Raw genomic sequence first — 125,716 nt, 5'->3', positions numbered from 1 at the left:
CAAACAATCTTCCACAGACGCTGCAATCGCGCTTCAGGACGCAATTCAGCGTGTCGTTCCCGTTGGGTGGTGGGGTCTCAAAAGATTTCAGAAACCTCACAATATGAAGAAGAAATAATGATTCGGCTCCTGACTGATAACTGTGCTGGCCCACAACATGCTTCCACATTCAGATAATGTTCGCTTTGACTACCTCCCACCCAAATGCACGGCAGCGCTTCAGCCATTGGATTTGGGCATCATTCACACCCTAAAAGTGTATTATCGCAAGGAAATGCTGAGAAAAATTCTCGTCAGCATAACTTGTAGGCAGGAGGAGATTAAAATTAACACGAAAGAAGCTATTGAAATGATTACAAACGCCTGGATACAAGTTAATCAAAGCACTATAGTAACAAATACAGAATCTCATTACAACAAAATATTTGTTACAACAAAATATTTTTTAGGACCCTGGGAGTTCGTTATAATGGAATTTTACCTGTAAATGGACATAGGTGATATGACAGAAGTGCGCCGTGCAAGATGCAGATCATGTGGCACAGCAGCAGCAGCAAGCCAGCAGCTGATCGAGCAAAGAGTTCTTTAAAAAAAAAAAAAACATGAGAATGTGCATTTCTGCGGCTCATTCACAGGTGACAATTGTGTGAACAATATTTGCTTCTTTTCATATCATAGAATATGTCTACTGCGTAATAAATGAGCTACAAATGATGGCACACTGGAAGACATCAACTGCACCATAGGATGTTTCTCACATCTGGGGGAACCCCAACGCAAACTCAGGAAAAGGGAGAACCCGTGCTCGATGACCACACAGATCTGAAATGAACATGTTTTCAGCACCCAGGGGCCGATTTCATCTGGCCAATGAGTTTATCATACATTACATAGAAAACAATGGAAATAATTGTTAAGGAAAAGATTGAACAACACATGTGAAGAACAGGAGTGCCAGTGAACAGTCAGTATGAGTTTAGATCAGGAGATCATGTCTCAGTAGTAAGGTGAAACTGTATGAGGAAGCAACAAAAGCAGATGACTTGAGAGGCGCAATTGAAGTGTAAATTATGGGCACAGTCTATTGTTGGGTACAAAATTGACTAAAAGAAAAGAAGGAAGGGGATGTAGGGAAAGGAACCTTACAAGAATTAGATCATGTTAAAAGTGTTTTCCCTTGTTGGTCAGTGTTGGGGTTGCTGCTCTTTTTAATATAAATAAATAATCTGGGGCCTCATGTATAACGCCGTGCGTAGAACTCGCAATATAACATGACATAAGCACAAAAGCCGAAATGTGCTTACGCACAGAAAAATCCAGATGCAAGAATCTGTGCGTACTCCAACTTCCACGTTCTTCCGCTACATAAATCCCGATCAGCGTGAAAACTAACGCTCGTGCATGCGCTATATGTAACGCCCCAACTCCTCCCAGAATTACGCCTCTTTGAATATGCAAATCAATATAAATCGCCCTTAAGCTCAGCCTTCTGTGAAAAGACAATGGGAAAAGCACGGGGGAAAATATAAGAATTTCAGCGAATACCAAGTGGAGGCAAAGGAAAAACATACTATTTGTTCAAATAAACCGTGGTATAGTCAACAAAAGGAAGTTGATCGAGTGACTTAGCGTGTTGGAGAAACTTGAAAGCTCACATTCACAAAATCGCACAGTGCCGGAAATAAAAAAGAAGTCACATATCAAAGTCACCGTGGAAAGAAGAGTTGTAGCCCACTGTCTGAGTGTCATATGAAAGCTTATTAGGGTACAGAGAAAAAAGGCACACGGTGGGGAAAAAGCACGAAATGTCAACTTCAATCTCGAAATTTTCACTTTAATCACGTAGTTTATATTGTCGTTAAAATCGTTTAATTAACCAGTTTCTCAAATCACATCGTAATTAAAGTAGCACGTAAAATGCTTTGTTTTGTATTTGATCTTCTATGTGCCTACGTGTGTGAATTACTACTTGCTTCTTAAATCGGCTCTCTTCCTCCAACAGGGCACAGAATCCATTACATTTGTGATATTACAGCTCTCTGAATAACTAAAATAATGAGATTTATACGTGATATTATTTTTATGATGATAGGAGTTAAAGCACGTTATTAAACATGGGTTTCACTTCGATGAAATAATTTATTGCAGCAGTACTCAGGGGCGGCTCTAGGCTTGTGGTGGCACTGGGCAGCAGAAGAATCGATGGCTCCTTCGCCCGCCCGTCAGTAAGGTAGCTTATGCACGGTGGATGGCCACGTCCGTTGCAGACACTGCATAGCAGCCTCGTGCTCATGACACAAGCATTTAACTTTTGCCGAAATTTGTCGCTGCGTTTTTAGCTGTGTTGTTATTTTCTCTTTCTGTTTTATATTCAATATATATTGGCGTAGCCGCCACGGCAGTCCTTGCTTTTCTTTCCCCAAGTAACCGATCGCCACACAATCAGCTCTGTAATAGAAGTTAAGTCATCTGTAAGCTAAGGAACATTGAAATATCTTCATAGTACAGGTTTAATTATTCTATCCTTAACTATACTCACAGTGAAGAATATAGATTATTTAAATGAAGTTAAAGTTTTATCTGTATAATTAAATAAACGTATTTTCCTGCATTTCATCTTAAAAATGATATCATCGTCATATGTAAATACACGCTTTATAAAGTGGCTCAGGTTGTGCGATATTATAACTGTATGCATGTTTACAGTGGGGCGATTGTACTTATAAGTACTAACAGTTCTACAAGGTGCAATTGATTGAGTGCATTTAAAGTTCTTGAGATGAAACTGTTTCTGAACCGCGAGGTCCGTACAGGAAAGGCTTTAAAATGTTTTGCAGTGGCTGAGACAGCGTATCCTTAAAGCTGTATACCGATAATTCCCTTTCCGATCAGCTGCTGCTGTGATTCACACTCAGATACAGTGATATAAATACTCTGCGTGGTGCAGTGAGAGAAATATGGAAAAAGATGATCCGCTGTGGCAACTCCTAACGGGAGGAGCTGAAAGAAGAAGAAGAAGAAGGAGAAGTGAGAGTAACAACGCTAAAGCAGTTATGGTATTTGGAATACTATGGCTGTTCCCTGGACCATTATATTGTTACGAGTTAATTACAATCAGATGCATTACACTAATAAACAATATGAGGTTAGTTTCAGTGTATTTATAAAGCCGTGTCAGGAAAATGAGTTGTAACCACACAGGAACAGTAGCACTGCTTTGACGCTGGGTGCCGCCAGTCTGCAAAACCGAGTGGAGAACTTGCATACGACAAGGTATGAGGTACCGTGGAAAAGTGCGTGGCTTTACGCCAAGTGTAGGTTTTATACATCGCGATTTGAACGTGGAAAAGTTCTTATGCAATATTTCTGTGCGTACGCACCGTTTATACATGAGGCCCCTGGACTGTTGTGATTAATGTTGATGTTCGGGCTACACACAGTATATTATAGGAACAGAAAAAGTCTAAAGAAGAGCAACAAGGCTGATTCAGGACTGAGAGGTCTGCACTATGAAGAGAGATTGAGGGTGCTGAACCTTTTCAGCTTAAACAGATGGAGAAGTAGATGTCATACATTAAATGTTTAAAGTTATGAAAGTAATTTGTATAGTGGATGCAATTTATTACATTACATGGAAACTTGATAATGGTGAATGTCACACAAATGTTAACAAGGAAACCAGCAAACACATGGAAAAATTGACCAAGTGGTGTGGTGGAGAGTAGGACTTTAGGAGCCTTCAGAATCTGTTATTTTGGAAAAGATTAGGTGAATAGGATTACTGAGCTTGTTGAGCTGAATGGCCTGATCTTGTCACAGTTGTTCTAATGTTCTAACTGTGGAGCAGAGTCCTGGAGGAGCAGATGGACACAAGACCAGCAACTTACCTTTAATATGAAAATCAATAGGAGAGGGCTGGAGACTGGCCTGAATGTCCTTCAAGAGATCTGGTCCTGGTGAAACAACAATAGAGAGAGAAAAGACAATTACAGCAGTAAAGGGGTACATTAACAAAAGCATAAAGTATACAAAAAGAGAACTATCAAAAATTAACAGAGTGCTGCTAAGGTGCACTTCATTTGGCCACAATAAACTGTAATAAAGATGCTATATATGCGCCCGACCGACACAGACTGGCACTTTTATTTTTCTTCACCTGTGGGGCACGTCTTCCCTGTGTCCCACAGGCAGTACACAATCCCAAAAGCACTACACCAAAACACACACTACTCTTCTTCGCACTACCACTCCTCCCGGCAAGCATTGCTGGCCTCTTTTATAGTTCACCCGGAAGTGCTTCAGGTGCTTGACCACCTGCCTCTGATTACACCTCCGGGTGTGGCTGAACTATATAGATGGATGGATGGATGGATGGATGGATAGATAGAAGAGGGCACTCGCCACAACCGTCTTATTGCAGATGTTGAAGGACGCCAGCCTTCTAAGGAAGTATAGTCGGCTCTGTCCTCTCTTGCACAGAGCATCAGCATTGGCAGTCCAGTCCAATTTATCATCCAGCTGCACTCGCAGGTATTTATAGGTCTGTACCCTCTGCACACAGTCGCTTCCCTATGGCCCAGATGGGACCAGGAACCCCTGCAGCGCATCCTGGTGGCCAACCTGAATCCCAACAGGGCTGTGGAGAACTTCATCTCCCATGGAGCCCTGCGGGTATCTGAGGCACCACAGTCACCTAGGAGGGCTGCCACCAAGTGGTCCAGGGAAGGTACTGTGCTCCCCCTGGAACATACACAGAAGGGGTGTCCAAGCTTGGCATGGGCCCCAGCCATCCGTCACAACTGTCAATGTCTAAAAGCAAAGAGCAAACCAACAATGTGTGTCCATATTGGGAGGTCTGCAAATGAATCTTCAGGAAAGAAGACCTGGGAAATGACACGCTAGACAGCATTAGGAACAGTAGACACATTGCATGTTACGAAAAGTGAAGAGAAGAAATTCTTTACTGAGGCCACAGGGGAACAACAAGCTTCATGTGGATCAGAGGGTGAAACGTCTGAAAATACAAACATGGATGAGCATGAGTGTGGGCATCTGGGGGTATCGAAAGCTAATGTTTACACACACTGACGTGAAGGGGGGTCAGAAAACAACAGAATCTGTAACTTCCTCTTACACAAAGGAACCAAATTTTAATAGTGAACATCCTATTGAGCTGTAAGTGTGAGCTTATAAAATTTAGAAGGGGCAACAGATAGGTGCAGATAGGTGACAATACCAATTACTAAATAATATGGTGGACCCACTGACCCCTTTAAAGACTTTAACAGATACATAAAAGAGAAAATCAGAGAAATTGGAGGAAGTGTTGGCATTAATGGCCATTAACCAGGAGTCGCGTTGTAAGTGATAGACCTGACAGTAGTGTGTCCAGTGGCCTACAGACAGTAATGTTGTGTTTTGTGCTCCTGTGTCTCTCACTCAGTTTTCTTTTGTGATTTCTACATATTCAGTGTATCTCTGTCACACAAGATCCCATTAACTCACCGCCCTCTGTCACCTCCTCCAGTATTCTTGCAAGGTTTAGAGATGGAAATTTCAGAAGTTCTTCAGCCAGCGCCTCCCATAGGCTCACCAGTACCACGCTGTCCATCTTCATTAAGTCACTAATGAATGACTCTGTGCCTGCTAGGCCCTCACACTCTTCTTTGGATTTGAAATTCTGAAAGACAAGGAAGTGACCAGAGTGACCAGTTTAGAAAAGACCACTGTGGAGCACAGCAAAATAGTCAGTAGGGATTTATGACTTCACAACAAAAGAATGGCCTGCCATGGAGGGTCGGGCAGTCTCAAAGGATTTTCCTGAGCTCACCATTTCTGCTCAGCTACCTGTGCCTGAGACTAACAGGGAGACCTGCCTACCTTGGCCTCATCGTTGGTGAGGATGTTCTTGGTGACCAGGTTCTGCAGGATACTTGGGATGTCGTATTCAATCACATAAGCAAGGTAGGGCTTGTAGTACACGGTGATCTTGAGGAGATCCTCATGAGAGAATGTTTTTATTACTTTAGGAAACTTCTGTGGTAAACCTGAAATGGAAAGAGAAAAGATGAAAATTCACAAATACAGATGTATTGGAGGCTCAGGGATCAGAATTCAGTCTGATATGACTGCTTATGTCAATCGTAACTACCGGCCTCTGTGATAAAGTGAGGTCCATGGCTTTTAAATAAATAATCGCTGCATTTGTGTCTTCATCATTGTAGTGTGGCGAGCAGATGGCCCTGCACTTAGTGCACAGGTGTAGGATTGTCTGCGACCCTAATTGACACCAGGAACTGCTGATTGCACAGCAATGCCCATTTTAAAAGGGAAGTGCGAATACGAGAGAGGGAGAGGGTTGTGAAAGAAGAACAAGAGAACGGAGGTTAAAGGAAGAGAGAAGAAGGCCAGACGCAGATGGAACCGATGTGAGCGATCTGAAGGGAGCAGGCTCGAGGGAGAGAAGGCAGGCAGCTGGAAGAAGTCCTCAGGAGAGTATTGTGTGGCCAACACTAGGGGCAGTTGAAATGGGTCACTCCAGCTGAACATGTCAGAAGAGCGAGAGTGACCAGGAGTAGGAGCATCTTGCCGTATAAGACCGGAAAGGCAGCGGGGTACGTAGAGGCTTGGGAGGAGAGCTCCAACGTGAATGCCATGGCCGTTGGGGACCCAAGCCAAGGTCCAGAGAGGGAGTCTTTCTGTAGCCATGGGATGGCAGGAACCCGGACCTGAAGAAGGTCAGCTGCATCTATTGGTATGGCGACTCCCCAACTGCAAGGCCCGTATTGGATAAACTGGGGAGTGAAAAAGAAGGCACTGGGCTTTTTACCAAAGGCAGTTTCCTGCCAGTTGATTTTAACCTAATTTTTAATGGATTCTGATTTAAACCTCCACCTCACCTTTGTTTTAATCGGATTATTTATTTATGGAACATCATGAAGAGCTGCACTTTCTGAACACTTATTTGGATTTGTTGGTTTTTAATAAAAGCACTGAGCACTTTGCACCTTTCCCTTGCTCCATGTTTGTTTTGTCCTCGTCTGCCGTGCTAATCTCGGTTACGGTACTGATGATGTCGGGTTCAAGAGGATCCTACAGGAGAGGGAGCAAGGAGCTGACCAGCACCGTCACAGCCTCCTCTATTCACACAGTAAATATGAGGGAATAGCATCAATGACAGCCTGGACTGGTCTCATAACACAGTGGAACTACAGAAGAAAGGACAGAACAGACTTTATTTTGCAGGGAGTGTGTTTTGATTTGGGAAAATGGTTCAAGGAGTTCTTTGGAATAAGTGGGCAAAAATCAGAGAGAAGAGGTCCGACACTTCAATAAAATTTACTTATTACACAAACTTATGCTTAATGCAGTGACAATATCAATTATAGCAGCATTCAAATACATATAATGCAGTAACAATAGATTATAGAGACAAATATATATATATATACTTATGCTTGAGGTAGTGACAATAAACATACAAAAACAAAGCTATGCTCACAGTAATATCAAAAGACCCAGAGCCATCATCCTAGACCAGTAGACTGAGGGGGCCCGCTTGTTAGTCTCGTCAGAGGATCAACTCATGTGCCTTGTCAATCGTACCGGGCGGTGCGCGCTGTCCCCACGGTTGAGCCTCCAAAGAAACTAAGGGCGAAACCTTCCCTTATATACTAATTGAGCATCCTTGCCCTAAGCGGCTTACGTGCAAGCAGTGTATACAGAAGTGATTAGTTTCAGCACACACACCTTTCCACGGGACGCGGTGTTGTTTTGCACTTGGTCCTGGAGACGGCACCTGGTACTAAAAGACACACAAAAATAAGAGCTGTAAAAGCCCTTTGAAGTGAAAAAACAAGTAAGCATAACCCTTTGGTCATCTTCCCAGTACATTTCCTTCTTGAAGCTGGTTTTTGCACTGAGCGACCAACGCCCATCTGCTCTCCTGATTCTCTTTATTTCACCTTTGCTTTTTACAGAGAAAAACCCGCTCAATACAGAGTGACATCCTTAACTGTTATGACCAGTATGGTGTGCTTAGCCAGTAATACCACTTCAAGAGAGGCCCACCAAATCAAATGTGGTGATTTAAGAAGGCACTCAATCACTAACAAAAAGCTTAAGCTTGGAGGAGTGGATCTTCGATGTGCTGAATGAGCTCTAATCTCCAAGGCTTAAAGAGAATAGCTGTCTCGGCCACTACAGTGTGGGAAAAGAAATAAATATCCATACTTGGTTTTAAAGGAAATAGCAGCCCCTAGTGACCAGATCGAATTAAGGTCCCTTCTAGCTACCAATCTAGTGCTTCATTTTGTCTATCAGGTTTAGCCAGACGTCAGTTTGGGATTACAAGCTTAAAACATAAATGTCATTCTGTCTTTCCACACATCTCAGCTTATCCTTGCATTATGTCTTTATTCTCAGATGCAGTACAGAGCTGACCACAATGTTGGTTAGAGCTGTAGTTTTGCCCTTCATGTTACTATTCAGGTGGTGGCTTTCCGCTTCCCTGCTTATTCTGATTAATTATCAGGCCTTGTGGTGCCATTGAAAGCCTAGTCAAATGGCACAATGCCACCTTGCCCTACAGTAGAGTGGGGCTACTGGCACACATCCCACCCAGCCTCTACTCCACCAAGTTAGGACCCCAACACTCTCATCAGTGTATGTGTGTGCTTATATTTTTTTTTGGTGAAGTTTGCAGTTGTTGCAGTGCTCCGAGGCAGCACTCCGTGAAGAGCGCTATACAAAATAAACTGAATTGAAATGAAATAAGGACTTCCACAAGTCCAGCCTGTCAGTTTATATCCAATTACTAAGGTGCTGCTTGATTGGCTGCTCCCATGTTTGAAGAGTGCAGTAACTCACAATTCAATGTAATGCGATGTTAAGGCATCCAGTCTGCTTGGCCTGCATTTTTTTCCTGTTTTTCTTTCAGCCCATCAAAATTCACAAACAAAAGATTGAAGGAACTTTTAATGATAAGTTTGGGCCTCTTGAAAAACCAGCCTCTGTTTTTTTTAGACAATTGGCCTCTTTTTAAGTTAGGTCATTTTTGCAGTTGCCTTGTCATTCTCTGAACAGCTGGCTTTATGAATCCTGCATATGAGGGACTGATAGATAGATAGATAGATAGATAGATAGATAGATAGATAGATAGATAGATAGATAGATAGATAGATAGATAGATAGATAGATAGATAGATAGATAGATAGATAGATAGATAGATAGATAGATAGATAGATAGATAGATAGATAGATAGATAGATAGATAGATAGATAGATAGATAGATGGGTGATAACAAGCCTGCCACTGTGGAAGGAGATCTCCAAGGACAACAGGAATAGTTCAATCAGTCAGTCTTCATTCATTCACAGATGAATACATGGATTCTACGTTACAAGGCGAAGAGCAAAGTTCTCCTTTTTCCATCGGCTTTTAATATCTTTCCTTTCTTCCCCTTACTTATTAATAAATATAATATGTTTATCTAAGAATTTCGTCTTACATTGCGAGAATAGGCTAACCGTTTCTGTTTTGTGTATGTGTCAGAGGGGCCCCAAAGAAGGAAAAGTCATCTTCCCTGTGTCTAACGGACGCATTCCAAGTAAAGAAGTTGTCCTTGGTCAGCTTACTGCACCCTAACTTATGATAGATGCCTGTCTGAATAACCTGCCATTAGAATAAAACAGCTTTGTCGCCTTTTAACCCTTAGTAGCTTGCAGACAGTTCATTTTTCTTTCACACCACTCACCTATTAGTGGTACAGCTTCAGTTAGCTACACATCTATATTAGTAATAAACTACTAGAATATTTAAAGGTAGAGATGTTTGGGTGTGAAATGGGAGCACTTTCCTCTTTTTACAGGCTCATCATGGCTCCTAGAAGGAAGACCAATCAACGGCTGCATAGCGAATCAATAATTAGCTTCATAAGAAAAGAGGAACGGGAACATTTACTGCTTAAATTTGATGTTCTCATCTTTCTGTCATCTTTTTGTTCCTTCAGCCTATGAAATGTTGCGCTATGCAGCCATATCGAGTGGATTCAGAAAGTATCACTGCACTTCTTGCACCCTTTATTATGGTGTACATTTCATTTTAAATGAAGGAATTTAAAATTTTGCCCATCAATCCCCACTCAGCAACCCATAATGACAAAGTGCCAAGAGGTTTTCAGAATGGTTTCTTTTATTGGCTAACTAAAAAGAAAACACTATATTTATAATGGCTAACATGGTACAATACCCTAGTACTACAGAATGATTTCCAAATATATTAAAAATGAAAAACTGAAATCTCTCATTCCTAAAACTATTCAGATGCTATTGCCAAGGTGTCTCCTTTTTACTTTCATTCTCGTTTAGATGTTATGGTACTTGACAGTGGCCAGCTGAATTGAGTGAACATCCTTTATAAAGGTACATGTGTACCTGTCAATAGACGGTTCCTTAATTCACACTGGATGTCAGGACAATAACCAAGCCATGATGTTTGTGATCAAACTGAGGTGACAATGAGATCAGGGCAAGGGTCAATAAAAGATTTATAAAACTTTGTGTGTTCCCTGGAGCACAGTGGCCTTGATAATTGTGAAATGGAAGAAGTTTGGAACCACCAGGACTCCTAGAGTTGTCCATCAGGCCAAACTGAGCAACTAAGCTAAAAAGGACCTTAGTCAGAGAGGTGACCAAGAACTCAATGGTCACTAGAGCAGAGCTTTAGAATCCTCTCTACTGGGTTGAAAGAACCTATCAGAAGGACTGCAATCTTTGAAGCACTCCATCAATCAGGCATTTATAGTAGAGTGGTAAGATGGAAGACACTCTTGAATAAAATGCACATGGGCAGGCCTGGAAAAAGATTCTCTGGTCTGATGAGACAAAATCTGGACTTGCTGGGCAGATGCTCATCACCTGCCTAATATCAACCATACAGTGAAGCGTGGTGGTGACAGCATCATGCTATGGGGTGCAGGGACATAGGTATTGGTCAGAAGTGAAGACAGGATGAATGCAGCCAAATAATGAGAGGTCCTTGAAGATAACCTGCTCCAGAGGTCATGCCACCTCAGAGTGGGGTAGTGGGTTAATGACACGAAGAATACAGCAAAGATAATTGTTGTGGTGTATAAAATCTGCAAATTTTTCTCTTTATTTTCATTATATGTTGCTCAAGCCAAACAAGATGAATTCAAATGCAGGACACTTGTAAAGGCATTTTAACATCAAAAGCATATCCTCTTCCCAAATTATACCTCACTTTAAAAACAGTTGTTCAAACAAATTGCTAAATTGGTTTACACCATGGAAAAGGAAGACATGCCAGTAGGTACTAGGCAACATCAAAAAACTTTATTATTTGGGAAAAAGAGATTAAAGAGTCTGAGCAAAATTCATCCATCATATTGACAGCCAGCTTTTTAATAAATATTCCTCATCTGAAAGCAACGTCAGAAGAGAAACGGCAACGACAGAACAGCGACGTCAGAAGAGAAAACAAAGACACGTGTGACCAGTTTTCATCCAATTGTCAGTTAACGGCATTTTCATGAACATCGATTGCTAAATCAACGCCACCCTGGGACATTCATCTTTGACATCTCTAATTTCTTTCAGTAAGCTTTTTAAGACTATATATAAGAATAATAATAATAATAATAATAATACATTTTATTTATTCCTAGTGTGACAGATAGGGGGCGCTATCGCTCCCTTGAACACTCAGACTTGACTCCACACACCAGGTAAAAGTCCAAATGTTGACTTTATTATTAACAAACAGTGCACAAGGCACCCTCCTTTCCACAATACTCATAAACTATAATCAATAACTACAATAATACACTCCACCACTCCCAGACGCGTTGCCACCCTTCCACCCAGCTCAGCTCGATGTCTGGGCTTTCCCACAATCATTTATAGTCCCTGACCCGGAAGTGTTTCCAATCCCCCAGTCCATGTGATCTCCTATCACTTCCAGGTCAGATAAAAAGTCTTCTTCTTCACCCCGGAAGTACGTCACTTCTGTTGTTGCTTTGCCTATGACGCACTTCTGGGTTATAGGGCACATGTGACTGCCTGTGCCTCCCTGCAGCGTCCTCTGTTGGCCCCTGGGGTATCCAGCAGAGCTGTAGGGGAAAACTCTATAGTCCATGATTCCCTGCTGGTATCTGGGGCACCTCCATGAGCTCTACCCAATAGTAGGGAACGGTACGTAAAGTAAGACATCTTTGGTTGATAAAGGGAGTATAACTAAAGATGTTGAGCCTTTGTATGTTTGAATATGTTCCTAGTATTTAGGTTTGAGATATATTTAAACATTGTATGTTGTTCGAGTCAATAATAAGTAAGTATCTTGAAGTGCTAAGAGAGTGACAAGTTATGTTATTCCTAAGGCACTTGTGTGGTTTAAAGTGTTAGAGATTAAACAACTGTGTGTGCATCATTCATGGGGCACTGTTGTAGTTAGGATCTCTGTGTGTGTGCGTGTGTGCGTGTGTGTGTGTGTGTGTGTGTTATTAATAGGGTGCGGGAGTGGACCAATCCAATAATGAACCTGACAAGTGTAAGGGGTAGACAGATGATAGATAACACAACAACACTGGAGTGGCTCTAAGTATCATTGAGTGGCCCAGTCAAGTACCAGACTGAAATCACATACAACATGTGTGGAGAGCCCTGAAGATGGCAGTTTACACACCCTTCCCATGCAGTCTAATGGAGCCTGAGAGGATCCCCTCGACCCCTCTGCTCTTGAAAATTTTAGACCCATCTCTAACCTGCCTTTCTTAAGTAAAATTCTGGAGAAGGCAGTCATTATGCAGTTAAATGACCACCTCAATAAACCTGCTATTCTTGATAAATTTTAGTCGGGTTTAAGAACAAATCACAGCACAGAAACGGCACTCGTTAAAGTAGTAAATGATTTGCGAGTGAATGCAGACAGAGGCCATTTATCTGTTCTCATCCTCTTAGATCTGAGTGCTGCATTTGACACCATTGATCACAACATTCTTAGAAATCGCCTTAGTCAATGGGTGGGCCTCTCTGGCAGTGTCTGAAATTGGTTTGAATCCTACCTGGCAGGGAGAAAATTTTTTGTTAGTTGTGGGAAATACAACTCGAAGACACAAGATATCCGATATGGTGTTCCACAAGGCTCTATCCTGGTCCGCTGTTATTCTCAATCTACAGGCTTCTGTTAGGTCAGATTATCTCAGGGCACAACGTGAGCTACCACAGCTATGCTGATGACACACAGCTGTACTTATCAATAGCACCTGATGACCCCGATTCTATTGATTCACTAACACAATGTCTGACTTGTATCTCAGAATGGATGAATAGTAACTTTCTCAAGTTAAATAAAGAGATAACTGAAATCTTAGTGATTGGCAATAATGGATACAATGAGGCTATTAGAAATAAACTGGATACATTAGGATTAAAAGTCAAGACGGAGGTAAAAAGCTTAGGGGTGATTGTTGACTGTAATCTGAATTTTAAATTGCATATTAATCAGATCATTAGGACAGCATTTTTTCACTTAAGAAACATAAGTAAAGTTAGACGTCTTATATCATTGAAAGATGCTGAAAAATGAGTTCACGCGTTTGTTTTCAGTCGACTAGATTACTGTAACGCACTCCTCTCAGGACTACCCAAAAAAGACATAAATCACTTGCAATGAGTGCAAAATGCAGCTGCTAGAATCCTAACTGGGAAAAGAAAGTCCGAACACATTTCTCCAGTTTTAATGTCACTACACTGGTTACCTGTGTCATTCAGGATTGACTTTAAAATTCTGCTTATGGTTTATAAAGCCTTAAATAATCTCGCCCCATCGTATATATTGGAATGTCTGACACATTATATTCCAAATCGTAACCTTAGATCTTCAAATGAGTGTCTCCTTAGAATTCCAAGAACAAAACTTAAAAGAAGTGGTGAGGCGGCCTTCTGCTGCTATGCACCTAAAATCTGGAATAGCCTGCCAATAGGAATTCGCCAGGCTGATACAGTAGAGCACTTTAAAACACTGCTGAAAACACATTACTTTAACATGGCCTTCTCATAACTTCGCTGTAATTAAAATCCCGATACTCTGTATATCCAACTCATTATAATAACTATTCATGGTGGCTCTAAATTCTGTACTAATCCCTAGTCTCTCTTCTGTTTCCTTTTCCGGTGTCCTTTTGGTGGTGGCGCTACTCAAAGCACTGTGATGTTCCAACAATAATGGATGGATTAAAAGTCCATCACCATCAACATCAAGTGACTCCGTGAGAACCCTAACTACAAAGAGGACTGTTTCATTGATGTTAGGTAGAATGCCCAGAGGGGACTGGGTGGTCTTGTGGCCTGGAACCCCTGCAGATTTTATTTTTTTCTCCAGCCGTCTGGAGTTTTTTTCTGTTTTTTCTGTCCACCCTGGCCATCGGACCTTACTCCTTTTCTATGTTAACTAATGTTGTCTTATTTTAATTTCTCATTTTGTCTTATATTTTTATTTTTTTCATTATTTAAAGCACTTTGAGCTACTTTTTGTATGAAAATGTGCTATATAAATAAATGTTGCTGTTGTTGTTGTTGCCGGGAACAAAGGGATTGACTGCATACATCCAGGTGTGTAAGGCATGTAGAAACTTATGAAGAAGACTCAAAGGTGGAATTTTTGACTGAGTGTCTTCTATAAAGTACTTAATTCAGGGTCTGTACACTTGTAAGAACGAGAGATTTCTATTTTGATGTTTAATACATTGGCAAATTTTTCAGAAAACATTTTCCTCTTTGTCTGCACTGGAATGGCGCCCTGCCCGGGGTTTGTTTCCTGCCTTGCGCCCTGTGTTGGCTGGGATTGGCTCCAGCAGACCCCCGTGACCGTGTAGTTAGGATATAGCGGGTTGGATAATGGATGGATGGATTTTCCTCTTTGTCATTTTGGATTAATTGCAAGCAAACTGATGATTAATAATGCCATGTGTATCCATTTAAAATTATGTCAGCAAAACATTAAAGTATGCAGAAAGTGAAGAGGTAGGAGAACTTTCTGAATCCACTGAATATACGCTCATGTATAGTGTGTTAGGTATGAGCTCTCCCACACAAATTTTAAACTGTTACAACTTATTAACAGTAACTATAAGAATAAATGGTGGACTTTACAAATGGTCACTTCTTTATCAACTGATGAGACATCTCCAATGGAAGTGTCACCACAGCAGTAGGACATCAAATGTTACTGCTCAGTCTGTGCACTGACAGCTGTACTCAGAGGTAGCATCTCCAGGGGCCTCATGCATAATGCCGTGCGTAGAACTCGCACTTAAACATGACGTAAGCACAAAAGCTGAAATGTGCTTATGCACAGAAAAATCCAGATGCAGGAATCTGTGTGCACGCAAACTTCCACGTTCTTCCGCTACATAAATTCTAATCAGTGTGAAAAGTAACTCTCGTGCACAAGCCTGCTGTCCCACTCCAACTCCTCCCAGAATTACGCCTCTTTGAATATGCAAATCAATATAAATAGCCCTTAAGCTCAGCCTTCTGTGAAAAGACAATGGGAAAAGCAAGAGGGAAATAAAAGAATTTCAGCGAATACCAAGTGGAGGCAAAGGAAAAACTTACTATTTGTTGGTTTAAACAGTGGTATGAACAACAAAAGGAAGCTGATCGAGTGACAGAGTGTCGGAGAAACTCGAAAGCTGAAGTTCACAAAGTCGCACAGTGCCGGAAATAAAAAAGAAGTTGTCAGATATCAAAGTCGCCATGAAAAGGCGAGTCGTAGCCCAATGTCTGAGTGTCGTATGAAAGCTTATTAGGGTACAGAGAAAAAAAAAAAATAGACACACAGTGGGGACAAAAGCAGGAAATGTCAACTTTAATCTCGAAATTTCCACTTTAATCACGTAGTTTATTTTGTCATTAAAGTAGAACATCATAAACTTCATCATAAAATTGATTAATTTACTAGTTTCTCAAATCCCATCATAACTAAAGTAGCACGTTAAATGCTTTGTTTTGTATTTTATCTTCTATGTGCTCTGTGTGTTTGAATCACTACGTGCTTCCGCTTTCTCTTCCTCTGACAGGGCACAGAATCCATGACATTCGTGATATTACAGCTCTCTGAATAATTAAAATACCGAGATGTATACTTGATATCTTTTTCATTATGATAGGAATGAAAGCATGTTATTAAACATGGTAACACGGTGGCGCAGTGATTGTGTGCGACCTTTGATGAAATTATTGCAGCAGTACTGTCTCTTTCAAACATACTAACCTCCAATTCCTGTGCTTACTTTTCTTTCTCCAAATACCCAATCGCCACACAATCAGCTCTGTAATAGACGTTAAGCTATCTGTAAGCTTACGACGACGATTCTTCAAAACTTTTAAGGAACATTGAAATATGTTCGTAGTGTTTAATTATTCTGTCCATCTATCCTTCCAGTGTCGCGCCAGCCCACCAAGAATACAGCACAAGGTAGGATCAATCCGTGAACTAGCTAGCGCTGCGGCACCGTGTCCTCACGTTTAATTATTAACAATACAGATTATTTAAATGAAGTTAATATAATCAACATATTTTGCTGCATTTCATTTTAAAAATGATATCGTCATCATATGTAAATACGCGCTTTATAAAGTGCCGCAGGTTGTGCAATATTATAACTGTAGTGTAAGTTTACAGTGAGGTGATTGTACTTTTAAGTACAAACAGTTCTATAAGGAGCAGTTGACTGAGTGCGTTTAAAGTTCTTGGGATGAAACTGTTTCTGAACAGCGAGGTCTGTACAGTAAAGTCTCTGAAGCGTTTTACAGTGGCTGAGGCAGCGTGTGTTTGAAGCTGTATACCGATAATTCTCTTTCTGATCAGCTGCTGCTGTGATTCACACTCAGATACAGTGATATAAATACTCCGAGTGGTGCAGTGAGAGTAATATGGAAAAAGATGATCCGCTGTGGCAACTCCTAACGGGAGCAGCGGAAAGAAGAAGAAGAAGAAGTGAGAGTAACAACGCTAAAGCAGTTATGGCATTTGGAATACTATGGCTGTTCCCTGAACCATTATATTGTTACAAGTTAATTACAATCAGATGCGTTACACTAATAAACAATATGCGGTTAGTTTCAGTATATTTATAAAGCCGCGTCAGGAAAATAATGAGTAACCACACAGGAACAGTAGCACTGCTTTGACGCTGGGTGCCGCCAGTTTGCAAAACCGAGCGGAGAACTTGCGTACGACAAGGTATGAGGTACCGTGGAAAAGTGCGTGGCTTTACGCCAAGTGTAGGTTTTATACATCGCGATTTGAACATGGAAACATTTCTGTGCGTACGCACCGTTTATACATGAGGCTCCAGATGATTGTACTGATGGCTGTTTTGCCTCAACATTTTTAATTTATTAAGCTGAACATTTATGATTTACTTTGGTTAACTATCACTAAGTTGTAATAATACAACAGTGTCTACTGAGCAGTGCCACACAGTGTTCCTGCTAATGCTAGCCATATATAATTAAAAAGCAAAAGGACAAAACAAAAGCTTTTTGTTTTGTTTACTTTTAAAGTGTGTGGCTTTAAAATAGTTTAACTTCTAAAAGAAACATTACTCACCAGACAGAGTGTCAATGTCTTCATCAGATCTCCTTTTCCTGGAAGTCACTGACTTAACTTCCTCACACAAGCTGCCTTCACTCATCTTTGAATTTTGTGATCTGAATGGCAGTTGGTCTTCTTTGAGGGCTCCTTTCACCAAACTTAATGTGACCTCTCAGCAGGCGGGGGGCTGTGGAAACAAATATGACAAAGCTAAGCAGAGAGATGACCAACTCAGGTCTATCATCATTTGGACGTAAGTGACTGAAAGGAAATGAAAGTCCACAAACATCCAGGCTTTCAAAAACTTGACAACAGACTCTGGTAGTGAAAGTCGATGGCCAATGAGAACCTTTGAGGGTGCTTTCCTTAATTTTATTGAGGCCTCTGAATTCAATTAGAAGATGTGCCACATCTAAACAACAGTGCATGTGAAAAATACACAAAGCAGCTGGAGAAGGTGTTGTTTTACTCCACAAAGACAGACTTATGGTCCTCCTGAACCATACACTTTAAGATGAGCTTGACAGGACATGTTGTGACCAATGAGTGGACTCTGCAAAATGTCTGCCTCCAAACACCGCTGGAATCTCAGGGAAGACCTCCAAGTCAGTATGACGATAGACAGTAGCACCAACCTGATCAAAGCTCTAAAGGAAATGAGTGGATGCACCTCAAGTGCTTCAGAGCCAAAGGTGAGCCTCTAAATGCATTTATTCTTTCAGACTGATTGTGCACCAGTGCACAGGTGAGAAACCGTCCGCATCCGTAATTGTTCTCGGGAGCTGCTGATTGCCACAGCTGCCATGTCCCCATCATAAATAGAAGCGCGAGGCGGTTGGGGGGAGGAAAAAAGGAAAGAAATAAAAGAGCCAGAGGTTGCAGGAGAGTGGGAAGCAGCAAGGAGAGACAGCTGGTGGGAGCGAGTGAGTGAGCGAGTGAGCGAGTGCTCGCAGGCAGGCAGGCAGGCAGTTGGACAGTGAGCCCTAGCAGGGGTGTTTGGCCGACACTCAGTGGGGCAGAAGGAAGCGGTCGCTACAGCTGAGCGAACGAGGAGCTGGAGTGACCGGTGATGAAGGACGGCTGGCCGCGTAAGGCCGAGAAGGCGGGAGGCTTGGGTGATGGATTCCCCAATGTGAGCGTCCTGGCCTTTGGGGAACCCAAGTCTCGGTCTGGAGAGTGCGGATCTGAGGCCATGGATCGGGAAGCCTCCAGACCAGATGAGCGGAGAGAGATGGTCAGCTGCTGGTAGGGTGACTCTTGTGTTGCGGAGCCCAGATGGAAGAAGCAGGGGAGCCACCAGGTAAAGAACACACCGGGCTTTGTGTTTTTAAAGGACTTTAAAAGGATTGGTTTTTTTTTCTATTATTTTTAACCTCCACTACTTCACTCATTTTATGGATTATTTATTTAATGATTTTGATGTACTGCACTTTGTTTGAACACTTTGTTTTGTTGTTGTTTTTAATAAAAGCACTTGGCACTTTTTTGTTTTTTTTACACACCATCCCCTTGCTTCATTGTTATGCCTCACTAGCCAAGCTCATCGGTGACATTAACAACGGTGACGGGTTCAGGGCTCCCCGAAGCAGAAAGGGAGCATGGAGCAGAACCCACATCATCACAGTACTGAGGTACAAGAAGCAATGAAATCATGGAAAGAAAAATGCTTCAGCTCCTTTATACAGTATAGTCAACCAAACCATTTTGTCTCGGTCAAAACAGAAGTAGCAATGTCCAAAATCAGGTGACAGTTATTCAAGTCTCATTGTTGAAGAGCATCATAAGAATGTCATCTATCCATTCATTCATTCATCTCACATCATTTTTTTTAATCTAATTCTTTCGGCTGCTCCCGATAGGGGTCGCCACAGCAGATCATCTTCTTCCATATCTTTCTGTCCTCTGCATCTCGTTCTGTTACACCCATCACCTGCATGTCCTCTATCATCCATAAACCTTCTCTTAGGCCTTCCTCTTTTCCTCTTCCCTGGCAGCTCTATTCTTAAGATCCTTCTCCCAATATACCCCGCATCTCTCCTCTGCACACGTCCAAACCAATGCAATCTCGCCTCTCTGACTTTGTCTCCCAATTGTCCAATCTGAGCTGACCCTCTAATGTCCTCATTTCTAATCCTGTCCGTCCTCGTCACACCCAATGGAAATCTTAGCATCTTTAACTCTGCCACCTCCAGCTCTGTCTCCTGTGCCAACGTCTCCAACCCATATAACATAGCTGGTCTCACTACCGTCCTATAGACCTTCCCTTTCACTCTTGCTGATGTCCGTCTATCACAAATCACTCCTGACACTCTTCTCCACCCATTTCATCCTGCCTGCACTCTCTTCTTCACCTCTCTTCCACAATCCCCATTACTCTGTACTGTTGATCCCAAGTATTTAAACTGACATATCCAAATCCATAGCCGTGGGCGTCCTGTACCAATCCCATCAACACTGGCAGGAATCAACCTCAGACAGGGTGTGCCATCTCAATACACACAACACTCACATGTTTTACACATGGGGCGTTTTCAGTTGCCAGCTACGCCATCATTATTCTCAAAGTTTTAGCACAAACACTTTGAAATAGCAAACAGAGAATGCAAAAAAACGGCATTATTTACACTACATCCAGTTAGCCAACTCTGTCACAACAAGAGCAGGAAAAAGTCCAATCTCCTTAAACTGAATGATTTGTGAAGAGGTGTTTCATTGCATTTTCTTTGATTTCTGAAGTTCCGCTTGAAGTTGCCATCTCCCTAAAGTCACGATCGCTCATCTGTAGTTCTGTTAATGGCAGGTGTGAATACGAACATGAAATAGTGCATTGATGATTGTCCAATCACATTAGGTTTAAAAACCTAAAACAACACTAATTCCCTGCCAATAAGTGTGTATGTGTTTGTGTGTGGGGGAGTGCAGATAGTGGAGTCCCTGGAAAAATCTGAAAGCAAACAATGAAAGGGCAGCCTCAGATCACCTGCTTGAGAAAAGACCGAGGACTTACATAGACTCTCATTTGGCCGGCACCCTTCACTCTGGAAATATGGGTATTCATGAAGAAATTAAACAAATACAAGGTGAGCCCAAAAGAAGTGCCACATTTCAAATGTTTATTCTACAAAAATGCTACAAAATAAAAATCCATTTCATTACGACACAAGAAGGGGTATACGCAATAGATTTTTTTCACTGTGTTTTAAAAATTATGTCTTGAAAGTGGTGGCCATCATTAGCGATACACTCTTCGAGACGATTTCATGACTGGTTCAGCCATTTCAAGGGGAATAGTGGCGATTTCGTGGCAAATAGTGTCCTTGAGGGCTTCAAGGTTTTGAGAGAGCCCCACCTGAGCCCCTCAGAAACATCTTCTGCAAAATTTGCATGGACCTCTGCGCTGTATGAACTGTTGCTCCATCCTGTTGAAATACTAGGCGTCCACTACATCCAATTCTTCCAACTGGGGCCGTAAAAAGTTCTTAAGCATCTCAATGTAATGTTCTGAAGTGACGGTGACCATTGCTCCCCACTCCTCAAAACAGTAAGGGCCTACAATGCCAAATTCTGCAATGGCACACCAAATTGTAACATGCTCACTGTGCAAGGGTCTCTAATGAAGTTCATGAGGGTTGGTGTCAGTATACACAACCATTCAAAACAAAATGTGCCTCGTCACTGCACATGATGATGGTATCTTGATGAACGGTTTCCAGAATGTTTGTGCACAACTCTCTACTGCTCTCCCAGTCTCTCTCAGTGAGTTACTGCACTGCCATCATTCTGCGTGGATGGAAATTAAGGTCCTCATATAAAAACTTCCTCAAAGACGTGTTGGAAATACCGAAAGCAGAAGCAGATTTGTATGCTGAACGGCTAGGAGACTGCAGAATTGATGCCCTTACAGCTTGGATGTTTTCAGGCATCCATACAGTCCGAGGACAGCCTGGGCCTGGAGATTTTCTGTTCAATGTTGTATCTGTCTGTCTAAATTTAGCCACCCACTGAAGAATTGTTTTCTGATTTGGGATGTCACCATTAGGAGGAATGCTGAAGTGTGTTAGGAAGGAGTGTTGCGTAGTGATGATGGATTTGTTGTTTTTGAAGAGCGTGTCAACAGAGAAAGCACAGTGCGCACCGGACCAAGTCATGTGCCAACTGAAAACTATAAGGGATCGCCTATCAAAGGACCCCCCACCTCAACCCACTCAGCTGCTTCTAACTCACACGATGACTTTAAGAAATGTGGTACTTCATTTTGGCTCACACTGTACAACAGATTCTTAATGGATGGTGACATGCACTGACACGAAGCACATTGTGCAAATAAATTTATTTCATGATTATTTTGCATTACCTAATCCATTTAAATATGAGTTTTTAAAATATTTGGGAAGTCCATGCCCCAGCGCCCTGCATTACAGACCACCACTGCCCTCCCTCCTCAGTGTTACTTTTTCCAAGACCTCTGAATATCTACAGACTGCATTCGAAGAGCAGAGAGGTTTTCCTTCATGAACAGAGAGGTGTAAATATAATCCTCTGTGTTATACGCTCTTAAAGTAAAAGAGTTTTAAAACAAAATTAGTGGTAGGAGCATCCACTGATTTTAAGCAGATAACTTAAAAACAGTAAAAGTGACAAAATGTATGCATAAAAGTTTTGTTGATGAAGCAAGTTATTATGGTGAAGGATTATTTTATTTGAAATAAGAAGTTGTGGCAGTTTGTGATGATAGTGTCGATCAAAGGAACGCACAGTGGGTAGCAATTGTATCTCATAAGGAGAGCATCTCAAGTGGAAGAGCCTCTGCAACTACTCTGAAAGCTTCTGTGTGTGTGTGTGTCTGTGTGTGTGTGTGTCTGTGTGTGTCTTTGTGTGTGTATGTCTATGTCTGTGTATCTGTGTCTGTGCATGTGTGTGTGTGTGTCTTTGTGTGTGTGTGTGTGTATCTGTGTCTGTGTCTGTGCATGTGTGTGTCTGTGTATCTGTGTCTGTGTCTGTGTGTGTGTGTCTGTGTGTGTGTGTGTCTTTCTGTGTGTGTATCTGTGTCTGTGCATGTGTGTGTGTCTGTGTGTGTGTGTGTGTGTGTCTGTGTGTGTGTATCTGTGTCTGTGTGTGTATCTATGTCTGTGTGTGTATCTGTGTTTGTGTGTGTGTATCTGTGTCTGTGCATGTGTGTTTGTGTGTGTGTATCTGTGTGTGTCTGTGTGTGTGTGTATCTGCCTGTCATGTATGTGTCTGTGTGTCTGTGTCTGTGTGTGTGTGTGTCTGTGTCTGTGCATGTGTGTGTGTGTGTATCTGTGTCTGTGTGTGTTATCTGTGTCTGTGCTGTGTGTGTGTGTGTATCTGTGTCTGTGCTGTGTGTGTGTGTGTGTATCTGTGTCTGTGTGTGTCTTTCTCTGTGTGTGTATCTGTGTCTGTGCATGTGTGTTGTGTGTGTGTCTGTGTCTTTCTCTGAAAACAGTTTCATAAATGGTCAGATGAAGTGTTGTTTTAATGATACGCTTGTTCCCACTTTTCTCTTTTAGTAATACTATTTCATGTGAGAAAAAGTTGAAACGAAGCTAAACTTTATTATTTAGAATTGTCCATTGTTATTTGTCTTGTTAAGACTCCAGTGTCATTATGATATTAATCATCTCTAGTGTCCCAGTATGGTACTAATTTTCTGATTTGGGTCCTCAAATTAAAAATTTTAAGAGCCCCTAACCCCGCACTAGAGAATTCAAAGGGGACCGACTGTTTGTATCTAAGCATGGAGGTAAGTGTGCTATAGACTCAGCGGGGACAATCCTCCTAACTTTGACACACTGTAAACTCCTTGACTCTCAGCAGGGTGCATTCAATTTCAGAAGAGTGGAGAATTCAAAACGGAACTGTAGCTTGTAAGACAGCAGGAGGGTACAAAGTTTGCTGATTGAAAGCTGACATGTGTATTTGTGTGGGGCACCGGGCAAGCATCTGATTGAGTGACTGGGGGCTGCAGGGAGGGAGCTGGGGGTTTGTTATGCATTATTTGCTTTGGTACCACTTCAGTACCAGTACTGAGGTCCAAAAGCAAAGCCAATTTTAATACCAATCCACACACACGCGTAGAGTGATTTAAGAGACTCAGAACATCTTAATCCAGTTACAAGATGGTTTGTGGAGCCTGTCTCTGCAGCATTGTGTGAAACACTCACACACACACCCAGGGGGAGCGCATTCAAAGTCTGTGTCTCATGATGTGAGCGAAGAGAAAGACCTGCAGTGAAGCTACTATGACATGGAGACAACATAAAACTTAACACAGATATCAACAAGATGCAGGACTGGAATCCACACTGGATATCGAGGCTCCTGCACATCTAAGTTTGAGAGACAAAGGTGTTTGCAGTGGTCAAAGAGGCCATCTTGGCTGTAGTTTTAAGGGTCAGTTACCTAAAACATAGGCTGCCAGTTGAAGATGCTGAATATAGACTGTAATGCAGCCATTTTGGAGGTAGATTATCCTGCTAGCCTGCTCTGGAAAACGGAGTTAAGAAAATGGATGGATGGGGGGATTACTGTCAAACCAGGCAATGAGGGAACACGGGTAGACTGGCATCAGGGTCATAGGTGGCCACGGTGCAAACACAAACAGTACAAAGATATGGCCTATGACAAGTTGGTGATCAAAGGTATATAATATCAGTCATCACTAATATAATGATTTAACATCAAAGAATTACTATTTAGTTTAAAGTACAAAACAGATTGTAATGATTTTGAATGAACACACACACTTGTCTTAACAGAGCTCAGGGGTCACTTTATTTTACACTCGGAACGGAGCACATGTGAACAGAACAGCTAGTCGGGTTTCCGCCTTAGTAACAACACACGTTATGACGTAATGACGTTTTCTTAAAGGTGTACACTCATTACACAGATACTGAAAGAAAGAAAGTAACAAAACTTGCTTAATCTTGAAAAGATCAAACAAATAGTATGACGTGTCAAGTACCATTTATGAACAGAACTGGTTACACAGCACAAGCAGAACAGCTCAAAATAAGACACGCAGTGCCGGTCAAGATAAAGACCTCTGATCGATCACAGCAATTCGTGTGCAAGCCGTGGACCAGCTTGGCTAACAAAATGACCAAAAAGGTGGCGCTCCAGATGCATGTTTGTGATTATTTGCTTCATTTATTCTCCCGTTTAAGTGCGTTTAAATGTATTAATAGGAATTTTGAGCTGCTACTTTAGGTCGCTTGCTGTTTTAGAAACTCTTTCGAGGTGTAGTGTTCGGACTATAATAGTTTACAGTGTAAACTTTACGCGTTCTCTGAACAATTCTGTTTGTTATCTCAGTGGGGAAATGCTTATTTTTTCAGAAACTTCTCAATAGGAATTATAATATGGAACTGGCAATCTAAAGAATTATTGATAATTATTTATTATATTATTATCTCAACAGATCAGAGCCAGTCGGATTTTTGGTCAAACTACGTGATTAGCAAACGAGCTTACTATTCATCAGTCGCTAGATGGTGTTATGATTTGTGAGGAAAAAACGTAAGACGCTTGCAACATCAGTTCACCTCTTTGACCGCGAATAAGTAGCCAGTTGAATAAAGGCGCGCGTAGCATTTAGTTTGTACAAAACAGTTTGTTATTTTGATGAATCTGTGTCTGTGCGTGTCTGTCTGTGTGTGTATCTGTGTCTGTGTGCGTATCTTTGTCTGTGTGTCTCTGCGTGTCTGTTTGTGTGTCTGTGCGTGTCTGTCTGTGTGTCTGTGCGTGTGTGTATCTGTGTCTGTGTATGTATGTGTGTCTGTGTGTGTGTCTTTGTCTGTGTGTGTGTGTCTTTGTCTGTTCACCCTGTGATGTACTGGCACCCCGTCCAGGGGTTATTCCTGCCTTCACCCTGTGCTTGCTGTGATAAGCTCTGGGTGTCCCACGACCCTGCTTAGGATAAAAACAGTTTCATAAATGGTCAGATGAAGTGTTGTTTTAATGATACGTTTGTTCCCCACTTTTCTCTTTTAGTAATATTATTTCATGTGAGAAAAAAGTTGAAAGGAAGCTAAACTTTATTATTAAGAATTGTCCATTGTTATTTGTCTTGTTAAGACTCCACTGTCATTATGATATTAATCCTCTTCTAGTGTCCCAGTATGGTACTAATTTTCTGATTTGGGTCCTCAAATTAAAAATTTTAAGAGCCCCTAACCCCTGCACTAGAGAATTCAAAGGGGACCGACTGTTTGTATCTAAGCATGGAGGTAAGTGTGCTATAGACTCAGCGGGGGACAATCTTCCTAACTTTGACACACTGTAAACTCCTTGACTCTCAGCAGGGTGCATTCAATTTCAGAAGAGTGGAGAATTCAAAACGGAACTGTAGCTTGTAAGACAGCAGGAGGGTACAAAGTTTGCTGATTGAAAGCTGACATGTGTATTTGTGTGGGGCACCGGGCAAGCATCTGATTGAGTGACTGGGGGCTGCAGGGAGGGAGCTGGGGGTTTGTTATGCATTATTTGCTTTGGTACCACTTCAGTACCAGTACTGAGGTCCAAAAGCAAAGCCAATTTTAATACCAATCCGACACACACACGCGTAGAGTGATTTAAGAGACATCTTAATCCAATTACAAGATGGTTTGTGGAGCCTGTCTCTGCAGCATTGTGTGAAACACTCACACACACACCCAGGGGGAGCGCATTCAAAGTCTGTGTCTCATGATGTGAGCGAAGAGAAAGACCTGCAGTGAAGCTACAAAGACATGGAGACAACATAAAAACTTAACACAGATATCAACAAGATGCAGGACTGGAATCCACACTGGATATACGAGGCTCCTGCACATCTAAGTTTGAGAGACAAAGGTGTTTGCAGTGGTCAAAGAGGCCATCTTGGCTGTAGTTTTAAGGGTCAGTTACCTGAAACATAGGCTGCCAGTTGAAGATGCTGAATATAGACTGTAATGCAGCCATTTTGGAGGTAGATTATCCTGCTAGCCTGCTCTGGAAAACGGAGTTAAGAAAATGGATGGATGGGTGGATTACTGTCAAACCAGGCAATGAGGGAACACGGGGTAGACTGGCATCAGGGTCATAGGTGGCCACGGTGCAAACACAAACAGTACAAAGATATGGCCTATGACAAGTTGGTGATCAAAGGTATATAATATCAGTCATCACTAATATAATGATTTAACATCAAAGAATTACTATTTAGTTAAAAGTACAAAAACAGATTGTAATGATTTTGAATGAACACACACACTTGTCTTAACAGAGCTCAGGGGTCACTTCATTTTACACTCGGAACGGAGCACATGTGAACAGAACAGCTAGTCGGGTTTCCGCCTTAGTAACAACACACGTTATGACGTAATGACGTTTTCTTAAAGGTGTACACTCATTACACAGATACTGAAAGAAAGAAAGTAACAAAAACTTGCTTAATCTTGAAAAAGATCAAACAAATAGTATGACGTGTCAAGTACCATTTATGAACAGGACTGGTTACACAGCACAAGCAGAACAGCTCAAAATAAAGCCGCTTTTCCACTGCATAGTACGGCACGACACGGTTCAGTACAGCTCACCTTGGTTCGGCTCAGTTCAGCTCGGTTTGCGTTTCGACTGCAGTTTACTACCGCTTTAGAGTGGGCGGGATTATTCACGTGTTGTTATAGTTGCGCCGCCTCTACTGCCGTGACACCGTGGAACTTTTACAACAACACGCAGACAACGACAACACTTTAGCTCAATGACGCGCAAGGTTAAGCATCTAAAAAAAGCACATCACTAGCTAACTTTTATCACTGTTGCAGTGTAACATTAAAATGCTGATTCTGTATATTACAGATCTTCCACATTTTGCAAAAAAGTCGCCGCAACAGACCATCTGTTTGGACATTTAACCGTGCTTCAGAGTGGTGGGATGTGATTGTTCCCGGTTTTACAAACACTCAGTGGCTGGAGAACTTTCGAAACTTCCGCGTGTCTGTACCTTTAAAGAAAAGAATAGCCAGTGACGCAGTAATGACGATTTTCTCCGGCCAATCAGTGACCAGCAGAGTTTACACGTCACATTTTGGTAACGGTTCGGCGTGCTTGGAACCTCGGCTGAGGTGGTACTTAAAAAAGGACCAGGTACCAGGTACTGTTCCCAGTGGAAAGCCCCGCAAAAGTGAGCTAAACTGAACCGTGTCGTGCCGTACTATGCAGTGGAAAAGCGGCTTAAGACACGCAGTGCCGGTCAAGATAAAGACCTCTGATCGATCACAGCAATTCGTGTGCAAGCCGTGGACTAGCTTGGCTAACAAAAATGACCAAAAGGTGGCGCTCCAGATGCATGTTTGTGATTATTTGCTTCATTTATTCTCCCGTTTAAATGCGTTTAAATGTATTAATAGGAATTTTTGAGCTGCTACTTTAGGTCGCTTGCTGTTTTAGAAACTCTTTCGAAGTGTAGTGTTCGGACTATAATAGTTTACAGTGTAAACTTTACGCGTTCTCTGAACAATTCTGTTTGTTATCTCAGTGGGGAAATGCTTATTTTTTCAGAAACTTCTCAATAGGAATTATAATATGGAACTGGCAATCTAAAGAATTATTGATAATTATTTATTATATTATTATCTCAACAGATCAGAGCCAGTCGGATTTTTGGTCAAACTACGTGATTAGCAAACGAGCTTACTATTCATCAGTCGCTAGATGGTGTTATGATTTGTGAGGAAAAAACGTAAGACGCTTGCAACATCAGTTCACCTCTTTGACCGCGAATAAGTAGCCAGTTGAATAAAGAGCAGCGAATAAGTAGCCATCTTCTGCCTCGTTCTTCCGTTTGCTTCAGCGTGAACTGACGCAGATCGTTTCTGTTACTCTGCGCCTCATTTGCCTGTGTTAGACATTGGTTGCTCCTACTTTTCTGTTTTAAGAGCCTCGAGCACTTCTAGCCATTGGAGAATCCCACTAAGTTCTGACAGTTTAAGTGTAACTGAACGTTGAAGGCGCTGATGCCGCAGCAGTTGGCTCTGATGGCAAGCAGCGTTGTTTATTTTCAAGAATGCGCTTTAACGTTAACGACGCATACAGCGCCACCCCGCAGATCAATAACCTGGCTCATCAGAGGTGACTGTGCAGAGGGTGCAGACCTATAAGTACCTGGGAGTGCAGCTGGATGATAAATTGGACTGGACTGTCAATACTGATGCTCTGTGTAAGAGAGGTCAGAGCTGACTATACTTCCTTAGATGACTGGCGTCCTTCAACATCTGCAATAAGATGCTGCAGATTTTCTATCAGACGGTTGTGACGAGCGCCCTCTTCTACACGGTGGTTTGCTGGGGAAGGCAGCATAAAGAAGAGGGACGCCTCACACCTGGACAAACTGGTGAGGAAGGCAGGCTCTATTGTAGGCATGGAGCTGGACAGTTTGAAATCTGTGGCAGATGACGGGCGATGAGCAGGCTCCTGTCAATCATGGAGAATCCACTGAACAGGATCATCTCCAGACAGAGGAGCAGCTTCAGCGACAGACTGCTGTCACCATCCTGCTCCACTGACAGACTGAGGAGACCCCACACTATGCGACTCTTCAATTCCACCCGGGGGGTAAACGTTAATATTATACAAAGTTTTGTCTGTTATACCTTCATTGTTATCACTCTTTAATTTAATATTGTTTTTTTATCAGTATACTGCTGCTGGACTATGTGAATTTCCCCTTGGGATTAATAAAGTATCTGTCTATCTATCTACACTGTAAAAAAATAAATCTTACATGTGTGAAAAATAATAAAAAATAGCTAATACATAAAATAATCATTACTTTAATTAATAAATATGGGTTTTACCCTTTTTATTGATTATTTAATTCTAATTCAATAAAAAATTAAGAATAATGTTAACTTATTATTTTTCTTAAAATGTAAACATTTTTTAAGTAAAAAAAATTATACTCTGAATTGAACACATTTAAGTTAAGTTAAATTTAATGACAAGGCACTTTGGATTTCTTGTTCTTTACAACGACGCATTCCACTGTAACGCTTATCCATAATAAGAGCTATTTTACTACGAATGTGTAAGTATAAAGCATATTTATTCCATAATGAATAACTAGTATTTCATTTCTTATAGTTACAGACGTAAGCATTTGTTGTTTTCACGAAACCTTTCCCTTCATGTGGGAAACATGGCGGGCAAGATAGCGTCTTTCTAACAACCTACCTCGTTGGTTTGCTTTAAAAAGCAAGCACATTTCTCGATAGTTATATGTTCATATATATATATATATATATATATATATATATATATATATTACTAGCAAAATACCTGTTCTTCGCAACGGTGAAGTACTGCCTTGAAATTTTTATTAAGAAGAAAAGTAAACTTTTTTAAACTGAGGGAAAATATACCAATAATTATTTGTTAAGGATCTCTTTGTATACCACATTGTGAGTTTGGCCCTCTGGTTGTAATATGACCAAGCTGTGCGCTGAGCTTACTCTTGAGCATGCAATGTACAGTTGGCCATGTGAACAGTAATCTTGTCTCAAATCTCACAGCTTGGATTGCTGCTGTCATAATCGGTTTGAGTTTCATGGTTTGTTTCAATTACGACAGTATTTGCAAGACTTGTGTTGAAGTGACATTCGGCATCTGTCAAGCGTTGTAAGTATACAACCAGTTTCATCGATAAAATCACATCCAGCTTTTGAGAATTTAAACATTCATAAACATCAAAGTGTCCACTACTGAAATCGTCACCTGTCAATCTAAGATGTTTAAGAGGCATTGGCGGTTGTCGAAAGGTGTAAAATATTTGGCCATTTTGATACACTTGAAAGCGACAACCGAACAATTCAGCGGCAGCCATCAACTCACATGCAGAACCATAGGTGAAGGGCTTAAGCATTTCACTCTTCTAGTGGTCCTGTGTAGTATAATTATCTCCTGTACCGTCATCAGTCCACACCTTGAACCTGTCCCAGTCATTCAATACATAAGACACAATGTTCCTCCGGATATCAAGAGTGAGCCTGATATGGCCGTGCAATATGTAACAAAGAGAATGGAAAAGGTAGGTGCCATCTCCAGGCATGGAAACCACTCGGTAAGTGACAGTTCTTTGATCGATGGTGATCATCTCGATAGACATGTTAATGGGGGGGTTGGAATGATAAAGGAAATGGGTACCTGAACAAGGTAAAGTAAGTCCAAAATACCTACACAATAACTATAATTGTAATAAACAAACAATAAAACAGCTGGAGAAGCCGTGGATTAAATAAAAATGCTGAGTTATCAGCAGAGAGATGTGAATCCCGTGGTGAAGCAAGGAAGGGAATGTAGAGACCGGAGCGACGGACGGCCTTATATAGGCAGGCAGCCAACAATGTGGGAGGCGTTGGGATGGGGACCCAACACCACCTCACACGGTGACCGAGCTGCAGGCTATGGACGATATATGTACGTAAGTAGGATTCAGTTAGCGTTGGGAACCCGCGTACCAAATTTCTTGAAGATGGGCCCATAAGTAACAAAGACCATTGGAAAGTTCAATATGGCAGCCGACAGTGGCATCATACCACCGAAATAAGTACGTACATTGGTTTCGGTTAGCGCAGGGAAGCCACCTACCGAATTTCGTGAAGGTGGGGCCATAAATAAGAAAGTTTAACATGGCGGACGTTGTCGACCATTACATATAGAATTTCTAAATGAAACCTGCTTAACTTTTTGTAAGTAAGCTGTAAGGAATGAACCTGCCAAATTTCAGCCTTCTACCTACACGGGAAGTTGGAGAATTAGTGATGAGTCAGTGAGTGAGTGAGGGTATTGCCTTTTATTAGTATATCCTCTTTAATAAAAGCCCTGTGTGCGTCCAGGTGTCCGTGTCGCGCCATGCCCCGCCCATGCGCACAGCACCTTGGTCGCACACACTCGAAGCTGGGCACACAGTGAATGGCCTTGCCGCGGCAGCGCATGATAAACAAATAAAAGACATAATTGCTAGTGAAGAGTGCTGATTAGGTAGTCGCAGCCGCGCACATAAAATCTGTTGCTGGGGAGACGTCACACATACCATAATCAGCTAAACGCCAGCACAGATTAAAATACTTGCTGGAGATCTGCACAGTATCAACTGCACGCCACGCAGTCATCAGTTGCTGGGGACACTGCTGCTTGCCCACTGTTGTGACAGAAAATTAAAGTCATATTATGGACGTCAAAGCCAGTACTACTGTGACAGAAAATTGCAGGCATTTTACGGAAATACAAACCAGTATTACTGTCAGAGAAAATTAAAGGCACACAATACACTGGCGCATATTACAGCCACATACAAAGCCAGTATTACTGTCAGAGAAAATATTACGGACGTATCTACTAAGAACATGCCACCCCCCCAAAAAAAAGGACACATCACGTAGGACAAAAGACACAGACAATCAAATCCTATATAAGTAACATCTCCTGGAACGGTCAGCTCTACAAGTAAACATCAACAAAAGAAAGGCTGAAAGACTCAGAAGAGCAAACCTTACAAAAGACTGCCATTGGCATTTACTTGCCAGAACCAGTATTCAGCCACGGTCAGTTATTAAGTTGCATTATCAAGAGTTAGAAGTTTTCCAGATGTTGCTGTCAAGGTTGTAGATGGTCCAGAACAAGACAAACTGTTGCCAAACTCGGACAGAATATTTACAAGAAATGTTGTCTATAATGAAATTTTATAGAAAAATTTCATGAGGTAAAAAAATAGAAAATTTTTCCTAAATATCTTCTTCAGGTATTGTGTATTACAGATTGTTACAAAGGTTTACACTAAGGCAATATTAATTATATATACCCGCACTTCGCAGCGGAAAAGTAGTGTGTTAAAGAAGTAATGAAAAAGAAAAGGAAATATATATATATACTGTTTATATACAGTCCCTGACAAAAGTCTTGTCGCTTCTCTATTTTGTAGAAACTCCTGCTATTAACCTGACTTTTGATTAATCAACTGGTGTTAGAAATAGCTCATATGAAAAGCTAAAGCCCTCCCAAATGATGTTTAACGCACTAAAATAAATTAGTTGCACTCTAAAAAGATTTATCATTTAATCAAGACAGAAAGGTCAAATTTGGGCAAGACAAAAGTTTTGTCGCCTATACAGAAAATGAACAACTTTACTGCAAATCTAAAAATATGTCAGCAAATTAAGTAGTGGTGCTGTGAGATCCAAATTTAATATCTTGTATGACTTCCATGAGCTTGAAGGACAGCATCCATGCGGTTTGGCAAGGATTCATACAATTTATTGATGAAGTCATCAAGAATAGCATGCCTCCCAGAGCTCATCAATATTCTTTGGTTTCGTCTTTCATCCTACCCCACATGTGCTCAATGATGTTCATGTCTGGTGACTGGGCTGGCCAATCCTGGAGCATCTTGATCTTCTTCGCTTTAAGGAACTTTGATGTGGAGATGGAAGTATGCGATGGAGCACCATCCTGCTGCAGAATTTGGCCTTTTTTATGGTTGGGAATATAAGACGTAGCTAAGATTTCTTGGTATTTTAGACTATTGATGTTGCCTTCCACCCTGCAGATCCCTCACATACCCCATACTGGATGTAACCCCAGACCATGATTTTGCCTCCACCAAACTTCACTGTTTTCTGGGTAAATCTCGGCTCCATGCGGGTTCCAGTAGGTCTCCTGCAATATTTGCGGTGACTGTGGTGTAATTCAACAGAAGATTCATCTGAAAAATCCACCTTCTGCCACTTTTCCAGCATCCATCCTTTTAGCAGGCTGTGGGCCTTGGCAAATGCCACACGGTTTTTCAATTGTCTTTTGTTTAGTGCTGGCTTATGGGCACTGGTCGACCATGGAGGCCATTTCGAGACAGAATCCGACAAACTGTTCTGGTTGACACAGGGACTTCAGGTGACCAGGTCTCGTGGAGCTCTGCTGCAGTGGAAAATGGGCTGGCCTTGGATTTTCGAGCCAACAAACGGTCCTCTCGAGCAGTTGTCTTGCGGGGTCTTCCTGACCTGGGCTTGTCAAAAACGTCTCCAGTCTCTTCAAATCTTTTTTTATCCTCTGAACTTGACGCTGAGACACATTGAAGGTGTTTGCCACATCAGCAGTGGATTTGGTCTTCAGCCTCTTGATAATCAACACCTTAGTCTCAGGGTGAATCTTAGGCATGTTTGCAGAGGTCTCGTTGCAGTTGATGTGAAGGTCGAGTGTACTGGGCTTCTTTTATACACTGAGACCTAATTGATCCATTATAAGTCACAGGTGAAGCTCATATGACAAGGCAACAACACTTATGTCTTGCCAAAAAATATATATATATATATATATATATATATATATATATATATATATACACACATATATATATACATATGTACATATATACTGTATACACACACACACACACACACATATATATATATATATATATATACATACATACATACACACAAATCTACATATATATATTAGGGGTGGGACTCGATTAAAAAAATTAATCTAATTAATTAGAGGCTGTGTAAGAATTAATCTTGATTATTCGTATGTAATCACACATTAAAATTTGCCCCAAATCTCAAATGTTGTTTTTTAATTTAAAAGGGTTTTAGTGGGCGACAGAATCAAATAATAGACATGGACATGAATATTGTAAACTCAAGCTCTTTTAATTTCTTAAAAAAATGCTTTTAAACTGCATTTCAATTCAAAACAGAAACAAAAATATCATCCCTGGCAAAAATTGGGCAGACTTAAAAATAAAGTGGTAGTTTAAGTACTTTAAGTACATTTTCAGAATGGTATTGTCTTTAAATAATAACAAAAATTTCAACATAAAGTGCAGTTTTTCTTCTTAAAAAATAAGTCAGAAACATAAAAGGTAATTTGACCAACTTAATCTTTAAACTCTGAGTAACATTAGCCAAAATTATTTTGTACATTAGGCTAAAACAGTGTGATCATTGAACATTTTGTAATTAGATGTATTTAGAATTACTAACGGTCACGGAAGTCCAATGATCCCCAGTAAGAGCCACAAAGTCCGCTTTCTGTAATGCATCTAATTTTGCTTGCTCTTCAGTGTGCACAAAACCCCGCTTTTATCAAGGCTTCCGTCAGGTAGTCTCTTGAAATGAAATTTTCCTCCGATCAGTCCTAGGACCGCGCTTTATTCCGACTCTAATTTAATTTTTGTAGCTCTGATGTGTGCATCAGTGTAATGGATGTACCAGGAAATCATGCATTGACAAAAGTTCCCTCTGCTTGGAATGCAACGTGTGATTAAATGCGTTATTTTTTAACGCGTTATGGAGTACACGCATCGAAGCTTCTCAGCTGTGCTTGTGCTAAGAAAATGAAACATTTTAAAAATATCGTAACATGATTGTGAATGTAATAGTTTTGTGACCGTTATGAGTATTGCTGTCATCAAGGATTTGATTATAATTTCTTTCAATCAGGTTTGTATTTGGACAGTTTGCACAAAACCACGCTTTTATCAAGGCTTCTGTCGGGTAGTCTTTTGAAAAAAAATTTTCCTACGATCAGTCCTAGGAACGCGCTTTATTCCGACTCTAACATTTTTGTAGCTCTAATGTGTGAATCAATGTAATCGATGTACCAGGAAATCGTGCACTGTCAAAATTTCCCCTTTGCTTGGAATGCAAAGTGTGATTAAATGCGTTATTTTTTTAACGCGTTATGGAGTACATGCATTGAAGCTTCTCAGCTGTGCTTGTGCTAAGAAAATGAAACATTTTAAAAATATCGTAACATGATTGTGAACGTAATAGTTTTGTGACCGTTATGAGTGTTGCTGTCATCAAGGATTTGATTATCATTATTTCTTTCAATCAGGTTCGTATTTGGAGGATGTATTGTGTTCAAGTTATATTCCGTGTTTGTCAACCGTTGTAAAGATAACAGGTTTCATTCACCGAAGTGTTCACCACCCAAATCGGTACTCGTCAATGAAAGATGTTCAACAGGCATTCCCAGGATTAAGTTGTGGAAATTGCCTGTGAATATTTAGCGGTAGCATGTGTATGAACTTAATTTAATCTTTTCCAGTCCTGCAACGTCAGTTGACGTGAGCCGCTCGGAGTACATGCATCTAAGCCTCTCAGCTGTGCTCGTGCAATCTCGTGATGTCAACGGGTTTATTTAATGTTAGCTAAGAACCGGCACTTAAAAGTTTCTTGCTACAGGAATTTTAAGTCCGTTACAAAGCGATCCAAAGTCTCGTTTATACCTCGTGTCTTTTCATTAAACTTGTATCTCGCGAATACCACATTCGTCGTAGGCATTACAAACGGCAGCGGGAGAGTGTCTATAAACTTAATTTAAACTTACGGTTCACACCGTGCTTTGTTTCCGCAGTAGCTGCATGTATGAATATGCTTGTATGCATCACTTGCTTCATAATCTTTTGCTGTCTTCTCAATTGTCAAACGGCGTTTTCTGTTCAGCGCTCTTTGTTGCTCTTCCTTGTTTTCTACGTACTGCGTTCAGAGTCAGTTCACGTGATTACGTGAGAGGCGTAATGATGTTAGATGCAACTCCGCCCCCGACGGGCATCGAGCGGAAGTCCATTACAGTATATGTAGAAAAATAGCTTCCAGTTATGACCGTTACGCGTAGAATTTCGAAATGAAACCTGCCCAACTTTTGTAAGTAAGCTGTAAGGAATGAGCCTGACAAATTTCCGCCTTCTACCTACACGGGAAGTTGGAGAATTTGTGATGAGTCAGTGAGTGAGTCAATTAGTCAGTGAGGGCTTTGCCTTTTATTAGTATAGATTAATATTATTATTATTATTATTATTATTATTATTATTATCGTATAAAACTCTTATTTTACACATAAAAGAAAATGACACTTTGAGATAAGTTTCAGAACGCTATGGCGTTTGTCCCAAACTACGACCTGTAAACAACATAAAAAGACGTTTGCCTAACCGTCACGGTATTATTTGACCTCTTATTTAATTAGTGTTCTACATAGGTAATGTATTTTCTGGTTAATTTTTAACACTGTGATTTATTTAGCTAGGTTTGATTTCCTATGTCCCATTTTATTTCAGGATCTTCGCTATCGCATACTGAAAAGTAGTGGAAAAGGCGGCCATTCTTTTACGCGGATATGCTGGTGTAAATGCAGGAAGTGTTTGAAGAGCGCCATATGCCGCACAATTTCATTCTTTCACACTACGTTTATTTCCCGTTTACCACTCATTCCTGGGACATATTTGATTGAGATATACTTTTTGGAGAAAGTTTTAAAAAAGAAAAGAACATTTTCATTGACATTTGAATGTCAGTAATTCAGTAAAAATTATCCTCAGACATTTGATTTAATTTTCCTTTGAAAATATAACTTCGTTGTTGTGACTATCTGTGTATGTTCAAATGAATAGATATGTGGATTTTAGCATGTATTTGTTATACAGTCATTACTGTCCAGCGTTGCATTATTACTCATTTTTTAGTACTGTAAAGTTAAATGAAAATCGGAGTAAAATAAAAACATTTTTGCCACTACTTATATTTAATCAAACTAATTTTTTTAGGTAAATTTGAGTAAATTAATAAATTAAGTTTACTCAATAGTGCAGTATATTAAATCTATTCAAAATATTGCTTTTAATTTGTTGCCTTATTTTTTAAGTACTTTTAACGCATTATTTTGTTTACAGTCTGTCTATCTATACTGTGAGGCTCGTGAGACACTGCCTTCTGTACGATCCTGATCTCGCACTTGTCACTCACTAACTTGATTCGCTAACTGTTCATTAACTAGACTTGGGTTCACTACCGGGATTGTCTGAATTTTACTTGTTTCTTAAAAGCAAACTATTGATCTAACACTTCAAAATTCTAATAGAGGTAAACCACTTATTTTCCTTTTTATCTGCGTTATCTTCAATAAATAAGGATAATATCCTTTCATTTGGCACTTCAGGTTCATCCAGTGTATTGCTAAAGTCTGCTTCAAACAGCTTCGCTATCGTGGCAAAATTCACAGGTTCGCCTTTAAGGGTTTACATTTCAGTCATAAGATCAGAAGTCCCATCGTGCCTTTTCTTTATGAAATCCTTAAGGATATTTAATTGATGCACATTTGAGTCTGTCCTCAGATCGCATCTTGTGACTTCACTCGGGCCTCGTCCGGACCTCCTTAACACCGCGCAAGTAACTGACCGGCGTTTCTAGGCAACAGCAGCTACGTCACAATCGCGACGTTCCTTTGGCAAAGGCAGGTCGACCTTCTCTCATTTGTCAGAACAATTATCGGCGGTGCCTTTACGCGTTAGCGCAGGCTCTTTAAATTCGGATACAACATCTTTGGCTTTCAGTTCCGATCATGCATAAATAAAAATGAACTGCACAGTTCTTTTTCTTTCGTTGACAAATTCGTGAATGATTGTAGATGGTAGTATCCAGTTAAAAGTCCTCCGATGGCAGTTTTACGACAAAAATGTAGCCGCGTTTCTCCAAATCTTCCAAGTTTCAACGACTTTAGTTTACTTCATAGAACAATTCAAACAATATTGTGAATTGTGTTCAAATAATTCCACAATCCAAATATCCTCTCCTTTTATTATTATTATTATTATTATTATTATTATTATTATTATTATTATTATTTTAGTAAAATTTAAAGCAAACACACAAAAATAGAGAAAAAATATATTACAAAGAAAAGAAAGGTTCTTGTTTAAGGCTTACTTGTTTCATTTCTCTCCAAATATGGCCAAACAGTCGTAGCTTCATTCAGCGCTGTCAGTTAACCGTATGCCAGTGTTCTGTTTGGACACCACAACAGTCCGCGCTTCTAGCAGGGAGACGATTTCCTAAATGGCTTAATTAACACTTTGTTTTTACAGATATAGCTGAGAAAGTTCTATTTCATGTTAACTTACAGGGGGTACAGACTATACCATAATATAAGTAACTATGTGAAACTGATATTGGATTGAAATTAAGTGAATTTAACATTAACTTTCTGGCTCCGACAGCAGCCACATGTAATGTAACCGGTAGCTCTGGAATCAAACCCCAAAGTCCCCTTTATAAACCTAAAAGTAAATACGCAACAAACTAAACTGAGGTCTCTTAAACAGAAAACAAAAAGAAACCAACAGGTTATCCTGGGCATGCACCGAGAGAGCTCAGAAAACAATCCCACCTTAACCCCATCATCCATCCATTGTCTAACCCGCTGAATCCGAACACAGGGTCACGGGGGTCTGCTGGAGCCAATCCCAGCCAACACAGGGCACAAGGCAGGAACCAATCCTGGGCAGGGTGCCAACCCACCGTAGACCCCATCATCCAATGTGGCGAAAATTTAAAAAAAAAAAAAAAAGCACACCTGACGACAAAAGGATATGCAAGCAGATATTAAATAATTGTGGGGCGAGGGAAACACCCAGCACATGGTGCACAGAACACCCAAACCCTGCAACTCTCTGACCATGAGAAATGAATTCTAAACCCACAATAAAACCAATTAAATGTATATATATATGACATATTTACAGTAACTATTAAAAAAAATTAAATGAACACTTTGAAAACACATGAGATCTCAATAGGAAAAAAAAAATCCTGCTGGCTATCTCTACTGCTATGGACTGATATGGTAATGTGTTAGGAATGAAAGGATGCCTCATCGATTGGTGGAAATTAAAATCATCAACCTACACAGGGCTCAATTCAGAGACACCCTGAAAATCAAAGTCAAAAAATGATGTGGCAGGCAGAAATTTCATTGCAGCAACTCCAAATCGTACTCAGTAGTTTGTATGGCCCCACGTGTTTGTATGCATGCCTGACAACGTCCTAATGAGACGACAGATGGCGTGCTGGGGGATCTCCTCCCAGATCTGAACCACAGCATCAGTGAGCTCCTGGGCAGTCTGAGGCGTCAGATGGACTGAAATATAATGTCACACCCACACTGTAAAAAATCAGTAATCTACTGGCAGCTGTGGTTGCCAGCATTGCACTGTTAAAATACAGTGGGTTACTGTTATTAAAATTAACAGCAAGATGCTGTTTTGTTAGCTACAGCATACAAATGTTATTTAGCAGTATATAGCTGTTAATTTACATTTTAATCACAAATTAAATTGCAAATGCTATTATACCCTGCATTTTATATTTGTGGAAAACAAAATAAATAAGACCAACTTATTGTTTTAGTCCTTCTTTATTACCATTTAACATTATATTAATTGTTAAGCTGTTTGTTGTGCCAAACAAATGTGAAAAAAAATGCAAGCCATCGTGTTTTTGAGTGCATAAACTATGGTGCAACAAATAAGCACCCATAACATGGAGAAATACAAAGATGGCTTAAGAAAACAAACACAATTTCGAAATGCCTCAACTTGACATTAGATAATAAACAAGCTTCAAATCAAGCTTCAGGAACAAAAAAAAAAAAAAAAAACCAACACAATATATATAAGTAAAATAAATCAACAAAATGCTTTATTAAACACCAGCCCTTTCTGGATATAAAAAGTAGAATACAAAACAAAATATAACAGTACAGGATATACAAACCACTGTAAAAAAAAAAAACATTTTAAATAAAGTGCCACTCAAAGTCCATCAATCTTTTTAAAAGATTTGACACTTTCAGATTGACTGTCATGGTCTTCTTTTGAACAGTTTTCCCAGTCTTTTTAGATGTCACTTTTCCTTTTGCAGCCTTGGTCCCTTTTTCCAGATTTATTCCAACAAATCATCTGAAAAATAATAATGTCTTAAAACTTTAATAATAAAACAAGGAAGACTTTCTATGATCAATGTCTTAAAACTTTAATAATAAAACAAGATTTAAAAGATTTACACAGTAGTGTAACACCTTGTTATTTAATACATTAGCTAATGTTATGAAGTGTTACCAAACTTACCGCTTAAACCTTGATAGATAGATAGATAGATATGAAAGGCACTATATAATAGATAGATAGATAGATAGATAGATAGATAGATAGATAGATAGATAGATAGATATGATATGGCACTATATAATAGATAGATAGATAGATATAGATAGATAGATATGAATGGCACTATATGATAGATAGATAGATAGATAGATAGATAGATAGATAGATAGATAGATACTTTATTAATCCCAAGGGGAAATTCACATAGGAACGGTGGCGAGTGGTAGATAGCTGCTGCCTCACAGTTAGGAGATCCGGGTTCGCTTCCCAGGTCCTCCCTGCGTGGAGTTTGCATGTTCTCCCCGTGTCTGTGTGGGTTTCCTCCCACATTCCAAAGACGTGGCGATTCTAAATTGGCCCTAGTGTGTGCTTGGTGTGTGGGTGTGTTTGTGTGTGTCCTGCAGTGGGTTGGCACCCTGCCCAGGATTGGTTCCTGCCTTGTGCCCTGTGTTGGCTGGGATTGGCTCCAGCAGACTCCCGTGACCCTGTATTCGGATTCAGCGGGTTAGAAAATGGATGGAAATTCACATAATCCAGCAGCAGTATACTGATACAAAAAAAAAAACAAAATTAAATTAAAAAGTAATAAAAATGCATGTAAAAACAGACAATAACTTTAAATAATGTTCGCATTTACTCCCCCGGGTGGAATTGAAGAGTCGCATAATGTGGGGGAGGAACGATCTCCTCAGTCTGTCAGTGGAGCAGGACAGTGACAAAAGTCTGTCACTGAAGCTGCTCCTCTGCCTGGAGATGATCCTGTTAAGTGGATGCAGTGGATTCTTCATGATTGACAGGAGTTTGCTTAGTGCCCGTCGCTCTGCCACAGATGTTAAACTGTCCAACTTTAATCCTACAATAGAGGCTGCCTTCTTAACAAGTTTGTCCAGGCGTGAGGCGTCTTTCATCTTTATGCTGCCACCACCATGTAGAAGAGGGCACTCGCCACAACCGTCTGGTAGAACATCTGCAGCATCTTACTGTAGATGTTGAAGGATGCCAACCTTCTCAGACAGTATAGTCTGCTCTGACCTTTCTTACACAGAGCATCAGTATTGGCAGTCCAGTCCAATTTGTCATCCAGCTGCACTCCCAGATATTTATAGGTCTGCACCCTCTGCACAGTCACCTCTGATGATCACAGGGTCCATGAGGGTCCTGGGCCTCCTAAAATCCACCACCAGCTCCTTGGTTTTGCTGGTGTTAAGGTGTAAGTGGTTTGAGTCGCACCATTTAACAAAGTCTTTGATTAACTTTCTGTACTCCTCCTCCTGCCCACTCCTGATGCAGCCCACGATAGCAGAAAAAAAAAGACTCAGAAACTTTAACTTTACTTTTTAAAAATACTATTATTACCATATTATTGAAAGACAAAAATAAATTTACCTTTGAAGGAATTCCAATGTGGGTGCTGCTTCCTCTTGATATTGCAGGTTGAAGATGTAATACAGTGAAAACAAAGCAGCAAGTCCAGAGAGAAAGGTTGGTTGCACACCCTCACAGATTATTCTGCCCTCCATCCATTGTTTCATCCACTGCCCTTGAGTATCACTTGGACCTTAAAGGAGTGTACAGATTAGGTTATAAACTACGTATTATCCTTGGAGAGCTAACATAGAAAAGGCAGTGAGAAAATTATGCAAGCCCTGACAAAATCATATAATATTCATATCTTCCAAGACAACAAACCTTGCAGTTTCAATATTTTAGCCAACAAGCCAATAAGGTTATGATATTAAAACTAAAGAGCACAAACTCCTTCAGGCATCACATAAAATATTTTTCTTCAGTTTACACTTTAATCAAACTTTTTTTATACAGTGGCCAGAATGAGGCACATAAAGATGGATGTTCTCCTAATGGTAAAAAGTTGTGCCAGCCAGCCTAGAGTGTGATCCTTGTTTAGTGAACATGCAGACATGTCATATTTCATTTACTTACCAAGCAGGATCAATGGAGGAGTCACAGGTAGGTTACCAGTCTTCTCAAGGTCAGCAGGAGTGGCAGAGATCTATTGGTAAAGATAAGAATTAGAAATTAACATCTCCAAAAAACATGTGCTAATAATATTCGACGATGTACCTATTAAAACAAGAATAGCTTATCCAAATGTATACTTCTTAACTTTTATTTACCTTTTTGTTAATGTTGACACAAAATACATATTTTCAACATTTAATATCTGTTGGTCTATACAGTGCACAGAATAAGAGTCAAAATGGAAGACTTCTAGATGCACAGTAAAAAAAAAAAAAGATTCTTTTGGTTGTTCACTCAGTTATATGGAATTAGATTGCTTTATGACAATAAATCATCAAAGCCCTATATATTAACTTAATGGTGCCTTTGTAGTTTCAAGGTAACCATTTTCTTGCACTGTGTAGACAAACAGACAATTTCTTTATTAAAATATCCTAATTTGTAGTCAAACGAGTCCTATAAGTATGACAAAACATATTTGATTGAACCATTCCTACATATTTGTTCATAGTAAGAACTAATAATAATGTATATAAAGAAAAACTTACATTTTCTTGAAGAATAAGCCCATCTTGATTCTCTGCAAAGGGAGCCATTACGAGTTGAACAATGAGATGGGCTGAATCAATGGCTTCCTACTTGGAAAGAACTGCCTTAACTTCTGAGTTAGTTGGCCTGGTTTTAAAAAACTCTATAATGCTCCTACCACACTCTTCGACAGAAAGTTCAAATACACGTAGGACATTGATCTCAGTCAGAAGCTCAAAATGTGTAAATAGGCCTTTCTGAAGAAAAAGGTATGGCCACTTTTTCCTTACCTCTGCAACAGAAGGTGCTGGAATGCTATTTAATTGACTTCGTTGCAGGCAGAAAGTTGTCTTACTTCAGCTTTCTCGCCACCCTTTGTTCCTTCGCGAGAGCAGATATCCTCCAGCTTTTGACATTTATTCTCAGCTGAGTCATCCGTTTCCTCTAAAGGAAGATCAGGCTGAAACCATACACAACCATATGTGTCAGTTGGTCCTCTTTTAACACCACAAGATAAAGGTGCGAACTAATTACCTCGTGGTGATAATACACGTCACACAAATCAAAAAATATGATATAATACCGTTAAATAACAGTGACATACTGTTGTTGTTCGACCACTAACCGGAAGTGAACATGTCTTCCCACAATGCACTGTAAAAAACGGCAACTCACTGATATTTCATGAAAACAGCATTTTGCTGTTAAATTTCTATGTAAATATACAGAATTTTTTTACAGTGCAGAGGTGTTCTATTGGATTGAGGTCAGGCGAGTGAGCGTGGGGGCCAGTCAATGGTATCAATTCCTTCATCCTCCAGGAACTGCCTGCATACTCTCGCCACATGAGGCTGGGCATTGTAATGCACCAGGAGAAATCCAGAAGCCACTGCATCAGCATAGGGTCTGACAATGGGTCCAAGTTAAATAAAAGTGTTTACAGCGAGCGGTTCGTAAGGCTGTAGTGTGAACTCTTGCAATGTTAGTTTTCTCTGTTCAAGGTTTTCTCAGTGTTATTCAATGTTTCTACATTTAGTTTACTATTACGCTGTGCATTCTATGGTATAAAAAACTATTTTTGTGCTTAAAAATCTTAAAAAAAATATATTTACATACAGTTCGTACGGTCTGGAACGGATTAATTGTATTTACATACAATCCTATGGGGGAAATTACTTCGGGCCACGACCAAATCGGGTTGCGACCAGAGTTTTGGAACAAATTACGGTCGTGACCCGAGGTCCCACTGTATATATGTTATCCATCCATCCATTATCCAACCCGCTATATCCTAACTACAGGGTCATGGGGGTCTGCTGGAGCCAATCCCAGCCAACACAGGGCGCAAGGCAGGAAACAAACCTCGGGCAGGGTGCCAGCCCACCGCAGGGCGCACATACACCCACACCAAGCACACTCTAGGGACCATTTAGAATTGCCAATGCACCTAACCTGCATATATACACATATATATATATATATATATATATATATACACACATAGACAAATGTTTGTGCATGTACAACTACAAATACACACTTGAAAGAACAAAATATACAGCCATTATGAATCAATGTTCAGGAAAACTATTAAACTGTACTAGAATAGCGTACATAAACAGTCAAAGTGACCAAATACCAGTGGATGTAAAGGAGTCAAGGGCATTGGCCGCCTGTTGAGGGTCAGAGAACAACTGCTGCCCTCCAACAAAGGACATTTGAAGCTTGAGAAAAATCAAAAAAGCGGAGAGACCAATTTTTTGAGCTTTTTTTCTTGTGTGCTTGTGCAGTGTGGACCGACGTTTTGGCAAAGTACAGGGTTAAACCTTTACTTTGCATCATTTAAATAAGTCAGAACAAGGAAAACATTTGAGGGCAAATGACAAGGCTTGTTTTCAACCTCTAACGACGGTGATCTCAAGAAGAGAGATTTTATTTTATTTTGCTTAACTCTTGCTTTCATATAGTACATTCCATTTGTCAGTGTTAGTGTTATATATATATATATATATATATATATATATATATATATATATATATATATATATATATATATAAATACTAATAAATACTATATCTATACTAATAAAAGGCAAAGCCCTCACTGACTCACTGACTTACTCAATCACTCACTCACTCACTCATCACTAATTCTCCAACTTCCCGTGTAGGTAGAAGGCTGAAATTTGTCAGGCTCATTCCTTACAGCTTACTTACAAAAGTTGGGCAGGTTTCATTTTGAAATTCTACGCGTAATGGTCATAACTGGAACCTATTTTTCTCCATATACTGTAATGGACTTCAGCTCGATGGCCATGGGGGGGCGGAGCTGAGTGTCACATCATCACGCCTCCCATGTAATCACGTGAACTGACTGTGAACGCAGTACCTAGAAAAGAAAGAAGAGCTCCAAAGAGTTCTGAAGCAAAAGGCATACAAGCTTATTCATAAGTGCAGCTACTGCGGAAACAAAGCAAGTTTAAATGAAGTTTATGGACACGCTCCCGCTGCCGTTTGTCATGTCTTCGTCGAATAATTTATTCGCGAGATACAAGTTTAATGAGAAGACACTAGGTATAAACGAGACTTTGGATCACTTTGTAACGGAGTTAAAATTGTTGTAGAGAGAAACTTTTAAGTGCCGGGTCTTAGCTAACATTAAATAAAGCCGTGGACATCGCAACATCACACAAGAGAGCAGCTCACATGAACTGACTAAACTCAGTACGAGTGATCACTTCCATGAATTAAACCTGTTCAAAAAACGCATTACACAATTGACAAGGTAGGAAAAGAATATGCTCCGAGCTGAGCTCCACAGCTAACGCGGTCTTATGGAAGCAACTTCGTCACGCTGCCACCAAATACTCACAGAAAAATCCACAAGTTAATACACACGCTGTCTCTAGTGTTTCCCCAGACTAAATGTATTCCTCGCATCCCTGTTATACCCTCTGATCTCCCATTTCAATTCAGATGCCTCCAATTTCCAGTAAGGCTCTGCTTCGCAATGACAAGTAATAAGTCTCAGGGACAGACCCTACAAAAGGTTGCCATTGATTTGAGGCAAGATTGCTTTTCTCCTGGACAACTATACGTTGCATTCTCAAGAGTAAGCTCGCACAGCTTCATCATATTACAACCGGACAGCTGAACTGACAACGTGCTATATAAAGAGAACTATAACAATCGTAATAAATGAACAATAAAACAGCGGAGAACCCGTGGATTAAATAAAAAGGCAGCTTCCTTGGCGAAACAAGGAAAAAGGATGGCCTTATATGTCGTTCGTTTATAAAACAGCGGAGAAGCTGTGTAAAGGCTGCTTCACAAAAAACCAGCGGAGCGCCTTATATGAGCAGGCAGTCAGCTAAAGAAGGGAATCAATAAATATCTATATAATCGTAATAAACGAGCAAAAAATAACGTACAAGCCGCGGATTAAATAAAGGAAATGGGTACCTGAACAGTAAAGTAAGTCTCAAATAGCTACACAATAACTATAACAATCGTAATAAACAAACAATAAAACAGTATAGAACCACGAAGCAAGGAGAAACGATGGCCTTATATGGCGTTCGTTTATAAAGCAGCGGAGAAGCTGTGTGAAGGCAGCTACACAAAAAAACAGCAGAGCGCCACACTCTGAATGTATTCCTGGCATCACCGTTATACCCTCTGATCTCCCATTTCAATTTAAATGCCTCAAATTTCCAGTAAGGCTCTGCTGCGCGATGACAAGTAATAAGTCTCAGGGACAGACACTACAAAACGATGCCATTGATTTGAGGCAACATTGCTTTTCTCCTGGACAAAACTATACGTTGCATTCTCAAAAGTAATCTCAGTGCACAGCTTGGTCATATTACAACCGGAGTGCTGAACTGACAACGTGGTATACAAAGAGATCCTTAACAGATAGTTACAGTTATGGCCAAAATTATCGGCACCCCTGGAATTTTCCCAGGAAATGCACCATTTCTCCCAGAAAACTGTTGCAATTACAAATGTTTTGGTATACACGTTTATTTCCTTTATGTGCATTGGAACAACACAAAAAAACTGAGAAAAAAAGCCAAATCTGACATCATTTCACACAGAATTACAAAAATGGGCCGGACAAAATTATTGGCACCTTTTCAAAATTGTGAGTAAATCATTTTATTTCAAGCATGTGATGCTCGTTTGAACTCACCTGTGGCAAGAAACAGGTGCTGGCAATATAGCAATCACACCTGAAGCCAGTTAAAATGGAGAAAAGTTGACTCAACCTTTCTGTTGTGTGTCTGAGTGTGCCACACTAAGCATGGAGAACAGAAAGAAGAGCAGAGAATTGTCTGAGGACTTGAGAACAAAAATTGTGGAAAAATATCAACAATCTCAAGGCTACAAGTCCATCTCCAGAGATCTTCATGTTCCTTTGTCCACTGTGTGCAACATAATCAAGAAGTTCACAACACATGGCACTGTAGCTAATCTCCCTGGACGTGGACGGAAGACAAAAATTGACAAAAGACTGCAACGAAGGATAGTCCGAATGGTGGATAAACAGCCCCAATCAACTTCAAAACATATTCAAGCTGTTCTGCAGACTCGGGGTGCAACACTGTCAGCCTGAACTATCCGTTGACATCTGAACGAAATGAAACGCTATGGCAGGAGAGCCAGGAGGACCCCACTGCTGACACAGAAACATAAAAAAGCCAGACTGGAGTTTGCCAAAATGTACTTGAGGAAGCCAAAATCCTTCTGGGCGAACGTCTTGTGGACAGATGAGACCAAGGTAGAGCTTTTTGGTAAAGCTCATCATTCTACTGTTTACAGAAAACAGAATGAGGCCTGTGAAGAAAAGAACACAGTAGCTACAGTCAAACATGGTGGAGCTTCTAAGATGTTTTGGGGATGTTTTGCTGCCTCTGGCACTGGATGCCTTGACTGTGTGCAAGGCATCATGAAATCTGAAGACTACCAAAAGACATTGGCCACAATGTAGGCCCAGTGTCAGAAAGCTGGGTCTGCGTCAGAGGTCATGGGTGTTCCAGCAGGACAATGACCCCAAACATACCTCTAAAAGCACCCAGAAATGGTTGAAGACAAAGCGCTGGAGAGTTCTGAAGTGGCCAGCAATGAGTCCAGATCTAAATCCGATTGAACACTTATGGAGAGATCTCAAAATTGCTGTTGGGAGAAGGCGCCTTCAAATCTGAGAGACCTTGAGCAGTTTGCAAAAGAAGAGTGGTCGGAAATTCCAGTTGAGAGGTATAACAAGCTTGTTGATGGTTATAGGAAGCTCTTGATTTCAGTTATTTTTTCCAAACGGCATACAACCAAATATTATGTTGAGGGTGCCAATAATTTTGTCCAGCCCGGTTTTTGATTTTTGTGTGAAATGATGTCAGATTTGGGTTTTTTCTGTTTTTTTGTGATGTTCCAATGCACATAAAGGAAATAAACATGTGTATACCAAAACATTTGTAATTGCAACAATTTTCTGGGAGAAATGGTGCATTTTCTGGGAAAATTCCAGGGGTGCCAATAATTTCGGCCATCACTGTATTGGTATATTTTCCCTCAGTTCAAAAAGTTTTCTTTTCTTCTTAATAAAAATTTAAAAGCAGTTCTTCACTGCTGCTATATACAGTATATATATATATAGATGTAGATATGTAGATATGTGTGTATATATATATGTATATATATGTAGATGTGTATATACAGTATATATGTGGATATGTATATATATGTATATATGTGTATATATGTATATTTATCTGTATGTATGTATGTGTATATGTATATATGTATATATGTATATGTATACATGTTTATATGTGTGTGTGTGTATATATATTGTGAACGATAGGGGCGCCTCGCTCCCTTGAACCCCTGTCCACGACTCCAGACACCAGGTAAAAGTCCTCTGCCACCCTTCCACCCAGCTCAGCTCGTTGTCTGGGAGTTCCCATAGTCCTTTATAATCCCTGACCCGGAAGTGTTTCTGCCCAATAGTCCACAAGTCCTTTTCCCTTCCGGTCAGGGTAAACCGTCCCTTTCTTCAACCCGAAGTCCATCGCTCTTCCTGTGACGAACCTCCGGGTCACAGGGCACGAAGAAGCCCTCGGTCCTCCCTGCAGCTCCCTCCTGTGGCCCCCACGGCATCCAGCAGGGCTTTGCATAAAACTCCAATGTCCATGATGCCCTGCTGGTCTTCTGGGGACCTCCTCGCTGCAAGGAGGGCTCCACCTGGCTTGGGGTATTGGCTGGGATAAATGGCGCCATATATATATATATATATATATATATATATATATATATATGACAGCAACACTCAGTGACAAAACAATTACATTGACAATCATGTTACGTTATTTTTAAAATGTTTCCTTTTCTTTTCATAACTACAATAACACACTACTTCTCCACTGTGAAGTGCAGGTAGTATATATATATATATATATATATATATATATATATATATATATACAGTATATATTAGACATCAGACACTGGAAGCCACTGATGAACCCTTCTCTTTGTTGCCAATCTGTAGCAGAGAGAAAAATCAATACAAATTTAACAGACATCATTGAAGTTGATCTTGAGTTTGTGTAACGTTAATGGAAATCGCCAGGAGGTGTCACTAGGGAGGCGAGTGTCAAATGCTTCAAAGCTTTGACATGAATTCCAACACAATTGCTTCAAATGTTTCGATGCTCCGTGTGGCTTCACTCCGCCCATCACTACTCACAATCTCTGACTCACTCAGGTCCACACACACACTCTGTGTGGCTTCTCAGAATGGCCCCGCCCCTTCAGACAGCATCTCGCTCTCCAGCTCCACCCCTTCGGACAGCAGGTCTCAATTTTTAAAAAAGACAAAAAAAATGAACAAACATTCGAGCTCATACATGACCTGTTCATGTTGTTGCAGAGGATGCTCTTCATTGGCTTAGCACATTAGTTGTCATGTCTTCTGTAATGTTTGTCTTAGCCTTGCAAACAGGATAAAATCACAAAAAGTGACAATTCAAATCTCTGTGTTATCCAACAGTTGAATTGTATTTGACTCCAGAATAAATGTAATAAATAACCAATAAAGTAAACGCACAGGTGGGCGAATGGAGGATTGTTTTTTCTTTTCTACACTTTATGTGTATAACCACAACCTAAAATCTCATGACCTCCCACTGGTCAGAGGCTTCATCTTAACTCATGGCTTATCTCTGACTCAGCTTGTTTGTTTAAGTCCTCGTTTCAGGTATTCCTTTTAAATTTACTTTACAGCTTCTTCATTCTCCTGCTAGAACAGAATAGTGTAAGCGATGCAGACTGATTTGTGAGCCCTTTTCTCTATTTTCCACCCATATTGTCTCACTCTCTGTATCTTGGCTGCTTTTTCTGTAGTCTTGGTTTCCTCATCCATCAAAATAGCCAGTTCCCTTTTGTTATCCAGTACTGTGACACTCCTATATGCGTCTACAAGGTAGGGGATGGGTCTCTAGACCAAAAGAGCCCCCTCCTCAGGTTAGGGCTGATTTCTAAATCCTCCTCCTTACTTATAAAGCCTTAAGTGGCTGAGGCCCTGCTTACTTAACTGAACTTATCATTAGTTACAAACCAGAGCATGCATTGAGTTCTCAAGATGTTGGCCTACTTAAGATTTCAAGGATTAATAAAATAACAATGGGAAGTCAAGCTTGGGCAATGGGCACCGAAGCTATGGAATGATTTGTCTGATGCTATACTGTAAGAAATGCCCCTTAAATCTCAGGCTGAAGACTCACTGCATTAGTCTAGTATACCCTGACTAGAGCTGCTGATTAGCTGTGCCTACATCATCTCTGCTTGTTAGTTATGTGTACAGAAATGTAAGTAATACAATATTTATAAAGCGTTACTAATCCTTCTCTTCTTAGTGCTTCTGCTCCACTAGTTAAGGAAAAAAACATCTGAGATGCTGGGAGCGCTGGAATCATCACAGAGTTTAGTAGAGAATGACCAACAGAGGGACTTTCTGTTTTACAATTCTGCTCGCCTCCTTTGTCATCTGGCCAGAATTCAGTTAATTAATGGAGAGATATTGGTGGTTTCCATTTATGTCAACCGGCTTCTACTTTGTTTTCTGATAGTGCCCTTTATCTGTTACAGAATGTCTTTTAACAACTGATTTATCTTTGACATCATATAGTGCCTTTCACATCTATCAATCTGTCTATTATATAGTGCCTTTTCTGTCAATCTATCTGTTATATAGTACCTTTTATCAATCTATTGATATATTGATCACATCATATAGTGCCCTTACTCTACATTGATCTGTTATATAGTGTGTTTTATCAATCTGTTTATCTATCTGTTATACACTGTCTTTCCTATCTATATCATATCATATATAATAATAATAATAATTCTTTAAATTTATATAGTGCATTTCTCACTACTAAAAGCGCTCTCCACACAGGGAGGACCCGGGAAACGAATCCACAATCTCCTTACTGCAAAGCAGCAGCGCTACTACTGCACCACCTGTGAGGATATAGTGCCTTTCCACTGGGGTATGAAGGTAGTACAATGACTTGTTATAAGGAAAGGCTCATGGGTCTTATACTAAATTAGTAGTATGATGTGAGCTGTGTCTCAGATAAGCCACCTCAGACCACTCCAAAGTGACATTTTGTTAGCCGGTCACATGGCAGAGATGAATCAACTCTTCACTGATGCCTTGTTAGTGTTATGAAGACACAAGGAAGCCTTTGTTAAGCTCTTGTTACATGAGAGTAAAGGAGTAATAGATGCATTTTAATTAATGTATTAATTAATATATAATTAATATATTTAAGTTCTCTTTTTTAATGTTGTTGATTGACTGAATAAAAATTAAGATAATAATAATAATAATAATAAATCTATCTCTTATATACTGTAGTGCCTTTTTGTCTATCTAGCTGATAAGGAAATGGGGCACAAAGAACACATTGTGCATGCATCCAAGAGAAAAACCTAAGCATCTTAAGAATGGCAATTTCTGAGTTTTTGTGAGATTTGAAAAGAGGATGACAGAATTTATTAATGAAGAGCTGAAAGCTGAATGAGAGACACAGAGGATCATGTAAGAATGAATGAGAGGTTGTAGGCTGTACTCTCCTGACCCTTCTATTATCTGGTCTGAGGTGCACACAAAATAAGCTGCACTATGAGGGGGACGCAAACTACTTAATATAGAGGGGGTCTAATGGTGTGGGGGGTATCTTTTATCAAGTGGCTAAAGCAGAAGAATAGTAGTGGCAGAATTACAAGTTGTTTTGGCTTCTTCAGCTTCCTCCAGCATACACTGAATACAATGGCACGGGACAGAAGTGGTGCAGCTCTTCTGAAAATGAAAGGCGAGTTTTATCATTCAGCCTTCCGTGCTGCACATTAACAATATGGGGCTGGAAAACAGGGGAAAAATAAATGACAGGAATGGCGCGAATGTTACAATTTCTCAAAAGAAAGCAAAATGCACCTTCAAAAATACAAATGTTTACAGTAAGGAAACAACTCTGAGAAGTTTTTTTTGGGGTTCTGGTCAACTTGAAATTGTTTATTACGCTGGCCATTAGTTGGTGTATCTTGTCGCTTGATTGTATGGAGCTTCACATTTAACAAAGTGAATATAAGGCACAGTAAAAAAGGTGAAGTCAGCTTGACATTTGATATTCACCTCTTCAAGCTCAAATCTCCCAACGCCTAAATGATAAAGTCATCAGAACAATCTGGCAACAGAATGTTACAAGAGATGGATCGATTCACAAGCATACTTTTATAATGTCTGCTTTTGAAAAGACAGAACATCACCTTCAAAACGCAATGAAACACCAAGACCAGTACAAAACAATGACTCTTAAGTGCCTACCATGTAAAAAAACACAAAAGTCTGTGTGTCCAGTCCCTCTGAGCAATCTGATTGGTCAGTTTGCTTTTGGTGACGCAAAAGAAGAGGGAGTGTGAGTGTGAGACACACAAGGATAAAGGCGCAAGATGAGAGAGTCAGCAAGAATAAAAACCGGACAGGAGGTGAGAAAGTCACCTCGAACATAATCTGTGAAGCAGGCTTTACAGGAAGACACTTGAGAGACGGACCACCGGTGAAGAGACCTTAAGACACACGTGAACACTGAAGAAAGGTGCTGAAGGTACACAAAGGGCAGGAGATACCAAATCTATTTAATTATTTTGTACTGTGGCTTGTAAAATATAAATTGTACATTCATTCACATTTTTTTTAAGTTTAGTGGACATAGATAATTATTGTTAAGATATTTTTAGTAATAATCACATATACAGATGGTGTCCAAAATAAATTAGATGGACAGAAATTGACAATGTTCTGCTGTTTTAAGGTCAAAGCCCACACACCTTTCTCAACTGCCGTTTACTTGGCCTTCAGTTCAATCCGACCCCTAAAATGACCTTCGAAAGTTGCCTCATGGCTGCACCCTGGTGAGCAAACACCTGAAAGTCAAAGACTGACATAGGAAATAAGTATCAGCCCAGTAAGTAGGCAGCATAGGGACTGAGGATTTCAAATCTGAATGTTATATCCTGCTTTCTCACAGTCATTTAATTGGAAAATCCTTTCTTTTAAAATGAAGAAAATTCAACATTCCCATGAAATTACAGGCACTGAAAAACAATTGAATCAAAGTGTGTGCGGTGAGGGCCATTGACATGTTTAGCTCTGGACTGTCTGATCGCTCAGTCGTGATAAGCAACTTGGAACTTTGCACTCCTGTTTGCTTCTTCTTAAACGTCAAAGGCTGCAGGCCTGGCCGAGTCAGAAGAATAAACACGTTATGAGTTTATTATGATGTACCTTTGGAAGTTGCAGTCAAACAACTGTGAGATGCTTCTGATACACCAGACCCCTCAGTTGTGCCCATCTGGTTTAATACGTGAGGAATGACCAACCAGGAGGAAAGTGGGATTGGAATCCTTTAGGTTTTTATATGTGAGGAAACACAAAGTCATGAGGTGGGCAGAACAAGAACCTGTCAGTCGCTGTGCACTTTGCTTCTGCTCTGTGTCAATTATTTTGGACTTTGGTTTAAGATAAGAAACAATAAGTAAGAACAAACAGTACCTGATCCATTGTGAAACCTCAAGTATAGATTTTTTCCCCTCCCGTGTCCATTACATGCTATTTCTTTACAAAACAGTAACTTCAGTGTTCGATCTTGAATTCACAAATTGTGTCTAATTTGTGAACCGTTCATTTTACTGAAGCAATTCGTCAAATATTAAAGTTCCATGTGACCCAATGAAGCCCTGAAAACAGAAGTTTTATAATGAAATAAAACAAGCTCATGGGCCATTCTCTAGGGCAGGGGTCACAATTTGTCAAAATTGAGTTGGGTGGATTATCCATCTTTATTATAGTGCAATCGTGTCTTGTATTGTGCCATCATTTGTGGTCATAGTTGTTGCTCCTATTCTATGATATGAAAACAATCAGGCATTGCACACGCAGTCATCACCTGTGAATGAAATGCAGAAATGTGCCTTCCCATGGGAGTTCATAAAGGCAACTCAGTTTATGAAGAGAATAGAATTTGGACCTTGCAATGATCCGAAGAGAAGGATGAGGTCTAATATTGATTTCTGTGCAAACTCTGACCGTGAAACGTCACTGATTTTGCAGTTTGATTGACATTTTCTGCCAGGAGGAGGACAAGGGAGACTGAATTGGATGCAACACCCTCCGTTTATACTCAGCCCTTCTCTCCTGCTGGTGGTCCTGGAAATAGCGCAGCAATTTTAAAAGTGTGGCGCATCCGTTTTTGTAGTGCATTTTATCAGTGGACAAAACTCAAAACTCATTAACTGGGTTTTACTGCATGGCAGTTTCACAAGGGTCTCCAATACCCCCAAACTCCTCAATTGTAGATTGTATGTCACTTCCCACAGTGCTTGATGGTTTGTGGTATACCCCAACTGCCCGGGATTGTCAATCAAGTGTCTTGAGGTAAATTGCTCAAATTTAAATTTTATATTTAAAGCTTATTTTTTGAGTTCAAGTTGTTCACCCGCAGTGCTGTATGTGGTTCAAAAATTTAAAATTTGACTTCTTCATCTTCAAATGCAATATAACTTTTTTAAGGGGTGTGGCGGATAGCCAGGGCCCTTACCTGACTGGGATGTTTCAATAGTGGAAGGACTGGGGGAGAGAGCTTATTCATGGCATTACCTCTCCCACAGCACTAGGTGGCAGCCCCCCTGGGTTGCAGCAGCACCTCAGACTCCCATAGGGTTCCATGGGATTTGGAGTTTGACACAGCCCTGTTGGGTGCCACTAGGGGGTGCTGCCAAAACTAATGAGCCCTTTGTTGCAGCACTTCCGCCTCACCTGGACGTGCTGCTAGAAGGTCATCGAGCACCTGGAACACTTCCGGGTGCTCTATAAAAGGAATCAGCCACCACTGCTCCGGGAGCAATAGTCAGGGGAAGGTGGACAAAGCTTGCAGGAGGAGTAGTGAAGGGAAAGAGAAAGAGGAAAACTGTGTTGTCAGGTGGGAAACGGAAAAAATATTTTCCGACAAGGTAAAAAATAATGCGTGTGTTGAACTTGTGTTGGGTTTTGGCAGCAAGAGCACCCTCTGCAGGCCACAGGGGAGCAAACAGGAATCAAACATTTTCTAGGGGCATGGAAGAAGTTGGCAACTGCCGCTGAAGGGCACTTCCAGATCTTCTGAGCCCTAATCCTACTCTTTAGTCATCTTTGTTCTCTTATAAAAGTGATGTTGATGAGTTCAGGAGATCCGGACAAGCCATCAATCTTAACGCACAATTATAAGAGATACAAGCGTTCACATTTTTATTTAACTTGTCATCCCATAAAGTTCACCTCAAACTTTTAACTTTTAAAAGGTTTGCAACTTCATAACTTCTTATATGCTCTTGCTGTTATGCGTCCAGTGCCTCCACCTTTATTCTTATTTTGTGACATTTGCACTTGTCTCACACATTTTGAATATTAAAAAAAATTTGTTTCAAACTTTTATTGAATGGGTTATTGATAGGAATAATGCCAAACTTCTTCTTAAAAATAATTACAGTCACACTTGAGCCAAAATCCTGTCACTTCTGGGATCAGATTGAGACGTGTCAGGGAAATTTCTGTCTTAAATAGTCAAGATTACCATTATCGATGGCTCCAAGAGTACGTGCTTTTTCACAGTACAACAAACTTGAGGGAGCCGTGCCGTGTTAACAGGTCAATTTATCACACCAAGACTGGAGAGCATGGTAATGCAACAGTCTTAAATAAGCTAAACTCATTTGCAGTTTACACCAATCAGCATACAGAAAAATGGTACAATCTGTAACATACCTGTATCTTTGTATATCTATCCATGCATCCATTCATTTTCTGCCACTTCTCCAGGTCCGAATCATAGGGGTAGAAGCCTGAGCAAAGATGCTCAAGACATCACTTTTCTAAGCCACCTCCGCCAGTTCCCCTGGGGTAATAATCTCACTAGCGTGTCCTGTATCTGCCCCAAAATTTGCTTCCAGCTGGACATACCTGAAACAACACCACAAGAAGACATCCAAGAGGCATCTTAATCAGATCTCTGAACCACATCAACTGGCTATTTATGATGTGGAGGAGCTGCAGCTATATTTTGAGCTCCTCCTGAATGTCTGTGCTCCTCACCCAATCTCTAAGGCTGAGCCCAAACACCCTGTGAAGGAAACTCATTTCTGCCTTATGTATCTGCCATCTAGTTGTTTTAGTCGCTACACAAAGCTTGTGACCACAGGCAAGGACAGGGAAGTAGATCGACCAGTAAATGGAGAGCTTTCCCTTTCATTTCAGCTCTTTCTTCACCACAACTTACTGGTAACAACATCCACAAAACTGCAGACACTGCTCCGATCTGCCTGTTGATCTCACTGGAATGAGAGAGGGCAGCCCTGTCATAATTCTATTCTCACCAGGTATGAGTCTTAATTTCTGCCAGCAATGTGAACCAAGTTCTACCGCCACTCGTACAAGGAATGAATAGTCTGCAACAGCATGACTGTTACCCCATACTGCTGAAGCACCACCCACAGGACACCATAAGGTCATGGTAGTATGCATTTTCCAATCCCACAAAACACATGTTGAACACACTCCAATAAACCCTCCAGAATCCTTTAGGGGGTAAAGTGCTGGTCCACCTTTTCATGACAGGGATAAAATCTGACTTGTTTCTTGTGGATCTAAGGTTCAATCAACAGACAGACCCTCTTTTCTAAAACCCTGTCATAGGACTAAACTGGGAAGCTGAGGAGTGTGATCCCCTAAAGTTGGAGCACACCCTCCGGTCCCCTTACTTAAAGATGGAAACCAGTGTTTCCAACTGCCATGCACTGTCAACCAAGACATCCCATCAACATCCACAGCCTTTAGGAACTCAGGGCAAATACCGTCTGCCCCTATTGGCCCGCAATCAAGGAGTTTGTTAACTACCTCAGCAACCTTAGTTCCAGTGGTGGATGAGTCCTCCTCCGAGTCCACAAACTGTTTCCTCACAAAGATAGTGAGTAGGATTTAAAAACTCCTCGAAGTGTTTCTTCCACCACCTGACTATATCTCCAGGTGACGTCAGCAACACTCCATCCCTGCAATAAACAGCATGGGCATTGCTTCCCCCTCCTGAATCTCTTGATAGTTTTCCACAACTTACGCAAGGTCCTCATCAAACTTCCCCCACACCTGGGTTTTTGCTTATGCAACTGCCATCACCACAATGTATTTCACCTGTCAGCCGCCTCTGAAGTTCCACAAGCTACCTAAACTCAGGAAGCCTCCTTCTTCTGCTGGCATTCACCATTATGTTCAGGAACTGCCACTGTGATTGGCTCCACCAATATTATGGCTGCACCTCAGTGCAACCAGCTCAGCAATGAAGGCAAGGAACATGGCCTATGCAGGGTGAATATCTCTAGACTCTCTGTACCAAACATTCCCAGCACACCCTCACAATAGTTTTGGGCTTGCCAAGTCCCTCCATCATCTTACCTTGCCATTTGATCCAACTCACAACCAGGTAGTGATGAGTTCTTTATCCAGGTTTTCAAGAAATACAGTTGTTGATCTGATGAGGCAGATATCAGTCATAGGCCACTGGCCTAGGGCGTTCTGGTGCCAAGAGCACTTATGAACATCATTATACTGGGACTAACACAAAAGTCCAAAGGCAAAAGCACCCCTTGGGTTTAGAATGGGTAGGCTATTCCTCCCAATCACACCCTACCAGGTTTCATCATCATTACCCACATGAACTTTGAAGTCTCGCAGTAGAGTCCCCAGTGGGAGCACCTTCTAGCACTCCTCCCAACTCCTCTATGAAGGTTGAATACTCAGAGCCAATATTCAATGCATAAACATAGACAAGAGTTACAGCCCCCGCCTCAAAATTGTAGGAATGCAATCCTCTTGTCTACCGGGTAAAAATCCAAAGTGCAAGTGCCAAGCCAGGGACAGTAAGCCCACACCTACCCAATGCCTCCCACCCTTGGCAACTACAGAATGAAACATTGTCCAGAACCTTTTCCAGGGGTTTGGGTCCAGAGCCCATACTGTGCATTGAGGGGATTGTACCACTCTGCTTCCTGCAGTAGTATGGGTTCCTTCCCCACAAGAGAGGTCAAGTTACATGTTCCTATAGTCAGTTTCATTAGCTGGGTATCGGTCCACCAAGGCAGCTGCCTTCAGCTACCACCCAAGCCTTAAAGCACCAGACAATTAGGACTCCTCCAGGTGGTGGGTCCATTGGAGGATGCTCCTATGTTGCTTCTTCACACTGTGCCTGGCTGGGTCCCATAGGTAAAGGGTCAACCTCCATGAGTTTGTATATGAGTTCACTCCCCAGGCCTGGCTTCAAATGTAACCTGCTGTGGCAGAACAGGTCCAATCGGGTCCAGAAGGAGTCTTAAACCCCATAAACTTATATTCTAAACTATCAACTTCCAGATAGTGTTCAGAAGCCATTACGAAGGCTAACAGAATGTTGGGTTATATAGCACAGTGTGTGGAGTACAAGTCCAAGGAGGTAATGCTCAACCTTTATAATGCACTGGTGAGGTATCATCTGAAGTACTGTGTGTAGTTTTGGTCTCCAGGCTACAAAAAGGACATAGCAGCACTAGAAAAGGTCAAGAGAAGCGCGACTAGGCTGATTCCAGGAGAGGATGAATTATGAGGAAAAATTAAAAGAGCTGAGCCTTTACAGAAGATTAAGAGGAGACCTGATTGAAGTGTTTAAAATTATCAAAGGAATTAGTACAGTGGATCGAGACTTGTATTTTAAAATGAGTTCATCAAGAACACGGGGTCACAGTTGTAAACTTGTTAAGGGTAAATTTCGCACAAACATTAAGAAGTTTTTCTTTACACAAAGAACGATAGACACTTGGAATAAGCTACCAAGTAGTGTGGTAGACAGTAAGACTTTAGGGACTTTCAAAACTCGACTTGATATTTTTTTGGAAGAAATAAGTGGATAGGACTGGCGAGCTTTGTTGGGCTGAATGGCCTGTTCTCGTCTAGAGCGTTCTAATGTTCTTCTATCCTATACCAAGATTTCAGCCACACATTAAGCCTTCTAACCTCCTCAACCTTTTCTGGACTTGTGGGTGGCAACAGGTAGAACTTCAGAGAAGACCAAATTGTCAGCTCTTCTCCTCAGATTGGCACCTAACTCTATAGGACTGCAGAACAGTTAAACTGCCCTTATTGTATGCCATTTGTGTCAACAAGGGCAATGACAACTGGATCCACTCCCACTCTGGGCAAGAAAAAAATGGGGGTCTCAGGGAACTTTTGGAAAAATGAGGGAGATCTTCACAAACTCACAAGGACAGAATGATATACTTGGCAGTATTCAGTATATCCGGAAAGTATTCACAGTGCATCACTTATTCCACATTTTTTTATGTTACAGCCTTATTCCAAAATGGATTAAATTCATTTTTTTACTTAGAATTCTACACACAAATACCCTATAATGACAACGTGAAAAAAAGCTTTTGCAAATTTATTAAAAATAAAAAAATCGAGAAAGCACATGTACATTAAAATTCACAGCCTTTGCCATGAAACTCCAAAATGAGCTCAGGTGCATCCTGTTTCCCCTGATCATCCTTGAGATGTTTCAGCAGCTTAATTGGAGTCCACCTGTGGTAAATTCAGTTGATTGGACATAATTTTGAAAGGCACATACCTGTCTATATAAGATCCCACAGTTGACAGTTCATGTCAGAGCACAAACCAAGCATGAAGTCAAAGGAATTGTCTGTAGACCTCCGAGGCAGGAATGTCTCGAGGCACAAATCTGGGGAAGGTTACAGAAAACTTTCTGCTGCTTTGAAGCTCCTAATGAGCACAGTGGCCTCCATCATCCGTAAATGGAAGAAGTTCAAAACCACCAGGACTCTTCCAAAGAGGAATGGGTGAAACTGGCCAAAGATAGGTGTGCCAAGCTTGTGGCATCATATTCAAAAAGACTTGAGGCTGGAATTGCTGCCAAAGGTGCAAAGGCTGTGAATACTTATGTACATGTGATTTCTCAATTTTTTTATTTTTAATAAATTTGCAAAAAACCTTAAGTAAACTTTTTTCACGTTGTCATTATGGGGTGTTGTGTGTAGAATTCTGAGGAAAAAATGAATTTAATCCATTTTGGAATAAGGCTGTAACATAACAAAATGTGGAAAAGGTGATGCGCTGTGAATACTTTCTGGATGCACTGTATAGAAGAGGAATTGCTCTAATTCTAAACGGAAGAACTCGATAAGCATTGACCTCAAATAAAACTAAATCCAAAACAATTATGTATGCAAAAAAAAAAGCAAGACCAGTGGCCCTGTTAATAGCTCAGATAGATTTACTCCCCAGTAAAAGATGAAGATAAGAAAGTAATCAAAGCATTTTATGAAGACCTTGATTTCCATACAAAAGAATGAAACACCACCAAAAATTCCCAATGATAATGAAGGATTTTAATGCAAAGGTCATAAAACTTAGATAAGGAAAAGTAATAGGCCCATATGGACTTGAGAGAAATCAAAATGGGGAAAGACTTGTAGAGTTCTTAAGGAAACCTACTTTTACAGTCAAAAACCCACAGTACCAACAGAAAGAAAATGCAAGATACACCTGAATGTCACCAGATGGCTAAACCTGAACTCTGAGAGACTCCATTGTTGTAGACAGTAGCTTTTGAAACAGCAAGGCAAGACCGGGAGATGAGTGTGGATCTGACCACAACGCAGTAGTTGGTTCAGTTAGAAAAAAACTAAAAAAAATCAAGAAAAAGAAGACATTGAGACTGTAAGAGCTAATCTTAGAGTGTTTAATAGTTTGCATAATGTGAATTGAAAGTAAGGTTCTCACAGAAAAGAAGATAATGGAAAATTATCATTTGGGTTTAACCCCAAAAGCCACCTTGTAATAAGACTTCCTTATTGCTCATCTTTATCTGTTCCATAATAATGGAATTTCAGTTAGTAAGTGACATCATCTCTTATGCTCGATGCAAGGACTATTTGATTTGGCTTTCAAAAAGAGTAATAGTGGCATATTGTTTTCTAATCATTTGACATATAAACACAATTGTATGTTATATACAGAACTTACTAGAGAAACATTAAGAAACTAACAAGATATGTAAGCCTTAAACAAAAAAAACAAAAATAAAAAAAAAAAATCTTATAAGGAACTGTTCATTAGTTTTTCTCTTTTTCTTCTGTGTGAACTGTTTTTGTATTGAATTTTACTAAAGCAAAGATACTTGGACTGTGGAATTATTTGAATACGTGTCACTCAGTCACACCCGTAAGCCCTGCTAGTTGTCTATTAATTTATGCATTTATTAATTGCGCACTTATGCCTATTATTTTAATTATTCATTTGACCAGTTGTCACACCTCTTAACCAATGGAAAACATGGGTGCAGATCTCTCCTTTATATATAGATCTCTCTCTCCCTCATATATATATATATATATATATATATATATATATATATATATATATATATATATATATATACACACACACATACATACACACACACACACACACCCCTCACATTTTTGTAAATATTTTATTACATCTTTTCATGGGACAACACTGAAGATATGACACAATACAATGTACAGTACTCAGTGTACAGCTTGTATAACATTGTAAATTTGCTGTCCCCTCAAAATAACTCAACAGACAGCTATTAATGTCTAAACCGCTGGCAACAAAAGTGAGTACACCCCTAAGTGAAAAATGTCCAAATTGTGCCCAATTAGCCATTTTCCCTCTCCGGTGTCATGTGACTTGTTAGTGTTACAAGGTCTCAGGTGTGTTAAATTTGGTGTTATCACTTTCACACTGGTCACTGGAAGTTCAACATGGCACCTTCATGGTGAAAAACTCTCTGAGGATCGGATAAAAAGAATTGTTGCTCTACATAAAGATGGCCGAGGCTATAAGAAGATTGCCAACACCCTAAAAACTTAGCTGTAGACCGTACAGCAGTTTAACAGGACAGGTTCCACTCAGAACAGGCCTCGCCATGGTCGACCAAAGAAGTTGAGTGCATGTGCTCAGCATCACATCCAGAGGTTGTCTTTTCAAAATAGACGTACGAGTGCTGCCAGCATTGCTGCAAAGGTTAAAAGGGTTGGGGGTCAGCATGTCATTACTCAGACCATATGCCGCACACTGCTTTAAAATGGTCTGCATTGCTGTCATCCCAGAAGGAAGCCTCTTCTAAAGATGATGCACAAGAAAGCCTGCAAACAGTTTGCTGAAGACAAGCAGACTAAGGACATGGATTACTGGAACCACGTCCTGTGGTCTGATGAGACCAAGATAAATTTATTTGGCTCAGATGGTGTCAAGCGTGTGTGGCAGCAACCAGGTGAGGAGTACAAAGACAAGTATATAAATGCAAAGAAATATTATTATGTGTGTCTTGTCTACAGTCAAGCATGGTGGTGGGAGTGTCATGGTTTGGGGCTGCATGAGTGCTGCTGGAACTGGGGAGCTAAAGTTCATTGAAGGAACCATGAATGCCAACATGTACTGTGACATACTGAAGCAGAGCATGATCCCCTCCCTTCAGAAACTGGGCTGCAGGGCTGTATTCCAATATGATACCGACACCAAACACACCTCCAAGATGACCACTGCCTTGCTAAATAAACTGAGGGCAAAGGTGCTGGACTGGCCAAGCATGTTTCCAGACCTACAGTAAACCCTATTGAGCATCTTTGGGGCATCCTCAAATGGAAGGTGGAGGAGCGCAAGGTCTCCAACATCCACCAGGTCTGTGATGTTGAGTGGAAGAGGATTCCTTGCCCAAGAGAGTTAAGGCAGTGCTGTAAAATAATAGTGGCCACACAAAATATTGACACTTTGGGCACAATTTGGACATTTTTCACTTAGGGGTGTACTCACTTTTGTTGCCAGCGGTTTAAACATTAATGGTTGTGGGTTGAGTTATTTTGAGGGGACAGCAAATTTACACCATTATACAACCGACTATTTTACATTGTATCAAAGTGTCATACCTTCAGTGTTGTCCCATGAAAAGATGTAATAAAATATTTACAAAAATGTGAGGGGTGTACTTTATATATATATATATATATATATATATATATATATATATATATATATATATATATATATATATACATACATACATACATACATACATACATACATACATACACATATATACATACATACATATACACATATATATATATACATATACACACACACACATATACACACACACACATATATATATATTTACTATTGTTATTTAAAGATTACTTTTATTGTACATTATAAATTAATTAGTAAAAGCTGAATTAGCACTGGCTTACCATCACTTGCAAAGCTTTAGATTATAAACCCTTAGCAAGTGTATCAAAGGCTACGAGCTCTTTAACTAGCACATATTTCATATTGAAACCCCTGAGGCCAAGTAGCTTTCTTAGCGTGCATTACATGAATAATATTTTACATGAAAACTAAAGAGGCTAAATGCCACTCCTTACCGTGTGCTTAAGAATAAAACTTCACACAGCTTAACTTACTGTGTGTTACAAAGCCTAAATATTAAAAGAATACTCACCAAATAAGAATATCCAGTCTATAAACTGCAGGCATCTGCCCTCAGGGGGAAAAAGGGTTGTATCTTTTCAACATTAATACTCTTGCTAGCAGAGTCAATGATCAGACACGGTCTGCAGTAATTCATAATTTATCAGCAAACTCAATTATATATATAGGAACAGAAATAACTGAATTACAAATGTGTGGTGGATAATGGCTAAGAACACAGATATATATATACTGGGAGATTGTCCTAGAATCTTCCAAGTTGTCTATTTATTTCTGCCCCTTTATGTGTTGTTGCAAAGACTGAGGGCAATTTACTTGCCCAATATGGAACACCAATTGTCAATTACACCCTTGCAGATAAATAATTATCAGATGGAATGAGATGAGACTCTATCACTCCCAGGAATGTGAAGCCGATATAACAGACACCGTTTGTGTGCTGGGAAACAGCAAATTAAGTATTTCATGTAGGCAAACAGTTCTTGCTTCTAAGAAAAAAAATAATCAAACTTTGACTTGCTTTCCGGAGGCAGATTTGGCTTCCTTGAGTGTCTTTTCAGGGGATGATTATGTAATACTGTGGCAAACTGGGCTGAGAGTTGCATTGCGAAAGTCCTTTGAAATACTCTTTATTGTGGAACTTGATGAAACAGTCTTGGTACCTTTATTAAACGAAACAGCAAATGTAATCAGTGAAATAGAAAGAGCCACAGAATGAACTGACTGAAAAGAACTTTGAGGGGATTTAAAGAATTCCATTATCATGAAAAAGTCCTTTTGCGTGGAACTTGTGTCGCTGATCCTAAAACCTTCAAATCAATGCCTGACCCAAAGTTTGCTTTCTTTGTGACCAAATTAGCTTTAAGCAGCAAAACTGCAGTCTTTTCACTTACAATGGTCTTTCGCTGTCCACTCCCCTGTGGTGGTTTACCTGGAGGTGGCAACAGTTGTTATCTCATCACTCTTTGAAGTGTACACAAACAAGGTAACTGCTGATGCAATTCTTAGGAGAGGCATCTGTACTCCGCTCGTATGGTGGGTTGATTGATTAAATGTTTTTCAGTCAACACACACCAATATTCTACACCCTCTTTGTGAAAGTGTTTGCCATATTCATTGCAGCCATATGGCTTCTCAAAGGGATTCATTTCTCCACAATGGTTTAGTTTGCTTACTTTTCTGGACAGGAATGACCCTCGCTCATTACTTCTGAAATGTGCTTGTTGATATGGATCGATTTCTGCACTGCAGCTCTTGTTATGCTCTTAGGTTTGCTGACAGGGCATGGATCAGTACTTGCATTGTCCACAACTGTGATTTCTTGTGTAGTTCATATGGAATGATTGCAATTTATAAGGCATCCACATGGGCCTGGACATTATTATTATTATTATTTTTTTTTTTTGACAAGGTCTGTTTATTAAGCACCAACACAACCTCAAAGGGTTTACTCCACATCTGTCTCATCTCAGATTGCATTTCTTTTCACCTGTGAAAATGTTTTTGTGGATCTTAAGACTACTCTTGTGATAGAATTGTTTCCCACATTTACAACAATAGGACTTTTCTCTCAGGTTGATTTCTTCATTATTATTAAGAACCTCACTCTTAAGTTATGGCATCCTCTGTGAACTGTCACTTTTTATTCTTTTAGCTTCACCACTAGGGTTCTGTTCCTAACAGCACCTCCTTTTGGAGCTTTGACTTGCAGAATGCCTAAAGAAGCTTAAATGCTCTTTTTAACAAGCCCTGCAGATCCAAAGAACACTAGGATCATTTCAGGTTTTTTTTTCTCCACATCTAGGTCCATATTTCTGATTGGATCTCCTGATATTCTGTTATTTTTTCTCTCTGTTTTTGAGGCACAGAGTTATCACTTTGGACTGATGCCTCAATTATTCGGGCATTGTCATAGTGTTTCTGGTTTTCTGGCTGTGAATTTTCTAAACGTTAGTACTGGTATACTGTACCGTTTCCACTGGTTTGTTGCAAAACCTACATTGGTTGTTTATTCCATTTCTCCCAGAAAATGTTGCTAATAACCTTGTAATCCACAATCTTAAGTGGCCATTAGCAAACATTCATTCCTACATCTCATTTCTCCTCTCCCAAGCCATTATTAAGGGTCGGGTTTTGGTTCACATTAGCTTATAGTAGGAGGTCTGTGCATTTCCTACTGGACTTGTGGTCTTCTACAGCCGTTTTTTTTTTTCTCCTCTTTTGATCTTTGATCCTTCTTATTATCTTCTGTACACTATATCAAAAAATTGTGTCACCTCGCTCTGTGCAAACCCACGATTTTATGGATTGCTTAACCAAGCTTTATGATGAGAGGTTGATTTTTGGTTTCCAGGGTGTAATATTTAAAATGTGGCAATCCTGTGAGCTCAGAAAGAATGCTGGCAGTCCTATGATTGAAGATCTATATGTGTAATCTACTTTTACTTGATGAATTCCACTTCTGCCCAAGGAAAGTAAAGCCTTGGTATTCATTAGTTTTTATATATTAGTTGGTTGGCATGAAGCAACTTTGTTTTTAAATCAAGACTGATGAGGTCTTTATGTAGCCAGTCTATGACCTTTTTGTGTATTCATTGCTGATCTTCAATCTCTGCTCTTTTCGGTTCATGAAAGCACTCTTCTTTCAAGTCTCCTCCTGGTCAAGTTCTCATATTGGATAATCTTCAGCAAGGTTGATTTCAACTTTACAGTAATGAATGTTACTTTGGTATATTTGTCTAATCCGAACACTTCTCTCTTATGTGAATTCTTTTGTGGCGCTCAAGATTGTCTCTACGTGGAAACTTTTTGCCACATTCAGAACAGCAATATGGCTTCTCTCCTGTGTGAATTCTTTTGTGACGCTGAAGTTGGCCCCTCTGTGAAAACTTTCTACCACATTCAGAACAGTAATATGGCTTCTCTCCTGAATGAGTTTTAATGTGTATCAGAAGAGTATTATTGTCCGAGAATTGTTTACCACATTCAGAACAGCAATATGGCTTGTCGCTTGTGTGAATTCTTTTATGGCGTTGAAGATGGTATCTGCGTGAAAACGTTTTGCCACATTCAGAACAGTAATATGGCTTCTCTCCTGAGTGAGTTTTAATGTGTATCAGAAGAGTATTATTGTGTGAGAAATGTTTACCACACTCAGAACAGCAATATGGTTTCTCTCCTGTATGAATTCTTTTGTGGCTCTGAAGTTTGCTTCTCTCCGAAAACTTTTTGCCACATTCAGAACAGCAAAACGGCTTCTCTCCTGTGTGAATTCTTTTGTGGCTCTGAAGTTGGCTTCTCTGTGAAAACTTTTTGCCACATTCAGAACAGTAATATGGCTTATCGCCTGAATGAGTTTTAATGTGCCTCAGAAGAGTATTACGGTAGAAGAATTGTTTACCACATTCATTACAGCAATATGGCTTCTCTCCTGTGTGAATTCTTTTGTGGCACTGAAGTTGGCTTTTTTCTGAAAACTGTTTACCACATTCAGAACAGTAATATGGCTTCACCCCTATGTGAATTCTTTGGTGGCTGAGAAGATGGGTTCTCTGTGAAAACGTTTTGCCACATTCAGAGCAGCAATACGGCTTCTCTCCTGAATGTGTTTTAATGTGTGTCTGACAATTACTACTGGAAGAGAATTGTTTTCCACATTCAGGACAGCAATATGGCTTTTCTCCTGTGTGAATTCTTTGGTGACTCTGAAGATTGCTTCGCCGTGAAAACGTTTTGCCACATTCAAAACAGCAATATGGCTTCTCTCCCGTGTGAGTTTTAATGTGTGTCTGAAGAGTACTACTGTAAGAAAATTGTTTTCCACATTCAGGGCAGCAATACGGCTTCTCTCCTGTATGAATTCTTTGATGGCTCTGAAGTTTGCTCATGTCAGAAAACTGTTTGCCACATTCAGCACAGCAGTAAAATGCGATACCTGTATAAAGTTTAAAAGAAAAAATAAAGACAATTTTAATCCGCTGCTTTGATACTGACAATTATCTTAAAAAACTAAATAAAAATTGGTTTAGTTTTTGAACAAACTTTGGTAAGCATAAACAATCATAAGACTTTGTCCTCACAGGTGGCACAGTGGTAGTGCTGCTGCTTTGTAGTAAGGAGACTGTGGAAGATTGTGGGTTCGCTTCCCAGTTCCTCCCTGTGTGGATAGCGCTTTGAGTACTGAGAAAAGAGCTATATAAATGTAATGAATTATTATCATTATTATTAAGTAGCATGTAGAAAGATTCACAACTTATTTTTATCATCTGTATTACAACTACTTACCACATGAGCACAATCAGTGGAACAAAGAAGTTAAATTAGTAAAATAAATAGATCCCATGTGACAGCACAATCAACAAGATTACTTTTCACAACTTCTAAACACATTACAGATCATCATCATTGTGTTATTATATTCTTAAAATATTATTTAAAATTATATATTTTTTTTCAATTAACGGTCATAAAAAGTGATAATCTTCAGTTATAATTATATTGGAGAGGTTTGGGTTTAAAATAGAGTGCAATACCAATCATATAAAATGCACTTTTATTAATCAGAATATGTTTTGAGATGTCTACATAATTAGCCTAAAGCCACTTGACTCCATAATCTTTTTTTTATTTGAAAAAGGGGAAGAGGGTAACAAAGCAAAACATTTTTAAATGTAAATTTGACAAGCTGGAGCTATATGAAAAGAACAAAGTAAAACTTAAATTAATAAAACATGCAGGTAACTGAAAAAAGAAAACCTCAGAGGCCCATATGTCACTTGACTGATCATTTGAAACAGCAAATTGGACAATTGTGGCCAAAATGCAAAATATACTTCTGGCTTTATACCACCTGGACCAGGGACTTGTTTTTTTTTTTTTTGCCAAATGGATTTAAAAATGGATACTTTGTTGGAATTCTGAAAAAGAAAGGATTCATATAATGTGCTATTATATGGAGGTGACACAGACAAATTTTCTTCAACCAATCTCCATCAACGCATAACAAAACCTGCCCATTCAAAACACCTCCAGAATCAAGAACCTTCAGACAAAGTGGACAATGAACTAGGACCAAAACTCCACATTTTTTGACTAGCGGTACAAGAGGTTGCAGCCACACAGCAGTGCCTTGAGGCAGCTCGATGAATGTCTTTAATCAAAAGGAATGATTCTTGAAAACCGGCTATATTAAACTTGATGAAAGATAATAATCAGCAACACTCAAATGCTTGCAAGTAGAATACAGCAACCATACAATCCAAGAAAAGACACAGAGATCAGACACGAGAGAGCAAAACAAAGGAGAGCAACAAAGGGGAACTGTAAATGAAATACATTACAAGGGGCCAAAATGAGTTTACCCTGTAACCCATCCAGCAATCGTGAATAATGTTGACAGTAACTCTTGTCACACATGTGCGCATGGGAGACGGTTTATAGGCTCAAATGTTGTTATTTCTCAGCCAGACCAGGGGTTTCTACTTCCTTCTAATACTCTCTAAATCTATCCCTCTGCGTGCAGACCAACTGAAGACAGTACCTCCCAGTAGCAGCACCTCTGCTCCTCCCTCTGAAGATAGGACATCATTATATGGTGCCAGAAGTGACATCTGGCCCACAACCCACCTCTACAAACATCGTCTCCTTTTCCAGCCTCCCGAAACTCCACTTCCACCTGCTTGTGCAATAATATATATTTACACACACACACTAGGGGGTTACCCCCTGCTCGTTTTGCTCGCCAACCCCCTTTTTCTGCACTACACGCCAGTCACTTCGCGTCTCTGCTACTCGTTTTGTGAAGAGGGGGACTGAACGCACCCCAAGGAGACACAGTCGTTCCTCCAAAACCCCCTCTTAAACGGTGACACAATGGGAAACAAATACAGATGTTTTTTTTACCTCCTCTTTGCTCGATCAGCTGCTGGCTTGCTGCTGCTGTCGTGCCACATGATCTGCATCTCGCACAGGGCTTCGGACTTTTAAAAGCCGGGACATAAGCTCTTGATATTTTTTAGTTTATAATGTAAAAACAGAATAAGAATCTGAAAATCTAACAACATCACAGTAAAGTTCAATACATTCTGAAAAGAATGACACCAAACATATACAGTGGGGCAAAAAAGCTTTTAGTCAGCCACCAATTGTGCAAGTTCTCCCACTTAAAAAGATGAGAAAGGCCTGTAATTGTCATCATAGGTATACCTCAACTATGGGAGACAAAATGAGGAAAAAAAATCCAGAAAATCACATTGTCTGATTTTTAAAGAATTTATTTGCAAATTATGGTGGAAAATAAGTATTTGGTCACCTACAAACAAGCACGATTTCTGGCTCTCACAGACCTGTAACTTCTTCTGTAAGAGGCTCCTCTGTCCTCCACTTGTTACCTGTATTAAAGGCACCTGTTTGAACTCGTTATCAATATAAAAGACACCTGTCCACAACCTCAAACAGTCACACTCCAAACTCCACTATGGCCAAGACCAAAGAGCTGTCAAAGGACACCAGAAACAAAATTGTAGACCTGCACCAGGCTGGGAAGACTGAATCTGCAATAGGCAAGCAGCTTGGTGTGAAGAAATCAACTGTGGGAGCAATTATTAGAAAATGGAAGACATACAAGACCACTGATAATCTCCCTCAATCTGGCGCTCCACGCAAGATCTCACCCCGTGGGGTCAAAATGATCACAAGAACGGTGAGCAAAAATCCCAGAACCACACGGGGGGACCTAGTGAATGACCTGCAGAGAGCTGGGACCAAAGTAACAAAGGCTACCATCAGTAACACACTACGCCGCCAGGGACTCAAATCCTGCAGTGCCAGACGTGTCCCCCTGCTTAAGCCAGTACATGTGCAGGCCCATCTGAAGTTTGCTAGAGAGCATTTGGATGATCCAGAAGAGGACTGGAAGAATGTCATATGGTCAGATGAAACCAAAATAGAACTTTTTGGTAAAAACTCTACTTGTCGTGTTTGGAGGAGAAAGAATGCTGAGTTGCATCCAAAGAACACCATACCTGCTGTAAAGCATGGGGGTGGAAACATCATGCTTTGGGGCTGTTTTTCTGCAAAGGGACCAGGACAACTGATCTGTGTAAAGGAAAGAATGAATGGGGCCATGTATCGTCAGATTTTGAGTGAAAACCTCCTTCCATCAGCACGGGCACTGAAGATGAAACGTGGCTGGGTCTATCAGCATGACAATGATCCCAAACACACCGCCCGGGTAATGAAGGAGAGGCTTCGTAAGAAGCATTTCAAGGTCCTGGAGTGGCCTAGCCAGTCTCCAGATCTCAACCCCATAGAAAATGTTTGGAGGGAGTTGAAAGTCTGTGTTGCCCAGCGACAGCCCCGAAACATCACTACTCTAGAGGAGATCTGCATGGAGGAATGGGCCAAAATACCAGCAACAGTTTGTGAAAACCTTGTGAAAACATTTGACGTCTGTCATTGCCAACAAAGGGTATATAACAAAGTATTGAGATGAACTTTTGTTATTGACCAAATACTTTTTTTCCACCATAATTTGCAAATAAATTCTTCAAAAATCAGACAATGTGATTTTCTGGATTTTTTTTTTTCTCATTTTGTCTCTCATAGTTGAGGTATACCTATGATGAAAATTATAGGCCTCTGTCATCTTTTTAAGTGGGAGACCTTGCACAATTGGTGGCTGACTAAATGCTTTTTTGCCCCACTGTATGTATGTAGGTTTTAAAATAAGCCCGATTTAAAGCGTGACATAAAATCATTGCATTTTTAGGCTTAAACTTTTGGACACACCTCTGAGGTTGCATGATAATTTGCTCGGTCTTCATAAGAGAAGGTCACAGCAATATGCCATTTTTTTTACTAGAGAAATGTAGACAAGGGGATGTTTATCAGACCAAAATTCTCAGTGTAGCATTACTGAGTTGTATGAAATAAAAAAAATAGGATGTGCAAACGTTTGGGTACCCTTTTAATCGCATTAATTTGAGGACCTGTAGTCATTTAATGCTGGCTGGTTGCAGCACAAAATTGCTTTGATTAGCTCATTAGACCTTAAACTACAAAGACAGATGCAATCAATCCTGAAAAAGGTTATTTAACATAGGCAATTGCTAGCTGTGCTGATCCTTGGTTCTCTGTTAAAGAGTGGCAACATGGGGACCTCTAAAGAACTCTCTACTGACCTAAAAGGAAAGATTTGTAGACCAAGAAAAATATTTGAAAGGCACAGCTGAAGGCTGGTTAGAATGGTCACAGACAAACCACAGACCACTTCCAGAGAATTACAAGAGCATCTGGCTGCTGATGGTGCCCTTGTACGTTGTTCCACAGTACAGCACACTTTGCACCAGGAAAAGCTCGGTGGAAGGGTGATACGCAAAAAGCCTTTTCTGAGTGCTTGCCACAAGAAGAGTCACATGAGGTATGCAAAAGCGCATCTGGACCAGCCAGAAGCATTTAGTAAAAAAAATGCTGTGGATAGATGAGACAAAGGTAGAGTTAATTAGTCACAACCAGAAGCGGTATGCATGGCAAAAAACACACACAGCATTATAGGAGAAGTAAAATTTGAATGTAAAATTTGGTGGAGGGTACATTACAATATGGGGCTGTGTGGCTAGCAAAGGTACTGGAAACATTGATAAAGTTGAGGGCCACATGAATTCCTCCCAGTATCAGCAGATTCTTGTTCAAGAGCCAGTCACAAAGTTGAAGTTATATGCCGTTCAAGGAATTCATGCAAAGGAATGAGTACAATGTTCTAGAATGGCCACCCCAGTCCCCAGACCTGAATATCATTGAAAATGTATGGATTGATTTGAAGCAGGCTGTCCACACTCGGAAGCCATCAAACCTGCCTGAACTGGAGGCATTTTGTATGGAAGAATGGACCAAATTACCACCAGCCAGAATTCAGGGACTTGTCAGGGGCTATAGGAGGTGTCTATATGCCATAAACTGTCCCATCCTAACCCCACCATTCACAATACAAGTGTCAATATGGTGAAAATATGAAAAAATACACCCAAAACATGAAAAGCAAGCAGATATTAAACAATTGTGGTTTAAAAAACATTCTCAGCACAATGAGTGTACCAAGCTCGTGTTCACCCTTCACAACTCTCTAAATCACGTGTTCATGTAAACATACAAAATACACTCTTCACAAAATGAGCAGCAGAGACGCAAAGTGACAGGCGTGTAGTGCAGAAAAGGGGGGTTGGTGAGCAAAGTGAGGAGGGAGCAAACCCCCCCAGTGTAGGATATAATTTTCCATAGGTTTTTTTTTTTCCTTTTTTGGTAATTGCATACATTGTCCTTTTCTATAAGGGAGCACTTGATGATAGTTTAATGGAAGAGTCCTACCTGAAATGCAGTTTTTAGGGTAACTCTTTACTAAACGCATCTTGATACACATGACAATCAACAGATAAAATAATATTCAAACACACAAAGAATGTTCACGGGGATATGCAAACAAGTCCTATGACAATCCAAACTCCACCTTTGAACGTCTTTCTTTTTCCATCAGCTGAAATACAGCGCTAACTGAGCAACCTCAACATTTACCATTAAATGATAGACATGTCAAAGCCAGAGAAATCCAAACTTAAACAATACAAAAGCAAAACACAAAAAGGCCGGCTACATGAGAAAGGGAGCTGAAGCAAAAAAAACAAAGTGAAGAGCTGAGGTAGCAGCAAGTCTTTAATTTTCCCCTCAGGCGAGTGCAGCTCTATGAAAACATTAGAACAATGACAGAATTTCCAAATAACCACTTTCTTTGTGTTTTTGTACAAATTACTTGTACATAAAAATATGCCAGACTCGAGACTGTTCGCTAAAGATGCACAGAGATGGACACTTGTTTGGATCAAGTAGCTCTGAGAATGTGTTGCTTAAAATTCAATTTAATTTAAATCACTTTACAAATGCAAAAAAAAGTTTGTGAAGCCTATGGAATCTTGTGAATTTCTGCCCAAATTCCTCCTGACAATGCAGTCTGATCTTCAACTACAATACAATAACAGACAAACACAATCAACCTGAACTCATAACACAAAAACAGTTGAGGAGTCACTGCTGAACATGTCGTTTAAAACTCTAGACTCCAGACTAGTCAGGAGCTCAACCAATAAGATGAGACTGGAGGAGTGGCTTGGAGGCACCCCGACAAGTAAAGGGGAAGAAATGTGGGTGCTGGCAAAGTTGCCTCTTCTCGATGAAGATCTGCTCATGAACATATAGAACAAGAACATAAGAAAATTAACAAACAATTGGAGACCATTCATCAGTCAATGAAGTTTGTTGGTTTAGCTAACAGCTAAGCTCTACCAACATCACATCCAGGTTACTATTAAAGATTGTCAAGAGGAGATTATAAGAAAGGAAGAGGAGAATAAAGCTGGAAAAGGAAATAAAAGCATTTTTTAAAAAAATCTGTGCTTATGTAATGCTTTCCCTCCTTCCAAATGTTACTTGCCTTTTCATTTTAATTACGTAATTTCATGTCTTGTTTAGATTGAGGCAGGGCCACACTGATGTCACTCCTGAAGAACCACCCCCACACTTTATATTTGACACCAGGGAGGTGGTCCTTCAGTGGTTCATAGACATCCGATGAGAGCTTTATAATAATTATCTAAGTAATCCAATTTGGGCCTGCTCATGCCGAAGACTCCTGTTGAGATTCGAGTCAGGTTGCCTGGTGTGAGATCTATCTATAGGTAGGTTAGTGAAGGTCCTGAGGCCTCATTTATAAAGAAAAAATCTGTGTATGCAACTTCCCCGTCAAATGTTGAGATTTACAAAAGAATACATATTTCAGAGAAACTGGGATATGACAACACCTTTTATCAAGCAGGAAAATACAACCAAACCAGCTAAATGACAACTCGCAAGCATAAAAATTAATTTCACTGAGCTATTATTATAAAGTGCATGGATGTGAGAAACATTACACCTCAAAAATGATGACCATGATGTACAGACTGCATTTTAGTTGACTTTAAGAGCGCCAATGATACATACTTGCACTAAAGAAATTCTGTTTTTTCATCAGTTTATGTCACTTTCAGGGAACTGGCCAACACCTCAACAGCATCTCGACCAAACTTCACTCCATTTTGCCCGCTGTGATGCACTACATTTGGTTTTTGTTTGGTGTGGGTGTACATAAAATATAACGTGATATAAGAATACGTTTGTTATGTCACTGTGCTCTGTGCAAATCTATCTTATAAAATGTGTTTTTTTTCTGCTCACATAGACAGCTGATACAAAGCCAGATGGAGCACAGGGGTTCACCACATAGAACTGCTAGGCGAGCAGTACGACATAAGACAGATTGGAACAAATAGAAAGCGTGCAGTTAGACTGAGAGATGCTGTGAACTATTTTCTAATATGTTAAGTCAGCATGGAACTGTATGCTTGTTTAAGCAGCGTTACCTTGTTTGGAAGTGCGTGTTTGCCTGAGAGAGGCCCTGCACATGAAGAAAGAGTATAAAGCCTTGGAACACTGCCCGGCACACCTTTGAAGCTGACGGACAGATGGGAGATAACGTATTCCGGTCCTGAAAATGCCTTCCACTGCACGGACGAGATCGACAGACGCGACACATCGGGCCTTCACTCCCAGACTAGGTTTCTCATTGGCTTCCATCATCTGTTATGCAGCGTAAGCCGATGCTAAACATAGCTAAGTTATTTCTCTGGCGTGATTTCTTACTGCCGTATCATTAGGGAGGGGTATCATCTTTTATGTTATATCTTTAAAGATTCGGGTTATGCAACACGTCACAATTATGAAAGAACTCATTAACAGCTAGACACACATGATTCTACCAACATAAAAAGGAAATTTGCAGCAGTATCCAGCTTCCCTAACACAATTGGAGGAATTTACTGTGCTCATATCGCAAAAAGGGCACCTAACAAGATTGAAGCTACTTTTGTTATCAGCAAGCAGTGACATGCCAATAATACACAAGTCATCCAAGATGAGACTGACAAACATCGCCTGGCTGAACCTGAGATTCATTTATTTTGAGGCAAAGTAGCTTTGACAGATGTGATGGTGCTGTATGTGGTGATCTGCTTGTTGGTTAAGTCACTTGCTGAACCCTCAGTGTTCGAACTATTCATTGCAAAAGCAATCGTGTCATAATGTGTGGCAAGTAACAGTGGCTTCCTGCTCTGACAATTTTGACTTACATAATGAATGTTATCATCTCATGGTAGAATCATGGTTTGGGACCATTTTGCTTTTCCAGGACAAGATTCAGCTACCGTTATCAATGTAACACTGAATTAAAAATTGTTATAAAGAAACCTGATAGGAGAACGTCAGGATAGTAAAAGCTTAACAGACATTGGGGGGTGAAACAAGACAAAGAGCTGAAACAAAGGAAGAAATCTACACGTGAAAGGGCTAAACAAAAGAAAAATGATGCTCTGGACTGGCCAGTCAGAATCAAGAGCTTTACGTTAAGGCAGCTGATCAGAAACATCAAGGAAGTGAAAACTTTGGAAAGGTGGAATGGACTAAAATTGAAGGCAGGGCAGCAACTGCAGGAACTGTTTAGTGGAGGTCATTAGAGCGAAAGGAGGATCAACAAGTTAGTAAAGGCAGGGGGTCACAAATAGACTATTAATGTTTAAACAACATATTCAGGAATTACGAGAAGTCTAATTGTTTGATATTATTTAAGATGATTCCGTTTGTCTGTTTTGGGAATTTAATCGAAGACCAGACCGCACTGCTAGGACGAATTACTGCAGAAATAAAGAGAATTCCAAAGGGTTCAGAAACTTTTTCATGCAACTGTACATTTGTTTAACACTTATTACTAAAGACAGGTTTAGCGAGTTTGCATAATGTTACAAACTATAATAGAAGAACAGAAAATTCCAAAACTTAAAACTTATAAAAATATACTGAATTGGTGTTTTTCATTGTGTGTTTAATATAGTTTAAAACCTCATTTTGGGTTCTCTTAAACTTTCAGGCCCATAACCCTGACCCTAAAATGTACACCAATTTTTATTTTTCACTTATTTGTTTTAGATGATGTTTTAGGTGGTGACTTACCTTCCTGAGTTCTAGGAGATGAAATTCCTTCAGTCCTCTCTGTAGCAGACTGTAATGATTCATATTTTACATTGATAGAAGACTCTGGCGATGAAGAATTTCTACTTTGAGAAGAGACAAACCTGGTCCCTACTCCATCTTCATGTGCATAATGAAGGTCGACTGCCTTGACACTCTCCATACTCCAATAGTTGTGCATTTCAAAGCTGACAAACTTCTCTTCAACCTCTTCTTTAATATTCTCTGATCCCAGTTCACAGTCCTCTTCCTTAATCTCCAGACTCTCCCATTCACATTCCTCCACCTTAACGTTTATTGTCTTTTCCTCCATGACATTCATGTCAGCCTCACACATCTCCTCTTTCACATCCATCTAAATGTTACAGTAAATGGCAGATTTTTATTTCTCTGTGGATAAAGCACAAGATTCAATTTAATTAAAAGTGCATCATTCAAATCTAAAGACATCTGATTTTTATGAAGTCGTCTTAGTTAAACCTGATGTCATGACAGTTCATAGAAAGTTGACAGTAACTCATCACTCTCCATATCAAATTAGGTGTAAAACAAGTTTGGAAATGAAAGGAAGGTCCAACACACTAGAAGATGAAGACCATCATGCAAAGCTGCGTGTCAGCAATATTCAATATGATTAAACATTCAGTGTTGTTGGGGTTCCAAAATTGCATTATCAGTTCATGTTAAAGCAGGTTTAAACAAGTCAGGCCTCGGAATTATGTTAAGAAACGGGTATATGAAGGAGGAACTGGTAAGTCATCATCACCCTAAGCTTGAAAAATCCAAAGCCATTATTTAAATTGTAGCCTTCATTTATATAATCTTATCAAGATGGAGGCAGTTGGCGGTGTGTTCCTGTGAAGCTAGTCAACTAATGTGACATACCCAACAACTAACTTCAACTACCCTGGCGACTCACTAAGATAAAATTAAACATATTTGATTTAGTTTTCAGTCATAGGAGCAGACTGTGGGTGCAGGAGAGCTGACAAGCAATGAATGTTGCCCTGAAGTAGAAGGCATAGAATTAAGTGAAGAGGAATAAGAAACACGCAGGTTTTGAACCTAACAAAAATAACAAGATGCCCCACTTTCAGGTGTCTTGTGTTTCATATAACATAATAAAAAATAAAAAATAATAAACAGGAGTTTGCTACTGAATAGCCACAGCTGTTAAGCCTTAGTAACATCAGAGGTTTCATCAGATAACATGCTGTTGGCTGTTTAAAACAGGGATGAGCACAATTCTGCTGAATGATCAGCACACAATCACTAAATGTGACATAGGCAGAGATTTTCAAAATGTTTAAATGAACCTGGTCAGGTGATGAGATCACCAACTGCGTTTGGCAAGCATGTGCTCCAGGAAAAAAGGCACATAATGCGACATTGGCTCTTGGCTGACGTGTCACTGACAATGCTTACCTTTGATATTTGATGGCAGGATAGACAAAAAACATTGCCTGTTAATGGACTAAAACCAATCAGAAAATTGCTACACAGTCCCCCTGTTAATGTTTCATTACAGTAACAGGTTTTATAAAACCTCTCGTTCCCATTTTAAAGTGTTTGATTCTGTTGAACTGTGAATTTCCCTTCTGCTGAAGACAATAGCTAATTGACCCGACTTCAGCCATTATGACATTCTTTATTGCACCGCCATTACAGGGATGGACAGTAATAGTGTGTAAAAGTGTAAGTGTGGTAAAGAAGGTCACAAATTTGCTTACCATATTAGATTAATTCAAAACACATGACCCGAATTTAAATGGTGTCTTTGTGAAAACAAACAGCAGCTATCTTTGGTTATCTCAATATAAACTGCTTCAAAAAACATCCATCCATCTATTTATTTTCTCAAACTGCATATCCAGGGCAGGGTTGCAGGTAGGGCTGCAGCAATTAGTCGACGTAATCGACGACGTCGAATATACAAAATCGTCAACGCAGATTTTTTTGTCGACACGTCATAAACAGAACCTTCAATAGAGGCTCCAGTCACAAAGAACCACATTGGTTTTGTTTTTGCAGTGCACTACATGAACGTCTGGGGGCGTTTGTTATTGTTTGTCAAGAATGCACACAGTACTACCAAAGAAGAAGAACGTCTGAGGAGAAGAAGAAAGTAGAGGAAAATAAATGTGGTTGCAATGGCGAGTCGGATAACAGAGGGGGAAGGAGATGGAAAAAATTGAGACAGAAACATTCTAAAGTGTGGGAGCACTTCATCGAAAAAGAAAAAAGTTGAATGCAGATTATGCAAAGCGGAGCTTTCTTTTCATGGCAGCACCACCTCGATGCATGAGGATCTGAAACGCAAGCATCCTGGAGCTGTGATGCCGCCGTCTCTTGAGAGGTAAGTTTTAGCGAGTAAAGTCAGTGTCACATGTTAACGTTGATGGTTGTAGTATACTGTAATCCCTCGCTATATCGCGCTTCGACTTTCGCGGCTTCACTCTATCGCAGATTTTAAATGTAAGCACATCTAAATATATATCACGGATTTTTCGCTGGTTCGCGGATTTCTGCGGACAATGGGTCTTTTAATTTACACTACACGCTTCCTCAGTTTGTTTGCCCAGTTGATTTCATACAAGGGACGCTATTGGAGGATGGCTTAGAAGCTACCCAATCAGAGCATGTATTACATATTAACTGAAACTCCTCAATGCTATAAGATATGCATCCCGCGCGGAGCTTGATTGTTTGCTTGTCTCTGCCCCTCTCTCTCCCTCTCTGACATTTTCTGCGCCTGACGGAGGGGCTGTGAGCACAGAAGCTGTTTGCCTAGTGGATACGGACGCACCTCTAAGAAATGCCGCTTTATTGCGGTGCTTCCAAAAGCACACTTATTGATTTTTTGATGGTTTGCTTTAATCTCTCTCTCTCTCTCTCTGACGTTCTCTGCCTGGACGGAGGAGATGTGAGCAGAGGGGCGGTTTGCACAGAGGCTGTTTGCTTAGATGATATTGACGCTCCTCTAAAAATGCCCGGCAAACTTAAAAGCACACGTATTGATTTTTGATTGTTTGCTTTTCTTTGCGAAGCTCTCTCTCTTTCTGAAATTTTCTGCTCTTGAAGAGAAGATCTATTTGCATTCTTTTAATTGTGAGAAAGAACTGTCATCTCTGTCTTGTCACGGAGCACAGTTTAAACTTTTGACTGAGGCCTTGTTCACACGGGCGTTAAAATTGAGCGTTTTTTGCGTTTGTAGCGTCCGGTGAGCGCGGATCAAGCGCTGAGTGTTTTCTACGTAGGAGTCAGAGAGTGTTCACACGGGCTTTGGTATACGGCATCAAAAAGCGTTGCATGCAGCTTTTCTTGCCGTTCAAAACGAACGCAAAGGAAACCGCTTCTAGTTCGTTTTCTGCGCGTTTATTTTACGCTCGGAGGAGCGGGGCATTTCAGTGCATTACACCGGTGTAGCGCACACTCGACTACTGGTCCTTACCTCAAAGTGACAAGTAGTCTCTTGAGGCTAACACCAAGTCGCATATTGGTTGATCGGCGTGCAATGTGGCATTGCACCAGCTGCAGCAGACAATCAAAAGTGGAAACCGACATCCGACAGTAATTTAAAAACTTGCGCAGAAATTTTAGCATTTCTTCATAAAGCACAAAAACTTCCTTTAACCCGACGTTGTGCAGTCAGAGGATGAACCCAGTAGCGGCGATTTTTCTCTCCCTACGCCATATTATGAGTATTTTTAAAACAAGAAGATTAATACCTAACATAGCAAAATGGTCCATATTGAAAGGAGGCACCTCAAATAAAACGACAAGGGCTTTCATATCCAGTTCCCGACACTGCCTCCACAGGTTAACACACAAACCACAATTTGGGCTGCAGGCTGGCGTTAGATAGAGACAAACGAAAGCCGGTGTAGAAGTCAATCGATCGCCACCACAAAATGCAACATAAATGTCTAGGACGTTCAGAGCAAGTTCGTTTATCCAAAACTTAACGCCCGTGTGAACAAGGCCTGAAGGGTGTTATTTCATGTCTAGAGGGCTCTAATAATGTTAACAGTGTGGGAGAGTTTATAAGGGCTTAAAATATATAAAAATAACTACACAAACATATGGTTTCTACTTCGCGGATTTTCATCTATCGCGGGGGGTTCTGGAACGCAACCCCCGCGATCGAGGAGGGATTACTGTAATGTGTATATTGTAGTGACCTCTGCACCAGGCTCGAAAAACTAAGACGAACTTTTAAAAAAAAGGCATAGTAAAGTCTCTCAAAAGTTTTACTTGAACAGTCAAGAAAAGAAACGCCGACCTCGAACACAAACCTTCCAGCCCCCCCTCTCATCCCAGGCCCAGCAACTAAACCCCCCCATACTGCATCAATCAATACCCCGCTGTCAATCTTCCGTGCTGTACTCCACCCTCCCTCAATCGGACCTAACAGTCACACACACAAAAAAAAAAAAGAAAAGGCTTCAACCTGGCTTCGACGCTACAATATCAAGGTTTCAACAATGATAGTTAAGTGAATATAACTTCAGTTATGTTTGCTAACGTGTTTGGAGCTATAGTAAACAAGTGAATAGTTGTAGCGGAGTCGTCCTCATTTATTTTTCTTCTTTTTTCGTATAATATTTGAGTTCATATGAATAGTAAACCATCTCTAACTAACGTTAGCTAACTTGTGTTTTGCAGCATATCAGTAATTGGCTTGTTACATATTTTAGTCCGTTATTTTTTTTTTTAATTTTGGTATAATATAGTACATGATGTGATAAACTACAACACTTTTCCTTCAAAGTGTGATGATTGGAACATCTTTCTCTTTTTCTCTTTATGTTGCATTGGTAATAAGCAAAGGTGTGTACACAAGTTTATCCTGAAGAGAGGCTCTGGCACTGCTTAAATGGCTGAAGTGTTTACAGAAAGCATCCTGTACATGATTGTCAATGACATGCGACCTATATCTATGGTTGAAGATCGGGGCTTCAAGCAGATGATCAACACATTTTATCCATGTCAAAATGCTCCCGTTCCTACACTGCAATCAGGAATATATGAACTGAATCTTTTATAAACGGTATATTATTGTTTTATTTTATTTGAATTAAAGCTTTACTTAAACTTTTGGACTTTAAGACACACCAGTGGCCATTTTTGGTGAAGTTAAATGCACTTTTTTTGTTTAAAGACTATGTGCACTTTAGTTTGAATTGTTTAATGTATTTCTTTTTTATTGTGATATTCACACTAATATAAAAACATCTGGGGCCTCATGTATAACACCATGCGTAGAACTCACACTATAACATGGTGTAAGCACAAAAGCGGGAATGTGCGTATGCACAGAAAAATCCAGATGTAGTGTGCGTACGCAAACTAGCACGTTCTTCTGCTACGTAAATCCCGATCAGCGTAAAAAGTAACGCACGTGCACGCGCCTCGTCCCCCAACCCAACTCCTCCCAGAATTACGCCTCTTTGAATATGTAAATCAATATAAATAGCCCTTAAGCTCAGCGTTCTGTGAAAAGACAATGGCAAAACCACAAGGAAAAATACAACAATTTCAGCGAATATCAAGTGGAGGAAAAGAAAAATGTACTATTTGTTGGTTTAAACAGTGGTATAAACAAGAAAAGGAAGCTGATCGAGTGACATAGCGTGTTGGAGAAACTCGAAAGCTCAAGTTCACAAAGTCGCACAGTGCCTGAAATAAAAGAGAAGTCACATATCAAAGACGCCGTGAAAAGGCGAGTCGTAGCCCACCGTCTTAGTGTCATATGAAAGCTTATTAGGGTACAGAGAAAAAAAAAAGGCACACAGTGGGGAAAAAAGCACAAAATGTCAACTTTAATCTCGACATTTCCAATTTAATCACATAGTTAATTTTGTCATTAAAGTAGAACATGATAAACTTCATCTTAAAATCGTTTAATTAACCAGTTTCTCAAATCCCATCATAACTAAAGTAGCACATTAAATGTTTTGTTTTGTATTTGATCTTCTATGTGCTCTGTGTGTGTGAATCACTACGTGCTTCTTAAACAGGCTTTCTCTTCCTCTGACAGGGCACAGAATCCATTACATTTGTGATATTACAGCTCTCTGAATAATTAAAATACTGAGATGTATACGTGATATCTTTTTCATGATGATAGGAATGAAAGCATGTTAGTAAACATGGGAACACGGTGGCGCAGTGATTGTGCGCGACCTTCGATGAAATTATCGCAGCAGTAGTGTCTCTTTCAAACCTCCAATTTCTGTCCTTACTTTTCTTTCTCCAATTACCCAATCGCAACAAAATCAGCTCTGTAATGTAACAGACGTTAAGCCATCTGTAAGCTTACAACGACGATTCTTTAAAACTTTTAAGGAACATTGAAATATCTTCGTAGTACGTTGTGTAACCCAGATGGGGGTGGTACCCAGCCGGGACGCCCAAGATGACCGGAGGGGGTCTTGTGCCTACTCCAGACCTTGAGGGGGCGACCGCCCTGGGGGCCATGGGTACAGAGCTGGGAAGCTCGACCCTGTAGGGGCCCGTGGTTACCGTCAGGGGGCACCCCAATACCTGGAGGACCCTGGACCTCCCAGGTGTGGCGGAAGTGCTGAGGGGAAGAGAAGCGGGGACACCCAGAGTGCTTCCGGGGATACAGCCGGCACTTCTGCCACGCTGGGGCCTGTCGGTGGGAGATTGCCAGGAACACACCTGGAGCACATCCGGGTGCTTATTTAAAGGGGCCGCCTCCCTTCAGAGGATGACTTAAGTCGGGTGGAAGACGGACGAGGTCTCTAGAGGAGAGAAGGAGGCGGTCTTACCTGGTTACCTGTGTCTTTCAGAATTGACTTTAAAATTCTGCTTATGGTTTATAAAGCCTTAAATAATCTCGCCCTATCTTATATATCGGAATGTCTGACACCTTATATTCTAAATCGTAACCTTAGATCCTCAAATGAGTGTCTCTTTACAATTCAAAAAGCAAAACTTAAAAGAAGTGGTGAGGCGGCCTTCTGCTGTTCTGCACCTAAAATCTGGAATAGCCTGCCAATAGGAATTCGCCAGGCTGATAGTGGAGCACTTTAAAACACTGCTGAAAACACATTACTTTAACATGGCCTTCTCCTAACTTCACTTCAATTTAATCCTGATACTCTGTGTATTCAATTCATTATAAAAACTATTCATGGTGGCTCTAAAATCTGTACTGACCCCAACTCTCTCTTCTATTTCTTTTTCTGGTTTCTTTGTGGTGGCAGCCTGCGCCACCACCACCTACTCAAAGCATCATGATGTTCCTACATTGATGGACTAAAAGCCAGAAGTCTACGTGACCATCATCATCAAGTCCTTCCGTGAAAACCCTAAATACAAAGAGGACTGTTTGATTTATGTTAGGTAGAATGCCCAGAGGGGACTGGGTGGTCTCATGGTCTGGAATCCCTGCATATTTTATTTTTTCTCCAACCATCTGGAGTTCTTTTTTGTTTTTTCTGTCCTCCCTGGCCATCAGACTTACTCTTATTCTATGTTAATTAATGTTGACTTATTTTCCTTACTGTGTCTTTTATTTTTGTATTCTTCATTATGTAAAGCACTTTGAGCTACATTTTTTGTATGAAAATGTGCTATATAAATAAATGTTGTTGTTTTTGTTGGTCTGAAGAGAAAGCGAGAGAGAAGGCATTGTTGTGTTGGCCTGGACTGTGGGGTACTGGCGTCTGTTGAGCTGAGTTGTAAATACGGAGAACCTCAATAAACGTATGTGGGGTGATTACAACGTGTCTGCCTGTCTGTGTCCAGGTCACGTTCCACAATGTATTTAATTATTCTATCCATCTATCCTTCCAGTGTCGCGCCAGCCCAGCAAGAATAGATACAGCACGAGGTAGGATCAATCCGTGAACTAGCTAGCGCTGTGACACCGTGTCCTCACATGTTTTAATTATTAACAACACAGATTATTTAAATGAAGTTTTATCTGTATAATATAATCAACATATTTTGCTGCTTTTCATCTTAAAAATGATATGGTCATGGGGTAAATAGGTAAATACGCACTTTATAAAGTTGTGCAGTATTATAACTGTATTGAAAGTTTACAGTGAGGTGATTGTACTTATAAGTACAAACAGTTCTACAAGGAGCGCTTGATGGTCTGATTGAGTGCATTTAGAGTTCTTGTGATGAAACTGTTTGTGAACCACGAGGTCCGTCCAGGAAAGGCTCTGAAGCATTTGCCGTGGCTGAGGTAGCGTGTGCTTGATGCTGTATCCCGATAATTCTCTTTGCGATCAGCTGCTGCTGTGATTCACACTCAGATACAGTCATATAAATACTCTGAGTGGTGCAGTGAAAGAAATACGGAAAAAGATGATCCGCTGTGGCAACTCTTAACGGGAGCAGCCGAAAGAAGAAAAGAGAACGCTAAAGCATTTATGGTATTTGGAATACTATGGATATTCCCTGGACCATTATATTGTTACAGGTTAATTACAATCAGATGCATTATACTAATAAATAATATGTAGTTAGTTTCAGTGTATTTATAAAGCCGCGTCAGGAATGTGGATCTGAAAAAGAAAGATAAACCACACAGGAAAAGTAGCACTGATTTGACGCTGCGTGCTGCCAGTCTGCAAACCCGAGCACAGAACTTGCATACGACAAGGTACGAGGTACCATGGAAATGTGCATGGCTTTACGCCAAGTTTATTAGGTTTTATACATCGCGATTTGAACGTGGAAACATTCTTATGCAACATTACTGTGCGTACGCACTGTTTATACATGAGGCCCCTGATTATTTTCAAATTCATATGTTTCACTGGTTGTAATTTTAATTTGATTATTATTAAAATTTAAATTGTGTTAATGCAGAGACATCAGGGTGACATTCACAGGTGGACAGACGTGAGCAGATGAGGTAAGACATGCACTGGAGCCCAGAACAGGATGTGCAACTACAGGTCGCAGGCATCAAAATAGTCAGGAATGAAATAATCGTGACTAATCGACTAATTGGAGAAAAAACTGAGCAATTAGTCGACTACGAAAATAATCATTAGTTGCAGCCCTAGTTGCAGGGCAGCTGGAGCCTATCCCAGCAATAATTGGGTGCAAGGCAGGAACAACACCTGGACAGGGTGCTGGTCAATCACAGGGTGAATGCATATGCATACGCTACCCTACTAATTTATATTTGCCAATCCAGCTAATCTGCATGCCTTTGAAGAGGAGGAAACACAAAGACACAGGGAGCACATGCAAACTTCACTCTGGGTGCAGAAAATATTTGAAAATGAATTTTCTGACAGAGGAAGCTGACATCCTGCTGTTTTCGATAACAAGAAAATTAATTAATGCATTCATCACATATCCAAAGTTGGGACCCAGTATCATAAGTATAACTAAAACACTCCTTAAACGTGTCCACCAAGGTTTTATGCATAAAAAGAAGCATTTAAAACACTAGTTCTTGAACACTTAAGACACTTATGGATGGATGAATGGATCTTTATTAGTCCAAAGTGGACATTTAGGTTTATTGAGGAAGCCCAAGAATTTTAAAAATTAACCCCCTAAAGCAAAGGCAAAATTAGCAGAAAAAAAAAAATGAAAAACCTTCTGACTTTGCTAAAAGATTACACAGCAGTCACAAAGTGTCTTTACAAAGGTGTACTGCCATTGGTGTAAAAGAGCCCCAGTAGCAGCGTTTGCTGAATAATTTGTTGCATGACAGTCTTCAGTGTTAGCGTGTCACAGAAACAGGATGTGCAGCCTTGTTCATAATGGCACTCAGTTTGGTTTCTCTCCTTTGCTACAAACTGCAGCAGGTGCAGGGGGCATCCCATAGTTGAGCCTGCCTTCTTAATCCGCTGGTAAATCAGGTAGGCCTCTCCTCCAGTGATGTTACCAGCCCAGTACACCACAATATAGAAAATCGTAACGGTCATCCCAGCATTACAGAACACGTAAAAGACGTCACTGGTGTGTATGGTTGTGTGCAGTACACAAGTAAACACAAAGATATGAGATGACATTTGACAACAAGTACACTGAACGAACATCCACTGTATGACTGCAGGTAAATAGCAGACAGCAAAACAGAATACAGTGACAGTGAAACAGTTGAACAGCAGAGGCATGACAATAGAGTGTTTGTCATCCTATCATTGGACTGTTCGGCAACTTTTTATGCTTTTTAAACTTCTGCAAGTTTTTATGGTACATGTGTGTTGAATTTTTATGGTTTTAACTTCAAAAGTGTGAGTTTTGGATATAACACTTGTGTCGCCTGTGCTAGTTAGTGAGTGATGTTGTGCTGGTCTACTTGGTAATCAGTCAGTTTGGTCGTAGGAGGACACACAGGGATAATCTTGAGCTGAAGTGTCACTTGTGACGGCAATGTTTTTGTTTTCTTTTTTTTTCTTTCCCTTTTTTAAAATGTTCTTGTCAGAAGGTGATCACTTTACTGGGCCATAACCACCCTGTGTAGTCACCAAGAGAGGCAGGCAAGGTAAACATCTTAGCTGGTTTTGGTTTTTAAGTGGATTTTATGGTTTTGGTTTTACTTTGTAGTAGTGAAGGAGTCTGGCTGATTGGGATTAAAGCTTGTGCCATGACCATTTTGGTAAATCTTGGCCCTGCTTGATATTCAATCCACAAAATGCTTCTCACACAGTGACGGGTTTTCTCTTTATTGCTAGCAGTGGCTTTGGTCTGTAGGGTTTTTTTTACTGGTAGATTTTTGTGTGCTTTTTAAATTGTAACTCACAATACATTTTAATTTTTTCCTTTCAACATTTATAATGAGTTATCTCTCTATTATTAAAAAAAAATCTTGGAAGGAGACAAGACGTGATTGTCTCAGAGACACTTTCACGTCCCGCGAGACGAGTCTTCGTGCCCAGCGATGTAACCACATCCAGGGCCGAAAGCCCCGCGAGACAACAGCTTATGCAAAGAGATTTGAAAAAGTCCTGTGTGGTTATGTCAGACACATTTCTTGTAGAGAGAAAGAAACGATATTCACTTACGGGCAGTTATACATTGAGTTGTCATGATGTAATTCCAAACACGGAATCAAAATTCAATGCAATATTGACGAAAAGGTAAAAGCGAAAAAGAGATCGAATATATGGACACAGATGATATGACAGAATTGCGCCGCGCAACTTGCAGATCCATCAGCATGGCAGCAGCAGCAGCAAGCCAGCAGCTGGTCGAGCTGTATGCGTTTCCCATTGTATCACCATTTAAGAGGGGGTGTCAGAGGAGCGACTGCATCTCCTTGGGGTGCTTTCAGCCCGCCCCTTCACAATGCATGTGGTAGAAATGCAAAGTGGTTGCCACGGAGCATGAAGGGGCATGGGTGAGCAAAATTTGATTCAACTTGTACTTTGTTTGACTAGTAAACAATGCTGATGAGGTGGTGGTTCAGGTTTTATTATGAAACTTTAAACCAGTTCTTAGCAATAAAAACAGCCAGTGACATGAGTCCATGTTTTGATTTGGGCATCCCCTGGCCCTGAACTAAGTTGTTACAGGGTAGCGTAGTCCTAGTATAATAAGATATAGTGTAATGCAGCTACATTTAATAAAGTAGTAAAGAAAAAGCAAAAAACACAACATTTAAACACTGACCTCTGACTGAGGTCTGGTCCACATCCTCGGGACTGTCCGGCAATTTAAAGGTCTTCACGGGCAGGTAGGTTATCAGATGTAAATACGGAAGAGTTGTAAAAACATATTTATAGCTAGACAGATTATGAATAGCGTGGGACAGCTGTAGTACAGCACATAATGGCCAGTGCATGGTGCGACACTCAACCAGTTTTTATTTTGGATAACCTTGTCAGCAGCAGTGTTGGACAGACTGACAGCATCCATTTTTTGCTATGCTAGAACACAAATCCTGTCTGCCAGGTAAAAAGTCTCAGTTTTCATGGCCGGGGCCCTCACCGGAAGGAAACCTGCATACCTTACCCAGTAATATAATCGACAGCAGACCATGAAACAGCCAAAGAGATCTTTCAGGGGCACAAGTTGGACACTGAAATTCAAGCAAAGGATTGTAAATCAAGGAGGAGTTATACGTATGGACAGAACTTGTAACAGTAACAATGGTTTGTCAAGAGGATGGGCTTTTGTGCACCCAAAAAAAAAAAAACAAACAATGGCAAGACCTCTATTCATTATTTAAAACCCCTCTTACGACCCAGATCATCTCATCAAGCTTACAGCTCTCGATCTGGCCAGAACTTTGGCTTACCACAACTTATAGGGTGTGGCCATAACAGAGGTTGGAGCATTTGCTTTACTCCGAGGAGCAATTGTGCTGGATTGGAAAAGTGGAAGACTTGTCTGCATTGGAGTTGGATGAGGGTGACATTAGTTCAAACTGTGCTGAAGAATAGCTGGTGCACAAGCTGGGATGGTATTTTAAAGGTCACACATTCATCTTGCTTGATGCAGCAACTAACTAATCACCAGTTGGTCAGAAGACATGACTTTGTGAGCAACAAGAGAGTTGACATGGTGTGTTAAACCTAAAAAAAAACTGCAGTACCACCTGCAAACGACAGCTTTGACCAAGGCGAAAAAGGAGGCAAGCTCCCAAAACAAAAGTACACTGAAGATCTTGCCACTTGTTTGAAGAAAGCCAATCATGAGAGGAACAAAGCCTCGTTCACCTCAAACTATAAGTACACCTGCTTGGACTTCCAGAACTACTAACTGTAATTTAACTGACAGAACAAAGCAGCAAATGGTTTATGGTATTGATGTCACCATAACTGAAAGGTAGTAACCTTGTCAAGGTCCATTTCTTTTTGTTAAACGTTTCTCTCTTAACTCAGCAGGAAAGTGTAGAGCAGCATCTCACTCTAGCATTCAAAATCTGTAGGGCTTGTAAGGCAGTATAATCGGCCGGTGAGCAGATGAATGCCACCGTGCAGGCAACAGATGCTTTACACCAAGCTAAAGAATGTATCGATCTTAACCACATGAAACGAAAGATCAGAATTTATAAGTTAGGTGCGTTTTTTTGTAATGAAGAGAAAAAGTTAAAGTAAAACGACGTCATTTTCAGTTCTGTGTTTTGTCATTGGCCATCGTCTATACATATTAAATATATATAAACAAAAAACCTGTGTGTTCAGCTGAACACGGAAAGTGCCGAAGCACCTATAAAAACGGCAAAGATGACTTCAACACTTAAAGTAAGTTCTATCTGCTCTTTATATGTTGTGTGTCCTGCAATATGTACAGTTCAGGTTTTCCGGCCGACAGTGTACATAGTTTCACCTGCCAAAAGTGTTTAGTTAATTTAGAGTTGGTCGGGAAAATACACGAATTGGAGGACCGTGTTAGGAATCTGATAGTGATTAGGCAAACCGAAAATTGGATCGACTCGGTTTGTTTAGACAATTCAGCTACATCTGATTCGGCTTCAGTCTCTCCAGGTCCCACTGTAGTCAGTGCGAGGCCGAAATCAGCAGCACCAATTCAGCCACAGGTCGAGTGGGTAACAGTAAGACGGGGGTCTAAGAATCCAAAATGTAGTCCCCGGCACCCAGGTCACCAATTCGGACCCAGAACAGATTCTCAGCTCTCCGCAGCGCGCCTGTGGAAACTGAGAATAATAAAGTGCTCATAATTGGCGATTCCATAGTGCGGAATGTTAGAATTCCAAACTATGTTAAACCAGCAGTTAATGTTAAGTGCCTCGCAGGGGCCAAGATTTCTGGCATAGAGGCCGCATTGGACCGTGTCGCCGATGAAGTATCTACCTTATTGCTGCATGTCAGCACTAATGATATTTATTTACAGCAATCTGAGGTATTAAAGCAGAACTTCATCTCTCTATGCACCAAAGCTAAAACAAAATGTCAGAATTTAATTGTATCTGGTCCCTTACCAAGATTATATAGAGGGGATGTGATTTATAGCAGATTGCATTCCTTTCACTGCTGGCTAGAAACCTGGTGTGCAAATAAAAGCATAGCATTTGTGAACAATTGGGATGATTTTTGGGAAAGGCCTGGATTTTTCAGAAGAGATGGTCTTCATCCTAACTGGAGGGATCTTATGTATTATCCCAAAATATGGCAGCAAAACTGCCTGGTTGACTGATTAGAGCACCATCCAGGCCGCAGTCATGTGATCTTAAATCACAGGCTGTTGTTTATCCCACCTGTTATTTTCCTGAAGCTGTTACCCATAATCCCTGTTGTGGGGCATCCAGTAAATTTAGTCTTGATACAAACCATAAATTAATTGATAACCAAAAATAAGGTGTATAATTAGACCAAGGGATAAAACCAGACACTCCACCAGGGGCATCTGTAATAGAAATTTAATTCAAATTAAAACAAAAATATATCAGCAGTTCAGAAAGAACCATGCAGTTTTAAATGCTGTTTATTGAACATTCGCTCTCTTGGCACTAAAGCTGTTTTGGTAAATGATATATATTAAGTACAAAATCTGATCTGTGTCTTCTTACTGAAACCTGGCTTAGTAAATGTGACACTGTTCCCTAGCTGAGCGTCACCAGATGGATACTCGTTCCTTCATAAGTCTAGAGATTCTGGTCGAGGAGGAGGCCTTGGAATAATTCATTGTAACAAAATGCAAATCACTCCTAAAAATTTAGGCAACTTTACATCCTTTGAGGCATTCATTTTAAATATTAAAACAGATTCCAACACAATTATAGTGCTAGTCTACAGACCACCAGGGCCATATTCATTGTTCATGACTGAATTTAGCAACCTTCTGTCTGATTTGGCTATAAATTATGATCACGTAGTTCTGATGGGGATTTTAATGTACACATTGATGTGGAAACTGACACTTTTAGCAAATGTTTTACTTATTTGTTAAATTCAGTAGGATTTTGTCAGATTGTCAAAGGTCCAACTCATAATCATAACCATACATTAGATTTAATTATAACTTACAAAGTTGAAATTCAAAATTTAAATATTACTCCATTAAATGTAGTTATTTCCGATCACTTCTTAATTACATTTGATTTAGTTCTGCCCATGCCAGCACTCACAGATTAAAACAAAGACAGTGCGACATCTAGATTGTAATTCTGCTTCAAAATTTATAGATACCTTGAGTAAGTCGAGTGTAATTGTGGAAAACCATTTAGATCAGTTAACATCAAATGTAAACGTGGAAAACAATTTAGATCAGCTAACATCACATTATAATGTGACCTTGAGAGATGCTCTGGACACAGTGGCTCCCCTAAAAACAAAAGTGATCAAAGCACATAGAAACTCTCCCTGGTTTAATGAAAATACTCGAGCTCTTAAATTAGAGTGTCGAAAACTGGAGCCAGATGGAGAACAACAAAGCTACATGTCTTTCAAATTGCATGGACAGAGAGTGTTAATAAATATAAAAAGCCCTCTTTAAAGCTCGCTCAGAATACTATTCTACATTAATAGATAGCAATAATAAAAATCCTAGGGTACTTTTAGAGCAGTGGCTAAATTAACAAATGGGAATTCAGATCAACAGTGCAAAATACCAACAGATATTAGCAGTACAGACTTTATGAACTTCTTCAATGAGAAAATTAAAAATATAAGATCCCAGATCTCAGCATCACAGTACAAACCAAATACTAGCTTAGCAGACCCTGCACATTGCATTCAGCACTTTAATAATTTTAATCCTGTAACTGAGCAGGAAGTCTTAACTTTAATTACTAAAATGAAGCCCACTACTTGTTCCCTAGATCCAGTGCCAACAAAACTAGTAAAAGTGCAATGGATGTTCTTGCAGCCTATTCTAACATTATCAATAGTTCATTACTGCATGGCACAGTACCTGATGCACTAAAAGTGTCAGTCATTAAACCTTTACTTAAAAAGTCAGACCTAGACCCACACATACTAAATAACTATAGGCCTATTTCAAATTTACCATTTCTCTCTAAAATACTAGAAAAGTAGTCGCCAGTCAGCTTCAGTCACACCTTACGCATTACAATTTATTTGAGAAATTCCAGTCTGGCTTTCGCACTGGTCATAGTACAGAAACGCACTAACACGGGTTGTAAATGACATTCTGATATCCTCTGATGAAGGAAATTCCACTGTAATTATGTTGTTGGACTTAAGTGCAGCATTTGACACCATTGACCATTCTATTTTACTGCACAGGCTAGAAAGCGATGTTGGGCTTACAGGCCCGTGCTCGCTTGGTTCAGTTCTTATTTATCAAATCGATTCCAGTATGTACAGAAATGTGCTGACAGTACTCCATCATTATACACAGAAGTTCAATATGGTGTCCCAGGGCTCAGTACTGGGACCTTTACTGTTTTCACTTTACATGCTTCCACTGGGATCTCTCATTAGGAAACATAATGTTAATTTTCACTCGTATGCAGATGACACCCAGTTATACCTTTCATTTAAATCAAATGAAGTTTCTCCGATGTTGTCTTTAATTAGTTGTGTTAGTGAATTAAAGGAATGGATGAATGAGAACTACTTGTCTTTAAATACAGATAAAACAGAGATGTTAATTGTTGGAGGGAATGACGCTGATCACAGCAATATTTTGTCATCATTTAACTCAGTTGGAATCCCAATTAATTTTACTGAATCAGCCGCAATCTAGGAGTTATCTTTGACTCTAGCATGTCATTTAAAGCGCATATTACAAAGTCGTCCAAAACATGTTTTTCCATCTTAAAAATGTTAGGAAATTAAGGCTTTCTAAATAAACAGGATTGTGAGAAATTAATTCATGCATTTATCTCTAGTAGGATTGACTACTGCAATGCGGTGTTCACTGGCTGTTCAAACTGTTCTCTATACAGCCTCCAGTTAATCCAAAATGGCTGCAAGAATTATTACAAGAACAAGAAAATATGAACACATAACCCCAGTTCTTAAATCTTTACACTGGCTCCCAGTTAAGTTTAGGGCAGATTTCAAAATCCTCCTTTTAACATATAAAGCATTAAATGGCCAAGGTCCGCTTACTTGTCTGAACTTATCATGACTTACAAACCTGAGCACATTAAGATCTCAAGATGCCGGTCTGCTTAGGATTCCAAGGATTAATAAAATAACAGTGGGAGGTCGAGCTTTTAGTTACAGGGCCCCTAAACTGTGGAATGGTCTTCCTGCTTCCATAAGAGATGCCCCCTCGGTCTCAGCCTTTAAATCCCGGCTGAAGACTCACTACTTCAGTTTAGCACACCCTGACTAGAGCTGCTGATTAACTGTACATACTGCATCTCTGTTGTTAGTCATTAGCACTAAACATAAGTAACATGATAATTATATTTGAATACTAACCCTCACCTATTCTGTTTCTTTCTCGGTACCCAAATGTGGCATTGGTGCCACGCCCCCTGCCAAGTTGTTTGCCTGCCTATGGTAAAGTCATCCCTGATGGAGGATCACAGGAATCATGGGAAAGAGGGTCCTTTCATGGAGCAACGTTACAGCCGTGGCATGGCCAAATGGGGAGGCAGCTAGATGGATGAGGTCTCCAGGACTCTAAAAATATCCAAACCTAATTATGTCATATCATCTACTGTTAAACCGTAATTCTAAAATTTTATTATGCTGTCTTAAGGAATTGTTCTGTTCTGTGTATCGTATTGTATTGACCCCCTACTTTTGACACCCACTGCACGCCCAACCTATCTGGAAAGGGGTCTCTCTTTGAACTGCCTTTCCCAAGGTTTCTTCCATTTTCCCTACAAGGTTTTTTGGGAGTTCTTCCTTGTCTTCTCAGAGAGTCAAGGCTGGGGGGCTGTCAAGAGGCAGGGCCTGTTAAAGCCCATTGCGGCACTTCCTGTGTGATTTTGGGCTATACAAAAATAAATTGTATTGTATTGTGTGTGTATGTATGGAGCAGTCTGCTCTGCTCACGCTTAACTACAGCCAACAGATGACGCTTGCATGCACGTCAGTTCTCACTATGAAAGGTGTGTGCGTGTGTGTGTGTCTGTGAAAGTGTGTGTGGAGCAGTCCACTCGGCTCATGCTCAACAACAGCCACGGACATTGGTGTGAATTCTATGGACTTGCAGGTGTGACTTCCACTTGGTGAGATGGCGCATTCATGGACTTTTACATTTTTTCCAGCGATTGCATGCACCTCACTTCTTATTCAACCCAAGCAGACAAACTCAGCTTCAGCTTTGATGTACATGCATGTTAGATATTCACACAATGACCTACCATATACTTGTCTAAGACAGGTTTCACCATGTCCTGCTCAATTTGTCCCACAGCTGCACTCGACTACACATCCGTCTTGGACAAGATACGACCTGTCCTAGCAAGTTCACCAATATAGTAAAACTGCTTGGGGGTCTTCAGGTTGTTTTTTTAGTCCCAAACACCGCACACAGCTAATATACATGTATTAATATTTACATATCCATTCTCTATTATGCTTATGTTATGAAAAAATTGTATCTTTTTTGCAGCAAAAGTGTCTGAGGTAGTAGTGAAAATAATCTAACACTACACTGAATCAAAACAGAGACAGTGAGAGGTTAAATATAGAATTTTTCCAATTTATAAGCATCAATTACAAACTTTATATATCTTATCATATTTCTGGCATGTCAGTTGAAAAGTGAAACTGAGATCCCTCATTCCACCTACATTAACTTGATGTCCCTTTGCGGCCATCTTGTTAATTCTTTTAATTAATTACCAGTGTTAAACAATAGCAAATCTGATAATTCACTGAGGAATTGATTCACATTTCCTACAGCAGACACCATTAAATGGTGCATTACAGAAACTACAAAACAGGAAGAACTGAACTGATCAGTACCATAGAATCAATGCAGCGAATAAAGTAAATGCAATGGTGTCTACCTCATGAATTTAAACTGCCAGCATTAAAGAAATTTCATAATTCAAATAGGCGAAGGGCATTTTCAAGAATTTTCGGTTTGTACATCTTTGTCAGTATGGTAACTGCAGAGCTGCTCACATTATACATGGTTGCTACCACTGTAATGGAGACTTATGTACCATGTAAGCAACCAAATACACAATTTAGTGAACTGACGGCAGCCTGCATTTAACTGAGCTGCTCAACACAAATGTTAAGGATGTGGTGGTCCTGCTACACTGAACAATCTGAATATAGTGAAAGGACTTCATAATAATAAACACAGATGAGTATTTCTAAATATTGTAATCCCTAATTTAAAGAGAACTAAAATGTGCAGTCTCTGTGAACATGTGTAATAAGATACCCAACAATGTTGTGGAATATTAATTATTGTAATCATCTCCCACCCTCTTAATTTTATTCTTTTGTAACATCAACCGATTTTGTTCACAGCAATAACATCAATTTTGACCTCACAGTTTGAAGACCAAGAGTCATGCATGACATAAGCATTAAGCATCAGCAGAGGGTTAACAAAATAAACTTTCTAAACAAGGGGGGCTTGATGATGGAGGACAGCTAAATGGTACAACTCTTAATGAGTGTTTAAAGGCTTCACATTAAAATTTCTAAAACAGAACTTTATTGCTATTCCTAACAACTCAAATCCAGATGTTAAGTTTATCAGCTTGTGGACGTATATGTTCCGCACAAACACACATCATCATAAACGGTTTAATAAATTAACACATTAACAAACCCTTATTAAACAGCTGTACCTACAGGTATTGTGACCATGGCATGGTGCCTCATTCTTCCTTAGCGCTCCACTGTCTGGAGACTTGTGCTCCAGCTGGACCAAGTTGCCATAGGTAACCATCATGGTTGCAGTGGGGCAGATGAAAAGCATCCCATTATTGACCTTCACAAATATACCGATTAAATGAAAGTGAGTCTTGCCCAGGGGTGACCCATACAGCCTGGGTGGCCTCTGCATAATAAAACTACACGCAGATGTCACCAAATGGAGCTTAGCTTTCACCTCACCACCATGGTTTAGTACAACACAAACTGAAGTTAGTGGGATTTAGGAAGAATACCTGTATAGTGCAGGAACCAGCTATAGACCACCATAGGGTACACTGACATTCAAGTCCATGCCCACACCAAGCAGTTAGATTTGCCAGGCCACTAAACCTGGGCATCTTTTGAGAAGTGGAGAAAATAAAAATAAAGCAGAACACATGAAAGCTGCATACAGTCTTAAAAAAACAGACCACAATTCAAATTCATTCTGCTAGAACTGTAAGGCAGTAACACAAACCACAAATCTCTATTAATTTCTCTAATACTCACTACAAGGCATTGCTGGCTTGGCTTTAGCATTGAAATATGGAGGTTTGTTATATTTTATACAAGTTAAAATAAAAGAAAAAAAAGACACTGAGTTGAGTGTCCATCCAAGCAACGAATGTAAGTAAATGTATGATGTCTGCATTGGATTAAGCAGCTGTGAGGCCACTGTATGTAACTACAGATAACTGATGGACAGTCATGAACAGTAAATTTCTACTCCTATGGGCAACTTACTTCACGGTAGCGCCGTATGTCAGTTTTCATTCTAAGCTCATATTCTCTGAGACTCTTCTCAACGACCATGCACTCCAGTTAAAGACAAAAGCGAACTGAACAAAAACAAATCAGACGTGTAAAGTTCGAGTGACTCCTCACTGCTGATGACCGTGCGGTCATTAAAACAACTCACCAACTGCCTTAGAACTAATGATGGGCCGCTCGATACTGACATTTCGACACTGTGTCGAGCTTTCGAAGCGCTGCTTCCAGGCCTGTTTCAAATGCGGCCGAAAAGTGATTTTGAGGCACACTAGCATAATGACGTCATTGATATTTGCGCAGTCAATTTGTTCACTGACTCGTCTGCTGAACTGCTCTGGCTCAAAGCGTAAAGGTAAGGTGTGCTGACGCGAGTTCCAATCCCAATTGGGGCTCGCATATGTTAAAATAAGGACTTTGTATGAAACAGTTATGTAGTACTTGTCTGTATGTTAATAATTATATTTTGGAGACATTATTAATGATTTACATGGGGCACCTTATTCCTTGGTGTGGAATCGTGTCCACCTAGAATCTGTAACAAATTGATAAGCATATTTTGCGTAAGGTAGCACATATTATAACAATCCAGAGTCTATTCTACCCCATGTCAATCATATCAGTGAGGCTAAGAAATGCTTCACTAAAGCCGATGTGGTCATTACACCAGTATATGTGCAAGACACTCCTCATTAAACGTTTTACTATTCAGTAATTCTCTGATCTGTAGCTGATTTGTATTATTGATTTCCAAAAAGCAATGCGAGTAAAAGCGTGTGCTGCATAACTAATCACAACAGTCTTTCAGCGCAGTCAACAGTGTCTTCTGCAATTTTAGAAAAAAGCCTCTGGATTTCTGCATTAATGAGACAAAAACGTTGTAAAGAAACTTTGCAAATTCATCCAGAGGTGAACATAAAGATCACTCAAGAACTGACAAGAAGGAGCAGCTGGATAAGAACATCTGGAACCAAACTATCAAAAAAGCACCTGGCTTTGTCAGCAACATCCTTTCCTTGTGAATACATCTTATCGAAGGCTACGCTGGGGGTAAATAAGTAATCTTCTGAACTGCAACACAACAGAGTAAATCATTGATGTAAATAGAGTTATTGAAAGACTAAGCTTTCGTCGTTTCTATTTTCTTAAGCCATCTTCCAGTTCCACAATCCCCCACATTCACTGTCACATTTAACATTCCCTGATCCTTAACCTGTCTTGTTACCCAAAGCATCAACACTCAGTTTCATTCAAGGCTTTACCGTCCTTCATTTCATACACATAAAATAAGACACACATTTCCTCTACATACGTGTCCAATAATAATAGCAAACTGGCAGAAATGAGAAAAAGCACAAGGTGGGAATATTCATGTCAAGAGCCTGGGCATCAGGGTGAGAATGTGCCTTGTCACCCATTACGTGAGCTCGTCTGCCACACGTTACACTCGGGGGCAAATGCAATGGAGAATACCGACAATGTACACCTTCAGAAGTGGAATAAATCGACTGTGTAAGTAGAACATTTCAGATAAACGATGAGTTTTGTTAATCATAAACAATGCAACATAACTATTATATGTGTTGTTACATTTTATTTATACTCACCAAACGTTACGTATCTACATGGGAAATGAACACAGGTAATATGTTTATAATCATTCTCACTAAAATACACTGTCAAAATATATTAATGAGCAAACTGAGACACATTGGCCTTTAGGAAATATAAAAAAGCGTGTGCGCTGTCATTTAGGACAGAATGCTTTGTTAACGTGACGCACTCTCTACTGACGGGATGTCATGAAAAAAAAGAAACAGCGCAGTCCATGCAAACTCAAATCCTCCTTGATGTTTGACCTTATGATTAACTGTCAACATCAAATCGATAAAGTCATTTTAAGAAGATGACAAGTCTGCTATAGTCAGTTTAATTGACGCTCCTTTTAAAAGTTTGCATATACAGAATATAAAACTGAATCTGAATGATGCGGGACTTGCGAGTAGTAACGAATAATATGTGACACTGAGAAATTATAATTCCTAATAACGGGAACAAGTAAAAACTACGACTTCCTAAAACGGACACTGTAAACGTAGGCATTTCAATAAATAATTTAGGAGACTTGTGTGTGCATTTCAATATCAATTTAAGAACTATGTAGGCTACCTGTTATACTATAAACAGTAGCTCAAGCAGCACTTAACAGTAAATAGTCTAACAGGACAATGACTGACTGAAACGAAGATGCTGCGCCGCAACAATAAAGGTTCACACTGTCGTTCTGCATGTTTAGAAGGCGCTGATTGGCTGAAACTGTTTATAGCAAATTGTCCCAAGTTGGAAGTGCCGTATAGCGATCAGAAACGAAAAGACACATTTAGGCATGCTGCACAGTAGTTTGTTTTTCTACAATACAAATTCAGTACGACACCAGGGTCTCCAAACACACAAATATGAAGCTTATTACGTTTTACAGATAAACAATATAATTAGGGACGTGTACCCCCTGGCCGACTACGGCGGCCCAACCTTTCCTCGATAGCTCGAATCTCTCAGCTATCCGTCCAAGTTGGAAATTTTTGTTAAATGGAGGAATTGAAAGGAAAAAAAAAAACCTTTCACAAGAGGAGGATCAATGACCTAAACCCCTGGTGTTTTTACTGAGAGACAGTTGCAATACCATTGAGCCACCTAACTGGGATAATTAACGAGCTACGCACAACTGAACTACTATCTCTGTTCTTACTGCGGCGGATGGAGACAATATATTGTTTGACATATACACGTTAAATTGGTTTAACTGAAACGAGAGTATCATTGTTGCATTCTCTTAATGAAGGCAAGAAATTATATATATAGATGTATACTATATGACGTACAGTTTTGAACAAAATTAAGCATTCCATAAAAAGGTTGCGATTTACGATTTACCTAATATATTATATATATATATATATATATATAAGTTGATATACGACAATATATCTTTGACACTATGTATCAGACAAAGGAAATCACAGCATTCCACAAGAACAACAATGGATTCTCAGCAACTACCTGAATTGTAGTTTAAGGCCGTCACTTAACTATATCAACTGAAGTGTGTAATGTCAATATGAACTACAAAATATAACTAGAGAGTTAAGTGTCAGATAGACTCTCAAAAATAAAGAGCTCAATGCCTTTGAGTGTGTTGAGATGTCACAAAGATTCAGTAACCAGTGCGCATGTCTGCTCGGTGCTTTGAAGCCCTTTCATGATGCAATCCCAGTGCGCATGTCTGCTCAGTGCTTCTAACCAAGCTTGACGATTCCAGTGCGTATGTTGGCTTAGTGCTTCGAATCATTATTCATCGAGCTCCCGCTTGAAGTATATATGGCATCAACAGAGTTCATAAACTCGACAAAATTCCCAGGTGAAATGAATGTTTATGGATGATCAATACATTTTAAATAATTGTGCCCGATAATACTTTGTGATAAAAAATAAAAATATAAATTATATATCACACAAATGCCGATTTGTAGAATGCATAATGCTGCAAAGAAGAGCTTTAGTTATACAGGCGACAATACATCTCTCACTATAATACTCTCATAAATATCCATTCTTCGTCTCATGCAACACTGAACGTACATCATATAGTATACATCTATATACAATTGTTTTCGTCTTCATTACACACATACATAAAAAAACATACATTATATACATCCACTCTGCCAAAAACAGTAGTGGTGCAGCGGTAGCGTTGCCGCTCCATAATAAGGCTTGCGTGGGTTCGGATCCCACGTTCACCCATTATGAATTGTCTCCCAATAGAGTCTGTCTTTCTTTTTTTTTTTTTCATTTAACAACAAATTCCACCGTGGATCGAGAGCGAGCAAGGCGAGAACACTAGTAAAGATATATCAAATGGAAATGGGCATCTTGTTTTATGTCTATAACAAAAAAAAAATATATCTGAGTGACGATTTCAACTGTTATTGTAGTTGTTGATGGCGTGTTTAATCAGGTGGAATTTGTTCTTACTTTGAGTCTGGGGTGGGGGCTACACAGTAAATGTGTTAGTAACTAGGATTGCACGTCTAGAACTGGAAGATTGCTTAGGAATGATACAGACTGGACAACTATATGTTTTATGTTTTATTATTGCACTGTACTGTGACTAAGATAACGTTTTACTGATCGCCTGTCCGAACCTTAAAGATGTGTTCACGAGGAAGGGATGCTGCTGTTAAAAACAAATGCTTCTTCAACAGCAGGCCCAGATGTGTTTATCCCGCTGCTTTTTGTTGCCTCAGCACTCAAGAGGATCTTTAATGCCGACCTTGATACGTGCAATGCTCACATTGGAGTGTCCCGTGTGTGTGTGTCTCAGTGTGCCAGTGACTGATCATGTTTCCATGACTCTCAGCCTCTCTGATGTGCTCCGGATTGAAACCTTTAAATGTTTGGTGCAGCAGAGCAAATTCAACCTGATCTACCACAGTGGGTTTGTTATCACATAATTCAATGGAGGAGTTCATGGACATCAAATGGCAATGAATAGAAGATGGATTAATGTAAATACATGAGCTGCCTTACGCAATTAGTCATCGCATTTCTCTCTTATATGATCCTTCCAAAGTATCTATAAAAATTTATTTAGTTCAAATTGGTTATAAAGATTACATTCCTGATCATTTTTTTATTAATAATTTTGATGAGTCTTTAATTCGGATCGAACTCGGGCTAACACTACGCTCAGAATTTGAAAAGCAACCACCTTAGTCAGTTGAGCCACTGACGGCGTCATTTCTTTGTAGCAAACTCGTTACGTTTGTGCTCCACAAAATATTGTAAAGTATTAAGAATTGAAATATTTCAATACTTGATCGAATAACGTCTGTGATTTAAGGATTTCACCTCTTCTTTCTCAAATGTGCTTACTACCTATATCATGACAAAGTACAGGGATAAACCTTTATTTTCCGTCTAGTCCGTTTTAATTAAGTCAGAACAAAGAAAACATTTAAGGCTATTAAATGTGATCTCAAGAAAAGATGAGGTTTAAATATAATACTAATAACAGGAGCGATTATAATAATAAAGTGCAAAAGTAAATATTCATTGAAAGAGCCGGGGATCCATGAGTGAGGCGTCTTGTTTTGTTTATCTCTTGCTATCGTTCTTGCATTTTATATAGTGGATCAAGAGTTTGTGTAACGTTAATGAAAATGGCCAGGAGGTGTCACTAAAGAGGTGAGTGTCAAATGCTTCGAAGCTTCGATACGATTTCCGACACAATTGCTTCAAACGTTTTGATGCTTCGTGAGGCTTCACTCCGCCCATCATTACTTAGAACTGGACGACGTGGAGAAACAAACGCAGAAAGCAATGCGCCGTACGTATGAAATGGCAGTCTCCTTGAGTGCAGCGATTTGAGATAAACACGACAAAAGAAAAACCCGGAAATGAATGAATAAGAGCTGGCGGTGTGTCTGGGTGCTTTGAAGCACACATGGGACTCGGCTACGTGAAGTGAACCGCAGATATTAATGAACAGCAAAGGCACGCAGGTGACCACATTGGGATTTAGTCAAGCAAAATTCGGCGGTGGACTTTATGGACACGAACGCGCCGCTCGCCTCTCATTCAAGTCGCGCAAAGTAATTCTGATTAGAGCGAATGAATATCCACACATCCATAAAGTGCGTCCCCAAAACCCAGTTAACTTACTGTCTGTCTCTTGATGCTGGAAAGCTCTTTATGAACTCATTCACACTCCTGCCTCATTTCACAACTGTATTCCTTCCGTATTGTGCTTCTCAATTCGAGGCGGAAGAAGCGTAGCTTCACCGTCGCTCTGGGTGACGTCACATATGCCTTTATAGTTCACGTGACAGTTGAGCGAGCGGGTGTCGTGTACTGGAGCTGGTGAGAGGCTGGGTGGCTTAGTGTCCGGCTGCTTATAGGAGCCTATTTAACCAACAGAGTTAATGGAGGAGCTGCGTTTGTTTGTGGCTGTCATACACATGTATAGATAGACGCCGGATTCACTGTGTTGCCAAGTCGACACGATGCGTCAGCGCATCCGCCCTATTGCGAGTGGTAAAAGTGCCATTTAAACTAATACAGGTAGACGTGGAAACCGGGTTTTCTGATGAAAACACAATAACGTTTAAAACAGTATCGTTTACATAGAACTGATTTTGGCGAACTGTTTAAATCCAATTACTTATATCCATGTATACACTAATAATGGCAATTATTAAATAATAATAATAATAATAATTTATTATTATTATTATTGTTATTAAATAATTCCTCCCATGTAAGTAACTTTTCTCGAACTAACTTCTTCCATCTTCGAAACATTTCTAGACATTGTCCTGTTCTTACGAAACACAGTACTGAAGTATTGGTTAATGCTTGAGTCAACTCACGTATAGATTATAGATAGATACTTTATTAATCCCAACGGGAAATTCACATACTCCAGCAGCAGCATACTGATAAAAAACAATATTAAATTAAAGACTGATTAAAGTGCAGGTAAAAACAAACAATAACTTTGTATAATGTTAACGTTTACCCCCGGGTGGAATTGAAGAGTCGCATAGTGTGGGGTCTCCTCAGTCTGTCAGTGGAGCAGGACGGTGACAGCAGTCTGTCGCTGAAGCTGCTCCTCTCTCTGGAGATTATTCTGCTTAGTGGATGCAGTGGATTTTCCATGATTGACACGCTCAGCGCCTGTCGCTCTGCCACAGATGTCAAACTGTCCAGCTCCATGCCTATAATAGAGCCTGCCTTCCTCACCAGTTTGTCCAAGCGTGAGGCGTCCTTCTTCTTTATGCTGCCTCCCCAGCACACCACCGCATAAAAGAGAGCACTCGCCACAACCGTCTAATAGAACATCTGCAGCATCTTATTGCAGATGTTGAAGGACACCTGTCTTCTAAGGAAGTATAGTCGGCTCTGTCCTCTCTTGCACAGAGCATCAGTATTGGCAGTCCAGTCCAATTTATCATCCAGCTGCACTCCCAGATATTTAAAGGTCTGTACCCTCTGCACAGTCACCTCTGATGATCACAGGGTCCATGACGGGTCTGGGCCTCCTAAAATCCACCACCAGCTCCTTGGTTTTGCTGGTGTTCAGGTGTAAGTTGTTTGAGTCGCACCATTTAACAAAGTCCAGGATTAGGTTCCTATACTCCTCCTCCTGCCCACTCCTGATGCAGCCCACGATAGCAGTGTCGTCAGCAAACTTTTTCATGTGGCAGGACTCCGAGTTGTATTGGAAGCCCGATGTATATAGGCTGAACAGGACTGGAGAAAGTACAGTCCCCTGTGGTGCTCCTGTGCTGCTGAGCACAATGTCAGACCTGCAGTTCCCGAGATGCACATACTAAGGTCTGTCTGTAAGATAGTCCACGATCCATGCTACCAGGTATGAATCTACTCTCATCTCTGTCAGCTTGTCCCTAAGGAGAAGAGGTTGGATGGTGTTGAAGGCGCTAGAGAAGTCCAGAAACATAATTCTTACAGCACCACTGCCTCTGTCCAAGTGGGAGAGGGATTGGTGTAGCATATGGATGATGGCATCCTCCGCTCCCACCTTCTCCTGGTGTGCAAACTGCAGAGGGTCGAGGGCGTGTAATGCTATTATTGTAATTCTGTTCTATCTGGCATCCCACAAAAACATATCCATACAACTTCTACAAAATTCTGCTGCCAGGATAATAACCTGCTGTTCTAAATTCAGTGCACATATTACACCGATTCTCTCTCAGCTTCACTGGCTTCCTGTTGACTACAGAATACAATACAAAATAATGCTCTTAACATTTAAAGCTCCCCCCAACCTCGCTGATCTCCTACAGACTTACACTCCCTCTCGCTCACTCAGATCCTGTAATTTGAGAGTATTCGGTCTGGCAATCTGGTGCAGCCTTAGTTTGTGGAAGACAGGCACAATTAAAGACATGAGCAAAAAATGATGGTTGTCAATTTCAAACTGTGTTTCCTTGATGTGCTCCTTGAGGACAAACACATCATCTGAACCAATCTCAGCCTGAACAAACTGATTGATCAAAGATACACTGACAGCTTGCCCTAATGTCAACTGTCGGAGAACACGCTCAGCTACTTTGACCACCTTGACTGTACCCTCAGAAGGAATCATCAAACCTCCTTTGTTTTTTAATGTGAGCAAGTGGTAGCTTTGATCATATGATGCCGGTACAGCACCTGTTACCAAACTAGCACGGCACACATCACAGGACAGCTTTCTCAAAATCCCGTCTAAGGGCTACCTCCCACTGCTTTTTGAGGTGGATTTCTTTGGGAAACCTTCAAAGTTTGAGAAATGTTAACAGCTAACAAAAATCTACATAGATTGTGACTAAATACGTTAAGCCAACACGTTGTTTGGAGGCTCACTTGAGCACATAAATGCATAGTTTTGCTAGCTTAGCCTGGCGTAGCTAAAGTTAAGATTATAAAACGGTATTTTCTAATGGCCAAATATAACCAAAACAATTGTTCAGCCTTACCTAGTAAATGTAATCCCCTGGGATCTGGTTTGGAGCGTACAGCGGTTTGTACAATCCCAAGCAGCACATGCGTGAGGCATCTTTATCCATTACTTCACTCCACAGCAGTGCCAATTGCAATAGATAGATAGATAGATAGATAGATACTTTATTAATCCCAAGGGGAAATTCACACTATGGTGGCGACGTTGATGTACGATGCTGCTGGTTATGCAACGTCTAGTAATTCTATGTCTATGGTGGCTGCCACTCTGGATGACATCAGCCATATGCCGTTATAGGTTTACGTGACAGTTGAGAGAGCGTGTACTGGAGTTGGAGAGAGCCAGGATGGCTCAGTGTCTGGCTACCTTATAGGAGCCTATTTAACCAACAGAGTTAACAGTGGAGGTTTGTTTTTGTGATTATTAGAGAGTCAAGGCTTGGTGGCTAAAATCCCATTGTGGCACTTCTTGTGTGATTTTGGTCTATACAAAAGTAAATTGTATTTTCTTTTTAAATTAGAGTAAAAAATTTACTTTTCTGTTTTCTCTCCTTCTCTTTTTATTTTTGTAAATAATTCTTGTAATCTTTAGTAAAATTATTGGTGTCTTCTTTTGCTTTTTAATATAATAGTAATATAATAATAATAATAATAATAATAATATTATTATTATTATTATTATTATTATTATTATTATTATTATTATTATTATTCGTTCTCTGCATCTCTGCAATCTTCAAAGAAATTTGTCTTAATCACATACTCTGAAAGAAATGCCCACCATCCATTCTGTCTATTCAAGTCTCTCTTAAATCCTTCTGTTGCTCCAAAACCTGTGTCAGTCTCTCCTAATGATTTTTCTTCCTTCTTCTCTTTCATAGTTGCCATTTTTAAGAAACACTTCAAGACTCCAAAACATCTTCTGACTCTCCTCTGTGTCATTCTCCTCTTTCTTCCTTCTCTAGTGTAAATGACTCTGACATTTCTGACCCACCACCTGTGCTCTGGACCCCCTTTCTTCACACCTTTTCTGCAGTGTATCACTCCTTTCTTGACCCACTACATCTTTTTTTCTTTTCAATGCCTCACTGAGCTCCAATATCTTCACTACTGATTTCATGAAGTCTCATGTAATTCTTATTCTCAAGAAGCACTAGTTCAAGTCCTAACTTTCAGACCAATCCTTTTGTGTCTGTGGAGAAATACTCTGGAGGGGACAGGAATGAAGGTCAGCAGGAACAAGACAGAAAACATGTGTGAATGAGAGGAAGGTCTTTGAAATGGTGAGGATGAAAGGAGTAGAGCTGGCGAAGGTGGATGAGTTTAAATACTTGGGATCAACAGTACAGAGTAATGGGGATTATGGAAGAAATGTGTAAAAGAGAGTGCAGGCAGGGTGGAATGGGTAGAGAAGAGTGTCAGGAATGATTTGTGACAGAAGGGTATCAGCAAGAGTGAAAGGGAAGGTCTACAGGACAGTGGTGAGACCAGCTGTGTTATATGGGTTGGAGACGGTGGCACTGACCAGAAAGCAGGAGGCAGAGATGGAGGTAGCAGAGTTAAAGATGCTAAGATTTGCATTGGGTGTGACGAGGATGGACAGGATTAGAAATGAGGACATTAGAGGGACAGCTCAAGTTAGACGGTTGGGAGACAAAGTCAGAGAGTTGAGATTGCATTGGTTTGGACATGTGCAGAGGAGAGATGCTGGGTATATTGGGAGAAGGATGCTAAGGATAGAGCTGCCAGGGAAGAGGAAAAGAGGAAGGCCTAAGCGAAGGTTTATGGATGTGGTGAAAGAGGACATGCAAGCTATGGGGGTGACAGAACAAGATGCAGAAGACAGAAAGATATGGAAGAAGATGATCTGCTGTTGTAACCTCTAACGGGAGCAGCAGAAGGAAGAAGAAGCAGAAGGTCTAACTCCTTTTGTCTACTCCACATAATATGTCTACAGGTGTGCTTCCAGGATCAGTGTTGGGTCCACTTTTCTTTCCCTGCACATTTGTTCCTTTGGCAATGTTATTTCATCTCAAGGCATCTCCTACCACCTTTTTGGTGATAATTCCACTTATTTCTCTCTTACAGTCCACAGGTCTCTGCCCAGATCTCCAGTTGCCTCTCTGCCATCTCACCCTGGATGAATGAACATCACCTTAAATTGAGGATCTAATCAAAGACTTTGCAATTAGAAAAAAAAAGTAAGAGAAAACTTTTTAAATATAAATAAAGTGGAAGTGTACAAAAATAAACATTTTATGTTACTGTAAGTTTTGTTTCATTTAGGAAAATAAACATTTTATTTTATGGTTTATTATTGTTTATATTTTGAATTAAATATATATGGGTGCTGCGGTGGGCTGGTGCCCTGCCTGGGGTTTGTTTCCTGCCTTGCGCCCTGTGTTGGCTGAGATTGGCTCCAGCAGACCCCCGTGACCCTGTAGTTAGGATATAGCAGGTTGGATAATGGATGGATGGATATATATGGGGGCACCAAAATCTTTTATGTTCTTAAATCTGGTCCTATTCCTGTTGCTTCTTCATCCAGTGTGATGTGTAAACTTGCTTCATTGTGTAATGAAAATTAGAAAAATAACATGCTTAATCCAGCCCTGAAGACACAACCTACAATGAAGCTCTACAGAACGACAAAGTATTTCTATAATATTCTCGTTATGCTCAACTAATGTGAAACTGAAATTTAAATACAGCAATGTAAGTTGTGCGCAGTTCAGATTAGGACATGATATATAGTGGAATGTTTTTTTCTTTCTACTTTATTAAGTGCACGCGGAGAGTGTCAAATCAGCTTGGTTATGATATCACAAACACCATAAATGGTTCACACATGCATGAAACAGATCAGGCAGCACTGTAAAGTGTGCAATGAAGTAGGCTTTCAATACACATGCACACGCAGATCGATATGGGCAACGTGGATCGAGTAGTGACAATGGGTCCAGCTGCAGAGGTCTGCGATTAAGTAGCTCCACTGGACGGCCAAATGTATTTCAGGCTTTTTTTAACTTAGTTTACTTGACTTGACTCAGACAATCCTCCCCTAACCCTAATCATAACCATAATGTAACCAAAGGTGTCATCACTGGCACATATAAAATAAAGCAACAACCTCCTCATTGGAGATGCACACTAGAGGTCTTCAGCTAGGAGTCTGTTGAAAACGTTGAATGCAAGATTAAGATAAGCATGCTGGGTATCAAGAAAGGCATCTGGTGTTCCATTGGTTCATCCTGCTTTATCAGACTGTACTACTGTAGCACAAGCTGATAGATCTTATTTTTTTTAATTTTTTTCATTTTTTTTTCTTTCATTTTTATTACTATTTAATTTAATATTGTTTCTTGTATCAGTATACTGCTGCTGGATTATGTGAATTTCCCCTTGGGATTAATAAAGTATCTATCTATCTATCTATCTATCTATCTATCTATCTATCTATCTATCTATCTATCTATCTATCTATCTATCTATCTATCTATCTATCTATCTATCTATCTATCTATCTATCTAGATCTGTATACCCTACCACACATAGTATTGACAGCTTTAACAGCTAAAAGAAATCCCCTAAAAAATCAGGAGGAAGATAACTGTGTGCAACAAAGAGACTTGTATCATTATTTCATTTATTTACTAGTGGGCTGCACCCCCTGCTCACTTAGCTCGCCAACCCCCAGGCATCCGCTACACACCAGCCACTTTGTGTTTCTGCCACTCACATATGTGGATTTCACTTTCACCAAATAACAAATCTTTTAATTCTTGCAGATACGCCTCTTCATTGGGAAGAAACTCTACTTTTCCCTGATGGCAACACAACTTAGGCAATCTACAAGTCTTAATCAGAACAATATGTTCAATCTCTTTTTGCTGTTCCTTAATTTCACCGAGTAATAATTTCCATTTGTTTGTGCTAATGTGACCTTTACTATCATTTTTTTTAATATAATTTAATTTTAGTACTTTCATTATCTATAACCTGCTCTGCATGTGTATCTCACCAGTGTTTTTGAACCTCTTTACGACATTCTACTTTGTCTTCTACTCTTTGTCTTTTATTTCCCACCCCGGGAGTGGTTAAATCTCTCAGCACAAAGTCTCGTCTCACGGGACATGAAAGTATCTCTCTGAAAAAGTCACGTCCCAGGATTTTTTTATATAATAGAGAGATTTTATTTTTTGTATATGCCTCATAATTATATTTATAACAATTTTTGGAAAACCTCAACAAATGCAGCTAAAAAACATAAAGGTGCATGCATCTAACAAATCAGTTATTTGAAAGATCATATAAATAACAGCAAGTAATCATAGATGTGAGAAAAAAAAACACGTTGCAAATTGCGAAACCATTGAATATCTGGATGTCCGATCACAAACACCAGGCAAACGGTTAAAAGACTCCTTCAAGCACTCCAGGAAAATGATTGAAAACTCCAGACAAAATGTTGAACAAACCCATTATAAACTCAGGCAGTGTGAACAAATGTAGCATAACTGTGTTGTGAGCATGCGCAGTAATCCTAAACAGCACTGTTTCGACAGATGGCATGTTTCGGTAGAGCACTGGTCTCTGTGTGAAGAAAAACTTCCTAATGTTTGTGCGCAATTTACCCTTAACAAGTTTCCAACTGTGTCCCCGTGTTCTTGATGAACTCAGTTTAAAATAACAGTCTCAATCCAAGTGGTCTTTTGTAAGTTTGAGATTAGCTGCGATTTCCTCCACCATAACTACAATTTGCCTGTTTTCATGTTAGTGTACATATGAACAGACACGTTGTCAAGTTTTTAGAAATTTCAGCCGATCATTTTTGCCATTACTCCTATGTGCTGTTTTCCGCATCTTTGCTCTCGATGTGACCTTTATGGCACGTCCACTCAAGTACTGAATGTTCTTCATTTGTGGACAGCTGGTCTAAACACATTTCCTTTTACAGCTTTATGCATCTCTTCTTTTCTTCTAAGAAAAGGTGCCTTGATGAGATATTGAGACCGCAGCTACCTTTACAAATGAGCTTGATGGGCTGATGGTCTCTTCTGCTTTGTCAAATTAGAAGAGACAAGTTTGCCAGCATCCACATTTTGTGTGCCTTTTTGTTGGACTGGGTGTCTCCAAGCCACACCTCCAGTCACCTCTCATTGGTTGAACACCTGACTAGATGGGCCTGTAAAGGTTTAAATGACATGTTCAGCATTGACAGTCCCATTGTTTGTGTGTTATGAGTTTAGCTTGATTATGTCTGTCTCTTATTGTAGTGCAGTTGAAGATCAGACCACATTGGGAGGAGGAATTCTGGGGGAAATCCAGGAGACCAAAAGGTTATCACATATTTTCTGATTTAAATTAAACTGAAATTTTTAAACATCACTTCCTCAAACTCACTTAATCCATTTGAGTGTCCATCTCTGTTGAATGTGCATTTTTAGCTAATGATCTTAAATCTGGCCTATTTCTGATGTACAAGTGCATCTGGCACATTCTGCTGGAAGGCCGTTTTAAAATAGAAAAGAAACTAAATGTGTTAGGTTGGTGGTGGTCATATTCAGTCCCGGGGGTCGATTGGGGCTGCAGGTGTTTTATCTCCCACAACATTTTCTTTTAACAGGGTCCTGTTGGCAATTTATAAATTACTTATTGTGGTTTGCTACATTTTTATTGGATTTGTAGGAATCATTTCTACAAGTTTTTCATCTTGAATTTTAAAAATGTCTGATCACAACAGTTTCCGTGCCACTTTTTCAGGTGTTCTGGTTATTTAAGCCATTCTGTACTAATGAGCCCCGCTACTTGGTCTGACAAAGAAAGATCTTTGGGCTGTATTGTTTTTTTTTATCAATTTTTTATATCATTTAATAAAAATAAGATGGGCGGCACGGTGGCACAGTGGGTAGTGATGCTGCCTCGCAGTTAGGAGACCCGGGTCCGCTTCCCGGGTCCTCCCAGCGTGGAGTTTGCATGTTCTCCCCGTGTCTGCGTGGGTTTCCTCCCACAGTCCAAAGACATGCAGGTTAGGTGGATTGGCGATGCTAAATTGTCTCTAGTGTGTGCTTGGTGTATGTGCCCTGAGGTGGGCTGGCGCCCTGCCCGGGGTTTATTTCCTGCCTTGCACCCTGTGTTGGCTGGTGATTGGTTCCAGTAGACCCCCATGACCCTGTAGTTAGGATATAGCAGGCTGGATAATGGATGGATGAATAAAAATAAGATGATAGCAATCAATCAATCAATCAACTTGATTTAAAGTGCAAAATCACCATGCAGCGTGGTCCAATACACTGTACAAAGTTAAAGAATACACAGGAGAAGATACAAAGTGAGCAAAATGAAAACAGAAATTAAAACAAAACAACATCAATGTTGAAGGGAAAAAATAAAGTAAAAAAAACAAAACAAACATTTTCTGATCTCCAGCCTTTACCATTCAGTGTTATTTTGCTCCTTTGTCTATGGCATTTCTTGTTAATTGTTATCAGTATGCAAACTGTTGTGGAGGATCATGCCCGGCCGGGATGCCTCTTCAGTGTATGTTCCAGGGGAGCAAGCATGGGCTACCCAGAACCTCCCCCGGGATGCTAGATGTCAACCCCCCTGGGTTGCAGCGGTGCCTCGAACTCCTGCAGGGCTTCATGGGAGTTGGAGTTTGGTACAGCCCTGTTGAAATCCGCAAGCACCCCAGGGGGGTTAAACGTTAATGTTAACATTACTCAAAGTTATTGTCTGTTATACCTGCATTTTTATCACTCTTTAGTTTAATATTGTTTTTTATCAGTATGCTGCTGCTGCAGTATGTGAATTTCCCCTTGGGATTAATAAAGTATCTATCTATCTATCTATCTATCTATCTATCTATCTATCTATCTATCTATTATATAGTGTCCTTCCTATCTATCTATCTATCTATCTATCTATCTATCTATCTATCTATCTATCTATCTATCTATCTATCTATCTATCTATCTATCTATCTATCTATCTATCTATCTATCTATCTATCTATCTATCTATCTATCTACTTCAACTTGCAAGGCTTCATCTACTTTATTTGCTACATAGTATTTGAAGAAGCCCATTTGTAATGTTCTGAAATTTCTTTTTTTTCTGTTTATACTAACCTAAACTTTAAATTTAAACCTCTGGCAGTTAATTGCTTACCCATTCACCATTTTAGGTCATTCATTGCATTTCAACCAATTTAAATTTGAAGAAGAACTGAGAAAATGAAGGTGTTCTAAATCCTTTGACAGGTAGTGTGTGTATATATACTGTAGAGTAGTTGATCTGGTTCAGGATTATTATCTTGCATACACAGTATAAAGACATTCCTATTCGCTTGCAAGACCAACAAGCACCACCACGCCACCCAAATCTCGCTTCATAGGTTATGTAAAATATAACAAGGATGCTCCAGATACTCTTCTCTGGATAACTGGGTTAGGAAAATAGAGGTTTGAAAAATACTCTGACATTACTGACAAGTTGCATTGGCCTGAGGATTAATCACCCATAATATGAACTCACATTCCATCATGCAAATGACCAACTTCAGGGGACCCTTTAAAAGGAGAAAACCTGCCAAAGACTGCAAAGAATTCCAAATGATGTGTATGATGTGCAGGTTCTGGAAAAGTTTAAAACAGTACAGTAAAAGTATTTTGGTATTTTCTGTACTGGAAGTAAATGTAAGACTTTTGCTCAATAACAGATTTTATCAATTTTTTTATTGGAATTCCTGGAATTATTTTGGATCTGTGTCTTTTTGAGGGTTTTGGGACTCCAACATTATGAGTTTCATGTCCTTTTTTTAGCATTTGTAGCAAATGAAATGTAGTGAGAAGTCAAGCAAAATGACACCTTTTATAGGCTAACTAGAAAGATTACAATACATCTTGCCTGAAGAAGGGATCTGAGTTGCCAATTGTGATCTTTTTTAGTTAGCCAATAAAAGGTGTTGCTTTGCTTAATTTCTCACTACATCCATAATGGCTAACACGGCACAACACCCTAGTACTACTAGCATATTAGAGAAAGATAGATTTTTTTTTGCATGTTCCTTTGACACCATCTTTGCTTTCTTACAAGAGCCTCCATTTTTGGTGGCCATTGTGTCTGTAGTGTCTATGTAGTGTGTCTATCCAGTCTTAAGAAAGCTGTAAGATGTTTCTGCCATCATGTTGGTGATGGTATTAAATTTGACTTCAGCACTTTAGGGGTATCTGAAATTGTGGACAAATCCCTGCCTTCTTGCTTTTTCAAAAAATAATTCATTTTTGTTCTTTCTGATTTCACGGTTTAGGATTTCAAGCATCTCAGAATTACTCCTAGGAAATGCACTGACAATCTGACTAGGATACACATCTATCCTACCTCAAAGTAGGACATGAGAAGTAGTTCTGAATCTTTGGAGTAGGAGTGCATGTTTGAGAATTACCTATGTCATGGTTTTACAGCACCTTGTGCTGCACATTTGCATTAATAAAGGTGCTTTGTAGTGTCAATTGAAATCATTATTACGTTTTATAGTTTTGTAATACTTATGCTAAAGCTTCAACAGAAAGATTATTATAATAATCATTGGGACATGATTACATTCAAGTAAAAGGTTGTAGATGCCACACGGGCTGGACTGACATCCTGGCCAGGAAAGGAAGCAGACCCGGAAGGAAGTGATGGATGGACAGCCCCTATAAAAGTAGAGATATCACTAGGGAACTGTTATTCCCCCAGCATGCTAGATGGTAGCAGTCCTGGATATCCACACCCAGCTGGAGACCTGCATTGCATACCGAGAAATATAGTCTGGCAGGGCAGCCCTCCTGGGGCCACAGGGTGCCACAGTAGGACGTTGCATGGAAACAAGCTCCCTACTCGAATAATGGACTTCCGTGTGACCCGCAAGTACTTCTGTCGGGCAATCACCCTGGGTGCAGAAGTACTCCCAGGTCTATAATAAAAGGGACCGCACTCTCTTTTATGGGTGGTAGACAGCCAACACTTGACTGGAGGAGGGCAGTGCAGTGGTGAAAGAAAAAGAGGCCACTGTTTGTGCTTTTTGTAATACCTTTGGAGGTATTTTAAATCAAACCTTCATTTGGTTTGGATTTGGAAGTGTTCTTCTTGATCGTGTGAGGGTGTGGGCAGTCTGACGACTGGGTGTCCGTCACAAGGTTTATGCCACTCTTTTGGAGTACTCATATGCTAAAAAGGCCACTATGGAGCAACATCAAGAATGATACTGTAACGAGCGCCGAGATGGAAAGGCCGAAACCCACTAAAAGAGAATTCAGCCCGATAGCAGGGGTGTTTATTAAACAATGAAGCATAGCCATTCTTTCAGAAGAATCACCTTGCCGTTGTTTTGCTCAAGAGGTCTCCTTCTTAAGGCTGAGGAGTGGCAGTAGGAGTTGAAGGAACAAGGCTCGATGCAGGATCCCTACCTTGCCTGTGAGGGCATCAGCGACCTGAGCCTGGATTTAACAGGGTGGCTGTACCTATCGTATACAATATGGAAGAAGATGATCTGCTGTGGCAACCCCTAATGGGAGCAGCCGAAAGAAAAAGAAGAAACTGTACCTGTCATGTGGGGGTCTCCTCTGGCTGCAGGATCCCATCTGGGGCAAGCAGAGGATGCATCGGTTTTTAGAAGAATGCATCAATTTTACAGAATGATTTCACTGCCATGATTTTTAACCTCATTTTAATGGAGTTATTAACTTCCACAGTGATCACTTTGATTTTATGGATTAGCTTTTTGTTTATTAATGGAAGAGCACTGCAGTATTTTGCACTTTCTTGGTTTTAAAATAAAGCATTGTGTGTGGGTGTCCTCATTTACCTGGCTCATGCTCTGATATTTTATCAACGATTCTGGGCTCAAACTTTTCATTTACTGTGAACCCCACATGAGTGTGTCACAAATGATACCCAGTCCTGGTTTCACCTGCCACTGCCCACCTAGGGTAGACAAAAATAATTGCTCTGTTCCCCTAATTTTCTCATTTCTAATTATTTCTCCCAGATCAATGCACCTCTTATAGGCCTGTGCACTAATATGCCACTTTGTTCATTCCCCTGTTTAGTCATTTTCATGCACATTTTATAGTCCAGTAGCTTTAATCTAACTGTGAAAAAGTGTTGGGGCAAAATCTGTCTATTAAAGTGGCATTTCACATTGCAAGGCATGGCGCTCTGTTTTATAAATTAAACTCTTCAGTATTGTGAGAACTGAAGATTATCACTTTTACTTCCATTAATCAAATATATACAAATATAAATATATTTATATTATATATATATAAACTGCTCAAAAAAAATTAAAGGAACACTTTGAAAACACATCAGATCTCAATGGGAAAAAGAAATCCTCCTGGATATCTATACTGATATAGACTGGGTAATGTGTTAGGAACGAAAGGATGCCACATCGTTTGATGGAAATGAAAATGATCAACCTACAGAGCCCTGAATTCAAAGACGCCCCAAAAATCAGAGTGAAAAAATTATGTGGCAGGCTAGTCCATTTTGCCAAAATTTAATTGCAGCAACTCAAAATTGTACGCAGCACTTTGTATGGCCCCTGTGTTCTTGTATACATGCCTGACAACATCGGTGCATGCTTCTAATGAGATGACAGATGGTGTTGTGGGGATCTCCTCCCAGATCTGGACCAGGGCATCACTGAGCTCCTGGACAGTCTGAGGTGCAACCTGGTGGCATTGGATGGACCAAAACATAATGTCCCAGAGGTGTTCTATTGGATTTAGGTCAGGAAAGTGTGGTGGCCAGTCAATGGTATCAATTCCTTCATCCTCCAGGAACTGCCTGCATACTCTCACCACATGAGGCCAGGAATTGTCGTGCACCAGGAGCCACTGTACCAGCATAGGGTCTGACAATGGGTCCAAGGATTTCATCCTGATACCTAATGGCAGCCAAGGTGCCTTTGTCAAGCCTGTAGCGGTCTGTGTGACCCTCCATGGATATGCCTCCCCAGACAATCATTAACCCACCACCAAACTGCTCATGCTGAATGATGTTACAGGCAGCATAATGTTCTCCATGGCTTCTCCAGACCCTTTCACTTCTGTCACGTGCTCAGGGTGAACCTGTTCTCATCTGTAAAAAGCACAGGGCACCAGTGGTGCATCTGCCAATTCTGGTATTCTATGGCGAATGCCAATCGAGCTGCATGCTGCTGGGCAGTGAGCTCAGGGCCCATTAGAGAACATGGGGCCCTTGGGTCACCCTCATGAAGTCTTTCTGGTTGTTTGGTCAGAGACATTCACACCAGTGGCCTGCTGGAGGTGATTTTGTAGGGCTCTGGCAGTGCTCATCCTGTTCCTCCTTGCCCAAAGGAGCAGATACTGGTCCTGCTGATGGGTTATGGACCTTCTATGGCCCTCTCCAGCTCTCCTAGAGTAACTGCTTGTCTCCTAGAATCTCCTCCATGCCCTTGAGACTGTGCAGGGAGACACAGCAAACCTTCTGGCAATGACACGTATTGATGTGCCATCCTGGAGAAGTTGGACTACCTGTGCAACCTCTGTAGGGTCCAGGTATCGCCTCATGCTACCAGTAGTGACACTGACTGTAGCCAAATGCAAAACTAGTGAAGAAACAGTCAGAAAAGATGAGGAGGGAAAATGTCAGTGGCCTCCACCTGTTAAACCATTCCTGTTTTGGGGGTCATCTCATTGTTGCCCCTCTAGTGCATCTGTTGTTAATTTCATTAACACCACAGCAGCTGAAACTGATTAACAACCCCTCTGCTACTTAACTGACCAGATTAATATCCCATAAGTTTCATTGACTTTATGCTATACTCTGATTAAAAAGTGTTCCTTTAATTCTTTTGAGCAGTATATATATATATATATATATATATATATATATATATATATATATATATATATATATATATATATATATATATATACACACAGTGTTGTGAAAAACTATTTGCCCCTTCCTGATTTCTTATTCTTTTGCATGTTTGTCACACAAAATGTTTCTGATCATCAAACACATTTAACCATTAGTCAAATATAACACAAGTAAACACAAAATGCAGTTTTAAATGATGGTTTTATTATTTAGGGAGAAAAAATCCAAACCTACATGGCCCTGTGTGAAAAGTAATTGCCCCTGAACCTAATAACTGGTTGGGCCACCCTTAGCAGCAATAACTGCAATCAAGCGTTTGCGATAACTTGCAATGAGTCTTTTACAGCCTGGAGGAATTTTGGCCCACTCATCTTTGCAGAATTGTTGTAATTCAGCTTTATTTGAGGGTTTTCTAGCATGAACCGCCTTTTTAAGGTCATGCCATAGCATCTCAATTGATTCAGGTCAGGACTTTGACTAGGCCACCCAAAGTCTTCATTTTGTTTTTCTTCAGCCATTCAGAGGTGGATTTGCTGGTGTGTTTTGGGTCATTGTCCTGTTGCAGCACCCAAGATCGCTTCAGCTTAAGTTGAACAGATAGCCGGACATTCTCCTTCAGGAGTTTTTGGTAGACAGTAGAATTCATGGTTCCATCTATCACAGCAAGCCTTCCAGGTCCTGAAGCAGCAAAACAACCCCAGACCATCACACTACCACCACCATATTTTACTGTTGGTATGATGTTCTTTTTCTGAAATGCTGTGTTCCTTTTACGCCAGATGTAACAGGACATTTGCCTTCCAAAAGTTCAACTTTTGTCTCATCAGTCCACAAGGTATTTTCCCAAAAGTCTTGGCAATCATTGAGATGTTTCTTAGCAAAACTGAGACGAGCCCTAATGTTCTTTTTGCTTAACAGTGGTTTGCGTCTTGGAAATCTGCCATGCAGGCCGTTTTTGCCCAGTCTCTTTCTTATGGTGGAGTCGTGAACACTGACCTTAATTGAGGCAAGTGAGGACTGCAGTTCTTTAGACGTTGTCCTGGGGTCTTTTGTGACCTCTCGGATGAGTCGCCTCTGCGCTCTTGGGGTAATTTTGGTCGGCCGGCCACTCCTGGAAGGTTCACCACTGTTCCATGTTTTTGCCATTTGTGGATAATGGCTCTCACTGTGGTTCGCTGGAGTCCCAAAGCTTTAGAAATGGCTTTATAACCTTTACCAGACTGATAGATCTCAATTACTTCTGTTCTCATTTGTTCCTGAATTTCTTTAGATCTTGGCATGATATCTAGCTTTTGAGGTGCTTTTGGTCTACTTCTCTGTGTCAGGCAGCTCCTATTTAAGTGATGTCTTGATTGAAACAGGTGTGGCAGTAATCAGGCCTGGGGGTGGCTACGGAAATTGAACTCAGGTGTGATACACCACAGTTAGGTTATTTTTAACAAGGGGGCAATTACTTTTTCACACAGGGCCATGTAGGTTTGGATTTTTTCTCCCTAAATAATAAAACCATCATTTAAAAACTGCATTTTATGTTTACTTGTGTTATATTTGACTAATGGTTAAATGTGTTTGATGATCAGAAACATTTTGTGTGACAAACATGCAAAAGAATAAGAAATCAGGAAGGGGGCAAATAGTTTTTCACACCACTGTATATATATATAAAGAAAAAAGGCAAAGCCCTCACTGACTGACTGACTCACTGACTGACTCATCACTAATTCTCCAACTTCCCATGTAGGTAGAAAGCTGAAATTTGGCAGGCTTATTCCTTACAGCTTACTCACAAAATTTAAGCAGGTTTCATTTTGAAATTCTACACGTAATTGTCATAACGGTCGATAACAGTCGACAAAGTCCGCCATGTTGAACTTTCTTATTTATGGCCCCTCCTGTCAGAAATTTGGTAGGCGGCTTCCCTGCACTAACCAAAACCGCTGTACTTACTTATTTCAGTGGTATGACGCCCATGTCTGCCACCATATTGAATTTTCCAAACGTCACTAATTCTCCAACTTCCCGTGTAGGTAGAAGGCTGAAATTTGGTACTTATTTCGGTGGTATGATGCCACTGTCGGCCACCATATTGAACTTTTAACGGAAACTGATGTCCGTACTTATTTCGTTGGTATGACACCACTGTCGGCCGCCATATTGAACTTTCCAACGTCACTAATTCTCCAACTTCCCATGGATGTAGAAGGCTGAAATTTGGCAGGCTCATTCCTTACAGCTTACTTACAACAGTTAAGCAGGTTTCATTTCGAAATTCTACGCGTAACGGTCATAACGGTCAACAACGTATGCCATGTTGAACTTTCTTATTTACGGCCCCATCTTCACGAAATTTGGTAGGCGGCTTCCCTGAGCTAACCAAAACCAATGAACGTACTTATTTCAGTAGTATGATGCCACTGTTGGCCGCCATATTGAACTTTTCAACTGTATTTGTTACTTATGGGCCCATTTTCAAGAAATTTGGTACGTGGGTTCCCAACACTAACTGAATCCTACTTACGTACATATATATGTCCATAGCCTGCAGCTCAGTCGCCGTGTGAGGCGGCGTTGGGTCCCCCATCCCAACGCTTCCCACGTTGTTGGCTGCCTGCCTATATAAGACCGTCCGTCGCTCCGGTCTCTACATTCCCTTCCTTGCTTCGCCATGGTATTCACATCTCTCTGCTGATAACTACAGCCTTTTTATTTAATCCACGGCTTCTCCGCTGTTTTATTGTTTGTTTATTACAATTATAATTATTGTGTAGGTATTTTACACTTACTTTACATTGCTCAGGTACCCATTTCCATTATCATTCCAACCCCCATTACCATGTCTAACGAGATGAACATATTGCACGGCCATATCAGGCTCACTCTTGATATCCGGAGGAACATTGTGTCTTATGTATTGAATGACTGGGACAGGTTCAAGGTGTGGACTGATGACGGTACAGGAGATAATTATACTACACAGGAGCACTAGAAGAGTGAAATGCTTAAGCCCTTCACCTATGGTTCTGCATGTGAGTTGATGGCTGCCACTGAATTGTTCGGTTGTTGCTTTCAAGTGTACCGAAATGGCCAAATAGTTTACACCTTTCGACAACCTCCAATGCCTCTTAAACATCTTAGATTGACAGGTGACGATTTCAGTAGTGGACACTTTGACGTTTATGAATGTTTAAACTCTCAAAAGCTGGATGTGATTTTATCAATGAAACCGGTTGTGTGCTTACAACGCTTGACAGATGCCAAATGTCACTTCAACACAAGTCCTGCAAATACTGTCGTAATTGAAGCAAACCATGAAACTCAAACCAATTATGACAGCAGCAATCCAAGCTGTGAGATTTGAGACAAGATTACTGTTCACATGGCCAACTGTACGTTGCATCCTTAAGAGTAAGCTCAGCGCACAGCTTGGTCATGTTACAACCGGAGGGCCAATCTGATAACATGATATACAAAGAGATCCTTAACAAATAATTATTGGCATAAGTTTTAAAAGGTTTAATTTTCTTCTTAATAAAAATTTTAATGCATTACTTCGCCGCTGCGAAGCGCGGGTATTTTGCTAGTATATATATATTGTCACAAGAATGAGTCAAACACATCATGAAGGTTTGGGGCAGCGACACATACATTGTGTGAATTGTGAATTTCCCCTTGTGATTAATAAAGTATCTATCTATCTATCAACAACAACAACAACATGTATTTATATAGCACATTTTCATACAAATAATGTAGCTTAAAGTGCTTTTATATCTATCTATCTATCTATCTATCTATCTATCTATCTATCTATCTATCTATCTATCTATCTATCTATCTATCTATCTATCTATCTATCTATCTATCTATCTATCTATATTGTTCCAAGGATGCAAAAAAGGTTTAAATTAGGTTGAAATTAGAACAGAGATTTTCACAGATTTGAGTCCAAAACAGAACTGAGGGTATGGTATCAAAGATGGCATCTTTATTAGCCAGTACAGGAAATTACATCATCTGCACCAGAACCAGAAGTGATGACATTGGAGGTACCAGAACCTTAAGTGATATCATCAGAGGCGTCGGCGGGATTTCCCAAGAAAGGTCTGCAAGGAACAGAGAGAGACAGTCAGTGCACCCCACCGCCTCCTGCTCTGGCATTGAATTATTATTACTCAGGCCCTTTAGCTGCCTCCTACTCACCTCATACATATGACTTGGGTGAGTCACAGCTTTGCACCCAAAAGATGAGGCTGAGTCTAAGGATTTCAGGAAATTCATCTTTATTCAACTTGAAACAGGAACTGCAAGGTTATTTATTGCAGCGGGAGCTACCACTCTACTACACACAGACACAACAAACAGGCAGGTCTGGGGCCAGGTCAGTGGCCAAGTTATACTGTCCCCTGCATCACTCATCAGGTGACACATTGCACGAGTAGGCGGTGGGCTTGCCGTTGCCTCTGTGGAGTTGCGAACCAGTGAGGCATTATGAACCTCCGGTTGCCTAGGCAATGGACAAGCAGCCCCTAAGAGACATGCCAATCGCATTTCGGCGTGTCGCCCTGTTGGGGAGGGTCTCAAAAGAGTTAAAAAAAATATCACAACACCTCCCCCCCTTAGCTTTGACCACACTGGACAAGCCATGCTCAGCCAGTCGCAAGAGAATGTTATCATCGACGTGCACATCAAAAGCAAATGGCTATGAACTAATAAACCCCCAAGTGAGCCGGGCATTTGCATCCTTCTCTTTGTAGAGTCACTGAAGTGGGGCATGATCAGCCACCAGGGTAAACCGCCGCCCCCACAAGCAGTACCCCACAAGCAGCTCCCTGTGAAGCAGTTTCCTGCTGACATACGTGATGGGGTGTTCTTCCCCCTTGAAACATTGAGAAAGTGCTGCTCCTAAACTTAAAGCACCTGCATCCATCAGTAGTACAAATTCCTTCAAAAAGTCTGGATTCCATAGAACTGGGAATGAGGGTAAAATGGTTTTTAAGTCTTCAAAGGCTCTGTCACAGGCATCGGTCCCAACAATTCTGCCCTTTGTCAAGTCAGTATGGGCGGGGAGCCTGATGCACAAAATTGGGATTAAACTGCCTGTAGTACCCCGTGAGGAAGAGGGAGGCACAAACCTGCATTAGCGTTTCGGCATGTAGATACGCAAGCACCTTCCCCACTTTGTCCATCTGAGGCTTGAGCAGGCCCTTACCCATGGAATACCCCAAATAATGGATTTCCAACATACCCATCCTGCACTTCTTAAGGTTAGCCGTGAACCCCACCAGCCTCAAGCTGTCAAACACTGCCAGCAGGAGGTCAATGTGAGATCTCCAGTCGTTACTGAAAATGACCACATCTTCGAGATACGCTCCCACGTACATGGAATGAGGGCGCAGGATCTGGTCGGTCATCCTTTGCAAGGTCAAGGGAGCCCCATGGAGACTGAAAGGGACCCTGATTAACAAGAACAACCCGTCTGGGGTAGCAAATGCGGTATTCTCACAATTGGACTCCTCTAGGGGCAACAGCCAGTACCCTTTCATGAGATCCAGGGTGGAGATATATGAGGTGTGCCTGAGTATCCCCAACAAGTCATCTATATGCAACAATGGGTACGCGCCATATATATTCAAAATCATCAAGTGTTTGGGGTTTGCTGAATTAATTTCTAGCATTACTTTTTTGATTTAGGACAATTTTCAAGTTAGTTAAAATTAAGATCTTTTTCTGATGCTGTCTTGGTTTCATGGGTGCTGCCATTTTGTGGTTCAGCTGCCCTTGTGTTTTTACGGAATGGGCATATTAATGTGTGGTGTCATTGTTATGACCGTGTGGTTAAAGACTAGTTTTCCCCATGAACTTCAATTTTAATTTAGGATTTTGTTTTAAATTTGGCGAAAAGGTTAGAACACTCAGATAGTTTTTGACACAAAGTTATTCTTCTGGCCCCTTAACCTTCCATTTAATGGATCCTCCTGAGAAGGAGCTGCAAATGCTTAACAGAGAATCACTGTGCTTTTTGCAATGCTGGTCCAACCATTTTTTTCTCCTCTCTTTTGTCTTATTGTTGTTGACAACACATTCCTGATTAAATGGGATACCCCAACAATTTGGTATATTAATGGTAATCATACCTGCTTACTCTAAAAACAGTACAGGCCATCAACTCAGAGACCAGTGGTTGATCATAAATCACTTTCCTCTGTCACATAGTTCCATCCTATTGGTTGACAGGTGTTGTATTAAAGATTCTTCCTCTTCTTTTTTAGTTCTTACTTTAGGATGGTCCAAGTGCTACATCATTAAATGCAGCTGGAAGGTCAAGAAGAAAGCTGTTCTCTGAAATGCCTGCATCGCCTCATTGTGACGATGTGGGTTCGACTCCATGCTCCCATCGCTGTTCGGGAGCCCTTGAACCCAACACCATCGGTAATGTCACCGATGAGCTAGACAGTGGAGGCAACAACAATTGAGCAAGGGGATGGTACAAATGTGCTTTTATTTAAAATCAAATCAACAAAAATATTCAAAGTGCAGTGTTCCAAGTAAAGTGCTGTGCATTCAAATGTCTTCATTAAATAACTAATCCAATAAGAAATGTGGAGGTTAAAAATACACGAAAACAATCCATAAAACCAGAGGTTAAGACGTTCATCAGGTAGCAGTCTTTTAAAATCAACTACAACCCCGGTGCCTCTTTTAAACTAGCGTTAGCGTCTCACCTGCTTCTCCCATACGGGCCTTGCAACAGGCGAGACGCTCTCTGCAGCTGGCTTTTTTCACTCACACACACAGGTCTGGAGACCTCCCGATCCTGGCTTCAGTCTGGCATTCATCCCAGGCCTGAGACTTGGAACCTTGATTTCCAGGACGCCCATATCAAGTACTTCTCCTCCAAGTCTCCCAACTCCTGCTGCCTTTCCGGTCTTCTGCGGCCAGTCGCCCTTCACTGGTCACTTCCGCTACATGATTGCTCAGCGGGAGCAACTTCTACTTCAACTCCTGGATGTCGGCCTAACACCCAGGCTTCCATGCAGCTGCCCGCGAGCTCGTTCGCTCGCTCACTCGCCCACACGCTCTGTGTCTGTCTCTCTCTCCTTCTCTCTCCTCACTGCTTCCTGCGTTTCCTTCTCCTTTTTGTTCTGTTACCTCTTAACCAACTCCCGCTTCCTTTATATTGAGATCGCTGCAAACCCGATGATTATTTATTTAAATACTAACTTGCGGGTGTTTGCTGAGCGAGCTGTGGACCCATAACACCGCACCCATCCTTTTCAGTGATTTTTCCCCTTCCTTCTTGTTTTCTGACACTTCAGAGATTCCAGTTTTGCGTACTTCATGACATTAATTGTCCAGTTTACAATTCCAATTCATTTTCCAAGTAAGCCACTATGTTCCACTTCCTAGGGTGTCTATGAATTACTA

General features: G+C 40.3%; 1 protein-coding gene across 6 annotated transcripts; it reads right to left on the bottom strand.

Moving 5' to 3' along the window:
• Nucleotides 1-40,232: 40,232 nt before the first annotated feature.
• Nucleotides 40,233-103,706, bottom strand: LOC120534447 (gastrula zinc finger protein XlCGF26.1-like). 6 transcript variants are annotated; one of them, XR_005634750.1, is made up of 8 exons: nucleotides 103,594-103,706; nucleotides 77,363-77,770; nucleotides 64,284-68,207; nucleotides 56,480-56,674; nucleotides 43,131-43,570; nucleotides 42,544-42,613; nucleotides 41,989-42,160; nucleotides 40,233-40,395 (listed from the first exon to the last, which is right to left on the bottom strand). XR_005634750.1 is itself a non-coding variant. In XM_039762025.1 (3 exons), exons 2-3 carry the CDS (start codon nucleotides 77,733-77,735, stop codon nucleotides 67,012-67,014), a joined length of 1,569 nt encoding a protein of 522 aa, XP_039617959.1. In that variant the 5' UTR covers nucleotides 77,736-77,770; nucleotides 103,594-103,706; the 3' UTR covers nucleotides 63,978-67,011. The 6 variants fall into 6 exon arrangements, 1 of the variants encoding a protein (XP_039617959.1); XR_005634749.1 differs by having other exon boundaries at nucleotides 42,544-43,570; XR_005634751.1 differs by lacking the exon at nucleotides 43,131-43,570.
• Nucleotides 103,707-125,716: the final 22,010 nt, after the last annotated feature.

This window comes from Polypterus senegalus, chromosome 8 (genome assembly GCF_016835505.1).
Source record: "Polypterus senegalus isolate Bchr_013 chromosome 8, ASM1683550v1, whole genome shotgun sequence".
Lineage (NCBI taxonomy): Eukaryota > Metazoa > Chordata > Cladistia > Polypteriformes > Polypteridae > Polypterus > Polypterus senegalus.
Note: the sequence above shows the minus strand (reverse complement) of the source record. Positions and strands in the feature narration are given on the sequence as shown.

Bases quoted from the DNA above. Each gene is read 5' to 3' on its own strand.
- LOC120534447 (XM_039762025.1), bottom strand. From the start codon at position 77,735: ATGGATGTGAAAGAGGAGATGTGTGAGGCTGACATGAATGTCATGGAG. The intron at 68,208-77,362 runs GTAAGTCACCAC...AACTTTATACAG, and splicing joins ATCTCCTAGAACTCAGGAAG to GTATCGCATTTTACTGCTGT.